Source organism: Panthera onca, chromosome A2 (genome assembly GCF_046562875.1).
Source record: "Panthera onca isolate mPanOnc1 chromosome A2, mPanOnc1 haplotype 2, whole genome shotgun sequence".
NCBI lineage: Eukaryota > Metazoa > Chordata > Mammalia > Carnivora > Felidae > Panthera > Panthera onca.
The window spans coordinates 57177029-57315093 of NC_138340.1; the positions used below are offsets into that span (position 1 = coordinate 57177029).

Sequence of the window (138065 nt, forward strand, 5' to 3'; positions counted from 1 at the left end):
GAGAGAGAGGATCTCAAGCAGGCTCTATCTGCACTGTCAGCACAGAGCCCAGTGCGGGGCTCAAACTCACGACCTGTGAGATCATGACCTGAGCCAAAACCAAGAGCCAGATGCTTAACTGACTGAGCCACCCAGGTGTTCCTATAGTCTTAATTTAAATATCAGTGAACGAGTCCAATTTTTAGTCCTTGACCAAACTCAATCAAGTCCTTGAATCACTGCTAATTCTCTCAGCAGAAAATGCCAGGTACATGCCTATTTTTTGAACAGAAGTATGATTTGTTTTCTAGTTTTGGTAAGGGATCAGAATGAGTCACTCCTTCCCTAAATGTTAGTTCTTCCTTAAATCTTTTGTGACCACAGAAGACCATCACAGGAACAGATTTGACATGCGGCAGAAGACGAACATAATCTAATAGCACAGACTCAAAATATCAAACTAGTGGCTCCTGGGTTTAAGTACTGTTCAAAATATTAGAAGTGAAATGTCGTATTAAGAGGTAGTTGACTGGGAACATGGCACAGAATTCCCTTCAGGAGTCATTATTTGGGAATGCAAGCTGGTGCAGCCACTCTGGAAAACAGTATGGAGGTTCCTCAAAAAACTAAAAATAGGAACTACCCTACGACCCAGCAATTGCACGACTAGGCATTTATCCACGGGATACAGGTGTGCTGTTTCGAAGGAACACATGCACCCCCATGTTTATAGCAGCACTATCAACAATAGCCAAAGTATGGAAGGAGCCCAAATGTCCATCAACAGATGAATGGATAAAGAAGATGTGGTGTATATACATACAATGGAGTATCACTCGGCAATCAAAAAGAATGAAATCTTGTCATTTACTACTACGTGGATGGAACTGAAGGGTATTATGCTAAGTGAAATTAGTCAGAGAAAGACAAAAAACATACGACTTCACTCATATGAGGACTTTAACAGGTAAAACAGATGAACATAAGGGAAGGGAAACAAAAATAATATAAAAACAGGGAGGGGAAAAAAACAGAAGAGACTCTTAAATATGGAGAACAAACAGAGGGTTACTGGGGGGGGAGGTTATGGGAGGGTAGAGGGGCTAAATGGGTAAGGGGCACTAAGGAATCTACTCCTGAAATCATTGTTGCACTATATGCTAACTAATTTGGATGTAAATATTAAAAAATAAAAAACAAACTGTTGAGTGTGGGGGCACCTGGCTGCCACAGTTGGTAGAGCATCCAGCTCTTGATTTCAGGGTTGTGAGTGCAAGCCCCACACTGGGTGTAGAGATACTTAAAAATAAAATCGTAAAAAAATTAACAACAACAACAAAAAAAGAGTCATTATTCAACCGTCCAGTGCTCTGAAGAAGAGTTAACACTTCTCTGTGCTCAGCACACATTAGGAACTTGAATATTCCTTTGCCTTAATAGAAGCATCTTTCTGGATGCATACATAAGAAAGGATACAAAGAATGCTCCATACAGGTAAAGTACTTAGCTCTCACTCCAAAAACCTTCTCTCTTTAAAACATGCCTTTTTTTGGGGCGCCTGGGTGGCTCAGCTGGTTAAGTGGCCGACTTCGGCTCAGGTCATGATCTCGCGGTCCGTGAGTTCAAGCCCCGCGTTGACAGCCCAGAGCCTGGAGCCTGTTTCAGATTCTGTGTCTCCCTCTCTCTGACCCTCCCCCATTCATGCTCTGTCTCTCTGTCTCAAAAATAAAAAATAAATGCTAAAAAAAAAAAAATTAAAAAAAAAAAACATGCCTTTTTTGAAGTAAGAAATTTCTATCAGTAGGATAAGCTGAGAGTTACAATGGTTGGAAAATTAATGTCCTAACAGTCAGCAATTCCCATCAAACAAATTCTTCCTCCAAAAACAGCCAAACTACATCAACAGTTAACCAGTTAGAGGCTGTAACTATAAATGAGTTCCCCATGAATAGGACATAATCACTGGTTAGGAGCAAAAGGGGAAGTTGAGAACTTCCTTTCAGTATCACCAGAAATGGATACAAGTCAGGGCACCATACCATACCAGCACTGCCTAGGCATCTTTGGTTAATCCTGTCTTTTCAGGAGCAGTTAGCTCTGTTTCCTCTTTCACCAACTCGGCTATGCTTGCCCAAGCCGACCCCTATCTGCGTAAAGCCTGTCAAATAGGCATTCTTGCTTTTAGAGCCACAGTCACCATCTTCGACCAGGCTTATACACATCATACCCATTCTATACAACTTGTAAATCCTTTCAACCAGAGTAATGTCCCTCATATTTTCTTATCTTTTCCTTTCAAATACGTAAATATGGATAGATTATCATGACGAGATGTGGTTAATGTGAAAAAGAGAGGTACCAAAAATCTGTTGCCTTTACAGAACATCATAGAGCTTCCTGCCTACGCTCTTGAATGGTAACATACCTGAAAAACACAAAGCCTGCCGCACCTGGAACTACCTGAGCAGCAGTGCATACCACCTGGATTTCTTACTGTATTGCCCCAGTCTTTCCTCATTTTTAAGGCCTACCGTCCTCTCAAATCTATCACCTCAAATCAATCACTGCCAAAAATCTAGACACCTACTTCCAGGTTTGGCCACATGAACATATTTGGAAGGTCATAAGTCCACTTCTCCCCTTTCCTTGATGCATCTCTCTCAGCCAAGAAAATACAAGCGGGGGAAAGAAATCTGCCCCTGCTTCAAAATGCATATTCAAAACACATAAATACACAGGGACAGACTTACATGTATTATGAGTGAACATTCTAAAATGTAGTTAGATTTTTTCTGTGAGAGAGAGCACAAGCAAGCACATGTGCCCAAGCAGGGGAGCAGCAGAGGGAGAGAATCTTAAGCAGGCTCCATGCTGAGCGTGGAGCCTGACGTGGGGCTCAATCCCACAACCATGAGATCACGACCCCGGCCTAAATCAAGAGTTGGACACTTAACCAACTGAGCCACCCAGGTGCCCCAGGTTTTCTTTAAGTATGGTACAGAACAAGATAATGTTTCCATTTGTGTTTATTAGGCTGAATCCTATGAAAGTGTCATGTTTGGTCAAAACCAATCAACTTTATAGGGTTCACTATTGTCTCTAAGGTAGGAGGGATTGAGGTATGAAAATATTTGTTTTCAAGGTTTCCTTCTGTACAATTAGATTTATGAAGTGTATCATTACCTCCTCCTCACATCCAAAAACTCAACACCTGTCCAAAAGCCTCCTATCAAATCTTGTTCATACTACATCACCCCCTTCTGTGGGTGGCTCCTCATGTGTCATGCAGTCAAAAAGAAAAATTCCTCCAGGACAGGAACTATCTTACTCCTTTGGCATTTCCCTAGCGTAGCACTCGGCACGAAGCACCATTTGGATACTTGCATGCCTGAATAACTACACGTCCACTTCCCCTGTATCACCAGGGGTAGAACTTGTTCCCTACCAGAGCAGTAAGAAGGAGAAAAACCAACTCCCTTCTCAGATTCTGACATGCACTGTTTGATTTTGGCCTGTGAACAACCACAGGTGAAGTTATTCGTTAAATGTGTGTGTATACCACGTGTCTAGGGAGGGGGTACATTCCAAGGCTGGCCAACATGAGCTCCTTCCTCCTCACTCCCCTCTAACCTCCCACCCCCTTCTCAAACTCACAAGTGGAATCTTGCTACTGCCTCATGGCTCCAGTGGGCTAACAGAAATCTGGCCACAAGGTTCCAACCTTCACAGAGACAGCACTCCTTTCTCTCCCCCAAGTAGATCGTGGGTGCTCTATAACTCCAGACGACTTTATGGGCTCAGAGAACCGCAAGCCATAGAAGGCTGCCATTTGCCAGAGTGGTGGCCAGTCATATGTACACAGAATTTCATGTTGACGGCATGCAAAATGATTAGCTATAACTTTAGAAGATAATAAGCAAAGGGAAAAAAGGAAGAACTGGCAGACCCAGTGTACTTTTTTCCTGTAGAAAGGCAATCATTTTTTACCAATTCAGACTAACATTCCTTTAACAACCCTGAAAATAAAGACTGGCCCAATGGTGTGATCTTCATCTGTGAAAATTAATTAACTCCCTCCTTATATATTAGAATTAATTAATAAAAGGAAAAAAACATTTTTAACTCTTGTCAAGTTTGGGACATTCCTATGGAATCTGCTATTACAACCCTCTACCAGGAGTGACAAACAAATCTATTTTGTCCAAGTTAGACAAGAAAAGTTAGTAAAAAATCCATCTAGAACACAGATTATAAGTAACTGTGTATGTTCGAATACTGCAAGAAATGACCACAGAAGACAAAACATGAGGGGGCTTGGTCAGTTAAGCTTCTGACTTGGGCTCAGGTCGTGATCTCAGTTTTTGAGTTCGAGCCCAGCCCTGTGCTGACGGCTCAAGAGCCTGGTGTCTGCTTCGAATTCTGTCTCCCTCTCTCTCCCCCACCTCCCCCTACTAGCACTCTCAGTCTCTCAAAAATAAATAAACCTTAAAAAAAAAATGAAATACATAAAAGCTTTATGAACATAACTTAAAACCTAATACTTGCTTTCCAGTGTCCTTTTTCAATCCTTTACATTCGGCATCTGGATACTAAGATTAAAAGATGTGGGGCACCTGGGTGGCTCAGTTGGTTGAGCGACCGACTTTGGCTCAGGTCATGATCTCACAGTCCGTGAGTTCGAGCCCCGCGTCGGGCTCTGTGCTGACAGCTCAGAGCCTGGAGCCTGCTTCAGATTCTGTGTCTCCCTCTCTCTCTGACCCTCCCCCGTTCATGCTCTGTCTCTCTCTCTCTGTCAAAAATAAACACGCTAAAAAAAAAAATTAAAAAAAAAAAAAAAAAGACTAAAAGATGTGTACCACTGCCCCACCAAATCCAAGGCTCACTGGGGGTCAGAAACCAGCAGGTTTTCTACTATTCGTACAGCTATTGCCTTGCACAAGGGTTTGGACGTGGTGGCTGCTCAATGAAACCTACTGGCTACATGAGCCATTATACAGTATTTGTCCCAGATACATAGGGGAGAGAATTTCACTGCTTCCCTCTGTCAGGGCACCTTAGTAAAAGCTTCTTCTAAACTTGATGGATGAAACTGTCCTACAAATTGACTAAGGGACCAAGGGTAGAAAGAGTACCAATTTAATCAGAAGCAAACGTGTTTTGAGCCTAACTTCAACAGAGTTCTATGCAAGATGGAAAACTGCAAACTTATCAAAATGTATTATGAAGCAGAAGCAAATAAGACAGCAGTACTGTCCCAGAGACAAAGAATGGAAAAGTTAAAAAAAGACACATGTAGGTGGGTAATTAGTATGTGATAAAAAGATTTCTAGTCAGTGAGAAAAGGATGACAATATAATGAAATACTGAGACAACGATACATTTAGGAAGATTCTGACATCATATTGCATCATATATAAGAATTCCGGGGGCGCCTGGGTGGCTCAGTTGGTTAAGCGTCCGACTTTGGCTCAGGTCATGATCTCGCGGTTTGTGAGTTCGAGCCCGCCGTCGGGCTCTGTGCTGACAGCTCAGAGCCTGAAGCCTGCTTGGGTTCTGTGTCTCCCTCTCTCTCTGCCCCTCCCCTGCTCATGCTCTGTCTCTCTGTCTCAGAAATAAATAAAACCTTAAAAAAAAAAAAAAGAATTCCAATGCGCTAAATACTAGGGGAAAACATTGTTTTACTGCCCTCAGGATAGGTTGGGCCAACATATAATAATGTAAACTCCCCCGCCCCCCACACACAAATCAACAGTTGACTACAGGAAAGTTTCTTTACTACAAAAACACACCATCAACCAAACCAAGCCATGAGAAACAAGGCTGGAATGTTTGCAACATGAAAAAGTGTCAATATTCTTGCTATAGATAAAAAGTTTAGGTTAAAACAAAAACCTGTCTCACTTGGGCTTTATACAAAACAGTCAAATCACAGAAGAAAAATAAATGGTTACTATTTTTTAAAAGTTTAATCTATCATCAATGAAATGGAAATGAGGTATCATTTAAATTTTTCCCACTAAACTGGCAACCATTAAGAAAACTGATGACTGACATAGGCAACTATATAAATAGAATTCTCAAGCTACAAATGTTAAGTACGCAAACTTCTTGGAGGCTGTATGGTAATATATACCAAATTTTAAGTATGAATAACAATTATAAGGAAATGATCAAATAAGTGGACAAAGATAAATATAGTCACCAAGTTATCCAGGAGGGTGACAGAAACCTATTCACTTGCTTCTGTAATTTAGAAACAAGTTCACTTCAGGAAAATTCTAACCACCTCTATACAGTGAGGTTATTCTTGCTCCTCATAAAGAAGTGAATGAGCAGGGCTCCATGTAGGTGACAGCTTTGAAATTGCTGAAAGGGTACTCAAAGTCATCTTGCCAGTTGGGATATTGCAAAAGCCACTGCAGTATGACCAAGAGCCAAAGAAAGCCAAAATATGAAAGGATCTTGAGGACAGCCAATCCGCTACTCTCATTTTTCAAAAATGGAAACAGAAGCTTAGGAACTCACTTGAGAGTCATCCTGTGGCCCTGCTTAAGGAAGTCTCTGCACCCTACAGCCTCTGGCCTACTGATTTCAAACATGAATTTCTTTTTTTTTTTTTTTTTCAGCCAGAGAACACAATAGAGAGAGAGAGTGTGTGTGTGTGTGTGTGTGTGTGTGTGTGTGTGTGTGTATAAAAAGCCACTTGGAGAATATATTTTTAGTTCTTTCTTTCAAATGCTTAGCTCTGGGGGGGGGGGGGGGACGGACATAAATTAGTCTAGGATCTACCCTGAAGCCCCTCTCCTAGAGTAGGTAAGATGCATATATGTGTGTGTCAGACACACACATGAAATACAAGTCACAGGGATTCAAGGAAAGCTAAGAATAGTACAGGCTAAAAATGAAGCTGGTGGTACCTGAGCCAGGCAGGATCCCAACAGATGTAACAGAAATGAAGGGACCTGGCAGGAACCAAGCTGAAAGCAGCAGGGAACAAAGTGTCCTAAGGAAAAGTAAGTAAAACAACTCTCAATAAAGGGTCTGTATCAGAGAAAGCACAAAACCAGGAAGACCAGCTGCAGGCAGTTTGTGGAGGGAAATAACCAAGGGCACTGAAAAAACAAAGGGTTCTGCGGGCAGGGAAAGAATAGGACTTAGGAGTACTTTTAAGACTATGACTATCTGGTAGCACTTTAGGAGAAGGACTGGAGGAGAAGGGGAGTGAGAAATCAGTAAAAAGACATTTAGGGTATCTATAGGATTCCAACACTGAAAATATGGCAGGCAAGGGAATGCTCACACTTGGCTGTTTCTTTCACACCTACTTCATGCAAAGGGCATTTCAAGACACTTGAGTTGAGATGATCACATTGTTTATTTTTTTAATAAATTTTTTAAAAAATTAATTTTTTAGAGAGAAAGAAAGAGAGAACACGTGCGCAGGGGAGGGGCAGAGAGAATCCCAAGCAGGCTCCCCGCTGTGACCTGAGCAGAAGTCCGATGCTTAACTGACTGAGCCACCCAGGCGCCCCTATTATACACCATTTAAAAGAAGTAGATTTCTTAGGATAGAAAGGTGATTTGTGAGTGAGGCAATTTGTTATCCTTTTGGCATTTAAATTACCAGTTGACTGGGGCAAGAATCTATGAGGCAGTCTTTCCCCAACACCTATTACCTGTTACAGCAAGCCATGATACAACTAGTACTGTTTCCTAAATATTTCCAACTCTGTGCTTTCCAAGCCCACGGCAGAATCCCACTTCTTGGTCTCTGGTGTGGTGTGACTCATTCTGGCCAGTGAGTTGTAAGCAGAAGTGACGTGTCCCTCTGGGCTGGAACATTTAACTTCAGGAGCAAGACCTTCCAATAGTCCTTTTTCACTTTGCCAAGATGCCCAGCAATATTCCATATTGTCGCTGCTCCTTCAGGTGGAGTAGGAATTAGGCAGAGCCCCTGGAAAACTCATGATGCACATGCTGCACAAGCAGAAAATAAACCTGTGTTGCTTTCGACCATTTTGAGGTTATTTACTGCTGCAGAATAACCTAGCCTATTCAGTCTCATTCCGCTGGAAAATTCACTACCTGGAAATTTACATATCAAAAGAGAACAAAGCATCCTTCTTTTTACAAACCCTTAAACAAAACTAAATAAAATTTACATAAGCTCTTCTTCTATATGTTATTTTTCTCACAACTATTAGGGTTAAAGAAACATTTGGCTACTTGGAATATGAAGTGCCAGTTCTAATCCCACTACCTGGGGACTCCATGGTACTGAGCGCATCCTTTCAGGCCATTTCCGTGTCTGCAAAGAGATGGTAATAACTCACATGCTGCTTAGATTGAACTTTGAAGTGAAGCTTAAACAAGGTAACAGTTGAGCTCTGTAAGAGAATAATTATATATACACACTTTGTTCCATGTATCACTCATGAAAAGGGGGAAAAACTAAGGCAAGTTTTACAAAGAAGCAAGTTTCTTGAACAGTATGGTACTGGCACAAGAACAGACACTCAGATCAATGGAACAGAATAGAGAACCCAGAAATGGACCCAGAAATGGACCCAGAAATGTATGGCCAACTAATCTTTGACAAAGCAGGAAAGACTATCCACTGGAAGCAAGGCAGTCTCTTCAGCAAGTGGTGCTGGGAAAACTGCACAGCAACATGCGGAAAAATGAATTTGGACCACTTTCTTACATAATACACAAAAATAAACTCAAAATGGATGAAAGACTTCAATATAAGACAGGAAGCCATCAAAATCCTCAAGGAGAAAGCAGGCAAAAACCTCTTTGATCTTGGCCTCAGCAACTTCTTACTCAACTGGTCCTCAGAGGCAAGGGAAACAAAAGCAAACATGAACTACTGGGACCTCATCAAAATAAAAAGCTTTTGCACAGCGAAGGAAACAATCAGCAAAACTAAAAGGCAACCTACAGAATGGGGGAAGATATTTGCAAACGACATATCAGATAAAGGGTCAGTATCCAAAATCTAAAAGAACTTATCCAACTCAACACTCCAAAAACAAATAATCCAGTGAAGAAATGGGTAAAAGACAGGAATAGACACTTCCCAAAGAAGACATCCAGATGGCCAACCGACACATGAAAAAATGCTCAACATCACTCATCATCAGGGAAGTACAAATCAAAACCACAATGAGAGGGGCGCCTGGGTGGCTCAGTCGGTTGGGCGGTCGACTTCGGCTCAGGTCATGATCTCGCTGTCTGTGAGTTTGAGCCACGCGTCGGGCTCTGTGCTGACCGCGCAGAGCCTGGAGCCTGTTTCGGATTCTGTGTTTCCCTCTCTCTCTGACCCTCCCCCGTTCATGCTCTGTCTCTCTCTGTCTCAAAAATAAATAAACGTTAAAAACAAAACAAAACAAAAAAACCCACAATGAGAGACCACCTCACCCCTGTCAGAATGGCTAACATTAACAACTCAGGCAACAACAATGTTGGCAAGGATGCGGAGAAAGAGGATCCCTTTTGCACTGCTGGTGGGAATGCAAACTGGTGCAGCCATTCCAGGAAACAGTATAGAGGTTCCTCAAAAAATTAAAAATAGAACTACCCTACAACCCAGCAATTGCACTATTAGGTATTTATCTAAGGGATACAGGTGTGCTCTTCCAAAGGGGCACATGCACCCCAATGTTTATAGCAGCACTATCAACAATAGCCAAAGTATGGAAAGAGCCCAAATGTCCATCCACGGATGAATGGATAAAGAAAATGAGTATTACTTGGCAATGAAAAAGAATGAAATCTTACCATTTGCAACTACATGGATGGAACTAGAGAATATTATGCTAAGCAAAATTAGAGAAAGACAAATATATGACTTCACTCATATGAGGACTTTAAGAGACAAAACAGATGAACATAAGGGAAAGAAAGAAAAAATAATATAAAAAAGGGAGGGGGACAAAACACAAGAGACTCTTAAATATGGAGAACGAACAGAGGGTTACTGGAGGGGTTGTGGGAAGGGGCATGGGCTAAACGGGTAAGGGCCATTAAGGAATCTACTCCCGAAATAATTGTGGCACTATATGCTAACTAACTTGGATGTAAATTAAAAAAATAAATTGGGGAGCCTAGGTGGCTCAGTAGGTTGAGCGTCTGACTTCAGCTCAGGTCATGATCTCATGGCTCACGTCAGGCTCTGTGCTGACAGCTCAGAGTCTGGAGCCTGCTTCAGATTCTGTGTCTCCCTTTCTCTCAAAAATGAATAAACATTAAAAATTGTTTTAATAAATAAAATTAAAATTAAAATTAAAAAAGCAAGTTTCTTGAAAAGCAATTCTTGTTAAGAGGACTTGGCAACCCAGCCCAATAGATTCTCCACTATGTTGCGCTCACTGCTCTCGAGCTTTCTAAAGGCAGGTACCAAACCAAGAGCAGAGGCTTTAGTCAGAGACCCGGATGGTAGTGCCTTTTTTTTTTTTTTTTTTCTTTTTTGGTAAAACAGACTGGAAAGCAGCTAGCTAGTAAAATAGACAGTTACACAGAACCATTTCAATAACTCAAAGCTTTTATAGCAACCCTTGCTTATCTCAGACATTTACCAGTAAAATAGATTGCTCATAAATTGCTAAAAGGAGCCCATAGTGGGCTGGCTGGCTAAAGAGGAAAACCAAACTAACTGCTCCTTCTCCATTCCATCCCTCCAAACCAACTCCTTTTAATCTGTGTTAAATGCACTTCTAAGGAAGCACCTCTTTGAAGGTTTAAACACATTTGTATTTGACTCCTAGCCCCACTAATCTCTCAATGTGTGTTTCTTTAGGTAAATTATAATATCAAAGTCATTCCTTACCCATACCTGGGGTACCACCTGCCTTACTCAATAGGGTTGTGACGTTCAAGTGAGAGGATTATGCCCTATCCTAGCATTATCTATTCAAATATCACTTTGTTAAACATAAATCCTTCAAGAAGGCACTAGAGTGCCTCCCCTCCCCCACTCCATCTGGCCCCCGTACATATACTCATTCCCAAATTGGAGATAATGCAGTCATTCCATCTGCCTTAGCATTTCCTTACCTCCATTCATTTGCTTATGCCAGTCTCTCCAATTACAATGGGTTTCCCAAGTCTCCCTTCCATACCACAACTCTACCCAGCACCCACCTAACCCAGCCATTTGAACACCTCTAGCATTTTCTTTAAGCTATTTTTATGACTCTCATTTGCCTTGTTTTACAATTATTCCTAAACCTCCAGTGATCTTCATTTTATACTCCCCACAGCTGTCAGCAGTGTTTTCTTACAGCAGACAATAAAAATCTGTCAAATGAACACAAAACACAGTTCAGCATTCAGGAAAGCTCTACATATTAATCACTGGCCCAGAAGCATAACTTACATGCTACAAATAGTAATTTACTGTGCAAAGTTAGAACTGGAAAAAATTTTTTAAGTTTACTGAATATTTCAAGATCCATCCTAGAATAATTTATCTCTGCCCTCAAGGAGTTTAGAGTAGGGGTGGGGGGAAGCAAAGTCATGTAATATCATTCCAACCAAACTAAGGTCTACAGTGGATGTACAAAGCTCAAGATCACTTAGCCAGAAAGCTGTTGGTCAAACACCAATATGTAAATGGTCAGTCAGAACATGTAAACAGACCTATTTCTAGCATGTGTATGATGGAATCCAGTATTTTAAGGACTCAAGTGTCAAAGCAAAGAATTTGAATGAAAGCACAGATGATCCTTTGGGGCCCATTCCACCAGCAGGAATGGATCCAGATCATAAATGCAAAACACTGCTGGTGGGAGTGTAAGCTGGTACAACAATTGGATAATTGACAGTATCTATACCAAAGTGTAACATACTGTTATGGGCTGAACTGTATCCACCCCAAATTCGTATGTGGAAGTCCTAACCCCCAATACCTCAAAATATGACTATCTTCAGAGACAGGAACTTTAAAGATGTGATTAAGATTAAATGAGGTCATGAGAGTGAGCTCTAATCAATATGACTGATGTCCTTATGAGAAGAGACTAGGACACAGGCACGTGAGGACACAGGACAGCCATCTACAAGCTAAGAGAAGTCTCCAAACAAACAAATCAACCCCGCCAACACAACACAGCATCTTGAGCTTCTAGCTTCGAGAATTATGGCGAAAATTTTTTCTTTTTGTTAAGCCACTCAGTCTGTGGTATTTATTACAGCAGCCTTAGCAAAAGAATACATATACATTTTAAGCCTAAAATTAAGCCTTTCCACTCCTCGGTATTAACCTAATAGAAATACGAACACATATTAGTCAGAAAAACATTCTGACCACACAAGAACATTCATACAACATTATTTGTAACAGCCAAAAGTTATAAGCTACCCAAATGCACGTCAATAAATTAATAAATACATCTGGTATACCACACAATGGAACACTTCTGAGCAATAAAAATGGAGTTGAGAACTGCACTCAATACAAAATCTCACAAACAATAATGGATCAAAGAAACCAGACACAGAAGAGTACATAGCGTATAACTCCATTTATATAAAGTCCAATTCGGGCAAAAATCACACCACAGTGCTAAAAATCAGCAGACTCATTACCCAGGGACGAGGGGATGATAATGACTTGAAGGAGGCACAAGGGGGCTTCTAAGTTTACAAAAATCCTCCAAGTTGGGGCACCTGAGTCTCTCAGTCGGTTAAGCATCCAACTTCAGCTAAAGTCATGATTTTGTGGTTCGTGAGTTTGATCCCCACATCGGGCTCTTTGCTAAGCGCTCAGAGCCTGGAGCCTGCTTCAGATTCTGTGTCTCCCTCTCTCTCTCTCTCTGTCCCTCCCCCGCTTGTGTTCTCTCTCAAAAATAAACATTAAAAAAAAGCCCAAAAAGTAAATTATTTATATAAATGTCTCCAAGTTCACTTACTTGTGTACTTTTCTATAAGTATGTTCTGCTTCAACTTCAAAGTTTAGCAGCATATAAAAATGACAAATTACTTAAAAATCAGGGCAACATTTTACTTATCCAGCGTCACCATGCCAAATAACTTTATTCTGGAACTGAATCCATCAGGTTCTTCACCTGTTGCCATTAAACATCTGAAAACCACAGCTAGCCTCATGGTCCCCAGCTTCCCATCACAGTGTTTATTAGAAGTCCCATAGGTCAAAGGATTCAAGTGTCCAGTCCCAGTCATAGTTAAATTCTCACACCATATTTTAGTCTATTTCATAAAAGAAAGGTATTAAAGGATGCATTCATAGGAAGAAAACAACCAGTTAACTCTGCGGTCTTCCTCTGGATAGTGAATGGTGGTTTTTTCCTTTTTACTTCTGTATTTCCCTAGTGTGTGTGTGTGTGTGTGTGTGTGTGTGTTTCCTTTAAAAGAACGGATTCATTTAATAACCAGCAAAAGAGAAACACCATTTTATTAAATTTTTTAAATGCTTTATTTGTTTGTTCTTGAGAGAGAGCGTGTGCGCAAATGAGGGAGAGAGGCAGAAGGACAGAGAGAGGCAGATAATCCAAAGCAGGCTCCAGGCTCCAAGCTATCAGTACAGAGCTTGACGCAAGGCTCGAACTCAGCAACTGTGAGATCATGACCTGAGCTGAAGTCACTTAACTGACTGAGCCACCCAGGTGTCCCGAGTAACGTCATTTTAAACAAAAGGTTGTTGGGGGGGTGTCTGGCTGGCTCAGTTGGAAGATCATACAACTCTTGAGATTGGAGTTGTGAGTTTGAGCCCCATGTTGGGTGTAGAGATTACTTAAAAAAAAAAAAAAAAACAAAAAAACAAAAAAAAAAAAACAAAAACCACGTTAAAATAAACAGTAGTGGAAGAAAAACCTTTTTTTTAATGTTTAGTATTATTTATTTATTTTGAGACAGAGCACATGCAGGAGCAGGCAAGGGAGGGGCAGAGAGAGAGAGAGAGAGAGAGGGAGAGAGAAACAAAGAGAATCACAAGCAGGCTCTGCGCTATCAGCACAAAACCTGATGCAGGGCTTGATCTTGACCTGAGAGGAAGTCCAGAGTTGGACTGCCCCACACAAGAGCTCCAGACAAATACATTTTTAAAAGGAGTCAAATGCTGGGGCGCCTGGGTGGCTCAGTCGGTTAAGCGACCGACTTCGGCTCAGGTCATGATCTCGCGGTCCGTGAGTTCAAGCCCCGCGTCAGGCTCTGTACTGACAGCTCGGAGCCTGGAGCCTGTTTCAGATTCTGTGTCTCCCTCTCTCTGACCCTCCCCTGTTCATGCTCTGTCTCTCCCTGTCTCAAAAATAAATAAAACGTTAAAAAAAAAAAAAAAAAGGAGTCAAATGCTGAGGGCTTTAAGGCAATCATGTGTAATCAAAAAGGGAGGGTGCTGTATCAGAAAGAGCACTGAGCTATGTGTTTCAGCAGACCTAGATTAGCATTGTCTAGGAGCTGGGCCACCTGAGCACCAGCAGTAGCTCTCTCAGACACAAAAACAGAAAAGGCTATCCTCTCAGCGTACAGAGATGTTCTAAGCACCAAATGAAACCTTATGTAAAAGGTAGGCAACACACAAACACTAAAAAGCATCTATTTAAAGACAAGTATCACGTAGTAACGTTTCTACAAAACGTTAGTACTCTTTAACAACCATCAGCTGGCACAGGTCACAGGATTTCAGAGGGGCTCTTACCCTGTGGGCTGCCCAGATGACCCAGAGTTATCTCTGGGGGTCCCCAGATCTCTAAGTGCACAGTGCACAGAGCACTGTTGGTAGACTGACTACCATATGTAAGAGGCACTACTTTTCATAAAGTCTGTGCTGTTACGACTGGGTTTTTTCGGCTCTGTCACGTATTCTCAAATTAACTCGAACTAAGAGTTTAGCCATCTGAAATAGACTTTTAATTAAAATTGCATACAAACATTGGAAACCAACGATGTTAACTATTTACCTCCCAACGCAATTTTTAAAGGATTCCGGAACTGGGCTGGGTGACTCCAGGAAAGCCAGTAGCAAGCATAAGCTGTCGTTACTTGAAGAGTCAGGGAGAACAGAGACGCTCCTTCACTGGGTCTGGCAGCAGTCACACAAGCAAGCTCATTTGAGAGCCAAGTGAGGTTACAGGATTCCTAAACTGCCCAGGTCCCCAGACCTCCCTAAACATGCTTCAGATTTACTCTGCCCCTAAAGCAAACAGTCGGAGGCAACCAGGAAATGGACAACAAAATCAGTCAGACTGATCTCCACGGCAGCGATGACATCACCAGACAGCCCGGGAGAGGCTAGAGGTCCCCCGCATTAAGTACTGCATCTTCAGGCAAATGAACGAGGCCAACACTGTATGTCACCACTGGAACCAACTCCCAAGCTTTCTTCCTCCCCCACAGAGATATTCTGCAAGTAGCTATTCTTAAATTTGTTTTTGAAATCACAGCCTGAGTACTAAAATTGAAACTAGTCAGAGGCACTGCTACAAGGCCTGTTCTGATTTCACCCACGACACATCACTTTTACCTTTGATTCACAAATCACACTGACCACAATTACCATGAAAAAGTTTTAAAACATAAATACAAGCTATTTTTCTGTGTTTATGAAAAGTCAGAAAATAGAGGGAAGATGTGAAAGCAAATACTGAAGAGATCAACACATTGAAAATGTTTCTGCAGCAAACTGCAGAGGCACAACCTACAGAGCTATTAGATAGCATTAACAGATAAATGTTTGATAACACATAGGAATGGATGACTGAGAATACAATGGCAACCTTACATGGGAGATAAGAGTCAGCAGAAAGCCAGTAGCCGCAAGGGGTGGGGGTGGGGGGGGAGTGCTAATTTCTAGAGCTTCAGTCTCCTTCAGAGGATGACATCAGTGCCAAGGGAACCACTGTTTAAGCCTTACTCAAGAGGATTCCACCTCCTTACTTCCCTGGAAAACCTTGCTTATAACTCCTAGTCCAATATCTTGTCAAATCCTCAGCCATATTTGTTGAATTATATAGATACAGAATTAGGACACTTTATCACAGGCATAATAATGAGAACTATTTATGTCAAATCTCAGAAAGGAACAGTGTATAAGACTATCACATGTGTGTGGTCTGAATTTGCTACACCTTTGCACAGAAAGGCTAATACCAAATATAAGGGCAGAGATGTTATTTGTGTAATTCTCTTTGGAGGTTTATTAAAAGCTAATCAAATAACCAAAACCATTTTTGCTTCACTCGGTGGTGGGGTCAGGAATCGGATGCAAAGCCATACTGTACTATAAAGCAGTGCTTTTTGATGATGGGGTTGGGGGCTTAGGCCTGGTTGGCCCCCCAAAACATAACAAAACAAGCAAATGCCCCAAGTGATTGCTGAGAATCACCTGGAGAGATATACTAACAAAACTATTTTTAGAATGCCTTCTCCTACATTCCACCCTTCTGTTTGTTTACTCATGCAGTTCTACCACAAAGGCAAAACTCACATCTCCTTTGAAAGGGAAGACAGAACAGTTGCAAAAGAAGGGACAGCACAGGGTTTTGTTTAGTATAATACGGACACTGTAACTGGTAAGCACTATATTAAACTTTCTTCATCAGCTAAAGAAAAAAAATCCAGCATGCCAAATGTGCCTTTGCTCAAAGAGCACTGCAACAGCTAACGTTTGCAGTGTCAAATGGCAGTGACATGAACTCCCTCCAGTGAACAACAACAACAAAATGCCACTAGAGCAAAAGGAGAAACAAGCTTAGTGTTGAAGGTTACTCTTCAAAAAGCATGATCAATTTGAAACTGTAATATTATCTTCTGTACTTTCAAGAGCAAACCATACAAATGCCACTGCAATTAACAAAGCCTTCGAGTTGGCGGGAACACCAGACTGCCTACTATGAACTCACTTGGGAAAAGGTGAGAAACCACTCTTTCCAAAAGCCTCAGGTTCTACCACCAAGCCATTCCACAACAGAACGCCTGACCACAATCACACACCATTTTTAAATTCCTTTAGGACAGGAACCACACCTACCTCTCTGAGTCAATAACCAGTAATGCCTCATACATGCTAGATACTCAAAACATCCGAATGAATGAAAAAGTGCTCATCACTACTCCCTTCCAAACACAGACATTATTTAAGACTTACCACTTAAGTACTACGCACTTACCACTCGCTTAAATACATCAGTTCAGGTATAAAAGTTAAAAAAAAAAAAAAAAAAAGAAATTAGAATACAACAGGGTGGTGAGGACTAAGCTTCAGCTTGGACAGTATCTTCAGAAGCACTCACAACTCACCTTCCAGTTCTTAGACTCAAATCTGAGCAAACTCTCCCAAGTCTGAAGACAAACACACTAATAGGAGACTCTATTAATCCGTGGATGAGAAGTCATGCGGCTAATCAGCTGCTTAAGTCACAAGGAAGAGACAAGAGCCTGTTCTTTTGGAATCCAAAGAGAAGATACAGTATTTTCAACAGGAAAGAACCAATTGGCTAGATACCCACACACTAAGGTTTTAAGAAAGGCTGTCCACACGGCAGGATTGCCAGACTTAACTTGTTTGACCAAAGATTTAAGTAACAAAATTCTTCAGACCTCAATCAAGCACTCTGCTGGAACCGTAGAGCTTCTCCTTTACAAGCACTACAAACAAGCTGTGTTAAAAGTCACAACCGCATAGAGAACAGCTAACGGTTTATGAGGTAGCACTAAGGCAGCTACCAGAATAGGCTTTCAAACGCATCACTAAAAACAAAAGAGGCAGAGAGAGGCAAACACACCAGACAGCGAAAGATGGATCACAAACTTCAGCAGCATGGGAAGGCAGTACAACCCAGGGACTGATCAGAGTGCTCCGGAGTCTGACCGCCCGGGGTCGAATCTCCCTCCAGAAGTTATTTACGGTGACCTTGGACAAACAAGTTAACCTCTCCGTTCTTTGACAATAATGGTTACTTCAGAGGGCCGTTCCGAGGATTAAACATAATGATCTGTGCAAAGTTCTTGCCCACCTGCCCAAAATACGACACACGCTCAAATGCTTGCTATTATTCTTCTCGATTTTCCACTTTTAAGAACCACTATGCACCAAGGTTCGATTTAATGCGGTAGAAGATCCCCCGACGCGGTGGAATCCCAACACAGCCCGACAGCCAAACACCATCTTTCCCCCCCCAGTAAGTTTGAAAACTTCTCTCAGGATTTACAACATACTTAGGACAAAAAGCTCCCTGTCTCCCAGAGCCAGAGGCGTCTCACATGTATACAAGTGCTTGGGGAGAGCCCAGTGCACGTGATCTGACTCACTGCCTTGACTCAGTTGCTGTCAGGGAACCTCTCTCATTAGCAGGGTCGGGCTGTTCAACTGAACAGACAGATAGGAACGTGGCTCAGCCTTGGGCGCCTGTTAACAAGGCCCGCGCGGTCGGCGGGTCCCGGGCCAGCGTCCCCCGGACAAGTCAGCGGGCGGGGTCGGCTCCGACACACTCCGGCTAGCTACTCCAAGAGCCCCAGCCCAACAGCGCGTCCCGCCGCGGCGCAGGGCCCCCAGTGTCCAGAGGCCCCCCCCCCCCCCCCGAATCAGGAGACCCTCCCGGGTCTCGGGTCTTGACGCCACCAATAAACAAGGCGTCCGGGACAGCCGGCCCGGGGTCCGCAACCCGGCCAGAGGTCACACCCGGCGACCTCTGACCTCCCCCCGGCCGGGCGCGGTCCGGGCCTGCGCTTGGGCCCTGGGCGACGCGGAGTTTCCCCGCGAGGCCTGCGCTGGGTCCAGAGCCTACCCAAGACACGGACGACGCGAGGCCCAGGCGACCGAGGAGCTGAGGAGGGGGATGGGACCAGGCCACCGGCCGGGCTGGGCCCGCTGCTTACCGCGGCCGCTCCGCTGGGGGCTCCGGGCCGGGCGCGTAGCTAGGGCTCCCACCGAGGAGGAGATGCAAGGGAGGACAGAGGCAGAGAAGTCCAAGTTCCGGTTCCAGAGGACTCCTCGGCACTCCCCAAGCTTTCAACGCCGCCGCTGCCGCCGCCTCAGGCTTTATGGCCAAGACTCCGGCTCCGCTCCCACTTCCGCCACCGCCGCCGCCCCGAGCGGAAGTACCTGTCACGAGACGCCCGACGCCAGGAGTGCGGGGGAGGAGCCCCGCCTCAATCTTCCGTCTCGTTCCGGCCGCCTCTGGGCTGAACCTTGATCATGTGGCACAAACATGTCTGCCCCTTAGTGGTTGTCGCCATCTTTGAGGCTCGTACAATGAGCAGGACGGCGCCATGTTGAACCCGCAAACGGATGTCTCAGCCATTCCGTTACCCTGGAATAATGAATGCCAGGGAAGAGAGGACGTGAATAAACTGGCTCTTCCATTAGTGTCCTTCTGCAGAAGGCCCTGATCACAACTAAAGAGTCCTACTGTGTGCCCTGAGTTCTTCAGGATTCACAAAGCATGCTGTAGGAACAGGCTTTCTTAGGGAGAAATCTGAGTGTTAAGACGCAAGAGTGTGGTTATTTGACAAACTTACAATGGGTTGAGGAAGGGCACCCGTATATATTGAGTATCTCCCGTGACCCTGTACTATAAACCTTTGGATCATCTCCATTTTAACCACTTTAGGGAAAGATTATGTTCACCATTTTGCAAATAGGCAACAGAGACCCACTACAGGTCACTCGGCATCGCTCCACGCAGTAATTGGTAGAGTGGGATGTGAATCAAGGGATGTCTGATGTCAATGTGCATAATCGAGTAGACGGCAAACGACTACACCATTGTGTTACAGAGTGATAAAGACATGGAGGTAAATTAGACACTACCAGAACATTTTTTTTCTGGCAGAAGAAAGGGTCCAAGAAAACGGAAAAACAGTGTTATCCAACTAACATGAAGTCGCTTCTTAGTGAGTCACAGCCATGCCAGGTGGAGCTGTCACACGAAGTAAACTTTATTTGCAGCAAATAAGGAGATTGCTGAGGAATAACTTCCGAAGCCATGACTTCCTGAGCGAGGGTGAATAGGTTCCTTTCACTTAGGGTTAGGATGAATATTTAGATAGGGAAGCCTTGTCATCCTATGTAGAGGGGGGCAAAAGGAGGCGCAGGCACCTTAAGGAAACATGCCTATACATACATCGTATGTTATGTATATGAGGTGTATGCTCCTCCTTGGGCAGAGATTTTACTATTATAATGAGGTAATTGTAACTGTCAGTCACTCCACGGATCTCTCCATGGTCCATCTGCACAGACAAGAGTGGGTCTGGGTGGTCTAGGCAGTTGTTATTGCTTGAGAGGTATTTGTGTTTCCATCTGGGATGTTATGTCCCTCAGGTCTTTTGCCTGAGTTAAGAGATAAGCTGGAAAGAAGAGCTTAAGGAAAAAGGTGAGAGAAAGGTCAGTGAGTACAATAGACAGGTAGGCAGTAAAGGTCAGGCTTTGGGGCCCAGCTGGTGACAACAGCTCAAGACTCTCTGAGCTTAGGAGGGTGGGACACCCTACCAAGCACCTGCCCCATCTGGGCACATTAAGATCAACTCAGAACTCAGATCAACATCTTCGACAACATGCTCTCCTCATAGTCCTTTCCTGTCTTGGTTCATGAAAGCTTCATTCTTTCAGTTGCTCGGTCCAAAAAATATTGGAATCATTCTTGTCTCCTGTAGCGGACTGAATAGTCACCGGCCAAAAGGTAAGCCTATACCGTGGAACCTGTGGATGTGACCTGATTTGGAAAAAGGGTATTTGCAGATGTAATTAAAGATCTTGAGATGAAAGCATCCTGGATTATCCAGGTGGGTCCTACATCCAATGACAAGTGTCCTTAGAAGATACACACGGAGTACAAACACACAGAGAAAAGAAGTCCATATGAAGATGGGGTCAGAGATTGGAGTGAGTAGCCACAAGCCAACGAATGCTGACAGCCACCAGAAGCTGAAAGAGACAAAAAAGGTGGAGGGTAAGGTGGGGGGTGGAGGCTTTGATTTTGAATTTTCTGTTTGAGATGTATTTGAGAGAATATATTTCTGTTGTTTTAAGCCACCAAGCTGGTGGTGATTTGTTTACAGCAGTCCTGGAAAATGAATTAAACTCCCCTCTCTCTTGTACCCCTCGTTCACAGCCTTCAAAAGATATTCAGAGCATGACCACTTACTATCTCTGCCATTACCACCTGTTCTGAACCTCCATCACTTCTCCCCTGGATTGCAGTAAAAAATCGTGGTTTCCTGCTCCCACCTCATTCCTTGTCAATTCTTAACACAGCAGCCAGAGTAATTCTATAAAAATGTCAAACCATGTCATTCTCCTGGTCAAACTCTTCCCATAAATCAGACTAAAACTAAAAGCTTCACAAGCAAAAGGTCCTACCCCATCTGATCCCCAAATACCTCTCTGACCTCAGATAGGTCTGCTCAAACTACATTAGTTTAAGAAAAGAGAAGGCACACATCTAACTCAGGTCTTTGCAGTTGTATTTCGTTCTGTCTGAAAGACTCTTCCCTCAGATACCTGTACGGCCACTCTCACTTTTCTCAGGTCTTGACTTCAATGTCATCTCCTCAGTGAGAATGGCCTTTCCTATTTAAAATGGAAGTTCTCCTTCCTACCGACACAAAATACCACTTGCTATTTCCCTGCTCGCTTTGTTTGTTTGTTTGTTTATATTGCTTACTTGCTTATTGCCCATCTCTCCACTAGAATGGCATCTCCATAAGAGCAGGCATTTTTGTCTGTTTCATTCATAGCTATGTCCCTGATCCCTAAAATAGTGCTAGGGCACAGTCGGTGCTCAAGGAGTACCTTTCGCAGAGTATTCACGGGAATAGAAGTTGGAAATAGTCTCAAAGGCCAAGAATTATGGAAACTGCGCCCCATCCTGCAGCCTTACAAAATGCTAGGATTGAAGATAAGCAATTACAGAACACAGGGAAAGGCAGAGCACAAAAGGAGAAACCTGTGAGCCCCTGCCTTCTAAGAAGCTGACTGAGGAGGCTATTCAGGTGTAAACATGGGCTATTTCTTATGGAATAGAAGGGATGACTCAGAAGAAACTCACCAGAGGGTAGAGTCAAGAGCTGCAGAGAATCGGTCCCAGGAAGCAGTATTGGACCAGAATCTAAGAGCTGGCAACGCATACCTAACTGGATTTCAGAATTGCTATGACCCAGGGTAGCCACGTCACTCCCGTTTTCCCCCTTTGTTGGAACAGAAGTGTCTGCTTGAGATCTGGTGAGCTCAAGCCTGGTCAACTCTACTTGCTGGGTATCTGGAAAGCAGAAAACCCGTCTGTAGCTTGCATGTCTTCAGATCAAGAGGAATAGTACTCAAGAAGCTGTTCTTGGGGAATCATCTGTACCTGATCTGTACCTGGACCTGATTTATATGATAAGATGCATTATGAGCCAATGATATTTTGGGATGAGACTTCAAGGGTCCTTGGGAGGAAGTAAATATCTTTTGCACATGGAAGTAAGTAATAGAAATAATTTGTGTCTAGAAGGGGGTCTGTTGTAGATTAAAGGCAGTAGTAAATTCTTTGCTCCTACTTCGAGATGTGGAGTCTACTTCCCTTCCTTTTGAATTTGGGTGGGGAGGGGGGCACCTGGGTGTCTCAGTCAGTTAAGGATCCAACTCCTTTTTTTTTTTTTACATTTATTTATTTTGAGACAGAGAGAGACAGAGCGTGAGCAGGGGAGGGGCAGAGAGAGAGGGAGACACAGAATCAGAAGCAGGCTCCAGGCTCCCAGCTGTCAGCACAGAGCCCGATGCGGAGCTCGAACTCACAGACTGAGAGATCATGACCTGAGCCGAAGTCGGATGCTCAACTGACTGACCCACCCAGGCACCCCATGGGGTTTGCTATTTATTTATTTATTTATTTATTTATTTATTTATTTATTTATAATTTTTTTTAAACATTTATTTATTTTTGAGACAGGGAGAGACGGCATGAATGGGGGAGGGTCAGAGAGAGAGGGAGACACAGAATCTGAAACAGGCTCCAGGCTCTGAGCTGTCAGCACAGAGCCTGACGCGGGGCTCGAACTCACGGACCGCGAGATCATGACCTGAGCTGAAGTCGGATGCTTAACCGACTGAGCCACTCAGGCGCCCCTCCATGGGGTTTGCTATTTTAACGTGGCAAGTTTCAGGGGTGCCTGGGTGGCTCAGCCGGTTGAGCATCTGACTCTCAATTTCAGCTCAGGTCATGATCCCAAGGTTGTGGGATTGAGCCCCATGACGGGCTCTGCTCTGAGCCTGCTTGAGATTCCCTCTCTCTCTCTCTTTCTCTCGCTCGCTCTCTCTCTCCCTCTGCCCCTTTCCCCTGCTTGCGTGCTCTCTCTCTATATATAAAATAAATAGAAATGAAACAAATTAAAAAAAAAAAAGAAACATAGCCAAGTTTTGCTCAAGGGTTCCTTCCTTGGCAGTTCCTACTAACCCAGGAGTCACTTGCTGGCTGTCCCTTCATGCCTGCTCTAATCTTCCCTTTTTGGTACTTCCCCAGTCTAAGCCCCTGTGCCTTTGAGAAACTCACTTGAGCAATGTGGGCCTCAATTTCCTCATCCAAAAATGGTAGTGGGGCGCCTGAGTGGGTCAGTTGGCTAAGTGCTAACTTCGGCTCAGGTCATGATCTCACGGTCCACGAGTTTGAGCTCCGCGTTGGGCTCTGTGCTGACAGCTCAGAGCCTGGAGCCTGCTTCGGATTCTGTGTCTCCCTCTCTCTCTGCCCCTCCTCCACTCAATATCTCTCTCTCTCTCTCTCTCTCTCTCAAAAATAAAATAAACATTAAAAAAAGATAAATACATGGAATTGATAACACCAACTCTGAGTTATTGTGGGAATCAGATGTGAAAGTGATTTATCAAGTACTCTATCACATGTAGGAGAATGAATGAAGTTATATATCAGTTGCTGGGTGAGATAAATCTGGGGTGGTGGCTTCAGGCATCTTCCTGCTAAATGTAGTGAAGGAAAGAAAGATCCATTCATTTGTTCATCCAAAACAAATCAGTTCTCAGCTTGCAGGACAACCCTAGGAACAGAGAGATGTACCAGCCACGGTCCCTGTGCTCCAAGAGGTCCCAGTGTTGTGTGTGTGTATGTGGTCAGGGGTATACCTACAAAAAGACAACCTCACATTACACAAGGTCTTCTTCCTCTTCCCATAACACTAGCCACAGACTGCTTTCCAGAGCTTTCCTGCTCACAAGGCTGCACTGTAGCCCTCTGCCCACAGTAACCCTGTTAGGAATGGGCACTCGATCAGCTCCAGGGAAATCAAGGCTAATAACTCTCAAGTCCAGGGGTTCCTGGGTGTTGCAGTTGGTTAAGTGGCTGACTTCGGCTCAGGTCACGATCTCACAGTTTGTGAGTTCGAGCCCCACGTAGGGCTCTGTGTTGAGAGCCTGGAACCTGCTTCAGGTTCTGTGTCTCCCTGTCTCTCTGGTCCTCCCCTGCTTTCTCTCTGTCTCTCTCTCTCAAAAAGGAATGAACGTTAAAAATTTTTTTTAAAAACTGCTCAAGTCCAGTTCTTTTTTGGGGTGGAGGAAGGCAGATTTTTGGAAGAGAGAAGACGTTTTCCCTGTGGATAAAGAGTAAGACATGTCTAGAATTGCTGGGGGATTTCTTGTCACCTTGAGGCAGACCGCCTGGGAGTCTTTACTTACTAAATAACAGAAGAAAACAGTGGTGCCTGACTGGCTCAGGTGGTAGAGCATGCAACTCTCAATCTCAGGGTCATGTGTTCAAGCCCCATGCTGGGTTTTACGTAAAAAATAAAAACAGAGGAAAACAAAGAGATGGTGAGGGACATGTCTGAGGGTTAAAATCTGGGCACTTGTATCCAGTGATGCCTGAATCCACCTGCCTCCTCCCTCCCCCATTTCCCCAACCCCATCTCCACTCCACCCTCCAGCCTTCACCACTTGTTTAAGGGAAAGTCACAGCCATTCTCAGGGGCCAGCCTCAAGCAGGAGCTACAGCGGCTTCAGGTCCCAAGTCCCGCCCAAGTGGACTTACACAGGCTTTGGTGACTCTTCTACGGACTGCTCAGAAGAGGCAGGAAATACAGCCCAGAAATGAAGGGGGGTGAACATCCCCCTGGATAAACTCTGATCAACGGGACTCAGGATTTGGGAACTGAGAGGTAAAGTCTTGCTTTTATCTTTCCGCAGTGGATGGTTCCAAATGCCTGTCTAGAGATATCTCATGGGACTAAAGTTGTCAGAATTAGCAAATAAAAAGGCTTGGCTTAGGGCCGCCTGGGTGGCTCAGTCAGTTAAGCGTCCAAGTTCAGCTCAGGTCAGGATCTCATGGTTCATGGGTTCAAGCCCCATGTCGGGCTCTGTGCTGACAGCTCCGAGTCTGGAGCCTGCTTCGGATTCTGGGTCTCCCTCTTTCTCTCTACCCCTCCCCCGCTCATGCTCTGTCTCTCTCTCTCTCTCTCTCTCTCTCTCTGTCTCTCAAAAGTAAATAAATGTTAAAAATTTTTTTTTAATTTGGCCTAAAACATTATTCATATTCATCTGCAATTCAAATTTACCTGGGCGTCCTATATTGATCTGGCAGCCTGTATGAGACCCAGCAACCAGCTGTGCCTGCCGAGGCTGTGACCAGTATGATAACACATTACCTTCTGTTTGTTTTCCCTTCTCCCCTGTCCTTTCCTCACTTTGCTTTTTCTTTCACTCTTGCTGCCCAGGTATTGAACTTAACAATAAAGCAGCAGCATGTCAGGCTTGCTCTCAGGTGCTATGTGCTAGGAGCCAAGCCTTGCACATAAGGCAGTTCAAGTTAGATTTCTGTCACTTACATCCAAGAGTCCTGATGAAAACTTGGCCTGTTTCCTCTTCTGTGGAATGAGGATAGGAGTTTCCACCCCACTGATAGCCTAGGATGGATGAGAAGGTCCAAAGACCTTATGAAGGGCAAAGTGGCAACCCCACAGCAGTAGTAGGTCACTGCAGTCACCCCAGAAGACAGGAGGTTGAGTGAGTCCCAGAGCTGGCCCCTGCCACACTGAGTTAATGAGGCTAGGAGAAAGGGCTGCTAACCATTCAGTGGCCGTGGGATCCTTCTGTGTTCTCTCATATGGGTGATGTCTGCCCTGGGGACCACTGCCAAGGTGGACCACTGTATTTGTTTCAGACTTTGCACTTCAGGTTAATAAGCACCACACGGACCAGGGAGTCCTGCTGCCACCCAGGCATTCTTTCTACAGTGTGGATCGAAGCCCCCTCTAGCCTCTGAAGCCATCATCCCGACAATGCTATGGGTGCTTTGTCCTGCCTTTAGCAACACATGCCCATTATTCCTGTGTGTGCCTCTGGTCCCCTTTGCCAGGGATGCCCCTATACCATGGTCTTCAAGGCCCTACATCATTTGGCCTTTGTCTATCTTTCATGCGTTTATTCATGCAACAAACCTAGTTTGAGCACTTACTGTGTGGCAGGCATTATTCTAAGCCCCGGAGAGAGAGCAGTGAACAAATCAGACAAAACCCTTGCCCTCGTGGAACTTACACGAGGCAGACACAGAAAATAAACCATATAAATAAGTGAAATATGTAGCATACTAGATAGCGATGTGTGATGGAGAAAAATACAGTGGGGAAGTGGGGTTGGCGCAGGACCCCGCCCCCAGCTAGTCTCCCTTTCTCCCTTGATCAGTCCACTCCTGCCACACTGGTCTTCTTCCTGTTCTCAAATACATCAGAGTTGTTACCACCATTGCCTTCTTAGGTCCTCTGTCTCAACTATTTCCCCTCTCCTCCACTCTGAAGATCTTTACACAGCTGGATCCTTCCTACCATTTGAGTCTTAACTCAAATGACACTATAGGTGACCCCCCTGGATCACCCTGCCTAATGCATTTCTCAGTAGTTCTTTATCCTATGGCCTTGTTGCATGGTATCATTTTCTCCATATCATCTCTAGTTGCAAGAGGAGGTGGGAAATGAAGGACAGGGTTAGGCAGCTGCCTTCTGGCAACAGCTGTTTGCCATGGAAGTTGGAAAAGAAACTTTGGTGGACAGCTTTCTGCCTCTGACACAAATACAGCATGATACATGCTACATACAGGAAACAAAGGGGTGAGGGTGGCCCAGGAGAAGCACCTGATGTAGCCTGAGAGACAGAGGAGTCATGGGCGGGCTTCCCAGAGAAGGTAGTGATGAGGTGACTCATGAAGGGTAAGAAAGAATCTGCTGGGCAAAGGAAGAAGGAGGTTACTGCCAACAGAGGAATGACTATGTGCAAAGGTTTGGAGAAAAGAGAGAGCATGTCATAACTTATTTTGTTTAACTTTTTAAATGTTTGTTTATTTTTGAGAGAGAGAGTTGAGCAGGGGAGGGGCAGAGAGAGAGGGAGACACAGAATCCAAAGCAAGTTCTGGGCTCCGAGCTGTCAGCACAAAGCTCAACGCAGGGCTCAAACTCATGAGCCGTGAGATCATGACCTGAGCCGAACTCAGACGCTTAACTGACTGAGCCACCCAGGTGCCCCTTGTCATAACTTATTCCAGAAATTGATGATGGTTCAGTGTTCCTAGGAAACAGCGTTAGAGGAAAGAAAGCAAGAGCTGCAAGGAAACCTAAGAAGAAAGAGTAGGTCATAATAGGATGTGAACACCTTTGACCTAGATGTTGCCAGGGGCCTTTTCCTGTTTTCCTGGTATTGACAATTGAAGTAGATGCAAGGTTGAGGACAGTGTTGAGGACCTCGCATTTAAGGATGATTAAGGATGTCTACTAAGACCGGGGCAAGAACAGACACTGCCCTGGGAGTATACAGAGAAGTGGCAGGACTGGCCCTACCACAGTCACCCTCCTCCTCCGCCCCTCCATGAGCAAAAGTATGGGAAGAGGTGAGACAGGGAATCCATGTAGGCTCAGGGTCCACTGGGGACTCCTGGTTTTTTTTTCCCTTCCCCACCATCGCCAAGGTGAGGGGATTCTATGAGACTTACTCTTAAAGCTGGGGTGGGGGGCTACGAGCAAGATTGATGTGCATCTGGTTTCCCAGTGGAACCTCCACTTAGGCAGCAGGTGTGTTGATCCTGCCCTCTGCCTCCCTGGACAGAGAAAGGACAGGGACATGAGGACAAGAGGAGGCTGCAGGGGAGCTGCCAACAAACCCTCAGGGGTGAGGCTAATGGGCAGGAGTTTCCCAACATCAAGGGTTTGGGCCAGAAGGGCATCGGGCTTGAGCCACTGTATCAGCTACCTATTGCTGCAAAACAAAATACCCTAAAACTTAGAGCCATGAACCAATAGTCATTTATCATGTCATGATTTCCATGGACCAGGAGTTCAGATGGAGCACAGTACACATGACCTATCTCTATTCCATGATGTCTGGGACCTCAGCTAGAAGCTACCATCATCTGAAGGACTTACCTGGGGCTGGAGAATCTACTTCCAAGGTGGCTCACGCACATGGCCGGCAAACTGGTGCTGACAAATTGGTTTCTTTCCATATGGGCCACTCCAAGGGACTGTTTGTCCTTATGACACGGAAGCTGACTCCCCCCTGAGAAAACAACCCAAAGGACCAAGATAGAAGCTGTAATGTCTGATACTACCAAGCCTCAGAAGTCATACACTGTCACCTGTACAGAATTCTACTCACCATACAGTTCAGCTCTGATTCTGTGTAAGAGGAAACTATAGCAGGAAATGAACACCAGGAGGTAAAGATCATTGGGCCCAAAGTGGAGGCTGGAGACCACATCCCTGTTTTGCCTTCTCACCCAGAAGGGCTGGTGAGGGAAGGGGGGATCCTTAAGCGGATTGGGGGTTTATCCTCAACAGAGCTGAGTCAGCTCTCCCTCATTATGATTTTGATCTATGGGAAGACCCCACAGGGTTCTGTGCATAACTCACACATGCCCTGTTAGAAATGCAGGCCCCACGGAAGAGGTCAAGGATCAGTGAGCATAGTCAGAGAAGCAGCCACGGCCCTGTATCATCTCCTAAAAAGACCATCTTCTCCCCACTGCTCTGGAGTATCACCTTTCTCATAAATCAGATGACTGCATATTTATGGGTCTATGTCTAGACTCTGTCCCGTTCCACTGAGCTGTTTGCCTATCTTCATGCCAATACTACATTGTATTAATTATTATACTTACGTGAGTAAGTATCTGGTATCTGGTAGCGTAAGTCCACCACCCTTATTCTTCCTCTTATGAATTGTCTTGGCTCTTGCTGGCCCCTTGGATCTCCATATACATTTTAGAATCAACTTGTCAATTTCCACAAAAAAAATTCTGCCATAAATGTTGACTAGAATTGCATGGCATTCGTAGATCCATTTGAGGAGAATTTTGCCGAGTTACAAAGTTATGACTCAAATACTTGCTTCTGTACATGTTACACTTCAAAAAATATTTCATGTCAGGGGCACCTGGGTGGCTTAGTCGGTTAAGTGTCCGACTCTTGGTCTTGGCTCAGGTCATGATCTCGCGGTTCATGAGCTGGAGCCCCAACCGGGGCTCTGTACTGATGGCACGGAGCCTGCTTGGGATTCTCTCCCTCCCTCTCTCTCTCTCTCTGCCCCTCCCCATATTGTTCTGTCTCCGTCTCTCTCAAAATAAATAAACTTAAAAAAAAAAGAGTCGGATGCTTAACTGACTTAGCCACGCAGGCACCCCAATACTGCTTTTTACAGAAAGGGAGTTGATTTAAATTGTCTTTTAATTTATTTTTTTAAAGGAAAATTTTGTATCACCATTATAAGGGGATAATGAGTCTTTCTTAACATATAAAGATAACTGCCAAAATAAGCATGCTTAAGCATTATTGAATTATAGATAGATATTGTCTGGTGAAGATTTTAAGAATGAATCTTGCTCTTTCTTTGTTCAAAAGGGGAATTTGCAAGTGTCAGAGAAGTGTACAAGGTACATGGCTGTCATATTTATAATTTCTACTTTGGGTAATCAGAAAGATCAGAAAATACTGAAAAAGGAATAATTTTATCATCTGTTGCCAACTGTAGATTCACACGCAGTTGTGAGAAATAATACGGGGATGGTTCGTATACTTTTCTGTTTCCCCCAGTGGTGACATTTTGCAGAGTTATATAGTGCCTCACTGTGAGAATACTGACATCAATCTTTCTTTTTTTTAACACTTATTATGAGAGACAGAGAGACACAGAGCATGAGCAGGGGACGGGCAGAGAGAGAGGGAGACACAGAATCCGAAGCAGGCTCCAGGCTCTGAGCTGTCAGCACAGAGCCTGACGCGGGGCTCAAATTCACAAACCACGAGATAATGACTTGAGCTGAGGTCGGATGCTTAACCGACTGAGCCACCCAGGCGCCCCTACTGACATCAATCTTACTCAACATTCCTCACTTTTACTTGTACTCATTTTTGTGTATGTGTGTGTGTGTGTGTGTGTACTAAATTCTATGTAATGTGATCTCCTGTCTAGATTTGTGTATCCACCACCGTAGATTCTGTGTGTTTTTTAATGGTATGTCTTGCCCCAACTTGTCCTCATTTAGGAACCTGGGCTGATGGAGCAGGCCTCCCCTTACTGGCATAGCACGTGCTGTGTCATGGGGGTGTGGCTATGGAAATTATGCCCTGGCCCCCACTCACGTGTGAAACCTGTTGCCTCCATTTCTGTTTTCTGAGACAAAGCCTGTCATGCCCTAACTAGCTTCAATTAGGCAGGGAAGCAAGATCTTACTAAGTTCCTGAAAGGAGGAGAATTTGAATACTAACGACCACTATCACACTGTTTACCCATTGTGTGCATTGGTGAACACCCTGAAAGGGCCAGGTCTCTAATCCATTCTTGGGGGAAAGCAAGGCGAATAGAACACAAAGAATTATGTACAGCTTTCAAATAACCTCTTAGTAACATTGACACTGTGAGTGAGTAGATCAATTTCCCTTCTCGGGGGTCTTTAGAGACTATGTCAAGTGTGGGATACTTATTCTGGTCATCTCTCTCTGCCTCCTTATTAACCAGGCACCAGGGTCTACCCATATGGCCTCCTAATCCTCTCTTGGGTTCATCCTTCTTTCTACTCCAACCTCTGAGCTCTACACCCCATACAGACCTACCATTCCACTCTCCTCCCAGGGCCTAGCCTCTACTCTGCCTTTCTCCAAGGTCTGCCAAGGTGATCTTTCTTCATTCTCAACGTTCTAGCCAAGTGGAACTCAATAATTAAACACCATGATAACAATGAATTTGAAATTCAAAGGGAGATTCTGAAGAATTAACTGTTGTTGGTGGTGGTTTTTTGTTTGTTTGTTTGTTTGTTTGTTTGTTTGTTTTAGTAAGCTCCAACCCCAGCATGGGGCTGGAACTCACAACTCCTGAGATCAAGAGTTGCATGATCTCCTGACTGAGCCAGCAGAATTAACTGTTTTGAGCTTTCCTTTACAGACTTTATCCAAATACAGAAGGAATTTTTATGTAATAATAGTGATATATTACACATACGATTTTTATATTGCTTATTTTACCTAATATTGTATCAAATCCATTTTATATGTTACCAAATAGTCCCTAAGCATACTAAAAGTAGCTGTCACTGGGGCTCCTGGGTGGCTCAGTCGGTTAAGTGTCTGACTTTGGCTCAGGTCATGATCTCATGGTTCATGAGTTTCAGCCCTGCATCGGGCTTTGGACTGACAGTGCGGAGTCTGCTTCAGATTCTGTCTCCCTCTTTCTGCCTTTCCCCCTATTCTCTCAAAAATAAATAAATGATAAAAAATAAATAAAAGTAGCTATCACTTTCCTATTCTCCCTCATTATGTAAACAATATATTCATTATTGAACAGTTTAGAAAGATCAGGAATCTGTGAATAGGAAAATAGGGCATCAACAATCACACTACCTAGAGATAACCAGCAAAATAATATGTGGTATACATCATTACTGGTTTTTTGTGCATGTTTGACGTAACAACATAACATACCGTATTCGTTAACTTTAGAAAATATCAAAACTACCCCAAAACTCAGCAGCTAAAAATCAACACTTTATTATCTCACAGTCTCTGTGGGTCAAGAATTCAGGAGCAACTTAGTTGGGTGCATCTGGCTCAGATTCTCTCGAAAGGCTACAATCAAGGGGGTGGTTGAAACTATCCTCATCTCAAGACTCGACTGGGGCTGGGAGGATCCACTTTGTTAATTTTTTTTTAATGTTCATTTTTACTTTTGACAGAGAGAGAGAGAGACAGAGCACGAGCAGGGGAGGGGCAGAGAGAGAGACACACACAGAATCAGAAGCAGGCTCCAGGCTCTGAGCTGTCAGCACAGAGCCCGACGCAGGGCTCGAACTCATGGACTGAGAGATCAGGACCTGAGCCGAAGTCAGATGCTCAACTGACTGAGCCACCCAGGCGCCCCTTAGAAGGATCCACTTTGAAGCTGACTTGCTGGCTGTTGGCAGGCCTTCGGTCTGCCCTGTGGTCTGCGGACATTAGTTCCTCACCACACGGGATCTCCATAGAGCTGCTCATGATATGGCAGCTGGCTTCTCCGGAACGAGGAGAGAAGGGAGAAGCAGAGAGATGGAGAGTCTCCAGTATGGAAGGCACAATCTTTTTACAAAGCAGTATCAAAAGCAACGTTCTACCACTTCAGCTGTGTTGTTACGAGCCAGTCCCTAAATCTGGCCTATACCAAAAGGCCAGATGAGAATCCCTGGGGGCCATGTAAGGGGCTGCCTACTGACTGCTTATACAAAAGCTTATACAAAACATTATTCTGTAACCTACTGGTGTTTTGTTTACTTGAGATATAATTCATATACCACAAAATTGACCTCTCACCAATTTTAGAGGGTACAATTCAGTGATTTCTGACGTAGTCACAAGGTTGTGGAAACACTACCACTTATTCCAGAACATTTTCTTTTAAACAATTAAAAAATTTTTTTAAATGTTTATTGATGAGAGAAAGAGAGAGAGAGAGAGAGAGAGAGAGAGAGAGAGAGAGAGAGCATGAATGGGAGAAGGGCAGAGAAAAAGGGAGACACAGAATCCAAAACAGGCTCCAGGCTCTGAGCTGTCAGCACAGAGCCCAAAGTGGGGCTTGAACTCAACAAGCCGCGAGATCATGACCTGAGACAAAGTTGGACGCTCAACCGACTGAGCCACCCAGGCACCCCTCAGGAATGCATCTTTAAAGAGTTCTAGCTCCATTCTTCTTCCTCTGGTAGCTGCCACACCAGACCAGGCCTGCAGGTTGTTATTTTTGAAGGTTACTGTGGACCTGGACAACAAGGGATGGGTCTAGGGCAAGTGAAGATGTCATAAAACACTGTTTGTACTGACACTCATATTTACTCTTAAGTGTTCTTCAGGTTGTTTCAAGCCTTTGGCTAATTTCCACAGGCCTCAAAAAGTTGATTTTGATCATTTTTCAGTTTTCTGGTTGATTTTAGGGAGGAAACATTTTTTTGAGTCCTTACATTGCCATTTTCACTGATCTCACTCACACCTACTTTTTTTTTTAAACTTGAAAATGAACTCTGAACTTTTTCAAATGACTAATTATTCTGAAGTATGATGTTCTCATGACTGAATTGCATTCCACTCTATGAATAAATTATTGTTGCTTGAAGAACCGCCTCCCAACTGTTCGACATTAGATGGTGGAAATCTCCAGGGATATGCTGGAGCCAGGGGGCACTGACTCGCAAGACCCACTTGTATACCTCTCTTCCCAAATCTCTGGTCAATGAAAGTCCATTGGTAGCTTGAAATGGGCCATGGCAGAAATGCTTACATCACAGAAACTGGCAAAAGTACAAAATGTTTCTCTCTACCCCCAACTGGTAGCTGGCTGCTAAATATTTAACTGCACATCAGTGGGTGCAGGTACATAGCAGAAAGCCGTATTAGGACCACATTTCATTCGTTTGTGTATCCTCAAGACTCAGCAGAAGGCCTATCACACTGTAAGTGTTCATGGCTTTTGGTTCTTTTTGTGTACATGCTTTTTCAACATAGATTCCCAATTTGAGGACTATTTTATCATCTTTCTTGATTCAGCGTAACTTCAAAGCTCATTATATGTTGACACGTAATTGTCATTATTTTAATGGCTGCAATTTTCCTTTGAATGAATGAATCATTGTTTCTTTAATCCCTTCCATGTCGATTTATTATTAGGTTATTTCCAATGTTTTGCAGTGATGGACATCTCTATGTAATGACCATTTTGTATCCTGTTAGAACTCCTTTAAATCTGGAACATGTTATCTTGTTAAGAAAAACCACCCGAGATAGAGTAAAAATCACATAGGACTTCCTAGATCATGAATTCTTTTATACAGCGAGTGTCTCTTCTAGTCTAAACTTAAAACCTTTATGCTGTACAGAAATTTTGCTACCTTGCTTCAGTCTTTTTCTTTTTTATATGGCAGGAGCTAAAAGGAATTGGCCCTGACCTTGCTTAGCTGTGTAAACAAAGGCAGGTGAGACCTGGCCGTGACTCAGGCCACTTGAGTCTCTGCAAGGACATACTGAATGTGTTAAAATACCTACCATTACAGAAATTTGGAGCCTCTTTCATTTCCGTACAAACAAAGCCATGGATGTTAAATCAGAGCCTGCGGAGGCAGGGGTGGGGAGAGGTGGTGGTGCATAAGCAAAGAGGAAGGAGTGATCTCTCTGCATCTGTCACCCCACCATTCATGTGGTACACACATGAACATTTTTTTTTATTATTATTTGTTTGTTTCAAGTTTTTATTTAAATTCTCACATGAACACTTTAATTTTTTAAAGTTTATTTATTTATTTTGAGGGAGAGAGAGAGAGAGAGAGAGAGAGAGAACATGAGTGGAGTAAGGGCAGAGAGAGAGGGAGAGATAGGATCCCAAGCAGCTTGGAGTCTGACACGGGGCTCGAACCCACGAACAATGAGATCATGACCTGAGCCAAAATTAAAAGTCGGATGCTTAACTGACTAAGCCACCTAGGCGCCCCTCTTCGGGACATATTTAAATGGCAAACCAAGTAGGGGGAATTATTAGGTAAGTAATAATAGAGCACGGCAAACCACGCAGGTGGCATAGCAATTCCTAGGATTTGGAAAACCCACTGCAGGATCGTAGTTAGTCCTCCTGACAACTGTAACAGTTGCTTATTTTTTTCCCCCACTTGAGAATGGACACTGAGGGTCAGAAAATAGAAATGACCTGTCAGGGTGACGTGGTGGCAGTGGTCAGTGACAAAGTTGAGATTCGCTCCTGGCCACCCCACTCCCACCCCCACTTCGTCACGTACAGACTGTGAGAGCCACCAGCAGGGCTAACTTTGGAGAAGTGAAAACTCTTCCAGGCCACTTCCTCCTGGTGGCTGTGGTCATCCATCAGCTCCCAGTTCCCCTCTGATGGGGCTGATCTGTTGCAGAGAATGCACTGCGCTGGTGGTGCAGAGCCTGCTTGGAATTCTCTCTCTCTCCATCCCTTCCCCACTTGCGTGCTCCCTCTCTCTCTCTCTCTCTCTCCCTCCCTCCCTCCCTCCAGGAGATCTGCTGCACCCTCCAGTGTGCAGACTGGAAGGCTCAAGACCAGAGAGGAGGGAGGGGCCTGTCTGGGTCTCTGTTCCTTCTCCTTGCCCTCGTCTGTGGGCTACGGTCTATATTCCAGGAAAATAAAAGAGAAAGTGCAGTGGAGATGGCATAAGGGGTTGGGATGCTGCTTGAGCACAGGCTGAGAGCTCCTTGTCCAAAGCCAATGACTCATGTGGCCCCAGGACTCGCTCAGGGCAGCGTATGGACGAGGGAGTGAGACCCAAGCCAGCCTTTCCAGGGATCCATTGGCCATCGGAGTGCTTCTTGGGCTAGAGGTTTCAACGCTGTCGTATGCTACAGACCAGGGCCAACCAGCAGGGAAGGAGAAGGTCTTTTCAGGCATCCCTGCAGCCCACTGCTCTTGCTACAATACAAACAACTTCTGTTTTATGTCCTAGATTGAGAACCATTGCCCTAACATCTTCTAGGCCTCAGCTTTGGGCATGTATGTACGTATGTATGTATTTGTTTAGAGGGAGAAAGAGAGAGACAGAGAGAGAGAGAGAGAGAGAGAGAGAGAGAGAGAGAGAACCCACGCAAGTGGGGAAGGGGTGGGGAGAGAGAGAATTCCAAGCAGGTTCTGCGCTACCAGCGCAGAGTCTGATGAGGAGCTCGAACCCACAAACCGTGAGAGCGTTTAGTTCTATGAACCATAGACTTGGAATCTAAGTTCCAAGTCTGTCAGATACGGCTATTCTGCCATCTACCCTTCCCTCTGCCTCTTTCTCCCACCTGCCTACTCCTGTGATCTCTGATTTTAATTTTACACTATCAAACCAGAGAGTGCTTATGTTTTGTTCTGTAACCAAAATTCTCTTCCTTGCTGTGTCTATAGGTTGACTTTTAAAGTTGAAAAGTCAATATTGCTCACAGGGTTAGAACTATATAAACATTATTACCAGGCAGTACACTATGGTTATATTTCCTTTCTTGGACAGCCTTTGATTTTTCTTGTACTGAACTTATCGAAATACTTTTAAGGGCGCCTGGCTGGCTCAGTCAGTTAAGCGTCTGACTTTGGCTCCAGCCATGATCTCACAGGTTTGGAGTTCAAGCCCCACATCAGGCTCTCTGCTGTCAACACACAGAGCTCGCTTCGGATCCTCTGTCCCTTTCTCTCTCTGCCCCCCCGCCCCGTGCTCTCTTTCTCTCTGAAAAATAAATGAGACATTAAATAAAAATTAAAAACTAAAGTTGAAAAGTCAATATTGTTCATAGGATTAAAACTATATAAATAAGCACTATTACCTCCACAACCAAGCAGCATACTATGGTTACATTTCCTTTCTTGGGCAACCTTTGATTTTTCTTGTCTTCAACCATTTTTAGGGGTGCCTGGCTGGCGGAGTCCAGGGAGCAGGCCACTCTTGATCTCGGGGTCATGAGTTCAAGCCCCAGTTTGGGCATAGGGCGTACTTACAAAATAAAGTAAAATAAAATAAAATCTTTAAAAAAAGGAAACAAAAGTCAACTACTTCTACTTAACGGCCTCTTAAAGGTCTTCCGTTTTTTTCCAATGACCATATAGTAATTCAAGTCTGTAGATTTAAATTTTTTAATTAAAACTTCTATCGTAGTGGGGTACATGCAACATGAAGTTGGCCATCTTGACCTTTTCTGAGTGTTTAACTCAGTGGCATTAAGTACATTCGCACTGTTTGGCAACTATCACCATCCACGGAGCTTTTTCACCATTCCATATTAAAACTCCGTAGCCATTAAAAAATAACTCCCCATTTTCCCCTCCCCAGCCCTTGGTAACTACCATTCTACTCTGACTCTATGAATTTGACTATTCCAGGAACCTCATACGAATGGAATCGTATGAGAGGGAGCAAAATACCTGACCCCAAAATATGTCAGTCACTTTGGCACAAGGATTATTTTGAGCTGAAGGCAATCAAGACCAGCAGATTCAAGAAAAACTTTTTTTTTTTACTTCTTCCTTAACTACCTAAAGGAATTTAGAATTGGGTCCCGGCCCAGAAAGAGAGCTGTTACCAAAAGTGGCTGTTTATCTGAAAGATCTATCTGTACAGCAGGGCAAACACCTAATTACCAAACATCCACTCTTCCTGCTGTCCTGTGAACGACCCTCTGTCCCTTTGAAGCACCAGGCCCCCATCCCATTCCCTAGCTTCGGAGGGCATATAAGCCTCAACTGACTGTCTCATCTTTGGAATCTCATTGTCTTTGTGGGGTCCCCACATGTATGCAATTAAATTTGTCTTTCTTTTTTTTTTTTAATATTTATTTTATTTTTGAGAGAGAGTGCGCACACACAAGTGGGGCAGGGGCAGAGAGAGACACACACACAGAATCGGAAGCAGGCTCCAGGCTCTGAGCTGTCAGCACAGAGCCTGACGCAGGGCTTGAACTCATGGACTGGGAGATCATGACCTGAGCCAAAGTCCGACACTTAAGTGACTGAACCACCCAGGCGCTCTTAAATTTGTTTTTCTCCTGTTAATCTGTCTTATATCAATTTACCAAGAAAGATTTTTCCTCCCCAGCAGTCAGCACCTCCCCAGCAGGATGCACCACCGGCTGGAAACTGCTTGCTTTGAGGCTGCTGCAACATAGAGGGCCTGGGACCTCTGACAAGCACTAGCAGGCAGTAAGAATTCTTACCACTTCAGTCTCCCAGATCTCTGCCTACAGAGACTTGTGGAAGAGACAGTGGTGACTCTTTTCTTTCCCCCTTTTCTCTTTTTCTAAATTTATTTTTTAAAAAAATTTTTTTTAATGTTTATTTATTTTTGAGACAGAGAGAGACAGAGCATGAATGGGAGAGGGTCAGAGAGAGGGGGAGACACAGAATCCGAAGCAGGCTCCAGGCTCCGAGCTGTCAGCACAGAGCCCGACGCGGGGCTCGAACTCACGGACTATGAGATCATGACCTGAGCTGAAGTCGGACACTTAACCGACTGAGCCACCCAGGCGTCCCTCTCCTTTTCTAAATTTAGATAAGCAGGAGAAAATCTGTGTGCAGCTAGGTCCTTCGATTTAGGGACTCCGGTGAAGATTTGATAGGCATACTCTTGATTTTTTTGTTAATCCTTTTCCTCCCAGAGATGGTCACTGTTTTCCTTTGTCTCTGTTGTGTCATTTGTCGGGAGGAAGAAAGCCACAGGGAAGAATGCAGGCGTGGGCCTGTAAGCCTGCTGTCTGACCTGGCCTCCCAGAATGGTGAGCCCATGGCTCTCAACAGACCCGTGTTCACTTAGACAAACGTTGCTGTGGGTAATTGTTCACATGAGATAAAGACTGTTGCTAAGGGACATCTTGGAAGCCAAAGCCACAAAACTGGTGGGCACGGGTCTAGCACTTAAACGCTGTTAGAATGATCGTCACGTAACTCAAAGACTCATGTGTTACGATACACTGGTTACAGAACAGGTTTGGCTGACCGTAGGTCACCTGCCAGCCTTAAGAAAATTTCTGTGTAATGAGGCACACTGTAAACCACCACGCAATCCCCAACCCTGAGGCACATCCGTCTTACATATTAATTTGGGTCTGAGAGACCCAAGGCTTAGCTAAAGCTGTTAACGTGCATATAAGAAAAACTGGATGAGGTTTCCCTTTTCTCCTGTTCTATGTCGTGAGAACTTGGCTTTATCAACAGCGAGAATACTCTGGAGGATGCATGTACTGGTTTGCATCGGGTGGATAGCCATAGCCTGTGGATCTCGTAAGCAGAATTCTCTTTGTCCAACTGTGCCAGTTTTCAGGGGAATTTGACATAAGGGGTCCTGGTCCATAAGGAGCCTTTGTTTTCTCAATCTCTGTTGTCACTAGTTTTGCAGGATAGAATTGTGAGCGTACCCCCATCTGCGGCTGGATCATTTTCAGGCTAACTTTGGGAGTGAATATTTTTGGACCTTGTTAGGGCTGCAGTTTTTATACTCTCCTTTGGAAATACCTCTTGAGTTCATGGTTAAGTCATAAAAAGACTTATTGGGGGGCACTTGGGTGGCTCAGTCGGTTAAGCGTCTGCTCAGGTCATGATCTCATGGCTTGTGAGTTTGAGCCCCGTGTCAGGCTCTGTGCTGACAGCTCAGAGCCTGGAGAGTGCTTCAGATTCTGTTTCTCTCTCTCTCTCTCTCTCTCTCTCTCTGCCCCTCCCCCGCTCACGCTCTGTCTCTCAAAAATAAATAAACATTAAAAAAATTAAAAAGAAAAAGACTTATTGGTTGGAGTTATTCGTCGATGGAGCCTTTGAACTGGCTATATTTAAAAGAAAAAAAAAGTGTTTTAGAGAGCTGTTATCCTAAACAAGTATCTTATTGGTACCCATACAAAGACCAAATTAAAAAGAGGACACAACAAGTTATAATGGCTAGCCTTAGGGACTCCCTTAACAAGATGAAGGAACACGAATTAGACTTAAAACAAAAATTAAATCCAATGTGAATTCCTTTCATTTTTTAAAATGTTTCTTTAGTTTTGAGAGACAGAGCATGAACACAGAGAGGTGGAAATACAGAATCCAAAAGCAGGTTCCAGTCTCTGAGCTGTCAGCACAGAGCCTTGTGTGGGTCTTGAACCCCCAAACTGTAAGATCATGACCTGAGCCAAGGTCAGATACTTAACTGACTGAGCCACCCAGGTGCCCCGAATTCTCCTTCTTAAAATCTAGCCGTGTCTGTGTATTTCGACTTCCTTTTCCCTACAAGATTTACAGAGAGCTCTCTGGCCTGATCTTCAGGCCCGTGGTATATAGGTTGCTCATTTAAGTGCTAAAAGTCAGGAAATAAAGTTAGTAGAAGCCCCTTGGACAGGGAATAGGGCTTGGTTTGCTGAGCTCTACAATCAGGCTCTGCCAGCATCAGGCTTTCCTATCAATGTCCTTTGCAGATAAATTCTAGATCCCCATCCAAAGAAATCACATCCCCTACATGCCGGGAAATAAAATTTCGCCTTGTCCCTTCCTTTGCAAACCCGGACCTGTTGGTTTTCAACCCTTTCACTCCCAGAAATAGCTATTGCCTTCTTTCTTGCCTAGTTTTGTATGCTAAGAACTTGGCTTGGCTTTCTGCCTGCCTGGAGCATACAGGTTGTCAGTCCTTTCTTTTGGCTACCTTTGGGAGTGATTCCGGATCTTGGGAAGGTAATATCCTTTGCACCCTCTTGGGGACCCCTCTCACATCCAAGGAAGGAATTTGTTTAATACTGCCAGAAATATTACTGTTTGTCCTGGCTGAATACTGACAAGACACAGGCGTTCCTTGGAGCTATTGCAGGGTTGGTTCCAGACCACCACAATAAAGCAAATAGCATAATCCAGTCAGTCAAATGAATTTTTTGCTTCCCAACGTATGTAAAAGTTATGTTTACACTACACTTCAGTCTATTAAATGTGCATTATGTCTAAAAAAACCAATGTGTGGGGGGTGCCTGGCTCGGCTGGTAGAGCATGTAACTCTTGATCTCAGGGTCGTGAGCTCAAAACCTGTGTTGGGCATGAAGCCTACTTAAAATAAATAAAAATTAAGAAAAAAAAACAATGTACATACCTAATGTAAAAAATACTTTACTGGTAAAAGTGTTAACCATCACCTAAGCTTTCAGGGAGCCATCACCTTATTGTTGGTGTAGAATCTTGACTCGATGTGGATGGCTGCTGTCTGACCAGGGTAGCTAGGTTGCCCAGGGCTGGGTGGCTGTGGCAAATTCTTTTTTTTTTAATTTTTTCGTTTATTTTTTTTTGAGACAGAGAGAGACAGAGCATGAACGGGGGAGGGTCACAGAGAGAGGGAGACACAGAATCTGAAACAGGCTCCAGGCTCTGAGCATTCAGCACAGAGCCCGACGCGGGGCTCGAAGCCACGGACCGCGAGATCATGACCTGAGCCGAAGTCGGATGCTTAACCGACCGAGCCACCCAGGCGCCCCTGTGGCAAATTCTTAAAATAAGACAACAATGGAGTCTGCTGCGTTGATTGACTCTCCTTTCATGAACCATTTCTCTCTAGCATGTGATGCTGTTTGATAGCATTTTACCCACAGCAGAACTTCTTTCAAAATTGGAGTCCAAACTCTCAAACCCTGCTGCTGCTTTATCAATTAAGTCATTGTCATATTCTGAATCCTTTGTTGTCATTTCAAGAGTTGTCACAGCATCTCCACTAGGAATAGATTCATTTCAAGCAACCACTTTCTTTGTCATCTATAAGAAGCAACTCCTCATCTGTTAAAGTTTGATCATGAGATGGCAGTCATTCAGTCATATCTTCAGGCTCCACTTCTAATTCTGGTTCTCTTACTGTTTGTACCACATCTGTGGTGACTTCCTCCATTAAAGCCTTGAACCCCCTCAAAGCCCTCCATGAGGGTTGGACTCAACTTCTTCCAAACTTCTGTTCATATTGATATTTTGACCGCTTCCCATGAATCACGAATACTCTTAATGGCATCTAGAATGGTGAATCCTTTCCAGAAAGTTTTCAATGGAATTTGCCCAGATCCATCAGAGGAATCAGTATCTATGGCAACTATAGCTCTACACAATGTATTTCTTAAATAATAAGACTTAAAAGTTGAAATCACTCCTTGATCCCCATGCTGCAGAATGGATGTTGTGTTAGCAGACATGAAAACATGAATCTTGAACATCTCCTTCATAGCTCTGGGGTGACCAGATACATCATTAATGAACAGTAATATTTAGAAAGTAATCTTTTTTTCTGAGCAGTAGGTCTCAACAGTGGGCTTAAAATATTCAGCAATCCACGTTGTACACGGATGTGCTGTCATTCAGGCCTTGTTGTTGCACGTAGAGAGCATTGGCAGGGTAGATAAAGCGTAATTGTCAAGGGCCCCGGGATTTTCTGCATGGTAAGTGAGCACTGGCTTCCACTTAAAGTCACCAGCTGCATTAGCCCCTAACAAGAGAGGCAAGCCTGTCCTTTGAAGCTTTGAAGCCAGGCATTGACTTTGCTTCTCTCGTTATGAAAATCCTAGACGGCATCTTCTCCCAACAGAAGGCTGTTTCATCTACACTGGAAATCTGGTTAGTGAACCCACCTTCATTCGTATCTCAGCCTGACCTTCTGGAAAACTCGCTGGGGGTTCTACATCAGCACTTGCTGCTTCACCTTGTCCTCGTATGTTGGGGAGACAGCTTCTTTCCTTAAACCTCACGAACCAATCTCCGCTAGCTTCAGACGTTTCTTCTGCGGCTTCCTCACCTCTCTCAGCCTTCACAGAATTGAAGAGAGTCAGGGCCTTGCTCTGGATTAGGCTTTGGCTTAAGAGAATGTTGCGGCTGGTTTGATCTCTTATCCAGACCACGAAAACCTTCTCCATATCTGTGTTCAGGCTGCGTGACTTTCTTACCGTTTTTGTGTTCACTGGCGGAGCACTTTGAATTTCCTTCCAGAACTTTTCCTTCGCATTCGCATCACAGCCATGTTCCTTGGCTATTTGTTGCACAAGGCCTGGCTTGGGGCCTTTCTCGGTTTTTGACACGCTTGCCTCACTAAGCGGAATCACTTCTACCTTTTCACGTGAAGTGAGAGACGTGGGAGTCCTCATTTCACTCGAACGCGTAGAGGCCACTGTAAGCCTCTTCACTGGCCTGATTTCAATATTATCGTGTCTCGGGGAACAGGGAGGCCCGAGGAGAGGAAGGGGGGAAGGGGAGGGGCTAGTCGCTGGAGCCGTCAGAACACGCACATCTTTCGATTAAATTCCCCATCTTTTATGGACGCGGTTCACGGCACCTCAAATCAGTTACAGCAGCAACATTCAACAATCTCTGATCACGGATCGCCAGAACAAATAGATTAACAACAAAAAAATTTGAAATACTGCGAGAATTACCGAGATGTGACACAGGGACGTGAAGCGAGCAAATGCTGCAGAAGAAAGGGCGCCGAGCGACTTGCTTAAAGCAGGGTCACCACGAACCTTCGATTGGTAAAAAAAAAAAAAAAAAAAAAAAAAAAAAATGCAGTATCTGCAAAGCGCAATAAGGTAAGGTGTGCTTGTACTCAAAACATATTTGAGGAACAAGCAAATGAACGAGTCTGCTTACATGATGACGGATAAAGTCGCTGGGCTTTTTACTCAAGTGATCGGTCCTCTTCCTTCACCACCAAGCCTGCCAACTTCCCCCTCCCCTCTCCTTTCTCCTTGGCTTCCCTGAGAATACCCTCCTTTGTGGCTCCTGCAGGAGCAGGAACTTGGGCGTGGAAGGTCCTGAGAGCCCCCTGTGGGACCTGCCCATGATGCTCCAGAGAAGTCCCAGCTCCCGGCTGTGCTGCGGCCTCACCCTGGCTGGCCTCTCTGAGCCGGCCACTCACCCCTTTGTCCATATCCAGCCATTCCTCAACTCCTGGCCCATTGTCAGCCTCCCTTTGGATCCAGGGACACTGAGTGTCTCTGGCATAGAAACAAAGACACAGGCACGTCTGAGAGATCTGCAGGGATTTTCCTGAGAAAGCCTTACCCTCCAGGGGAGGGGGTTGCTGCTCAGCTGTTAGGAGCTCCTGCCAGGTCTCTTTGGTCTGGAGCTCCCCCATGGAAGATGAACAGGCATAAGGCAGCTTGTGTAGGGCTAGGGTGGGCAGGGCCTGGAGGAACCGGACAGCCCGGTCTGGAGCAGGGCAGCTTGGTGGAGGGCAGCCTAGCACCCCCAGGCTCTACAGGCAGTCCTGAAACCCAGAGAGCAGAGATGACACCAGGAGGGAGCCAACTGCAACGCCTTCTGGGGCCAAGCTGATCCGCGCTGTGCAGGGTTGAAGCTGACTGCAAAAAGGAGTGAGCTCCCCGTCTCCGTGACTAAGAAATCAAGGGTCTGTCAGGGGCAGAAGAAGGCCTTGGGAGCCTCTGCCAGCCCTGAGGACTCTGGATCCCAGGGATGTCCCCATGAAGTTCTCAGGGAAGCCCTGGTGTTGCCCCAAGCCCAATGTCATGGGGTGTAATACTACGATGTCCCAGCAGAGGGCAGCATGTGGCTGCCACACAGTCCTGGAAAGAGTTGCTGGCAAAACCCCAAACCTCTGGGACTCAAGGAGGTCCAGAGAGGCCCAACAAACCTGGCTCCCTCCCAGGCCTGCCCATGAGACCACTCGCCACCTCCACACCCATGCCAGTCCCTACATCTTGTTTCTAGATTGGATCCTTTTGGCAACATCTCCGTGCGTGGAATTGTTTTAGCCCCACCCAGGTCCAAAGTCACCCCTCAGTGGCCTCACCCATGCACTAAGTCAGACTTGAAGGTCCCACTCAGATACTGTCACTTCTCAGTGACCCACCCAGGTCCTAAGTCACAAGGTGTCCCTCGGCAGTCTGCTCTGAGAGCCCGGGGAGGTGGGCCGGGCTGTGCCTGGTCAGCTGCCATATCCTACCTTGAGGACACTAATTTCGCATTTATCAATTTCCACTGTCCGTTTTTCTTATGTATTTTAATCCAAGGCATTTTGAGTCCTGCCTCCCACAGCCCTGTGAGGAGCTTATAGGCCTGGCCCTGCCCTGCCTGTGCTCAGGAAGATCCTCACCCCGGCTCTGACACCAGGTTCAGGGTGAGCACAGCCCGCACACGGTCTCCCAGGAGGCCACGAGCCTCTAAAAGCAGCTTCCAGAGGAGGAGCGATGTCTTAGGGAGGGGACTGCACTGTGTGACCCTGGGGACTGCCTCACCCTGACCCTCAGGCTCCTCGTCTCTCAGGTTTGCCATAAGGAGGTGGTGGCAGAGAAGCAGCCATGCCCACTGATGGGGGGGTTGAGCGTGAGTGGTCACAGCAGCCTCTTTCTTCTCCTCAGGCCCATAGAACAGAAGTAGAAACTGAGGACAGTGAAGCTCGGGGTCTGTCTCTCGCCACACGGCTGAGCAGAGGGGCCCAGGAGCCAAACCCAGGCCAACTGATTCCAGCAACCACATGTTCGCGAGGGCCTTCTCTCAGTCAGTCCTACACCTGCTAAGCTGTGTGACCTGGGGTAGAGTGCATGCCCTCTCTGGGCTTCTACTGGAAATTCAGGGAGGGTGGGAGTTCAGTTCAATCATTACCTCCCCGGAAAGCAGAGGGGCACATTCAGATTATTCACGAACAAAGACTTCACTGATGTCAAATCAGACCCTAAGCGAGGTAGGTGTTCTGTACTTGGCGCACGGTAGGGGTTCAGAGGGGCCACTGCTGCTGTTTCACCATGGTAGTGACCATGGTCATCAGTGAGCTGGCACCAGTCAGATCTTGCTCTCTGAGCACCCTCCCTCTTCCTCACCTTGCTCTAGGCTTACTGCACAGGCGAATGAGCCAGAGACTGCCACCATCCCTGTCCCTGGGGTCCCCTGGGCTGCGTGTGACCCGGTCCAGATGGTCACTGCCTTCCCCAGAGGCGAGCCCAGCTGGGCAGGGTCTCGCCCTTCCTGAAGCCTCCTCATGGTTCCCCTAACCAAAGCATCAAATGTCCACCCCAGGCTTCTTGAACCAGAACCCCGGGGCAGGTCCAGCCCTCGGGGTGTTAACAGCCTTCCCACCGACATCCTTGCAGCCCCATTAGGGAGACACTACCTCTTGAGAGGCAGGAACACAGGCTTTGGCGCCCATGGAGCAAAGGATATTGTAATGCATGCCCTGCACTTCCCAGAGGCCAAGCTCCCTTCCTGCTCCATCACCCCTCCCTCCCCAGCCATCTGGGGCTTTTTCTGCCACTCCAAGTCTCCAGGTAGGCCCCAATGGGGATGCTGAGGACACAATCACCAGTCTTTTAGGAACGCGTGTTTGTGAATGAAGCCTGGACGTCTTCTTGCAGAGAATGCTGAGTGAGCCTTTTGGGGCTGGCAATTTGCAGAGCAGTCCAGATGTGGCAGGACAATGGGGGTCTGATTGGCAGGGGAGCGGGAAGGGCCAGCAGCTGCAGAGCAAGGAAAGGTAGGGTGTAGGAGGGGGGCGGTGCACAGGAAAATCTGCAGGGAGGTAGGAGTCCTGCAAAGGCATGGGACGGGCCAGGTCTCATTCTACAGCCCCAAATAAAAGCGCTGACCCAGCTGTACCGGAGAAAGGCCTGGGCAGGAGGCAGAGGGACTGGCGTGAGAGAGGAAGGAGGCAGCAGGCTTCTCCTGAGAACTCTGTAATTCATTCATTTATCTGTGTACTCATTAAGTCACTCATGCATGCATGAACGCCTTTGGAAGGCATCATCATGAAATGGCAACAGCTCTCAAGGGCCATTCAGACTCTGTGGTTTAAAAATTCTGGCTCCTGCACATATCTGGGTCCTTCTGCCCCAGTACCCACATCTGCGCCATGAGCTTGGTATGACGCTAAAAAAAGGATCATACAGGTAAAAATGCTCAGCATCACCCTTGACTCTTAGTAGGTGCTTACTAAGCATGGGCTCAGCTTTCCCGTCTCCTCTTTTCCCTCTCGGTCATTCTGACATCTTTTGAGTAGCTAGTATGTATCAAGAACGGACCTGGCCAGTGGGAGACAGACAAAGGCAAGACCCCTAGACCAGGCTCTGGCTTTTGAAAAGTTCACAGTCATGGAGGCAAAGGATGGCGAGGGACAGGCCTCTAAGTGACATCAGGGAAGGGGTAAACGGCCATTCATTTATTTGCTCATCCCTTTAGTTATTCATCAAATTAAAGGTATTATGCCACCGCCTGAGGCGGCACAAAGCAAGGCCCTTCCCACAAGGGATTCACAATCTAGCAAGAATCCAGTATGTTTGGAACACAGAAGTCAAGCAACTGACAGTACTGGGAAGGCAGCACAGAGGAGGTGCCGTATGAGCTAGGTTTTGAAGGATGCGTAAGAGTTCCCTAGGGGAAGGAGACAAGAAAGCACACTCCCAGACAAGAAACAGGACAAGCAAAAGCATAGCAGGCTTCTGGTACTTGGAAAGACTGTCCTAGCAGAGGGCAAACCTGCTTGGCTCTAGACTCAAAATACATCCTCATGCCCTCCGGAGACACGGAAGAAACACCAGCTGTGGTCTGTGACCGGTTCTGGGCCTTCAGAGATAGTTCTCATTTACTGAGCATCTATTCTCTGCCTAAAGTCTCCCAGGCCTTCGTATACGTGGCCTCCTTCCATGCTTGCAAACCTTTGAGAGTGGTCTGGTTTTCTCCTGGCTCAGGAGGAAGTTGAGGCTCCAAGACAGAAAGCGACTTACCCGCTAATACCACTGGTTGGGAGAAGAGCTGGGATTTGAATCCAGATCTGCCTAGCTCCAAAGCAATGGTCTTCCCCTGCCCTGCATTTGGACCTAGATCCGCTGTCCTCGGTCACTAAGTCCTCCACATGGGATCTTCGTTCGGTCTGCTGGCATGTTATGCAAGCTCCGCCCCCCCTCCCCCCCTTCCACCCCCCTCCTGGGCTGGGGGCTCGAGCCTCTGGCCATGCTCCTGGGCTGGCATGAACCCTTCTGGATTTCACACCATCGCCCTTCACCTTTGAGGATCTGGCCTCAGCCCCTCCCTCTGTGAAATGGGGCCTGGCCCCTCAGCTCTGCCATTCCTGACACCCCTCTCTCCACCCTTTGCCTCCGCATCTGCAAAACCCTGATAAACCATCTCTGGGCCTTTAAGGGCTTTTTATTTCTCCAGCCATGCTTTTCTCTACATTTTAATAAGCTGCCTGCAAAATTGGTGATTGATGAGTAAGAATGAGAGGATGTGGGGCTGAACATTTTTTTCCTCGGAATCGCTTCTGGCTGCGCACTCGACTTTAAATTGATTAATAACGTGCGGGTCCAACATTAATTATCAGCCATTTGTCACCGGGGAAGGCTGAGGCCTGAGCCCTGCTTGCAGACCTTGTCCTCATGGCCAGCTCCATGGCACTGTGGGAGATGCCCAGCTGCCCTTCGTGGGCACCGAAGGCCCCGGACCCTTAAGGCCCTTGCTGAGCTCGGCCCCTGGAACCCTGAGCACTGTGGCGGCATCTAGAGGCCGAAACTGAGCATCCCAGGGTGATAGCGCTCCTGATGCGTGCCTGCCCCCAGGTGGCTCATGGCCTCACCAGACCCTAGGCTGGCTCTGAATAAGGTTAAAAGGATCCCAGAAGACCCTGGAATTTCTTCATTCAACCAACACAGAGCAGCTATTACATGCAGCCATTTTTGGGGGCACTGAGCAGTGAGCGAGACAAGGTCCCTGACTTTTGGGGAGGCTGATAACAGAATCATAGGGAAGTGCAGCAATGTCAGGGAGTGGGGGGAAGCTAAGATCTCTGAAGGAAAGCAAAGCTGGTAAGGTTGGAAGGGCCAGGAAGAGGGCGACAATTACCCATTTAAATAGGGGTTGGGGAAGCCCTTGCTGAGGAGGGGAGTGAAGGAAGGAGCCGCAGAGGTATCTGAGGAAGAACATTCACGGCAAAGGGAGCAGCAGTGCAAAGGCCCTGAGGTAGGGGGAAATGGATGATTAGAAATAACACTTTGCTCCATGAACGAAGTCGGTCACAAAAGACCACAGAGCGCATGGTCCCGTTTATAGGAATATTCAGGACAGGCGAGTCCACAGAGACAGGAAATGGGTAAGTGGTTGCCAGGGGCTTGGAAGACGGGGGTAATAACGGGGAATGACTATTAATGGGTATAGGTTTATGGGTGATGCAAACATCACAAAATTAGACAGTGGTGATGGTTGCACAACTCTGAATATACTAAAACCGTTGCCTTGCATGCTTTAAGCGGGTGGGCTTTCTATATGTAAATTACCTACCTACGAAGCTGTTGCACAATGACTATGTCACATGTCAGGTAGCCAACAGTGCCCTGAAGGAGAAGGAACTGGGGTAAGATGGGGAGGGGGGTTAGGAGGCAACACTTGAGCAGAGACCTGAGTGGAGTTTCAGGTCCAGGAATGGGTGCAGCTGGACTAGGCTGCCTGTGTCTGCCACCTGGGGAAGTTGATGCCAGAGGTGGGCACGTGGGCGTGTCAGACTCCGGCCTGGGGGTGCTGACAAGTACTCGGTGGGGTGGGAGGGGATGCCGCTTCAGGTGTGCTGGATGGCATTTCATGAGAATCTGACGTTTTAAAACCACTAAGACTTGCATCCTCTCAGAGCCAGTGGGACAAATGCTTTTCAGGCTCAGGTCCCTCGGGTGGTCACGGAGGTCACTACCGTCCTCTGTTCAGAAAGAGCGGAGGCGGCACCAGGCAGGGCTTACAGGTAGTGGCCATTCTGTGCCTGAGTGCTGGCCCAGGCATCCGTAGCCCTTAGAGGCCCCACTTAAGTCACATCACTGGCAGAGCTCGATCTTTTGGGAAGCCACAGTCAGTATTTACAGGAATGAAGCAGGCCAAGGTAAATGGGACTTCTCCCAGATCACCCTGGGGCTCCAACTCTGGGAGGGCTTCTTGGCCCTAAGTTTTAGGAAAATAGCCATCAGTGTTCCCCAAAAGGTCTCCCTTGGGGCAGCTTTAGATACCAGGAAAGCCCCCTCAACCTCAAAGTGCTCCCTGTTCGTGCCCAATTCACCTTGTCTCCCTATAAAAGCAGAACCAGCAATGAAGGAGGTGGTTCTGGGCAGAGGGCTCAGCACGTGCAAAGGCCCTGAGTGAGGTAGGAGTGTGCCTGGTGTGTTCCAGGATCAGTGAGGAGGCCGCTGTGCTGGTGCAGAGGGAGTGATGGGGACAGTTGAGGAGGGGTGGTCAGAGGACTGGCTGGTGCAGGCTTTGGATGGCCTTGGCCTTTACTCTAAGGTGGGAGCCTTGGGAGGGCCCCTCTGGCTTTGTGCTGAGAACAGATAGCAGGGTGGCAAGGGCAGGAACAGGGAGGGCAGGGAGGAGGCTGGTACAAGGAGCCATGGGAGAAGACTTCCCCATGACCTTGAGTGAAGCTCCACCGACTCCTCCTTAGCATAGAGTGGTGGGGGAGATCCAATGAGGCAGATGAAGACCATAGTCCTCCTTCCAAAATGAGGTTTGGCTGGCTCTTTCCTCTTCTGTCTTTATACCAGGCTTTTCCTACATCTAGGCCTTTGCACACAGTTCCCTCTGCCCAGGACACTCTTCCCTCTCTCCTCATCTGCCTGGTGAAACTTCATCCTCAAGTCCTAACCCCTTGGGTGTTGGGGTGGTTTCCTCTGCTGGGGTTGGCAGCCCAGGGTGAGGCATTTCCCCTCAACACACACAGAGGGCTTGGACTTTCAGTGCAGACCAGCCTCCAGGACATCCCCTTGAGGCCCGCCCTCCGAGCTGGGACAGAGCCAGGGGCTGAGGACACCACAGGGTTACCTATCCTCAGGTCAGTGGTTTGGGACTGGTGGAGGGGGTGGCGGGCAGACCCAGCACAATGCCACCAAGTGAGGGTAAATCCAGCAAAGCCCCAGGATTCCGGGCCAAGTCAGGTTGTGTCTCTGGCTGAATTTTTGCAAAGCCTCACACTCTGTTCATTGATTAATTGTACAAATGTTTACCGAACCCTGGCCTAGGCCCTGGGGATTGGGCGGTAAGTAGGAAAGACAGTTCCTGCTACCATGGGGGTAGGGATAGATGGGAAGCTTGTGCACAGGTGCACACTCAATACTTGGAGAGGGCACTACGCGCCGTGAAGGTGTCTGGGGATGGTCCGGGAGTGTTTCCCAAGGAGGTGACCTGTGAGCTGAGACCTGGATAGTGACAAGGCACCAGTCATGCAAAGACCTGGGATGCTAGTGGTTCAGACAGGGAGTGGCCAGTGCAAAGTCCCTGAGGCCAGAGAACACCCTGTGTACTTGAAGAGCTGCAAGGGGAACGGAGTGTCTGAAGGGGAGTGCCCCTTCAGGGGAGGTAGAGGGGGAGGCGGGGCAGGTGTGATGGGGAATCTAGATTTTGGGCAAAGTGCAAAGCATCGGGTGTTCCAAACCAGCAACATGATGTGGTTTGTGCTTATAAAAGCTCCCCCTGCTGAGACAGTAGAAAGGAAACGGAGACCCAGGAGGTCCTTGGGTGGATGGGCAGTGTGATGCCTGAAGGGCCACTGGTGCTAAAAAGCCTGGAATTGGGGGGGAGGCGGTGGAGATATAGGCTGGAGATATAAATTTAGAGGCCATCTTTCAGTTTTACTGTTTCAGAGATAAACCCTTATAAAGTCCAGCGGTCAATAAGCAGACTAACAATGGCCATCTTCCCCACCCAAATCCTGAGAGAGCATTTCACGAGTAAGTGCTTTCAAATTGACTCTGGTCTAGGGAGGGAAGGAGGGGCTGCGGTGAGACAGGAGCCCAGGCACCAGCCGGCGCTTGATAAAGTCTGCCCACGCCTCAATGGCATCCACTCACCAGGGGCAGTGTGAACAGTCACCTGCCTACATTCTACAGCAGCGCAGCCCAAGATGGGCCGGGGCTGGTGAGCCAGGCCCTGGGCCCAGCCCTGCTGTGATAGTGCGGGGACACCAAAGGAATACAGCCACGCCCGCTCCATGAGCTGTGGCAAAGCACTGCACTGGAGGCTCGGTTTCCTAGCTGTGTGGCCTTCAGCCCTGGCCAAGCGTCTCTGAGCTTTACTTTGTTTATCTGTGTAACGGGCATAAAATTACGTGTATGCCGCAGGGACTCCGTGAAAAGGAAACGAGCAGATCCACATCACCGGTTCTCCGCAATGGTGCCGCAGTCCCCTGGGGGTGTGGGGATCTGAAATTTGGGGGGTATTTGTGGATTGCCACGGTGATGTCTATTCACATCCCAGGCTACTGTTGCCAACTGCAGGCTACCGGGTCCTCCCCCCTCAAGGCCTTTGCACAGGCAGTTCTCCCTGAAACTGTATCTGCTCATTGTGTGTCGCACCCACTAGAGTGTGAGCTCCAGGAGGGCTGAGACGTGGGCCAGGGTGTTTACTCCTGTGTACCCAGCACTGAGGACGGTATTTGTCACAACCCACTTAACCTGACAATAATACCAGGGGTCAGGAGTTTCCAGATGAGGAAACTGAGGCAGGATAGGAGCTCCTCTGATGAGGACCCCAAGCAGAAACGCAGCGGGCTCCCCAGCTCTGAGCCAGAATCAGTACCCCAGGGCCCCACCGGGAGGCTGTGGGCACCTCCTTGGCCCTTCCCCGACCCATGTTCCCAGTGCACCTGGGGCCGATCAGCTCGGGGAAGGGGCCACATCATTCCTGCCACCTGCCTGTGCCGGAGCTGTCTGCACGCTCAGAAACCATCGGCTTCCCATTAGGCAGATCAATAGCTTCCACTGGTTTCCAATTTGTGTTTCCAGAAATTCATCTCCCAGCCACCTTTTTAATTAACCCCCCTCCACCACACCTGGGGCACAGATACATCACCCGCCCTGGGCCGCCTCTGCAGACCACAGATCACGAGGCTCCGCGAGCCACAGGGGAGCTGCAGGTGTGTTTAAAGCTGCTTCCCTGTCACCGCAGGAGCTGACCCTGCTGGCTGGATGCCATCCACTCTGTCCCCTGCTCCTCACTGAACCCCCGTGGAAGGGCTGGGTCCTCCCTCACAGAAAGAAAGCAGGTGATGAGAGGCCAAGGCAGTGTCCTGAGGTCCCCCAGCTGGCAAGAGCTAGGGGGTGGGTCACAATGGGGTGTGGGCAGCGGGGGCGCCGGGGGTGGGTCACAATGGCGTGTGGGCAATGGGAGCCCCGGGTCCCCTTCCAGGGACTGCCCACCTGGTGGGGAAGGGATGAGCTGGGTGCAAACACTCTGGATATCACCCTCTCTTTCCTGTGCACCCACTGGGGACCAGACCTCAGCCGGTGGATGTCCCAGCTCTCCCTACCCCACCCTCCCCCCTGCTGTCCCCCTCCTCCCTTCTGCCCTGGCTCCAGACTCACCTGCTCTCACTGGCCACAGGTGCAGGGTCCATCATGGCCCCCTTCCTTTCATGTCTCACTTTGGCCACCTCCGGAAGCTGACTTGGATGACCACGCATAGCAGACTCTTTTTGCCCAGATGTTGGGTCAACAGTAATCCACTTATCTCACTGGAAAGTCTTAAGACACCACATGAAACCAAATCGTGGCTCTGTGCCCTCTGTATACATGACAGAGAACCCCAATATAACAGACTGGTGAGGAAGGAGGTGGGGTGAGATCAGAGGGTCCCTAGTAATGGCCCCCGAGTTGTAACTACTGAGAGGCTTGTCACCTCTGGGTGCCCCAGGAGATTCACTCCTCTCTCCCCTTCATCCCCGACCAGAAACACTCCAGATTTGTGCCAGCAGACTGGTTGACTGTACTGTGTTTTAAAGGACAAGGAGTGCGTAATTCACTCATTTATTCACTCAACAAACACGTTTACATGATGGTATATATGGTGGAGGTTCCATGGGGCACAGGACCCAGTTCCTGCCCTTCAGAGCTGAGGCCACCGGGAATAGGTAAGGGAGCGTGGAGTGCAGTTCCAGAGTCAGGTTCAGATCGCAGCTCTACCACTGACTCGCCATGTGACCTTGGGGAAGTCACTTAACCTCTCGGGGCCTCAGTCTTCCCACCTATAAAATGCATACACTAGTGATGCCCGCCTCGAGGACAGCTGTGAAATTGAAATAAGGTCATTTAGAGAAGCTCTGGGAACACTGCCCAGGGCAAAGTGCGGCAAGTATTTACTGCTCATTTAGCGGCCATTACTGAGCACCTACTATGTGCCAGGCACCAGGGATGCAGCAGTAGGCCCCGGAGGGGTAGACAGGTGAGCAGTGCAGAATACCCAGGAGACCCCAGGTGTGGGAAAGCAGAGGCTCCTGGGGATCACACTCCCTCCACCTTTCCCTGCCCTGAACCTACAGCTGCTGGCCCCTCCTGCTCACCTGCCAGCCAGACCCCATTGTCCTGCGGCATCTGGGGAGCGCTTTGCCAATTGCCTGCCTCAAAGGTGCACTTGTCCGGGGCTCCCGCTGTCCACACCCCATTGTGACCCACCCGCTGGGGCCCCCTGCCCACACCCCATTGTGACCCACCCCCCGGGCTCCCTGTGCCCACACGCCATTGTGACCCACCCCCGGGGCCTCCGCTGACCACACCCCATTGTGACTCACCTCCCCGGCTCCCACTGCCCACACCCCATTGTGACCCACCCCTGGGGCTCCCGCTGCCCACACCCCATTGTGACCCACCCCCCGGACTCCCACTGCCCATACCCCATTGTGACCCACCCCCGGGGCCCCCGCTGCCCACACGCCATTATGACAAATAATGACAAATCTACTTCATCTCAACCCCCGCAACATATATGCTGGCAATCATCCTCCACGCTTATGGCCTGCCCAGATCCATCTAAAGAGTCTCATGGCTGAGGTTTCATTAAACGGCAAGAAATGGCGTTTTCCTGGCAACAGCTAGCCCCTCAAGGTCCTGGAACCTTGAGTCCTAGAGTAAGTCTCCAAGGAATTCTGGCTCTCTCCCTAACCCCCTCCCAACCTGAGGGTATATAATGAGCTACCCATCACGACACCAGTGCAGCTCTCCCTGCCCATGGACCTGTCCCCGTGCTTTAATAAAATCACCTTTTTTGCACCTTTTGTGCACCTTTGGTGCAAAAAGGTGAAAGACTTCTTCACAAATTCTTCCTTGGCCATCGGCTCCAGACCCCCCATCACTCCAAAACTTCACCACCTCCACCTTGTGCTTCCTACAACTCCACATCCAGCAGGTCACTATCCCACCGACACTCCTCCAGCCTGTGAAGCTGTTCTGAAGCTTCATCTCCTCCAGCCTGTGAAGCTCCTCCAGCCTGTGAAGCTGTTCTGAAGCACAATCTCCTGTGCCATGTCCCCGGGCTTCCTGGAGCTCAGCATCGTTCCCTGCACTTAAAAAGCAGGGATGGGGCTCCTGGGTGGGCCTCAGTGGCTCAAGCGTCCCACTCTTGGTCTTGCTCAGGTCGCCATCTCACAGTTTTGTGAGCTGGAGCCCCGCGTCGGGCTCCGAGTGGATAGCACAGAGTAGACTTGGGGTTCTCTCTCTGTCCCTCCCCCACTCGCACTGTCCCTTCTCTTTCAAAACAAACATTTAAGTTCCTTTAAAGTTAAAAAACAAAATAAAATAAAGGCACGGACACGTGGCTTTCATGGCTCTCATTTATTTGTTTTTCTGGGGTTGTATTTTATTATTTTTTTAAATACATTTTTTAATTTATTGAGATGTTTGAGAACCTGATTTTTTGGCTCTAGGGACATCCTCCCTGGCTGCCTGTATTCACTGCTGGTGTCGGAGTTTGTGGCTGGCGAGTTGCATCTGGGCCCGCTAATCGTGGTCCCTATGCTGGTCCCTTCGGAGGTCAGACTACTCTGCTCTGAGGACAGGCCTGTGCTGGAACAGGTTGCGATGGAGCTCCAGGAGCGGACTGTGGTTGGTGTCCTGATCGTGGGCTGGATAGTTGTCAACGTGTACCACATGTTTTCACTCTCCAGGGACATGAAAACCAGAGCATTGTGTTCCCTGTTTTCGATATTTCGTTCCGCGTCCCAGAAGACTTCCCCCTCAAACGGCTCCAACCCGGTGGCCAAGCAGTACCAAACCACCCCCAGGCTCCAAGCGTTTGTGGAAGGGGTGTCCTCCCTTTGCTGCAGGAAGAGTCGCGGGGCAGAATAAGGGGGGCTGTCCCAGAAAGTGTGGAGTTTGTAGCCAGCAAACTGGATGCTCAGTCCAACCCCCGTGAGTTTTACCTTCAGCTTCTTTTGAAAAAGCAGTGTCTCTAGCTTTAGATACCCGCCTATCATACCTTGTTGGTGGCAGTACTCCACCACCGATAACAGCTGGCAGAATTTGTCTGGAACCTCCTCCGTCACTTGGCCACGGTGCGTAAAATCGTCACGCAGGTTGTCTCTGCTTACGTATTCTGAAAGGAGAACCAATGTTTCCTTGGTGTTGATCACCTCAAGTGACTTGACAACACTTGGGTGACTTGAGGTCTTCATATTCTGGGCTTCACGACAGGGTCCCTGGAGGCCAGCGGGGTCCTTCTGGGTTTTCTTGATGAACGTCACATCAGACTGCTTCCTGGGGGGGACGCTGCCCTCACTGGTGATCTCGGAGATCTCGTAAATACAGAAGTCCTCCTCACCAGCGGTAATGGCCTTACGCCCCTGAAGCATGGTGACCTACTAACTATACTAACGCTAAATAATGCTAATTACACGGACTATGCTAACCAACAATACCAACCTACAAAATTTGCCAATACTAACAATACTATGCTTATGAACTATACTAACAATATGAACTATACTAACAATATGAACTATACTAACTGTACTAAAACGCTAACACAAAAAAAACAAATGAAAAACACACACACGCGCACACACACACTCACACACACACACACACACACACACACAAAGAAAATGAAGGGAGGAAACGAAAAAATATTGAGAAAAAGAAAAACTAAAAAAGGAGAAAAAAAGAAAAAAGTAAAAACAGAAAAAGGCAAAAAAAATTGGGAGAGAAAAGGAGTAGAGAAGAAAGAAAAATGAAAATAAAAAAATAAATAAACAAAATGAAAAAAAGAGAAGTCGAAATCAAACTAGCTAGGGTCAAAGGCCGACAGGTCACCAAAGCTTCCTGGACTGTAAAGACCAAACACCCAGCCGAGCCAGGGTCTTATATAGACAGGTCTTGCCATGACTTCACCATGGGGCTTTGTGAGGGCACAGCAAGAAATGGGCCAATTATGCAATCATGGCTGGGGATGTCTGAGACCACAGTGGTTTCCTCACTTTTTATTCCCAAAACCCCTTTACTCAATAAAAAAAAAAGACCCCCCAATGGGCTTTTTGTTTGTTTGTGTGGGCTTTTCAAGATTGATATTTACTTTGTTAGAAATCAAAATCTGTAAGATGGTTCAGTGGCCTTTTCACTTCAAGTTTAGAAAACTGTAATTTTGGCTTGTATAGACCTTGTAATGTCTACACTTAAAATACTCAGTTCCTGGTCTCAAAATGGTGCTACAACGTATAAGGAAATGTTGTGTTGTGTAAAACACGATAAGGCTCATTATTAACATCTATAAAGCTCAGAGGAAGATTGCTTTTCATCATATTTTCACTGATAAGGTTGTGAGGAGATTTCTCATCAGAAACCTTGGAGGCTAGAAGGCATGGGTTGATGTGTTGAAAGCATTGAAGGAAAAAAGCTGTCAACCAAGAATCCTACATTTGGGAAAACTGTCCTTCAAAAATGAGGAAGAAATGAAGACATTCCCAGATCGACCAAAGCTGAAAGCCTTGCCCTGATGACTAGACAGGCCCTGCAGTGAAGGGGGTCCTTCAGGTTGAAATGAAAGGGCACTGAACAAGTAACTCGAAGCCTTCTGAAGAAATAATCTCTGGTAAAAGTAAGCAGACAGACAATTATGAACGCTAGTACTGTTATGACTTTGGTCTGTAGCTCTACTTTTTGTTCTCTATGTTAAGAGACTGATATACTTAAAAACCTAATTATTCATCTGTGCTTTTGGACACAAGATGCATAAAGATGTAATTTTGTGACATTAACAACTGAAAGAAGGTGGGGTCAGGGCTGTAAAGTAGCTGAGTTTTCATGTGTTATTGAGGTTAAGCTGGTATAAATTGACATTACAATGTTGTAACTTTAGGATGTTAAAAGCAATCCCATGGTAACCACACACAACCACACACACACACACACACACACACATGCCACAGAACATACACAAAAGGAAATGAGAAGGGAATTAAAATGTTTCACTACAAAAAAAATCAACTAAATGCAAAAGAAGATAGTCATGCAGAAAATTTGAGACAGAAAGCAATTAAGGCATATAGAAAACAGAGAGCAAACCACAGAAGGAATTCCTTCCTTATCAGTAATGACTTTAAATGTAAGCAGATTAAACAGATTAGTGAAATGGATAAAAACATAGGATCCAACTATCTGTTACCTACAAGGGACTCAGATCCAAAGACACAAAAAAGTTGAACATGAAAGGAAGGAAAAAGATAATCCATGCAAATAGTAACCAAAAGAAAGGGTGGAGTGGCTGTAATAATACCAGACAAAACAGACGTTCAATCAGAAAATGTTACAAGAGACAAAGAAGGACATTTTATATGAATTAAGAGGTTCAGTACAGCAAGAAGAAAAAATGATAAACATTTACACACATAATGAGAGGCCATTATCGACAGAACTGAAGGGAAAAATAGTTCTATAATAATCATTGGAGCCTTCAATATCCCACTGTCAATAATGGACAGAACAACCAGACAGAAGGTAAGTAAGGACACAGAGGATTTGAAGAACACGATAGCCCAGCCAGATCTAACAGACGGGCACGGGACCCCACCCAACAATAACGGCACGAGGGCCCTTCTCTGAGACAGACTTTGCATTAGGTCACGAGTTAAGTCTCAGTAGATTTTACAAGATAGATATCATACAAAGTATCTTTTCCAACCACAAGAAGATGAAGTCAGAAATCGGTAACAGAAGGAAGAGTGGAAAATTTAAAAAGCTGTGAAAACTGAAAACACACTCTCAAAGAACCAATGTGTCGAAGAAGAAATCACAGTGGAATGCGAAAATACGTAGAGGTGAAGGGAAATGAAACACGACGCGTCAAAACTCCTGGAAAACAACAAAGCAGTGGTGAGGGGGAAATTTATAGCTGTAAACGCTCACAGTAAACATCAAGACAGATCTTAAATCAACACCATAGACGTGCAACTTAAGAAACTAGAAAAAGCCAAAGGTAGCAAAGGGAAGGAAATAATAAAGATTAGAGCAGAGATAAATGAAACAGAGGGTCTTTCTACTCCTTACAGACGTAGAAAGGGTTAGAGTGCTATCAACAAGTGTATTCCAGCTCATTGGAGAATCCAGATACAATGGACAAATCTCTAGACCTAGAAAACCTACCAAGACTAAATCACAAAGAAAGAGAAAATCGGAAGAGATTCGTACATAACTAGGGAGGAGATTGAGGCTGCAATCGAAGACCACTTGACAAAAAAAAGCCCCGGATCTGACAGCCTCACTGGTGAATTCTACCAAACATTGGAAGAATTGACACCAATCTTCTCAAACTCTTCCAAAAAATTCAGGAGAAAGAACACTTCCTAACTAATTCTATCAGGCCGGCATTGCTTTGATGCACCCTATATATCTCTGGGCCACCTTCCAGACAGTCACCAGAGGAGTTTTCGAAAATATCCAGCCAGATGAGTTATTTTCTCAGCGACAAAAGAGACCTTTCTCTTGTCTGTGGAAAGAGAGGACCAGTAGTGTCTCCAGAATCAGGCTGAACATCTATGGACCTCTTCTGAGAGCCTCCGTCCACAACGGATGGGCCACACCGCAGACTGGACACAGCTGAAGCGGGGCAGGGGGTGGGGTGGGGAGGGAAAAATTCATGGAGGTAACCTGGGCTTCAACTGGTCTGTCAGCTGCTTTGACCGCTTTGGGCATCTTTGAATACAACAAGCCATGTCCTCGTTGGACGCTGGGAAAGGACAATCTATCTGCACATCCAGCCCTATGGGCTGGAGTCTCCCAAACGAGGCCATCGTTTGTTTTTGGCAACTCTGCTCCACCACAATATTCATCAGACTCCTGAGAAAGACGACCGATGAAGGGATCCATAAATGGTAAGACCATCTTGTACTTAGCTGTGTTTTGTAAAAGGAAGATATTAGGAAACTGGGCCTTTAAGGTTTTGCTTGCACCCTGTTTGTGGAATGGTACGTGTGTCTATGTATGTTGTAAATGTGAGATAGTTTCTCTACCTCCGGGTGGTGGTTGTGAAAATTAATTTGTAAAAGTGTTCTACTTAGCTGGTTTGAAGGCAAGTGCTTGTAAGAACTGGGTGTTCTAGGGGCGCCTGGGTGGCTCGGTCGGTTAAGCGTCTGACTTCAGCCCAGGTCATGATCTTGTGGTCTGTGGGTTCGAGCCCCACATAGGGCTCTGTGCTGAGGGCTCAGAGCCTGGAGCCTGCTTGAGATTCTGTGTCCCCCTCTCTCTCTAATCCTCTTCCATTCACGCTCTGTCTCTCTCTGTCTCTCTCTCTCTCAAAAGTAAATAAACATTAAAACAATTAAAAGAAAAAAAAGAACTGGGCGTTCTAAAACTCAGAAAGATAGAAACTAACCCCAGGTGTCATTCAAGTTCAAGTGATCTTGGATAATATTTGGTATGAAAGCTAATGTAACGTTGTTCGTTTAGTTAAAATGGACATAAGTCTTTAGAATTGCCAACATTAAATATGATAGTTTCACTCTGCTTGTGTTTACTGTAAGTCAAACCAGCTGTTGGCGTTGTGACTGTCACAAAATGTGATGGAAAAGAAAAACACGTTAGAGCCCTGTCCAATGGCTTCTGAAGCTTTATGGGCAAGTGAAGGACAGACAGATGTAAATAATTTTAATAAATGTAATTAAGGCTACTTGAAAAAATAAGGGAAAAAATTCTGTATTTAATGAAAGTGAGACTGGTTATTCAAAGAGGGAAAACTTGGGGTACCTGGGTGGCTCAGTCTGTTGAGCATCCCACTCCTGACCTCTGCGCAAGTCATAATCCCAGAGTTGTGGGATTGAGCCCCGTGTCAGGCTCCAAGTGGAGCCTGCTTGAGATTCTCTCTCTCTGTGTCTCTCTGTGTCTCTCTCTCCCCCCCTCCCCCGCTTGTGCTCTCTCTCTCTCTCTCAAACATAATTTAAAAAAAAATAAAGAGGGGAAAACGTAGGACAAAATCTGAAGGAATGAGAAAGGGAAAATTGCAGAAGGTTTGCGAGAAGGGAATCTTTCGAAAGAAATGCTATGCATGGTCGGGACCGAGATTCTGGAGTTTCGCATGTAAGAAACAAGTTTATGAGGGCAGCGATCCACCCCCGGCGAAGAGAAGGGGGAGGCAGAGAACGATGTCAGGCAGAAGTTGAGCAGTGACACTTCAACGGAAGCCTTAGCCGACTCTCTGAGCAGTCCCGAAAGTTGGACTGCCCTTCGGAAGCATCCAAACTTAGGTGAAAGGGGCTGGCTCTTCGTAAGCGTCTTTGGATGTGACCACCTGGGCAGTGGGCAATGCCCTTGGCAAGGCCGCTGTCTACAGTCACGGCGATCCCTGATGATGTCTGAGCGTCGAAGGCTGTAGGCAGCATTGCTATGGCTGGGAGACCTTGGTTCCTGCCGGAGATTCTGGTCAGCACATCCCAACACCCGTCACAAGAACTCAGACCCATGCAGTGCCCTGGATGTCCTTGTCCAAATAAGTATGTATCAATGTGGGAAGTGACACGGAGGAAGAAAGAAGGGACTGCATATCTTTTTAAAAATTCATCTCGTTGCACCAAATGAGTTTTAATATCCAAAGTACAGCGGTATAAGACTGGAATTTGGGTTTTCTCGCTGTTAATGTGACAGAGGCTTCTTAGATGATGGGTCTAAATTATCAACAGAGGTTTTTCTTTACCTTTAATCTGCCTAGAAAAACAAAGTTTCTATGTCTTGTCTTTGTTAGGTCTTTGCTTACTTAAGAAAGTTGAATCTGCTCAGTGTTAAGAGAGCTAAGGTTTGCTCACAGCTCCATTTGCCTTGCTGTCTGCATTTACCTTGAGAATCTCTTCTTGCCATCCTGGCTAAATAAGTATCCCGTTTTCTAACGATCTGTAATCCTATTTAGGCACGTGTTTTGAAACCTTCTGGTATTTCACCAACTTCCAAAAACCCAGCTTGTGAATGGAAGTCTTTTTGACGAATTAGGCTTATTCCCTGGTGTGTCAAATGACATGGGAGGCATCATCAAATAAGCGATGAGGAACCTTCTTAGGCTTTGTTGTATGGGTGATTGCTCTAAGTGTCCTAGAATTTTATAAGATTCCTAAGGTTTTGATATGTCCTGGTATAGCGTCATCGCTTGTAATACTAACTACTGAAGTATCGTGTGTCACAGAATCTCCTTGCCAGCTGCACTGCATTGACAAATACAGCTCTCTGATCCCTTCAGGATCATAAAGCTAAGCTTAGTAAGAATTCCCAGAACTAATGGGGAAACTGCTTTCAAACAGACACTTGTGTAAACATTGCTGGTCCTCTAATGTTTGCTCTTCTAAATTTAAGTCTGTCTATGACATTTGGTAGACGTTTGGTAAATAAGTTCTTCATAAACAGATAGGAAACATTTATCCCTTTCTCCCTACCTGGTACCACCAGAATTCAAAACTCTCAGGGAGTATTCTCGTATTTTCACGGCAGTGTATTTATTTGCAGAAGTTCGATACGAATCCGTCCTCCTTGCGACAGGACACCACTGGAAACATTGGTCATGTTGCCAAGGCTTTGACTGGAATGTCACAGTTGAGGGAGATATGCCTAGACTCAGCTACAATCAGAGAGCTTTAAGGAACTAATTAAGGTTGACTTTCCTAGCCAATGAAGCCCCTTGGAAAACTTGCCTCGTACCTTGCTTACAAAGTTTCCAGCAGCCCTACCAGGTGAATAAGGAAGGTTGTCACTTCCTGGCAGGTGCAGGAACCTCAGGGTATTTGGGGGATCTCGAGAAGAGAGGGAGCCACCCACATCTATAGTTATGGCAGGCAAAGGCTGGTGGCCAGTATTTGGCTTGGCTTCTTGAGCCTGACAAGGCTGTTAAAAGTTCAATCTGACATTCCTTACGAAAAGTTCCAGCGAAGCAGATTGAAAAAACCAAACACCTATATGACCAATCACCGTTGTGATGGCGCTTGTGTAAACAGGCCCAGCTTCAACTGGACAATTTTACAAACAAATGTGTCCTAATTTGGCGATCTTTGGTGGAGATGAGGGTGGTTTCAGAGAGAGAGATTGTTCCAGTAACACACCTGTGAAAATGTAAGATCATAGTTCCGATGAACCGTCTTTGAGGGTTCGTTGGTTGTCTATACACCTGGGCTGGGTCCTGAATTCTTCTGGTTTCCTTGAATGTCTGACCCTGACTCTCCAAACTAAGGTTTCCAGTTTTCTCCCACTCTGTTGACTGGAAGCACTGAGAACGAAAACTGCTTTTCCCTGAAGCCCCGCAAACCAAAGCCAGACCACCCGAGGTACACGTGACAGAAAAGCGGCCCGGTGATCTAAGGGCCACTCAGAAAGATCACCAGAGACACACGGATAGCTGAACAAGCTGATCACAGCCTTCCCGACTGGACAAGCTGCCATCGGAGCATCCAGACGGGGACGTGTTCACGGATGGGGACAGTTTCACGGGTCAAAGACAAGGAAGAGCTGGGTGCAGTGGTGACCCATCAGCTATCGTCTGCTGCGGAAGATGCCACAAAGTGGACCGACTGCCCAAGGGAACCATGCTGGCAGCCCGTCGAAGACTCCAAGACCCTCTGGAAGAGCTTTAGTGCCAAAGATAGACTTAACTACATACCAACCCCAACGTCCCTTGGAGGACCAAAGAGGAGTTAAGTAAGGAGTGGGGGTTTGGACACCGTGCTGGCATTGACACCGGCTGGAAATAGAATGAATCCTTACCCTAGAGCATCTGATGAAAGAAATAATTAGCCACATTCCTCGAAGCACCCGTTATGGGAAAGATGCCACTCTCCAGTGGATCCAGAAGTATACTGCGGGCTCCGATTTCAGCGAAATGCTACAAAAGGCAACGCTTGTGCTAAAAACAATCCTAAGACTGGGTGCCCACAAGTCCTCAAGGGTATACAACTGAGAGGCCCCAAACCTGGGGAAGACCGGCAGGCAGCCTTTCCCGGAATGCAAAGAACAATGGGAAATTCTCGGGGTTTGCTTGCATCTGCAGACACCTTTATCAACGGGGTTGAGGTTCCTCCCTGCTGTTCAGAGAAGGCCTCGGGAGTTGTCAAAATGCTTTTAAGCGAGATCATTTATAGGTTTGGACTGCCGCTAATAATTCAGAGTGACAATGGAGTGACAACCACAGCGTCCAAGGCCTTGGGCATTCAGTGGAAATCACATGCTTCCTGGAAACACCGAGACAGTGGAAAAAGGGAAAAAAATGAACTTTGGCAAAGCTCTGCCAAGAAACCCACTTCACTTGGGAACAACCCGTGTCATCTGCCCTGCTTTGGGAAAGAGTGGTCCCTAGAAGAGGGCTTGGTTTAAGCCCCTGTGGAATGTTATATGGAAGACTTTCTATGTCCTTTTCGTGACCTAGGAGTTGCTGGCGGGGCTCCCACCAGCGATTTGGATACTATCAGGTACATCCAGGGCCTGAGTTTGCTTCCGGCAGGCTGATGTACCTCACAGATGTGTCTTCACGCTGCCTGAATCCCTTAGTGACATCCAAAGGTGTCACTAAAGATGTCAGTAAAGACCTGAAGAGCGGGAGCCCAGAGGACCAGCTCCGGCCTCACTGGACATGTCAGACCCTGCGAGGTGCTGTTGACCCCCCACTCCTCCGAAACTACAGGGAATTGAGCCGTGGATTCACACTTGAATGACAAGAATCCACAGGTTCCCTACACCCTGTCAGCAGGGAGGAGGTCCAAAGGGACCCGGCTCAGACCAGTGAGCCTCTGCCGGACCTGAACCTCCGACTCGGGGTAACTGGTCCAAGGGAATCAAGCCATGAGTACAACATGCTACCTGTTGTTCTCTAGTACCCCTAAAACCCTAGACACAACATGGTCCAGGAACTATTGACCAAAGGACAAAAATCCCGGTAATGCAGAACATTCCTTTCCACCCCAAAGTTTCCACTTATTTAACCCCAGTCTTCACCCCACCTCAGCAGGAAGTAACGGCCGCGGCCGGGTCGTGGTCCCAATACCCACAAGAATGAGGACGGATCAAAAGACCCTGGGGACTGAAAAGGGTAACCAAAGGGTTAGCGGCCGCAACTTTGTACCCTGACCTTTTTCCTTTGCCACTAAGTACCCCTGACTCTCCTCCTCTAGGGAGGTGGATGTGAGGCTCGCCCTCCTGCCTCTGGAATAAACTCTTGCTTTGCTTTATACTCCATGTCTCAGTGATGGTCTTGATGCGCATCAGGCAGATGAACTTGGGTTCACTACACACGGCAGGCACTCAGTAAAGACCGCTGAACCCACGTGGACTCTGACGCTTGGAGAGTTAAGTGTCTGGTCCGTGGTGACACAGGGTAGGACGAGGAGAAGGCTTTGATTTCTGAACTGTAGTGCCTCTACTCCCATCCACAGTGCTAAGAAGTTTCTGCTCTCCTCCCAAGGCCACCTGCTCAGCCCTCGGCACAGCACCTCCGTGGCCCCAGCCCCTGTCCCTGCTTTGGAGCCAGCTCCCCATTCCGACCTGGAGGTGACAGACAGCTCAGCCCTGCTTACCCAGCTCCACCAACATCCCAGCCTCATCTGCCAACTTTGGCAATTTTCATACCACCTCGCACACAAAATAAATTGCACGCTCCCATTTTGGGTTTGGGGGGAGAAAAGGCCCAGTCAGTTCATTACAAAGGCTGCCTCGCCTTGGCACGGAGTGGTGGGAGATGTTCACAGGAAAACGGATTAATTTGGACTCATTGCTTTCCCTTCCACGTCCTCGTGCCAATTAAGACAACGCTTGTAACCAAGCCCACCTTCTCCAGAAGCAGCCCCCACACTCCCCAAACAAGCAGTCCTCAGGTTTCACTGGCTGGCTGCTCAGGGTCCCGAGAAGCTTGCTGGGACCTTTGGAAAATGCCAGTCAGGGTTTTAGGATTCTTCTGCCAGGGGTGGGGGGTGGGGGGATCTACGGGAACTGCTTGGTTCGGTGTTTCTGAGCTCACACTGGTGAGCTGGGCACAGCCGAATACTGGACGCGGCCTGCTTGGACAAAGTCTGGGTGTCCAGGTTGCCTGCTGGAATCACGCAGGAAGGGGGCAAAATTCAGAGTCTCGGGCCCCGCCCCCTGACCCTACCGAGTCAGACACGTCAAGGACAGGGCCTGGAAATCTGTACCTTCCACAGGCACCAAGGACAGGACCTGGAAAGGCTTTGGGTGGGAAGTCTCAGATCTGCATTTGAAAGCCGTGTTATCTAGGGAAGCTGTTCAGCATTTCTCTACCCCAGTCTCCCAGAGCTCAAACACTGGGGCGCACCATAACCCTCTTGAACAGGTGGGGTTGGTTGTACAGGTGCGGTGAGGCCCCGACCCATGGCAAACACTCATTATGTGGCACTGATTGCTATCAGTGAACATGACTGAGTTCGTTTCAAGGGGTTGATGAGAAGCAAAAGGTGATGCTTTGGTGCTGCGGAAAGTCCTTGTGCCTTAACTACAGAATCAGCACTGGCCCCGGGCCCTCCACCCAGCTAATCATTCCTTCAGACTCCAAACTCTGCATCACTCTTCTTGTCCCACCTCCCCCCGCCACGCCCACCCCGAACCCCCTGAAACCAGTAAATCATTATCATTAGAAGGTTCAAAGTTGGGAGCCTCCACAGGCTCCTTCGGAATGGAGTGAAAACCAGACACACACCCCCCAGGAACAAGGGAGCCAAGTCCTAGGTCTGCAACATGGTCAAAACCGAGTCGTTTCGTTGGTGGAAAATGAATACATCTGACTTTGCACCTGTCTCGCCCGGGGGAAAAGTAGCGCGTGCGCCATCGCAAACGGGCGTCTCCCGGCAAAACCCGTTCCCTGCTGCTCGGGGAGGCTCAGACTGCCAGAAAGGCTGCGGCCTTCAAAACCTGTTTCATGTGGTTTGTCCATTTTTGGGGTGTTTCAGCTGTCCCATTCTTTTGGAAGCCTGGGTTTGAACATCAAATGGGTTTTGTTTCTCCAGCAAATTTCAAGGAACGCCAGGGGATCCTGGAACTGGATCCCACATTACAAGCAGATGCTCCCTTCACACCTGAATCTCCTCCCCATGACCCCAGAAAGTGTGGGTCACCCCTCTGCTCTCTGAATACAAAAACGGGGAGGGGGTTGGAGCTCTTTTTAGAGATAAGAAGATGACACGTGTTTCTCTCGATGTCAACATTGCCGCGGCCAATGAACTTGCAGTGCGGGGATAACACTCGGAATGTCTAACCAGATGGGCCCTTTAGCACCTGTTGTGACCAGAGGGCTGTGGCAATGGAGGAAAGGCTGGGAGAGCCGTCCTAGCTGGCCAGCAGCCTTGCAACGGCCTCCCACTCTGTCCAGGCTGTTGCAAGCATGGATTCAGAACATGTACCCAGATGATGGAGCTGGAATTTGCGGGAAGCTAACTTCCTGTCAGTGTGAAATGTCTCAGGCAGTGATGAGCCCCCATCCCCGGAAAGGTGCAAGCAGGAGCTGATCCTCTAGCAGGGATGTAACAGGAGATGCTCAACTACACGGTGCGCTCTGCCTCTTCCATGTGGTACAGATCTCACGACCACGTGCTGGGAGTGAGAATCCCACTTCGTGGACTCGCAGACCCTTCTCCCTTCCGGGAGTGCATTTCTACAGAAATGCCGTGCACAGACCTGCGGCACCTCCCTGCATTGTCCCCATGGTCCTGGGTGCCTACCACCCACGCCAGGCCTGGCACACACTGCCTCACTGAGGGGACCGGGCCATGCCTCACTCAGTCCGTTACATAACTGGCCGCTTCTGAAAAGGCGCTGTACCGAGTCACAAGGGTTAGCAAACTAGTTCAAGGTAATTTATGACTCTGGGATGCTCGGGTTTCTAAATACAACAGACCACTACAAACTGCAAAAGCTTCGAGCTCTCTCCCCAAGGGAGACTGCCCGGCCCAGCCCGGGGCAATGGTGCTGACGCCAGGTGGGCAGGACGAGCTGGCACACTAGCAGGCCTGGCTGGCTTAACTCACCATGAGCCCCAGGGAGGCACTCCTGGAGGACTCGTGAAGACGGCTCCCCCCCCCCCCCCCCCCCGCCCCCTACCGCCTCCATTCTTCCCTCCCTTGTCTCTGGTATGCATGAGAAGGTGATGAAGATTTTTCTCGTGCGCTGTGATGGCACCGAAACCACAGTGCATTCGGGATTGCTACATCTTATTTGGCTTGTTTCTCTTTTTTAATGCTAATAATATTGATTTTGGGTACAGTGGATCTCAGGCAAGGGAAACTCCAGTAAACGAAAGCTGACTCTAGTCAAACGTGGCTGATGTTTCTTTTTTCCTCGGCGGTGGCAGGCCCTGCCTGCCTTTCCATCTGCCCAGTGCTGGCCTTGAACACCTGGAGTGGCTTCTCTGCATGCTCTCCTGTGGGCTGCCTTCCTGCCTTGGTGCTGGCGCCCAGAGCTCGAGACCCATTTGTGTCTGCAAGAGGACTGTGGTCTCTGCCCTTGCTCCGCTGAGCTCTGGCTGCCACCTGCATCCAGCATCTGTTCCCAGCACCCCCGTCCCTGCTCCCGGCCGAGCTCATCTGGGGCCTGCTACCAGGTACAGTGACCCTTCCCTTCCCTTGCAGACATCAACTGTGAGCCAGCACTGAATGCAGGTCCCCAGTATACCCATACCTTGCCAGCCTCATCCTCAGTGCACACTCCCAGCTAGGAGTAGGGATTCGGGGTGAGTGAGACACAGCCCCGTCCTCAGGCCTTGGCCTTTCTGACTCAGGAGGCTGACACACACATGCACCAATGAGGGACACAAATACACTGTCTTCTGTGACAGGGGGTGGGGGGTGAGCCTGGGAGAGCCCAGAAGAAGCCTGGAGGGCTTCCTGGAAGAGGTGGTGCCAAAGGTGTGCGATGTTCCATATGATCTCTGCAGTCCTTGGGTGTAAGCATCCCAGAGAAAGACACCTCCATGGGGACTGTTGAGTCTATCGCTACTGGCTAGGTGGCATTTGGTGACAAAGTAACAAATGGTCCGAGCATCCTCTGCCTAGTCCTGGATTGTTGGGGGTCTGGTTTCTTCAGGGCGACAGAGACACAGCCATGGCTGACTGTTCTGGGGCCCTGGCTCCTGCCTTGCTCCTCTCTCCAGAACACGGGACACTGTGGTTGACCCCTAAACAGCTCTGTTCCTCCACCCCCCTGTCTCCCTACCCTTTGCACTATGATGGGGCAGCTCTTCCCATCAGGGGTGGGGTCTAGATCCCCCTGCTTTGAATCTGCGCTGGCTCCGTGACTTGCTCTGGCCTAAAGAATGTGGTGGAAATGATGCCGTGCCAATTTCAGGTGTAGGCCTCAAAGAGCCTCGTGGCCTTGCGTGCCCACCCTCTCGGGACCCTGGCACCACCATGTGCAGAAGCCCAGACGGCCTCCTGGAAGAATGGGACACATGTAGCCTACTCACCACCACCCCTAGTCGCCCCGGCCAACAGCCAGGCAGAAATCAGCCGACCCCTGCCATCGACCACACATGCTTGAGGGAGCCCGGAAGACCTGCCCGACCAGCTAGCTGCTCAGCTAAGTCAACAGTTGGTGCAAGCTGCTACATTTCGGGGTGGTTATTCCGCAGCAGAAACTAACTGATCCAGGCATCCCAGCATTCTGGGCAGGATGCACAGGCTGCAGGATTTATAGGCAGAGGCCTGGCTGCAGGCAGATGGACTGGCTGGCCTCGGGACCGTCACCTGGCCCTCAGGTTTGCTGTTACCTGGGTTCCGCTCTACAGCTGGATCTACAGTCAGCACAGTTACGACCAAGGTATAGTTGGCCTGGGAGTGGCTGCGCCTAAGCCATCTGGCCTCCTCTACGGTTTCCTGGACCTACCCAGGGCCTTCCAGCCGCTTTCCATGACACTCCAGGTAAAACCCAAATGCCTCACCATCCCACACCATGCTCCCTATTCCCACCCTGCTCCCAGCTTTGCGCCTCTCACTGCACTCCAGACACACCTGCCTCTAACCCATAAGACCCAACCTGACCTCCGGGCCTTTGCATGTGCAGCTCTCCTGACTAGCATGCTCTTCCCGGATACCCGCACGGCTCCCCCCCCCCCCCCATTTCCTTCAGGCTCTGACCCAGTAGGCTTTGTTAAACAAACCGGAGATCACAGATCATTCTTACCAAATGGCCTGCGTCACTCCCTGCACACTCCTCCCGCTTTATTTCTTTTCAGAGCAATTAGCATGACTGGGTGCAAAAGTGTCCACATTGTGAGACATCCAGAGGGAGCCAGCAAAGGTTAGGAAGGGAGGGTGGGATGCTGAGAAAGACGTCGGCGTTGGGACCTTCATAGCACACAGCCACTGACTGGGAGCCGATGTGTCCTGAAGCAGCCTGGCACCCCCGACTGCCAGGCAAACCAGCAGAGACACTATTGGCAGTGCTTCAGCCACATGTAGGAGCCGGTATCGCACTCGGCAGCACAAGCCCAGATTTATGGCCATGGCATAACTGCTTACAAGTGTCATGAAGGTGACACATGTTTGTCAAAAACACCTTGTCTTGAGGTGGCCACAGAGAGCAGTTCCCTGGAACACAAGAGGCTTCACAAAGCAAGGTGTCCCTGGGGCTCCTGCCTTCTGAAACCCCTTAATCGAGGGCCCACCATTTAGGTCCCTTCTCAGAGTTTCTAGAGCCTACAAAAGAGAGAAGTCTCTCACTGGAGCTGGGACTCCCCGGCCGCAAACAGGAGCAACACCGGCTGGCCTGGCTCAGCCTCGGAAGCTGGGGAGGGCACCCTCCAGGGCCAAGGAGGCCCAGGGCAGGCCCAGACCCACCATGGATCCAGGGTTCAGGGACAAAGCTCTTCTGTACTCCATGAGGGGCCCTACGGCAGACCCATCCCAGAGTCCTGGACCAGTCACCAGGAGGGAGAGCTAGGGCCTGGTCGGGGTCCAAAGGGACCATGCAGTCTCGTGGTAAAGAGCGTGGAGTCTGGAGCCAGACCGCCTGGGATCAAATCGCAGCTCGCTCCATCACTGACCTGCTGAGTGACCCCAGGCAAGCCTCATAACGGCTCTGAGCCTCAACTTCCGCATCTATAAGATGCGTGTAAAAACAGTGTCTCCTCACAGGGTGGCGAGGACCCCATGGAATGCTCAGACCAGGCCCCGGCACAGAAGTGAGTTGTCATCCACATCATCACAGGCCATGACTCTGCATCACTCAGAGCAAGGGTGGAGCCTTCCCGGCAAGGATTCGACTCTGTTCCAGGTTTGAGGATACTGGGGTACTGCTCCCAGGCCTCTCCCTCCCCTTACCGGGCAAGGAGCCGGTGGGGAGTGAGAGACAGGAGTTAAAGCTCAGCTGCTTCATCATCAAAAGGACAGCAGGAGGGATGAGGCAGGGGTGAGAAGCAGAGGTGGCAGGAGGTTTTCAGGCCCCCAGGAACAATGTGCCCAAATGGCTTTCACACCAGCTCAGGGGAGCCCATGGGACGGAAACGGAAAGGCAGGCTGTCATGTCTGATCCCTCCACCGACAGCCCCAGGGTCCTGGGTCCCAACCCACCAGCCCTACTGTGCACAGCCAGACACCAAGAGGAAGGAACACAGAACCCGCCTTCAGAGAATCGGAGACAGACTCCATGTTGGGGTCATCCAACACGGTCGTTGTGTGGCCATTACAAACTCAACCCTCCTCTGTGCTCCTGTTTCCTCGTCCTCACAAAAACATCCATGGATGGGGCGCCTGGGTCCATCGGTTAAGCGTCTGACTCTTGCTGTCAGCCCAGGTCACGATCTCACAGTCAGGGGACCGAGCCCCACATCGGGCTCTGCGCCGACAGCATGGAGCCTGCTTAGGATTTTCTCTGTCCTTGCCCCTTCCCCACTCTCTCTCTCCTTCTCAAAAAACGATAAAGAAAGAAACATAGAAAAAAAATCCATAGATGGCTACACAGGGCCTCCTGGGGCACCTGCACGTACCAGGGATCGCAATGGTAAAAAGAGGGAGAGGGGAGAACACGCGGACAGCAGGCATGAATGACTGCAGGTGTGCTACAAATGATCAGAGATCTGAAGAGCTCAATACTTAGGAGTTTTTAAAAGGCTTCTTGACATGTGACTGGAGAAAGGCGGCCCAGTTAGTAAACGGTGCTGGGACATCGGAACCAATTCCAGACACATTAAAAATCTATATTTGAAAGAGAGAAGTTGAAGAGGGGGATATTTTGGGGGAATATCTTTCCAAACTTGGGGTTGGGAAGAATTTCTTTAACAAGGTGTTAAAAGCTCAGTAAGCATAAAAAAAAATCGATAGGTTTGACTGCAGTAAAATGTAAATTTCCCTTCACCAAATGACGGGTGAAAAGACAAATCACTAAAAGCAGAAGACCTCTGGCATATGTACAACTAGCAAAGGATCAGTATCCAGAATACATAAAGAAGTCCTACAAATCCACAAGAAGAAGAGAGGCAATGAGCAAAAAGACCACAGCAGGCATGTTGTAGAGGAGGAAACGGAGTGCACAGATGAACACGGGAAAAGCTGCCCGATGTCACGAGGATGCAGGGAAGTGAAAGGTAAGGTCCCCGTGAGAGATTTCACGTCCATCAGGCTCACAGTGAGGAAGACACGTGACATCTGACAGCACCGAGGGTCTGAGAGGATGTAGATCAGCTGGCACCCACGGTTGATGAGCGTGAAACCTGGTCTGGCCACACTGAAAACCACTTTGGCCTTTTCTTGTTAGGTTGACCAGTCCCATAGCTTAGAACCCTGCAAATCCACTCCCAGGAGTCACACAAGGCACACCCGAGAAGAGTTCGTCGCAGCACTGTTAGCAAGAGGAGGGGGAGAAAGGAAATTACCCAAATTGCAGAGGGGGGTGACCTCCAGGCAAGGAGAAGATGGAAGTGACTGGGAATGTTCTAGTTCTGGAGTTGAGCTGCGGGCCCACGGATGTTCATTGTCCCACCATCCTTCATAATGCACGAAACACACCAAGTATTAAAACAGAACAGAGGCAAAGGAGAAAAGCAAGAAGAGAAACATGGTGTGGGTCCAGACACATCCAGTATGATTTCCTTGTCACACACATAGTTGACTGTTTTCATGTGGTGTCACGGGGGGTACCAAGAGTTCCGTCGAGAGCCCAGAGCGGGAAGTGAAAGGACAGGCAATTGGACGAGGGCATTCTTCCCTCTGGGCCTCAGTTTCTCCATATGCAAAATAAGGGGGTGTGCCAGGAGTGGCAAATGGCTGGCGTGCATAACCCAGGTCTCCCCTTCCTCACCCGCTGCGGACACTACTCATGGATTGCAGCACTGTTTCACATGGAGCACAGACACGCAGCGTTGGGCTCCGCAGCTGGGCCCTGCAGGCTGCCAGGGATGCCAGTCTGAGAGGGCACACTAAGTGATACCTACGTGCTGATCTCGAGAGGGTCCCTCCAGCTGTGGCCTGGAAGGTTCTGAAGCCTCACACCAGCAGGCACTAGCTAGTCTGAGAGGCAGGGGCCCTAGGGAGGAGCCGACTGGCTTTGGAACTGACTCTAGCCGGACCCTGGCAGCGTGCAGCCTCAGCTTCTACACTGCCCACGCCTGTGGCCTCCGGTCCGCCGCGGGGGGGGGGCCCTGCCCCCCCCCCCCCATTATCTGACCAGAGCCCGTGCTCCCATCCATCGGGTGGGCAGGCTCATGTCTACGCTCTGCGGGTGAGCTCTGCTGGACCTGAAAACGGCAAGACGGGCAGAGGGCCGGGCAGGCGCTCAGCATCACCCTCTAGCCCAGAGAGCCGTGGAAGCGGCCCCGTTGTGCCAGATTCAACCAGCTCTCTGAGGCAGGAGGATGGCATTCCTTTCACCACTGCCTAGGCCTGCCTGGGCCTGCAGGCCTTTGCTCCTGTGCTCCCCTCCATACCTGCCCCCCCCGCCCCCGCCTGTCCCCTCTTCCTCCCCTTATGGTCCCAGCTCACAAGACTCCTCCTTGGTTGTGCTATTCCATCTACCTCCCACCCCCACCCCCCAGGGAGCGCTGACATCCCTCCTCTAGACAACCAGCACACAGAGGTCAGCTTTTCTGAGGAGAGCTTGTGTGCTGGGTCTGGTCCAGTTCTGTGGGTGTCTGTCCCCTCCAGTATGGGGAGCCCAGCAGGGTCCACCTCACAACCCGCGTGAAAATAATACCATCAAACAGCCACAATTCCTTGGAATCAATGGGCTTCCCCGAGAACTGTCCACCTACTGCCTAAGCCGCACAGCCAGTGAGGTTGGCAGTCGGGGAATGGTACCTCCCTCCCTATTCCAACAGCGAGAAACTCAAGGGCCACAGAGGGGGGTGACTTCTCCAGCATCACTGCCCACCCTCCAACCTTCTGGGAGGCTGAGAAGCTTTTCTGTCATGTCCCATCAGGGCCCTCAAACCCCAGGAAACACCTCATTTCCCCAGAGCAGGGGCCTGCTGAGTGACCACAGCCCCTAATCATGGAGCATCTGGTTTCATCCGTGTCCCTGCGGATTCTTGTAATAACAAGATCATGTGGAGAGACATCATACCCAGGGACGTGATGCTTCGGCGATTCGTCTCTCTTTCATTTTGTTCACCTGATACACGTTTTAAATGACTACTGGGCTCTGTACACGGGAAGCCTTGATTCACTAGAAAGAACCGTGGTGGGTTTTCTTAGAAGACAAAGTCAGGTATTTAAGGCATCCAGACGTGTCCAATGAGCAGAGTGGAGACAAAGACGTCTCTCCCGCTGCTGTGTCCGGGAACACAGCTGCCCACACATGCCCACCACACCCTCGGATCAGAGCCTGCCACTGATATCCACGGTGTGAAAGGGCTTGGAACCCACTGTCATCTTTGTCGCCATCCCTCGACCCCAGGAAGCAAACACCATGAGCTTGCAAAGGCACTCCAACAGGAACGCTCACTTGTGTTCCCAGGAATACACACAGACGCCAGATATTTACTTCTGGTTCCAACTTCTCCTGGGTTCATCCTCTTTCAAGTCCTGGAAACTCTGGACACCACTTCTTGCCCTACAATCCCTCCATCAGATCCCCCCATCGCCCACTCTCCCAGGAGGCTCCCCCCACCTGGACACCTCCAAATCCTCCTCAAAGCCATCTCTGACTCCCCCTCTTCCTTGCCTTCTCGCTGGCCTCTTTACACTAATTTCCTGCTAGAAAGATCATAATGGGTTCAAATGCTGCTGCTTGCACACCTATCTCCTCCGTCACGGGGCAGGTTGTGGGAGCAGGGCCCAGGGCCGATGTACCCCTGTTACCTCCAGCCCCTCAGCATGGGCCCGGGCACATTGGTTGGGGGTGGAGTAGGGCCTCAAAGAAGCATGATCTAAATCCCTGGGCTGTTTTCCTCAAACTTAGAGTGTAGTGAAAGAGCTCTAATGACAAAGAAGGTAAATTCTAGGTATTCTGAACAGGGACCAGGCAATCCTTTCCTGAGTATTTCACAGTGAAGCCAAGACCTCATTGGTGAGTAACTGTCAACTGCCCAACAGTGGGAGTGAAGAACTTTCCCAGGAGAGACAGAGTCACAGACAAATGTTGTAAGGAGGGAGGGAGCAACTTGAGTAAGGACCGAAAGGCCAGTGGTGCCTCAGCAAAGCAATGGGGCGATGGGCAAGAGTTCATGGATTATGCGTATTGGTTAGGTTAGGATGGGTTACGCTGCATAACACACAATTCTCTAAATCTCAGTGGCCTACAATAAAGTTTCTTTATGTCTCAGACTATATGCACATGTGGCTCTCCTTCGTCTCCTCTCCCCTCTGGACTCAGGTTGACAGAGCAGTCTGTCTCTATGTGGAATATTGCCATTGTCGTGGAAAAAGGAAAAGAAAAGTGGTAAATTACTCACTGGTTCTTAACGCGTGTGCTCACATCTGTTTTCACTGTTCAGCAGCCCCTCTGCCATGCCCGAGGACAACATGGGCCGTGCTGTATAATCCTCCAACCGAGCAGTGCACTTCGATACAGGGCACCGAATGTGGGGGAGTGGTAATCCAGTTCCACACCGTGCTTATGATTTTGACGTCTTTCCTAGGATCAGTGAAATCTGTTGAATAAACTGTTCATTTCTAAAAATCCCTCTGGCTGTGGTGAGAGACACAGATTGGAAATGGGCAAGGGTGGGATTCGGGAGAAAATTCAGGAGGCTGCCTCAGTTTCCCAGGCAAAAAAAAAAGAAAAGTACTTTACACTAGGGTCATGGCAGTGGAAATGGAGAGAAGCCAAGAGATTTAAAAGATGGAAGGGTCTAGTGATGTACAAAGAGGAGCAGAGGTGAGTGAATGTGTGACCCCAGAATGGCGAAAAGATACAGTAGGCTTGGCTTCTCATGTCTTAAACAGTTGCTGGCTCCCATCTTTGGGGAGGACCAGCTACTCTATTCTCTACTTGTCCTTGGGCTCTCTATGTTCTCCTAAGAAATCTCCCTTCTTGCTTGAAAAAAAAAAAAAGGCTGAGCTAAATAAAGATGGGAACACATGGATGTGGTGAGCAGCCGAGTGAGCTGACAAATGAGTGACACAGTGACCAGGGGAATTAATTCATGTCTCCAAGTGTCCAAAGAGTGAAGAGAAACTAGACCCAAGCGGAAGAAAAAGAAAGTCCTCCCACTGGGCATGCCTCAAAAGGATCCCTCGCCTCCCTACTGACACATCCGGCATCTTTCTTCTTCCACGGGGCTATGACCAATTTCGGCTATAACAGAGAAAGGGGAGTGGGTGAGAGAAGAAGAAGGGAGGGACAGGGAGGCAGAGGAAGGATGGGCTCCATGGACATATAGCAACCTCTATAGAATCCTCTCCTCTCCTCCATGTGGCCTCCCTCCCTATGCTTTCTTTTCAGAGTTCCAGACTTGACTTTCAGTGGTGGGAGGGCTTGGGATTCACAAACACCTCAAAAGAGAATTTCTGTAGCAGCAGCATTAGGCCACCTTACAGGAACTTAGAGCCTTGGGGTCCACACAGGCACAGAAAGCCGCGGGGTCTCCTCTGCCCTGGGTGTTCTCAATAGCCAAGAAGAGGAAGGTTCAGACACAGAACTGTATGGTTGTGGAGTCAGTTCAGCGCACCCACGGGGACAGCAAACAAGATGCTCCCTGTGGCAGCAGAGGGAGTGTTGTGGTCACTGTTCATGGTGTTTACAGGCTGACTCAGCTGGAGAGGCTTGTTCTAAGACCCAGCCACACAGGATGTCAGAGCTGAGAGGGCTCCAGGATTTCAACTTTCCCAGTGCCTCATTTTGCAGATAAGAAAGCACAAGCCCAGAGAGGGGAAAGACTTCCCTCGGGGCCACACAGTGGGTGGCACCGAGGGACTGGAAGCTAGCCTCTAGATGCTTGCTCAGACAAATCTCATTTCCTTGGAAGGCTCCTGGGATTTGCCCCCAGAAACCCAGAATAATTAGACTCTGAAAACTCATGGGAGCACATAGTAGGTACTCAGTGGACACTGGTTGACTGAATAAAGGATTATACCGGGACGCAAAAAAACAAATCTTGAAGCTGGGCATGGGCCCCGGATCCTGAATTCAAACAGGAAGTCGTGTTCCTTTTTGGTGTGGGTGAAATGGTCCGGAAGAAAGCAGTGGGGGAAGGGAAGAAGTGCTGCCACGAAGACAGTGGTGTGGCGGGAAGAGGATAAGAGCAGGTGCAACCCAGGATATTAAGCGCAGAGGAGGGCAGCAACTGGACACTAACCTCTGTTCTCTCAGGTTCACTTCCACCCTGGAAATCAGGTTGAACAGCTCAGGAGTTTCCTTAGGGAGGGTGGTCACATGACCTCAATCTGGCCATCCTCCCTGGCCACAGTGATTGGCTCAGCACTGGGTATGTGCCAGTCAGGTCCCAGTGGGTCCAGACCTTAGGGCTGGAATCATAGGGAATGAGGGGTTCTTTTCCTGTTGGGAGGCTGAAGGTGACTGTTGGGGGCCATCTTGCTTTCCTAACGGAAAAGCCCAGCTGAGAATGACACCAGCACAGAGGAAAGTAAGCAAGGCCAAGAGGTCGGGAAAGATGATTGCTACTGATGTCATCAAGCACCCAGGTACGGCCTTGCCTAAAACTGTCTGCCCTTAGCCTTCTTAGGTACGTAAATCATTCTCTCCTGCCTCGTTTGATTGCTTGTTTAGGCCTCTTTGGTTTTTCTGTCACTCAGTGTCTATCAAAAAACAACAACAACAACAACAACAACAACAACAACTCCAATTGCTCCTTGAAGTTGTCTAAATGGAGCATCCTGGAATTGTGACAGTATGGATTTAGGCTAGGTTCAAGGGGGACTTTGAGATAACAGTGCAAAACTCCACAGTCTAACCTGGAGAGCCAAATGGATTCAAACCGTATCTGTTGGCGGCCTGCTATAGGCTGGGCCAGTCACATTACCCAAATTAATCCTCATAGGACCGACCCTGTTAAGGTAGCAACTGATGACCCCATTTTAGAGGACGTGGCGGAGGCTCAGAGAAAGGAGGTGACAGGGCTATAGCTTGGAAGTGTGGAGCCCAGACTGCACACCCGGATTCTGCTGTGTGCAGCCTGAGAAGCCTCATGGTACGGCCTGTCCGTGTGTCAGGGCACCCGGCCCCACGCCTGGCATTCTGTGGGTGCCTGAGACTTGGTAACGGTCATGTGCCTGTTACAAGACTCAAAAGAGCAATGTGCACTGAAGGCAGGCAGGAACCTTCTTTCCCCAGCACTAACACAACTTCCCAGTTCCCCGAGGACTAGAATCCCTCTCTTTCCCTTGCTTTCCTTGGCAGAGTCCTGCTCATGTGACCACAGGGCAGTCCCCCATTCACAGCCGGCATTGGGAGCTGCTACAAGGGAGGCCAAGAGCCTTCACCCCTCCACCATGCCTGGGGACATCTCTTTCCTTGGAGCCTTGGGGAACCTGACACCCGACCTGCACACCCGAGGTCTTTTCCAGAACATGCCAAGAGTCTCACTCGGTTTGGAATGGGATGTATCCATCACTGCACTTTCCATGTCTCACTCGTGCACTCCTTTCTGTGCACGGTGGCCTCCCGTGCCTGCCACAGGAGAGGCCAAGCTGACAAGAAATCAACAGCTTAGCACTTGAAGGGACACACTAGGCAAGAGCTGACAGCTGGAAAGCTCTATTTAGAAAAGACCTCACGCGGGGCGCCTGGGTGGCTCAGTCGGTTAAGCGTCCGACTTTGGCTCAGGTCATGATCTCACGGTCCGCGGGTTCGAGCCCCGCGTCGGGCTCTGGGCTGATGGCTCAGAGCCTGGAGCCTGCTTCCTATTCTGTGTTTCCCTCTCTCTCTGCCCCTCCCCTGTTCATGCTGTGTCTCTCTCTGTCTGAAAAATAAATAAACGTTAAAAAAAAAATAAAAAAAAAAATAAAAAGAAAAGACCTCACGCTTTACACTGAAGAGGCTGTCGAAGCCCTCGGGGTCCGGAAGCAGTGCTTGGGCCAAAGTGAACTGGAAGGCTTCATGATGGCTGGAGGCTCTGGCCATGATGGGGGAGGAGAGGGTGTGGTGAGGTCCTTGGGGTGACCCGAAGGCCCACTGCGTGCAGGCTCAGGTTGGCCAGAGAGGAAAAGGCAGAGGCTTGTCCCAGAGGTGTTCACAGACCAAACATGAATGGGCCAACCAGACAGACAGAGCACTGTAGCTCATGGGTGTAGAGTACAGGGACAGGGGCAGAGATCCAAGTCTGCTGGGGAACTAGTTAAGAACAGAGAAATTTTAACCGACACTAGAAGGCTGTATCAGTTGGATGTGTTTGGCTGAAGTGACAGAAAACCCTACCAAGAGTGGCTTAAACTCTGAAGGCATCTAACATTGAATGTTTAATGACGATGTGAGAGATGGGAGGTCCAGAGGTGGTCTGGTGGCTCACAATGTCATCAGTGACCCAGGTGCCGCCTGCCTCTCCGTTCTACCGTTAACAGAATATTGGTGTCACTGGTTCACGGTTGCCGTGTGGCTGCCTCCACTCCGGCCGTCACATCTGCACAGTTAGCACTCAAGTCGGAAGCAAGGGGGCACCTTCTTGAACCCTGCCCACCTCTACTCAGGAAGGAGAATCTCTCACAGAAGCCCCCAAAGACTTCCTCTAATACCTCATTGGCCAGAACTGGGTCCCGAGCCCCTTCCCCAGCCAGTCACCAGCTGCAGGAAAAGTGGTTGCCGTGACTGGCTTGGACCAACCCTGATTCCTCCAAGTGGAGCATCCACAGGAAGAAGGCAGGGCGGGCTGGACAAAGGCTACTATGTGAGCATCTGACACCATCCAGCTCTAAGGGACAAGTGGATAAGGGAGCCGAGGGCTCAAAGCACAGGGAATGGAGAGCCGAAGGAATGGCACAGAGGTGCAGAGGTGTGGGGACAGTTTGGGTGCTCGGGATTACTGCTGGTTCCTTACCGTGGGAACACAGCACAGGTGGGAAAGGTGGGCAGGCCCTCATTTTCCAGTTTAGGCCTGGAGTGGGGCAGGCCTTAGGCTGTGGGGAGCTCCTAGGAGACGCTGAGCATGAGAGTGAGTGCGGGAGCAGAGGGGAAATCGCAGTTTTGTACGGGCACTTTAGGAACGGAGTAGAGCCATTCTGCGACAGCCAATAATGTCGCTAATAAAACTCTGGTGGCCTCTATTCAAACGGATGATTATAATTGACAAGAGAGAGCAAACATGACCTTAACTCGTACATTTGGTAGTGGCAGCTACCTGTTTCTGGATATTAGAACGCACACCCTCAGCCTGGTCCTTTAGACAGCTACTGTGTCACATCCGCGACCCTGTGGCCCCCACCGGTCCCACCTGCCCTCAGCCTGGCTTCCAGCCAGAGGCCCCAGGGGGCCTGAAATGACTCGGTGCCTGGTGTTGTCATGTACACGGGATGCCCCCAGCTCGAGGGTGGGGCTGACTGTGTCCCACTCTCCAGAAAAGACAGCAGAGGCTGGAAGTGAGTGGGGGCTTGCTGTGAGGTGTGGGGTAGGGTGTGACCCCAGAGCCTCTGCCTTTCCCCATCCACCGTGCTATGTATGACTTCAGGACTTCAGGAAGTTTGCTTATTGGCTAAACAAACCGAAGGGGGGCTCAGAACTCCTGCTCACTCTAGCGCTCCACCAGGGGGGTGCAGAGGATGGGAAGGGAGAGGACATGGGGAGGGGAGGGAGGAGGGCTCTGCTCTGTGCCATGCTCACCCATGCAGAGGGGCACACATGTGACCCCATAAACGTGTCATCCATCCGTTATGCCCTGGGGCCCTCTGAGCCGAGTGTGAAGAATGCCCTGCTCTTGCAGGGACCACACGGTCTGGGGGTGCCCAGGTGGGCAGGTGCACCGCAGGGGAGGCCCTCACGGTCCAGCCCGTGTCTGAGAGGGCAGCAGCCCTAATGAAGGCCCTCTGTTCCAGGAAATCACATCCTGGGATGGACAGGTGCCTGGGTTGCCAGGTCAGCCAATTCTGGCCTTAAAGGGCAAGCTGGTATCATCCAGGGGGCTGATTTTTTTTTTAATTAAATGGCACATTGAGAACCCACTAGTTAAGCACCAATCCTGCTCTCTTGTAGCCCTCAGCCTCAGCTTTGATTTCTTCTGGGGCCACAGCTTCTGAGCTTCAAGTTGAGTCCCATTATGCACATCAATTCTGTTCCCTTCCTGCGTTGACTTTAGTGTTAAGAGGCCACCCCAATAAACTCCCCCTCGCACACAGGCCAGCAGGCCTCTTTTCATGCAGTTCTGTAAAACGTTGAGCTGAGGGTTTAGAATCACAAGGCTGGGAGGGGCCTGTCTGACCAAGCAGGGCGGGTGGGCGGGCACCAAGGATTCACCCAGAAAACCTCAGCCAGCAAAGTGTCAGGCCGCCAGGAGAGCTGCCGCCAGGGATTGAGTGGGTTTAGAGGAAATCGATTAAGTGGATTCATCCAGCTGCCTCCGGGACGGCAGGCCCCGGAGGGGGGCTGTATGTGTGAAAGATGGAGTGTCCCAGCCGCCTGGACCCGCCCCTTCTCCAAACCAGGTGGCGAGACATGGCTTTGAAATAGGAACACTGGCATTCAAAGCTGGCTCCATCTCTTAGTCATCAAAAGGAAAATGAGCCTCAGTTTTCTTATCTGTAAACTGGGACTCTTGAAAGCCCTCCCTCTTAGGGTGGGGTGGGGGGGGGGGATTAAGCGAGGTAACACCGGGTTAGCTCGGAAGCTGGTTGGGGCTGAGTGTGCTCCCAGACACGCTATCATTGCTGTCGTGATCCCTGTCTTCCAGGGCAGGGTCGGAATGCTTTCTCCATAAAGCATTTTGCTCCGCCTTTGTGTCTGCCACAACTCCTCGGCTCTGCTGTTCTGGTGCAAAACAAACCTTAGCCATAGAGTCCGCACTCTCCAGCTCTGCTTTCTGGGTGACGGGGGTTCAGGCACCTGGGACCTGCCATGTGACACAGTCACATTTTCAGCAGTGGGCAGGGCTGTTTTCCCAACAAGTTGCACTTGGCCTTGGATCGCTAACCCTGTTCTAGGAGGCTGGCTGGGCATGAGTCCCCTGGAGTCCCCTAAAGTCCCCGGGCATAGGCTCATGTGCCCTGGAATCCATACCTCCCGGCCCCCAAGCAGTGGGGCAATTAGTAAATCGTGCCCCTGGGGGCCTTGCAGCTAAGACCTGAGTGAGTGGCGCTCTGTCCCTTATTCAAACTACCAGGAAACCCAGTCGTGGGAGATGAGGGATTCGCCCAGGTCACACAAACTCAGTTCAGACTTCCTGGGGCACTGTGACCTGCTCTTCATCACTGTCAGTGACAAGGGAAAGGCCTCAGGTGGGAGGGGTGTGTGGGCAGGAGGACCTGTTGGGTCACGCTAGCCTCGCCTGTCAAGGAGCAGCTCTGGGTGACACATGGCCCACGTGTGTCACCTTTCAGCTCGTAAGAGAAGGTCCCTTTGGAAGCACTGGCTTCTGTCCTTCGATGGAGAGCCGACTGCGTGCCAAACACAGCAACCCTACGAGTCAGGTTGGGAAAGCCGGGCACAGAGAGGTCAGGGCAGTTTCCAGGTCACACAGCAGGTAGGGGCAGAGCTGGGGTCTGATGCAGACCTGATGCCCAGGCCCACACTCTCTACTTCCCCAGGAGCCATCATGACACATGCCAGTGTCCCTCGGAGAGGTACCAGCTATCAGCCCCGGGAGCCATCCCTGCCCAACAACCAGGCAGTCATAAAAGGGAGGAAGGACAGGGACGTCTCCTGGGTGCCAGGCTGGGTTTGAATCCTGGCTCTGTCTCCGGGTGAGTCGCCAAGTCCTCCTGTCCCCATGGTGCTGAAATCAACAACTACTTTTTAAAAAAGTTTTTCTAATTATCGTTTTTTATTTAGTTTTGAGAGAGAGAGAGAGACACAGAGCGTGAGCGAGGGAAGGGCCAGAGAGAGAGGGAGACACGGAATCCAAAGCCAGCTCCAGGCAGTGAGGCGGCTCTGCCAGTGAGGCAGAGACCTAGTGGCCTGCAAGCCACCGCACCCTGCCCAGGAGGCTGATTTTGGGGTGGTGGTGGTGGTGAAGGGGTGCCCCTGCATGTCCACAAGGAGGCCACCAGGTGGGGGCACAGGGGCTGCGCATATCCTGAATCTGGACCCTGTCTCGGGGCTCCTGGCCCTCAGCCCATCTCTAGTCAAGCGACTTTAACCAAGGGCCAGGAACTAGGCCGCAGGGGCCAAATCCAGACTTTGAAAGAATTAATTTTCACATTCAACATTGGGAGAGTTCAGATGGAAACCCAGGTGTGGCGATTTTAGTGGTGGCTGTGTGATCTGACATGAGAAGATCTAGCTGGGGAGGAGCCAACATGGAGGGAGAGCGTGCAAGTTGTTTTTGCATCTTGCATCCATGAAATACAGCCAGATCAACTCCAACCCATCCTGCACACCTAGAAAACTGATTTGAGTATTAACACAACAACATGCACAACCTGAACCACAGAACTCAGCAGGTACACGACACGGAGAGGCGAACTGGGGGGAGAGAGAAGCCGCGGAGGGCAGGGAGCTGTTTTTGCATGTAGAGAGAGGATGGAGACGCGGGCGGGGGGGTGAGGTACGGGAAAAGCACTCCCCCACCAAAAGCATTTGGAGAGAAAGTGAAAAAGTGGAAACAGCCACAGTGACTGAACTAAAAAGGGAGAAAGGAGAAAGGAGAGGGCTTAAATTCCATTAAGATGCTATAAACAGGTGGAACGCAGAGCCTGAAGTCTGCAGCTCAATACCTGGCAGTGCTCTGGTGGGAAGGGCAAATCCCCAGGAGGAGAGTGAAGTCCAGAGGGTCTTCGAGCCACAGGGGAGAGGCGGTTCCCCTGCTGGGAGGACATCTGGTAGAGGCGATGCGGCCCCCACAGAGGCAAAGGTACCAGCAGTCCCTGGAGAACAACCGTATTCGCCGGTGCTGGAACAAGGTTGTCAAGGGTGAAGCCTGGCGCCAGAATTGTGTCGTGATTTTGCATAATCCCTGAAATGCTGCAGCTATATGATTGCGTGAACTTTCTCTGGGGCGGGCTGGCACCCGGTCGCAGTCTCTGCGCATCAGCAGCAGCACGGTCCTGTGAACGTTCCTGGGTGCGGTTGGCACCTGGCCATTGCTCAGTGAGACTCTCCCGCGGAAAGTGTCAGCGGGTCAAAGCCACATACCCTCAGAAGTGAAGGGTCAGGAAACACCGCTGCATCTGAGATAAAACTCAGGAGGGAGGTGCCGCCTGGCAACCTGACGGCTTGGTCACGGACAGTGTAAAAGCAGGCAGTGAATGGAAGCCGGAGACAAAGGACAGGTGTGCGACTGCTGGTTGGGGAGAGCAGAGCTCCCATACTAGAGACTGGGTAGCCGGGAGTCGCCATTTTCACCCCTCCCGCGCATGAGCATACATACCTACAAGCGCCACAACAATCCACCCCAGTAAGCTAAGCAGCGTCATCTAGTGGAGAATGGAGCCGTTACACTAAGCCCCGCCCAACTGGGCCAACCTCGCTCTTCAGGAACAACACAAGTCTCTCTGCTTGCTTAGTTTATGGACTATAAAGTGCTTCATAGTTTGACTTCTAGGGAAAAAGGATGTAATTTCAACCATATTTCAGGCTGTTTGCTGGTCCATCTATTCCATTTTCTTTTTCTTTTTTTTTGTTTCTTTTCTTTTTCTTCACTACAGGAAGAGAAAAATTTATTTTTCAATTTTTATTAAAAATATTTTTCTTTAATTTTTCTTTCTACTATACTTTTTACTTTTTTGTAAGTTTTCAAATTCTATTTTACTTCCATCATTTCATTTTATTCTATATTCATTTTTTTCAAATTTTCAAATGTTTTCCTTCCCCCCCCCTTTTTTTTCCCTCCAATCTATCAATCTCATTTCAAGAACCAGAACAAAACACACCTAGGATCTAGCATCATTTATTTGATTTTTGTGTGTGTGTGTTTAATTTTTAATTTTATATTTTTTATATGATTAATTCCTCTTCTTCCTTGAAAATGACAAGATGAAGTTATTCACCCCAAAAGAAAGAGCAGGAAGAAACGACAGCCAGGGACTTTAACCGACATAGACCCAATCAAGATGTCTGAATCAGAATTTAGAATCACGATAATAAGAATACTACCTGGAGTCGAAAAGAGATTAGAACCCCTTTCTGCACAGATAACAGAAGTTAAATCTAGTCAGGATGAAATAAAAAATGCTATACTGAGCTGCAATCTTGAAAGGATGCCATGGTGGCAAGGATGGATGAGGCAGAGAAGTGATTCAGGGATACAGAGGACAAACTTATGGAGAATAATGAAGCAGAAAAATAGAGGGAGACCAAGGCAAAAGAGCACGATTTAAGAATTAGAGAAATCAGTGACTCATTAAAAAGGAACAACATCAGAATCATAGGGGTCTCAGGAGATGAAGAGAGAGAGAAAGGGGTAGAAGGTTTAAGTGAGCAAATCACAGAAGAAAAGTGTCCTAATCTGGAGAAAGACACGGACATCAAAATCCAGGAGGTACAGAGGACTCCCATTAGATTCAACAAAAACTGACCATCAACAAGGCATCTCATAGTCAAATTCACAAAATACTCAGGCGAGGAAAGAATCATGAAAGCAGCAAGGGAAACAAGTCCTTAACCTACAAGGGAAGACAGGTCAGGTTTTCAGCAGACCTATCACCAGAAACTTGGCAGGTCAGAAAGGAGTGGCAGAATATATTCAATGTGCTGAATTGGAAAAATATGCAGCCAAAAATTCTTTATCCAGCAAGGCTGTCATTCAAAATAGAAGGAGAGATTAAAAGTTTCTTAGACAAACAAAAATTAAAGGAGTTTGTGACCACTAAACCAGTCCTGCAAGGAAGTTTAAGGGGGACTCTCTGAGGGGGGAAAGGATGAAAAAAAAAAAAAAAAAGAGAGAGAGAGAGACCAAAAGCAACAAAGACTAGAAAGGACAAGAGAACACCACCAGAAACTCCAACTCCACAAGAAACATAATGGCAATAAATTTATATCTTTCAGTACTCACTCTAAATGTCAATGGACTAAATGCTCCAACCAAAAGACATAGGGTAACAGAATGGATAAGAAGACAAGATCCATGTATATGCTGTTTACAAGAGATCCACTTTAGAACTAAAGATATCTTCAGATTCACAGTAAGGGGATGGAGTACCATCTATCATGCTAATGGCTGACAAAAGAAAGCCAGAGTAGCCATACTTATATCAGACCATCTAGACTTTAAAATAAAGACTGTAACAAGAGATGAAGAAGAGCATTATATCATAATGAAGGGTCTATCCACCAAGAAGACCTAACAATTGTAAAGATTTATGCTCCAAATGTAGGAGGACCCAAATATATAAGTCAATTAATCACAAACAGAAAGAAACTCATTGATAATAATACCATCATAGTAGGGGACTTCAACACCCCACTTACAACAATGGACAGATCATCTAAACAGAAAACCAAGAAGTAAACAATGGCTTTGAATGACACACTGGACCAGATGGACTTAACAGATATATTCAGAAAATTAAATCCTAAAGCAACACGGGGTGCCTGGGTGGCTCAGTCAGTTATGCGTCCGACTTCGGCTCAGGTCATGATCTCGTGGTCCGTGAGTTCGAGCCCCACGTCGGGCTCTGTGCTGACAGCTCAGAGCCTGGAGCCTGCTTCAGATTCTGTGTCTCCCTCTCTCTCTAATCCTCCCCCATTCATGCTCTGTCTCTCTCTGTCTCAAAAATAAAGAAACGTTAAAAAAAATTTAAATCCTAAAGCAACGGAATATACATTCTTCTCCAGTGCGCTCAGAATTTGCTCCAGAATAGATCATGTACTGGGACACAAATAAATCCTCAACAAACACAAAAAGATCGAGATCATAACATGGATAGTTTCAGACCACAATGCTGGGAAACTCAAAATCAACCACAAGAAAAAAATGTGGAAAGATAACAAATACTTGGAGACTAAAGAACATCCTACTAAAGAATGATTGGGCCAACCAAGAAGTTGAAGAGGAAATTTATTTTATTTTATTTTTTTTTCTTTAAAAATATCCTTTATTTAACTGTGCCTAATGCTTTGGGGTATTCCAGTGAACTTTGCTTTTATTTTTTATTTTATTTTTTTATTTTTTTTTTTTTATTTTTTAATATATGAAATTTACTGTCAAATTGGTTTCCATACAACACCCAGTGCTCATCCCAAAAAGTGCCCTCCTCAATACCCATCACCCACCCTGCCCTCCCTCCCACCCTGCCCTCCCTCCCACCCCCCATCAACCCTCAGTTTGTTCTCAGTTTTTAACAGTCTCTAATGTTTTGGCTCTCTCCCACTCTAACCTCTTTTTTTTTTTTTTTTTTTCCTTCCCCTCCCCCATGGGTTTCTGTTATGTTTCTCAGGATCCACATAAGAGTGAAACCATATGGTATCTGTCTTTCTCTGTATGGCTTATTTCACTTAGCATCACACTCTCCAGTTCCATCCATGTTGCTACAAAAGGCCATATTTCATTTTTTCTCATTGCCACGTAGTATTCCATTGTGTATATAAACCACAATTTCTTTATCCATTCATCAGTTGATGGACATTTAGGCTCTTTCCATAATTTGGCTATTGTTGAGAGTGCCGCTATAAACATTGGGGTACAGGTGCCCCTATGCATCAGTACTCCTGTATCCCTTGGATAAATTCCTAGCAGTGCTATTGCTGGGTCATAGGGTAGGTCTATTTTTAATTTTCTGGGGAACCTCCACACTGCTTTCCAGAGCGGCTGCACCAATTTGCATTCCCACCAACAGTGCAAGAGGGTTCCTGTTTCTCCACATCCTCTCCAGCATCTATAGTCTCCTGATTTCTTCATTTTGGCCACTCTGACTGGCGTGAGGTGGTATCTGAGTGTGGTTTTGATTTGTATTTCCCTGATAAGGAGCGACGTTGAACATCTTTTCATGTGCCTGTTGGCCATCCGGATGTCTTCTTTAGAGAAGTGTCTATTCATGTTTTCTGCCCATTTCTTCACTGGGTTATTTGTTTTTCGGGTGTGGAGTTTGATGAGCTCTTTATAGATTTTGGATACTAGCCCTTTGTCCTATATGTCATTTGCAAATATCTTTTCCCATTCCGTTGGTTGCCTTTTAGTTTTGTTGGTTGTTTCCTTTGCTGTGCAGAAGCTTTTTATCTTCATGAGGTCCCAGTAATTCACTTTTGCTTTTAATTCCCTTGCCTTTGGGGATGTGCCGAGTAAGAGATTGCTACGGCTGAGGTCAGAGAGGTCTTTTCCTGCTTTCTCCTCTAAGGTTTTGATGGTTTCCTGTCTCACATTCAGGTCCTTTATCCATTTTGAGTTTATTTTTGTGAATGGTGTGAGAAAGTGGTCTAGTTTCAACCTTCTGCATGTTGCTGTCCAGTTCTCCCAGCACCATTTGTTAAAGAGACTGTCTTTTTTCCATTGGATGTTCTTTCCTGCTTTGTCAAAGATGAGTTGGCCATACGTTTGTGGGTCTAGTTCTGGGGTTTCTATTCTATTCCATTGGTCTATGTGTCTGTTTTTATGCCAATACCATGCTGTCTTGATGATGACAGCTTTGTAGTAGAGGCTAAAGTCTGGGATTGTGATGCCTCCTGCTTTGGTCTTCTTCTTCAAAATTACTTTGGCTATTCGGGGCCTTTTGTGGTTCCATATGAATTTTAGGATTGCTTGTTGAAGAGGAAATTTAAAAGTACATGGAAGCCAATGAAAATAACACCACAGCCCAAAACCTCTGGGACACTGCAAAGGCGGTCATAAGAGGGAAGGATATAGCAATCCAGGCCTTCTGACAGAAGGAGGAAAGGTCTCAGATACACAACCTAACCTTACACCTTGAATAGCTGGAAAAAGGACAGCAAGGAAAACCCAACACCAGAAGACAGGAAATAATAAAGATTAGAGCAGAAATCAATGCTATTGAAACCAAAAAACAAAACAAAACAAAACAAAAACCCAGTAGAACAGATCAATGAAACCAGAAGCTGGTTCTTTGAAAGCATTAACACAATTGATAAACCACTAGCCAGTTTGACCAAAAAGAAAAAGGAAAGGACCCAAATAAATAAAATCAGGAATGAAACAGGAGAGATCACAACCAACACAGCAGAAATAAAAACAATTAAGAGATTATTATGAACAATTATACGCCAATAAAATGGGCACTCTTGAAGAAACGGACAAATTCCCAGAAACATATAAATACCAAATCTGAAACAGGAAGAAATGGAAAATTTGAACAGACCCATAACCAGTAAAGAAATCTAAATAGTAATCAAAAATCTTCCCCAAAACAAGAGTCCAGGGCCAGATGGCTTTCCAGAGGAATTCTACCAAACATTTAAGGAAGAGTTAACACTTATTCTCTTGAAGCTGTTCCAAAAAAATAGAGGAGTGGAAGGAAAACTTCCTTTCTATGAGGCCAGCATTACCTGGATCCAAAACCAGATAGAGACCCCACTAAAAAGGAGAACTATAGACCAATTTCCCTGCTGAACATGGATGCAAAAGTCCTCAACAAGGTATTAGCCAACAGGACCCAACAATACATTAAAAAAATTATTCGCCACGACCACGTGGGATTTATACCTGGGATGCAGGGCTGGTTCAATATCTGCAAACAATAGATAGGATTCATCACCTCAATAAAAGAAAGGACAAGAATCACATGATCCTCTCAATAGATGCAGAGAAAGCATTTGACAGCATCCTTTCTTGATAAAAACCATCAAGAGAGTAGGGATAGAAGGATCACACCTTGAGATGATAAAAGCCATATATGAAAGACCCAATGCTAATATCATCCTCAATGGGGAAAAACTGAGAGCTTTCCCCCTAAGGTCAGGAACAGGGCAGGGATGTCCACTCTCACCATTTTTATTCAACATAGTATTGAGAGTCTTAGTCTCAGCAATCAGACCACACAAAGAAATAAAATGTATCCAAATCAGCCAGGAGGAGGTCAAACTTTCACTCTTTGCAGATGACATGATACTCTATATGGAAAACCCAAAAGATTCCATCAAAAAACTGCTAGAACTGACACATGAGTTCAGCAAAGTCACAGGATATAAAATGAATGCACAGAAATCAGTTGCATTCCTATACACCAACAATGAAGCAACAGAAAGAGAAATCAAGGAATCGATCCCATTTACAACTGCACCAAAAACCATGAAACACCTAGGGATAAATCTAACCAAAGAGGTGAAAAATATATACACTGAAAACTATAGAAAGCTTATGAAAGAATTTGAAGAAGACACAAAGAAATGGAAAAATATTCCATGGTCCTGGATAGGAAGAACAAATATTGCTAAAATGTCAATGCTATCCAAAGCAACCTACATAGTCAATGCAATCCCTATCAAAATAACACCAGCATTCTTCCTAGAGCTAGAACAAAGAATCTTAAAATTTGTATGGAACCACAAAAGACCCCGAAGAGCCAAAGCAATCTTGAAAAAGAAAACCAAAGCGGGAGGCATCACAATCCCGGACTTCAAACTTTATTACAAAGCTGTAATCATCAAGACAGTGTGGTACTGGCACAAAAACAGACCCTCAGATCAATGGAACACAATAGAGAACCCAGAAATGGAGCCACAAATGTATGGCCAACTAATCTTTGACAAAGCAGGAAAGAATACCCAATGGAATAAAGACGGTCCCTTCAGCAATTGGTGCTGGGAAAACTGGACAGCGACATGCAGAAAAATGAACCTGGACCACTTTCTTACACCATACACAAAACTAAACTCAAAATGGATGAAAGACCTAAACATAAGACAGGAAGCCATCAAAATCCTCCAGGAGCAAGCAGGCAAAAATCTCTTTGATCTTGGCCACAGCAACTTCGTACTCAGCACGTCTCCGGAGGCAAGGAAACAAAACGCAAAAATGAACTACTGGGGCCTCATCAAAAGGAAAATTCTGCACAACGAAGGAAACAATCGGCAAGACTTAAAGGTAACCAACAGAATGGGAGAAGATATTTTCAAATGACGTATCAGATAAAGGGTTAGTATCCAAAACCTATAAAGAACTTATCCAACTCAACACCCAAAAACCAAACAATCCAGTGAAGAAATGGGCAAAAGACATGAATAGACGCTTCTCCAAAGAAGACATCCAGATGGCCAACCGAAACATGATAAAATGCTCAACATCACTCATCATCAGGGGAATACAAATCAAAACCACAATGAGAGAACACCTTATACCTGTCAGAATGGCTAACCTTAACAACTCAGGCAACAACAGATGTTGGCGAGGATGCGGAGAAAGAGGATCTCTTTTGCATTGTTGGTGGCAATGCAAGTTGCTGCAGCCACTCTGGAAAACAGTATGGAGTTTCCTCAAAAAATTAAAAATAGAACTACCCTACGACCCAGCCATTGCACTACTAGATATTTATCCAAGGGATACAGGTATGCTGTTCTGAAGGGACACATGCACGCCAATGTTTACAGCAGCACTGCCGACAATAGCCAAAGTATGGAAAGAGCCCAAATGTCCATCTCTGGATGAATGGATAAAGATGTGGTATATACATACAATGGAGTATTACTCGGCAATCAAAAAGAATGAAATCTTGCCATTTGCAACTACGTGGATGGAACTAGAGGGTATTATGCTAAGTGAAGTTAGTCAGTCAGAGAAAGACAAATTCCTATAACTTCACTCCTATGAGGACTTTCAGATACAAAACAGAGGGAAGGGAAGCAAAAATAACATAAATACAGGGAGAGAGACAAAACATAAGAGACTCTTATACCTGGAGAACAAACAGAGGGTTACTGGAGGGGTTGTGGGAGGGGGGATGGGCTAAATGTGTAAGGGGCATTAAGGAATCTATATTGTTGCACTATATGCTAACTAACTTGCATATAAAGTCAAAAAAATAAATATAAACAGAAAAAGAAGATCCAGATGCTTGGGGGACATTCCCTCCGGACCGCTCTCTTCTGGGGCTGAGCTGGAGCCATCCTGTGGACAGAGCTTGTCCCCCTCCACAGTCCCCACTGCTCCCTAAGCTCCCCCTGCCTCTCCAGACTCGGCCCCTGGAGTCATCTGAGTCTGCTGTCCTCCCTGCTGCCTCATGGAGCTTCACTTCCTCATCTGGGCATGAACCACAGCCATGTCAGCCTGCCCCAGTCCCTGGCCAGGGGTCTCAATGGGCTGAGAAGGTAGCCCTCAAGGCCGGCCCTGCAGAAGCAGCTGAGAAGGGGAGGAGGTGGGCCAGGAGTTGAGAACAAGGGCTCTGGGAAGTGTCCCCAAGGTATGCCACGGCTTCTGACTTCCCAAGATCCACCCTAACAGTCCCTCATACGGCCCTCCATCAGGCATTTGCAGACCCCAGCCAGCGGGTGTCTGTGGTCCCAAGGTCAACACTGAGGGCACACAGCAGCAGACGTCCGGCCCAGCGCTCCAGTTCTGGCATGTATAGCTCATGTATGGCACATGTGCTCATGTATAGCACAGCATCCTGTGAGGTGGCTGTGGCCAGGCCCACTTGCAGGGAGACAAGGGGCTTGCCCGAGGTCATGCACACTAATAGGGGTTAGAACCTCAGTCTGCCAGTCTATAAAGCTGCCCCTCAAAAAGCAGACCATGTCCTCAGGAGACTGGTCATCAGGCAGTTACAATCAGGTGATTTGAGTATAGATGGGGTGAGTGTGTCAGGGTGGGGGGTGGGCAGGCAGGGTCGGAAGAGCAGAGTCCTGAAGGGGGAGGGGCTTTGCTAGGTGCTGAGGACCCAGCTTGTGCAAAGGCCCAGGGGTGGGATGCAATGGGGGCGACAGGGCTCGCATGCTAAGGCAGGAGCAGCGGAGTGGGACAGAAGGTGACGCTGGGCGCACTCGCCCCCATGTGTGGAAGCCCCCAGATTCCCCCCTCCTCCCGGCTCCACCCACGTCCTGGCAGCCCTGTCTCCACGTCTCCATCTGTCTCCTGCCCTGAGGCCCGGCCCCCTAGCCGTCTCCTCAGCGTCCTGAGCTTCCACACATGGGGAAGCTGTCCTGTCTTGGCTCAGACACAACAGATGGATTCCCACCCTTGAAGTGATAATTAGTTTCTCATTACTGAGAGGTACCGTTCTGACATGTCCTCAAAGTTTAAAATAAATTAAAATTGGAAAAAAAAATCCAGACTCTTAATGGTGTAAATGAGCATGGGAGTAAGAGAAGGTCCCTCGGCTCCTATTAATGATGGAGCCCTTCTGGTCCTAGAGAGAGGGAGGAGGTGGGCTTGACCCACAGGTGGCCTGTGTCTATTCGGTATTCTATCTATCGTCACATTTTTCTCAGCCCGTTTTTGCATCTGGCCCAGAGCCCTTAGAGAGCTCACGGACTGGAGAGGAACCAGGGTGATCACAGCCCTGTGCCGGAGGGGTCTCGGTGAGGCCAGAGGGGGCTGTGGAAGGCGGTGGGAATCAAGAAGGGCTTCGAGGAGGAGGGCCTCCCAGGATGAGCCATCATCTGGCCACAGGGAAGCAATGGGAATACATGATGGAATGAGTAAGTGAATGAATGAATGAACGAATGAACAAATGGGTGCCCATCCAACAGAGAGCAAGAAGGAGCAGCCAGCCCAGGCCCGGGTGGAAACGCGAGGCATCCTGAGTGGGAGGGCTGTAGTGTGATAACTGCCACACACCTGTCCTTATGGCCCTCTCGCTGCCACACCTAGCCTGAGCCGGCTGCATGGGAGCCCTGCTCTGTCCTCTGCTCCGGGACACTGCTCATCATTCCTAGCAACATCCCCCAGGGTGGCCTCAGTATCCCCACGTGTACTTGTACCTGCCCCCTGGGGGTTGGCTGAGTTCAACAGATTGATAACGCAGACTCGCATTAATTAGCTAGAAAGGTGAAACCAAGGAGTACCGAATGCACAAAATACAGACTCGAGACAAAGCTAAGATTCCACACTAATAATTAAGACATGGGCATCCCGCTGCAGCCTCAGGGCCTTTGCACTTGCTCTTCTCGCAACCTGGAACTCTGCCCAGTGTATCACTTGCTCCCGAAACACCTTTAGGAACTGCGTCCAACATCCTTCCTGATTTTATTTTTCTCCACTCTATACGCCACCACCTGACTTCGCGTACACATCACTTCTTTTTTTTTCGTCTCTCCCACTAGACCGTTGGCTACATGAGAATGGAGACCCCTGCTGGCTTGAGCCACCGCTGTGCCCTGGTGTCTGGAACCAGCCCGGCATGCGAGGGCCTCAGTGAATGTGCCCCAGGTGAGTGAATGTTGTAGACCACAAACCAGAATGTCCTGGGTAGTGCTGAGGGCTGTTTATTCACCCTTTATTGACCCCCTACGTGTGCCTGGCACCGACCTAGGTGTAGACACAGCAATGAATGAGACAAAACAAGCAAACAAACAAACAAACAACAACCCCCAGATACCTCTGTGCCCTGCTCCTGAGGCAAAGACACCGTGGAGGGCAGACAGTGAGCACACTGTGTTAGAAGGGGCATGAGCGGCAGAGGAAAGGCAGGAGTCAGGAGGCTCAGAAGTGCCAGGGTGGGGCTGGAAGAGGCTGGGGGCCAGCCACGGCTGGGGCATGGGGGAACAATCATGGGAGAAGAGATTGCACAGGACCTGGTGCCCTTGTGCATGAGGACTCTTCCTCCGGATGGGGGAGCCGTGCCTGGGTGCTTGAGCAGGGGTGGAGCCCTGAATGCCCCGAAGGGATGAAGTTGGTACTGGCAAGGGAGACTAGGGGTGGGGGACGCTGTGACTGGGGGTTGGGTAGGCGGGGATGGTTCCTCCAAGAAGGTGACACGTAAGATGAGGCCAGTGTGCGTGCGTCTGTCTGCCTGACAGGTCGCGTGCTGAGTCACTTTGACTTGACCTCTCTGGCTTGTCACCACCCCCTCCCGCCCCCAGGAAGAATCCTCCTTCTAGGGGCCCACTCGCCAAATAGAAACGACCAACGCAGAGCCCACGCCCCCCCACCTCCTTTCAGGCTGTCAGACTCTCCGACTCCGGGCCACTGTCTACCTGGTGTAATCACCCCCGGGCCAGGTACCAGATCATTCGGGACAGCTCCCACCCAGGCCCCAGGGTCCTGAAATTATCCACACTAGCCAATCCTAAGCGTGTCACCTGCCTTGCTTGTTCCCTCCTGCAGAAACCACAAGTAAGGCGCCTGTCATAATTGTCCCTCCTCCTGGGGTTTCTTCACGTGGCCCTGCACAGTGTGGCGTGCCCCTTCCTCCTGGGAACCGTGAGTAACAAACTCTTCTCAAAGGCATCGTCTCCTGATCTGTAGGCCTTACTGAACCTCAGATTTTCTCTAGACACACTTTATTTTAAAGCGGCACTACCAGACCCTTTGCAGACAATTAAGAGTAACAAACAAATGGACTGTATACGTTGTCATGACATCTTCAGCAAAGTTAATGTTATTAGAAGTCCTTCCCCCCCATAAGATGCAGGTTCCGTAAGAGCGGAGGGCGTATAGGAAATGACCCTGAGCAGACCAGGCACCTGTGAAGTCCTTGGTATCTGTCTCCCCAGACTGAGAGCTCAGGCCCAGTCGTCCCCAAGTCCCGGGCTCCACCTTCCTACCGTGCTTGCTGTTTGGTCAGTTTGTCAAATTCAGCTTTTAAGCTTGTCAGCTTTGCAGGGAACTTGTCAGCTCCAAACTCATCTTTTGAGCAATAATCAAGTTACACCGTGCGCGAGACGGCCTGTTCCCAGAGTTATTTAATTAGAATTCGCAGCTATTAGCGGGGCGAGAGTCAGCACAGCCTATTTCAAAGCCAGCTACCTCTCTGGTGGAGGGTGGGAATGCACGGTGTGGGAGGGAAGAGGATGAAGTCCCTGAAGATACGAGGTGGACTCCTTACGTTGGGAGCGTGGAGCCTCTTGTATTTCCAGGGAAGCCCCTGAAGAGGGGAGGGCTAGAGCCGAGCTTGGCTGTTCACCCCACAGAAGGAAGGGCTGAGAATTTCGGAGGGCTGTGGTTCTGGGAGCAGCCTGGCCCAAAGGAAGCACACGGAAAAGTCTGCCCCAAGACTGCTGTCCTGGTTACGACAAGGTTCAGCTGCTGTCACGGAGGTGCCCCGCATGAGTTTGCATCTCTCTCCGGCTCGGTCTACAGGCAGACGGTCCAGGGCTGGCCTGGCAGGGCTGCCCCAGGAAGCTCCTCTCCCCAAAGCCCTGTCATCCCAGAGGAGCCGCCCTGGGGCCAGGGTGGGAGTTTGCGTTCCCAGCAGCAGGACAGGGAGAGAAGCAGAAAGGGCCTGGTTCTCTGCTAGGAGACACCCCAGAAGGACAAATCGCTTCCCGTCCCATCCAGCGGGGAGAGTCTGGTCACTCAACTGGCCCTGCCGCAGAGGATGCCGGGAACCCTAGGGTCTTGGGCGGCCACACGCGCAGTTCAAAGTCCGGTGTCTGGTTACTCCGAGTAGTGGATAATGCCACCGGGAGCCACATGGACACGTGTGCCACATCCCCTTTAATGTCCTCTCTCGGCACTGACCACTCTCTACCCTGAGTTCATGTTTTACGAGAGACTGTTCATCACACAAGCTGCATGAAGTAATTTCATAATTCAGGAAGCAGGTGAGAACCCACCAGGGGTGTCAAATCGCTGAGGGACGCGATGACTGTCTCTGAAGCTCCCCACCCAGAGCCCACTGTGCACCTGCAGCCAAAGGTGTCTTGAGTCGCGGAAGTCGTCACGTTGGTCCCCACTCTTTAGAACAAGAAGACTGTCCCCGAGAACCCGCTTGGACTAAGGAGACCAGAGGCAGCCAGGGGCCCTGAGCTCACAGGAGAAAGTCTCATTGGTGGAGCATCCCATGCTCCCAGCAGACTGCTTCCCAGGCCCTGAGCTAGGGGACATTCAAGTCTGGGGATGCAGAGCAAAATGCACTAGTGGGCGTGGTCCTGGAAATAAGGGGTGCTGCTCCAAACGCCCACCCCTGCCTGCCTCCCCCACCTCTGTCCTGTATGTGCACAGCTTCCTTTGGTGTGAAAACCCTCCAGGTTCCTGTGGTGGGGTGGGGGGGGGGATCCCTCCCCATGCGGGACATGGAAAAGCTAGACTCCTACATTACAGTGGAGACTCAGCTGCAACGTTTGGGACCCCTAAGCTACTTTGGGGGCCCACCCCCACGCCATTTCCACTCCCACACAGGCTGGTTCTCAGGACTTTGTTACCCTGTTGTGAACTCTTGGTCATAAGCAACACAGGCCACAGGACCTAAATGTTCCCCTTGGCCCTTCTGAAAATGTGGGGCAATGTTAGTGTAGGAAGGTAGGATACAATCTCTACATTGCTTTCTTTTTTTTTTTTTTTAATTTTTTTAATGTTTATTTATTTTTGAGAGACAGAGAGAGACAGAGCATGAGCATGGGAGGGACAGAGAGAGGGGGAGAGACAGAACCGAAGCAGGCTCCAGGGTCCGAGCTGTCAGCACAGAGCCCGACGTGGGGCTCGAACCCACAAACTGCAAGGTCACGACCTGAGCTAAATTGTGACACTTAAACAACTGAGCCACCCAGGCGCCCCACAATCTCTACATTTCTGTAAAAAAAAATTTGTTATAACATTTCTTTATTTTTGAGAGAGACAGAGACAGAGTGAGAGCTGGGGAGGGGCAGAGAGAGAGGGAGACACAGGATCTGGGCTCCAAGCCGTCAGCGCAGGGCCCGATGAGGAACTCGGACCCAGGAACTGCAAGATCGGGACCTGAGCCGAAGTCGGCCACTCACCGACTGAGCCACCCAGGCGCCTCCAAGGTCTGCATTTCTGCCCTGCAATACTCCCACGACAAGTCCCTTGGGTGATTTTTCCATTTAGTTGTTCTGGTGAATTCCCTAGGACTGCATCACTCCACACTCCTCCGACCGGGACATGCGTGGCCCCAATTCTGTGCGGCGAGAATGCAAACAGAGTATCTGTGATACACCTTTCTGCGGCATCAACTTCATTACGAGATTTGGAATAACGGCCTCCCTCCTCCCCACACAAAAAACACAAGAGCAGGGGAGGAGAGAGATGCCTCAGGAAAAGCAGCCCAGTCTCTAAAGCTTCACCCAGCTGGGGACAGAAGGACAGACCCGCAGCTAGGGTGGCCTCTCCTCTTGTAGGCCGCGGACACGAGATACCCTCTTGATGGGAATCCACTGCAGAGAACTCTGAGGGGTGTGCACATTCCCGTTGTCCACGGGACCGTATCTGCTTGCCCGGGCCACCGTGTCCACACGGTGCACCCACGTTGCATCACACACACCCGCGTGGGTTTGGGTCCGATTCCTGGCCAGTGTCCTCCACCTGTCCCGGGGCTTCCTGGAGCTCAGCATCTTTCGCTGCACTTAAAATGCAGGGACGGGGAACCTGGGTGGGCCTCAGTCCCTCGGCATCCCACACGTGGTTTTGCTCAGGTCGTGATCTCACAGTTTTGTGAGTTGGAGCCCCACATCGGGCTCTGAGCTGATAGCACAGAGGCTGCTTGGGTTCTCTCTCTGCCCCTCCAGCACTCGCACTGTCCCTCTCTTTCAAAACAAGTATTTATTGAAGTTGCTTTAAACTTCGAAAATGAAACAAAACAAAACAAAATAAAATGGAGGCATGGAGCCGTGGCTCTCTCATTTGGGTTTTATTTTATTGTTTTGAAAAATCTTTTTTTTCAATCTGTATGCAGTTTCTACACAGAGGTTTTCTGGCTCTAGGGACGTGCTCCCTGGCTCCCAGCATTTGCCGTGCGTGTCTGAGTCTGTGGTGAATGGGTCACACCTGGCCGGGCTAATGGTTCTCATGATGCTGGTTCCTACAGAAGTCAAAAGGCTCCGCTTTGAGAATATGCTGGAGCTGCAGAAGGCTGGAATGAGGCTCCAGGAGAGGGCTGGGCTCTAGGCTGGTGGGAGACTGCCTGGACATTTTGCCTTCTGCTCTGTCATTACCTGAGGCAGCCGGGGGGTCCTCGGTGTCATGGCCTGGCTCCACATAAGGACTGAGTCCTTCCTCCTGCCCTATATTTTCCCATCGGTCCTTCATAACGGCTTTGAACTCTGCTCTCTTGCTTGGGTGGACGCTCATCAATTTCCTCCAAAGGTTGTCTCATTTGAGGGTCGCAAATACTAGAACATAGTTGCATTCCCCGCTCGGTATTTGTCCTGGCGCCTCCCAGAAGACCCCCCCCCCCCCCCCCCGCCCTGTCCCAGATGGCTGGAACTTGGATCGGGGAAGGGCTGTGGCTCATGGAGTCAGCAAAAAGGAAGGGCCTCACCATGATGGTGTGGCCCTCCACCTTGTGCTTCCTACAACTCCACATCCAGCAGGTCACTCTCCCACCGACACTCCTCCAGCCTGTGAAGCTGTTCTGGATCTGGTCCCACCCGTCGCCCTGGCCAGTCTCCTGTGCCATGTCCCTGGGCTTCCTGGAGCTCAGCATCATTCCCTGCACTTAAAACGCAGGGATGGGGCTCCTGGGTGGGCCTCAGTGGCTCAAGCGTCCCACTCTTGGTCTTGCTCAGGTCGCCATCTCACAGTTTTGTGAGCTGGAGCCCCACGTCGGGCTCCGAGCTGATAGCACAGAGTAGACTTGGGGTTCTCTCTCTGTCCCTCCCCCACTCGCACTGTCCCTCTCTAAGTAAATATTCATTTAAGTTTTTTGAAACGGTATCCCTTCCCATGTGCTATGTGTTCAGGGGTGTATATTTCTTCTCTTGACGTGGGCACTCGCCCAATGGGACAGGATCCCGTCCTTGGTGTTATCTCTGGGGCTCTTTTTTAGGAATTGGGGGGAGAGGGGAGACCCAGGAAATGGGAATTGACCTAAGCAGGGGCTGGCATGGCTGGCTGCCCAGCCTTCTACCCAGATCCATTCCTGGCATTAGAACTTCTGTTCCCAGGGAAAGTGGTCTCCTCTGCCCGCCCCCCCCCCCCCCGGGCCCCACTGTGCGATGCTGTGTCTGTATATTGTATACAAAGCTATTTGTCTTTTCACTTTGTAAACTACAATGGGCATGGATTAAACCAATATAAACAGATAAAAAGAATAATCAAATACAATAAAACCCAGGTAAAGTGAAAGAACAAAATAAAGACATGGACTGTGGCTCAGCTGCTTCCTTCGGTGCAGCTTCCTGTCTTCCTTCAGTGTAGGTTTCAAATGGTGTTATTTGATGATATTTATTAAGGTCAAAGGGGTACGATTTTATTCCCTTTTTTAGGTGTCACATAGCAAAACGCTGTTACTAAGAATCTGAATAACCTTCATACCGGTCCCTTTTGGCTCGTGTTGCCAAATCGGGATGCTGGGGTCATTGTCCATGGGTCCCAGTATTCACTACTGGCGGTGGACCTTGTTCCCCATGACAGAGGCTGGGTCCTGTCGGTTCCCTCTGGGGCTCAGCTTAGTGCTGGGGGTGTTGCTGCCGGATGATGTGCCCGAGCTCCAGTGGCGGTGGGGGGGGGGGGGGGGAGGGCGGGGGCGGGGCGGGGCTGAACTGGAGCTGGAGGAGAAGGCTCCAGGGCTCCGCTAGGGGGCTGGGCTCCCTTTGGGGATCCTGGACTCTAGGCTGTCTGGGAGACTGGCATTTTTTCCTTGTGCTCTGTCTCCTGGTGCCCTTCAGGCCTCGGTTTCTCTTTGAAGAGTTCGGCAGGTATAGCGGGCTCGCCAGCAGTCTTTTGTCCTGCCACTGACCTGTTGTCCCTCCTGGTTTGGGGAAGAACTGTGGCTGTGGGAGTCGGCAAAACGGGAGGGCCTTACCATGATGGTGTGCCCTGTGATGAGGGAGCATAAGGTAGGCTGAGGGCAAAATACAGGCCGGTACTGCACCCCTCCCGCCCCCCTGGTTGGAATATGTTTGATAACCCCAGACAGTCCTGGCTACCCAAGAAGAAAGGAAAGGGGTTTAAGGGCTTGCCATGGTGATGTGTGGAAAGTAAGGCCAGTGGAAAACAAATCCCCCTACTGCCTACAGCCCATTGACAAGTCCTTGAAACAGGCAGAGTGGCCTCCCTGTGGGAGCTCAGCTGCCCTGAGGATGACATTTTGGTGGGGGACAAAAGAGAACCTTAGCTTCACATGATCCCAACCTCGAGGATCCTCGAGGATCCTTCCTTCGAGGAAGTCTGCTTCCTTTCTCTCAAGTCCCCCAAGATAGAAGCTGGCAATCATCCTGCAAGCTTCTACTTTTCTCTTTTCCTCCTTTACTCTCATTTCAGGGGCTTTTCGGGGAGTGTGGTCTTACTGGAACACTCTCCTGTCGATTGAGCAGGCTGCCACCCTCTAGCCCCGGCCACTCTGTGGGGAGGAGAGCGCCTGCCCTTTGGCTGCAAGTTGGTACCCTGGCCGGGATGGTAATGAGATCCAGAAACTTGATGTCCTGTCTTCACTCCTGTCCTTAGACAACGTTGTCTGCGTAGGGCACGGGACAGCCACCTAAGCCACGAAGCCTAAGACTCCCAAGTGAGGTTTCCTCGTCAGGGGTCTAATGCGATCCCCTCCACCACTCTGGACTAGCCACCTCTGGCCGCAACAGCTCCACTGGGAGACGGCAGGAACCAGTACCTGAGTGAATTAAAACCCAACTGGGGACCGTTCCCTAGGGGAGTTGCTTGTGAAGACTCTATGGGTGGGACTGTCACTCGGACCATGATGGATTTCCACCTGTGCTGCTTTCTGTCAATGGCCTCTACTAACTACTACTGAAATTACAAAACTGGGCAATTGATTCCCCCTTGTGAAACTTTTCTAGTGTTTTCCGTGGGTTACAAATGGCAGGTTCTTCAAGAACCTGGAGCCTGGCCTCTGTGGCATGCTCTTCAAAGACCAGGGAATCAGGACGTGACCATCAGGGCCCTTTTCAGGCACGGCCATCGGGGTAAGGTATTTCGGTCCATTCGCCAGGCACCCGTCTGCAGTCTAGAATGCAACGGGGAAGCGGGGGGACGCTAGCATCCCTCCTTCAGGAGCCCGTAGTCGGCCAGTTGGCGGTCATGGAGATTTTATTCGAGGGACGCCTGGGGCACGTTGACACCAGGAAGCTCTGACATACCGTGTGCATGCGGTGCCACCCAGGAGTCGGGGGCATGGTCAGCGGCAACGGAGCCTCTCTCTCTTTTCTTTCGACTTTTCTCTCTGGGAGGAGCATGGGGGCTTCTCCTCAGTCTCCAAAGATTCTCCCTTGGGATGACTTTGTAACCCACTGGCAACAACTGGGCTTGCAAAATGCAGAAAGGACTGATCCTGTAACACTGTGTGGCCTTAGTAAACAGACAGAGGTACCCACCTCCAGGCCTTCATGGCTACCCGGACCCTGGGGCCCCTTGGGGAACGTGCTCAGGAACCAGGTCAGGAAACTCCCTCCTGATATACCAGATGATAATTGTCTCAACAGGCCTCCTTCCTCCTAAGAGAACCCAGGTTAAGGGAGGAAACACAGGCCATCCCTGACAAAGGAGACGCGGACTCTTTCTCTCTGTTCCTCCTCCTACTAGATGTGAGGGCTTCTCCCTCATTTATTTCCCGGCTTCACAGCTATGATTAGAGCCACGTGTGCTTAGTCTTCCTTGGGACGGGGACTTGAAGGAATATTCCCGAGCAGCTGCTAAAACTCCATTTGTTTTCCCCTCTTCTCTGGCCTGACCCAGATCGCCCATTTCCACTTTGGGGGAACAGAAAACATGGCATCTGTGCCTCTGACAGAGCTGATGAGGTTGGAACCAGGAAATTGTCCTTGTCTGCCTTCTGCTGGCACCTCACCTCTTCTGCCTTCCCCTCCCCCTCCTCCTGTTTCTGCACCACCTTGGGTGTGGCCTGAGTACCTGGTTCCTATCCCATCCTCAGTGCCTCGGGCACCCCTCCGGCTCCTTCTCCTACCCTCCAGGTCAAGGAGCCCAGAGCACCCCTGGGACCACCCGCCCCAGATCCCTCCCCACTGGCATCCCGGGAGAACAAACGGATTTTCTTTTTTTAAGTGGACACAGGTGAAACAATTCAGTGTTGAAACTCACCTAAGTTTGGCAGACCTGTCTTTAGACTTATCAGCATTAAATAGAAAACGTTTTTTCTACCAAGGTTTTCTACCAAGGTCAGAGAAGCTCATTTTATCTCGGTTGCAATTTGTTAGCACAAAGATGACTTAAAATAATGGTTAGTTGTGCCTGGTTCAAAGTTGTCACAGGTTAAGATAGCTTTCAAAGTCTTTTGTAACATGAAACTTTAAGGTTTCGTTATTGCTGGTTTGTTTTTTTTTTTAACATTTATGCATTTTTGAAAGAGAGCAAACCGGGGAGGGCTAGAGAGAGAGGGAGACACAGAGTCCGAAGCAGGCTCCGGGCTCCGGGCTGTCAGCACAGAGCCTGACGTGAGGCTCGAACTCACGGACCGGGAGGTCATGCCCTGAGCCGAAGTCCGAAGTCCGACGCTCAACCCACTGAGCCACCCAGGCGCCTCAGTAACCTGAAACTTTAAAGTTTTCTTTCAAGTCTGCATGACAAAGGAGATGAAGTTCATTGGACATCTAGGTTTTTTTTTTTCCAAATAGGACCGAGTGCTCAAGCATTGATTCCTAAACATAAGGTTTGTCTGCTTTGGAAACAAGGTTCTTTTTCTCAGTTGTCTGACAGGAGAACCAAAGCTTTCTAAAGCTTTCTAACGATCAGGTCTTTGATGACCTCAAGTGAAAACGTGTCCTTGGTAAAGGAGCTAGGCTTTGCTAACAGCTCTATGATGCTACACGTTTGCCTGTAGGATCTCTCATTGCCACCTTCAACCTTGGTTGAATAAATAAAGTTGTAAGGTTTGTAATGACCTGCAATCCTATTTGGGACAGGTTTCATAACCTTCTAAGGTTTTAGCAGACTTTCCCAAGATTTCAATTGTAAATGAAGTCTTTCTGACCAGGTAGGCCTTTTCATTTGGTATGTTGAGTTACTCAGAAAAGCTCTATCAAATGATGGTAAACCTTGGGCTGTACTGCACGGGTAAATGTTGCAACTACCCCCACTCTACACGCAATTCCTAAAGTTTTCAGTGTTTTGGCATAAGGTCGTCACTTGATAGTCTGATTATTGAAGTGTTATGTGTCGCAGAAATAACTGAGTTTCCTCGTCAGCTGCATCCTTAAGGACCTCTCGATTCGGAAAAAGGGCTCTGTGGACAAACACGGGTATTTGATGTCTTTAAGATGAACATGAAAACGGGTAAGAATGTCCAGAATTCAGAATTAAAAAGCCACAATCAAACTGAACAAGAGTTGGGAACGTGGGACTGAATGAACTGAGGAAGATCAGAGTTTTGGGACTCTTGTCAGAGACACTGCTGGTTCTCCGATGTTTGCTCTTTCTGGTGAAGGAAACTTCCTCTTAAGATAGCTATGATCTACGGAAATGTCATCAAGCATTCCTTTGTGAGCGGAAGCGTTTATCTTTTCTCTCTAAACCCTCTGACATTCACACCCTCCCAGTGAGTATCCTTTCTCTCATGACAATCATACTCATTTGTGTAAGTCCTTGGAACGGGACACCATTGGAAATACTGGTTATTTTTACCAAGGCTTTGACTGGGACGTCCTGTGTGAGAGCCATGCACAGACTCAGAGGTGTGAGCGTGTAGCTCCAAGGGACCAAGGTTGACTTTGGGAAACATGGAGCCATACAGCCCCTTGGAAATGTTGACCCAATACCTTGCTTCTAGAGTTCCCAGTAGCCTCCCCAGGTGAGTCAAGAATGTCACTTCCTGGCAGGTGCAGGAACCTCAGGATATCTCGGGGACCTCGTGAAGAGGAATTCGCCCAATTCCACAGATATTGCAGGCCTGTCTGACAGAAGTAACTGGCTTGGCTTCTGGCCCGGAGAGGCTACAAAAAGTTCAGTCTGGAGATTCCTGATAAAAGGTTCCGGCAGAGCAGACTTGAAAAGATCCTTATGATCCATCGCTATTCTTGCTGAACTTATGGAAACAATTGGGCCAAGGTTGTTAAAGCTGGACTTGTCCTACGAGTGAATTAGTCTCGATTTGGCCATCTCTGGAAATGAGGGTTTTTACAGAGACAAACTATGTTTCAAGAACGCATCATTAGGGATGGTAAATCCTAGTTATGATTGTCTTTAAAAGTTTGTTGTTTGCCTAAGCTAGACAACTCGAGGTAAACTTTGTCACAGTAGCACAGGTATGGACAATCTTCTTGCTTGTTATTCTGCGGGAATAATAACCCCATGGGTATATGATTTAAACGACTGGAAGATGGGATGGATTCACCTATCAATAGACAAAGAGGCTAGTGGTTTATTCATCCTTCACTTGAGGCTGGGTTAATTCATAAATCTCTAAGCATGCAAACATGTCCCTCCTAAACCTGATCTGACAGTTACTAGAAACCTACCCCATAGAAACCCAAAAGACCTGGTTTATTCAAAGGATGGAAAGTCGAATACAACAGGGGATTTGACTCCAAAATAAAAGGGCTGCAGTCAAGTTACAGGGGCATTTTTCACGGGCTCCCGTATCTAAATGAAACCTGTACCCCCTTTCGCAGGAAATCCATGAGCACACGAATGTGCCTTCTTCTTCCTGTGAACCTGTGGAACACTTGTTCACACCTCTTATGATGATGGCAGCTTTCTTTTTCATTCTCTTTCCCCAAGTTCTACTAACAAGTCCTTCTTACAATGGGCCATTCAAAAGGACCACCACAGACATTTGAGGTACAAACCAGAAAGACCAACCTCATTCCTGCTGCCTCTTCCCACTCTCCTCTGAGGATGCTTCCCGCCCGACATCTAACATCTCACTGGCAGCACTGGGAAACACTAAGTTTATGATTTGCTCTAACCAGTCACCCACCCCTGTTTTTCTCGGTTCCAGAAGAGTACCTCTGATTAATTAGCTGATTGCTTACTGAACCAAACAGAGTCTACAGGATGGCTGTACATACATCACTTGTTACACAGTTAAGGACTTAAATGACTCTCAACATACCATTATAGTGTTAAATAAGAACATAACTCGAATGCAGAAAACAGTTCTACAAAATAGAATGGCATGTGTGCTAACTGCTGCACAAGGTGTAACTTATACTCTCATCAAAACAAAATGCTGTGTGTACATTCCAGATGACCACAGAAACACTTCTGGATTTCTCACTGACATGAGTACTCCAACTTGGCGCTTTAAACAATCCCTTTCCTGTAATGATTGGTTAAACTCCTGGACTGGAGGAGGTGCGTCAGCTACCAAAGGACTTCCACTTGGGCTGATCTTTCTAGTGGTTCTCATTCTGTTCTGCTTTTTCTCCCATGTCTCTCTGCCTGGTACCAAGACTCCATCACTGCAATCACTTCAAGCCAACACACGATCCTTTTTACTCAAGGAGGTTCATACACATTGCCCACGGTGGATTCAGCTGCCTCTGCCTTTTATAACTCCCCTCTATGTTCCCTGACTGACCCATATTGACCGAGATAGGTAGGGACAACTCTACGCCCTTGCTCAGCAGGAAGAAGCTACAGAAGATGAGACCTTCCGCCTGCAGCAACCCTAAAGATTCCAGGGTCAAAACTGCTCAGGGGGCAGGGGGATATGATAAGGGAGCATCAGGCAGGCTCAGGGCAAAATCCAGGCTGGCACCGTCCCTCCCAGGTGGAATGTGTGTGTTAGTCCTTGGACACTCCTGGCTCCCCAAGAACAAAGGAAAGGGGTTTAAATGCTTGCCGTGGTCATGTGGGAAACTAAGGCAAATGAAAACTTAAATTCCCTTACTGCCTGCAGCCCATTGACAAGTCCATGAAACAGGCAGAGTGACCTCCCTCTAGGAGCTCAGCTGCCTGACAGGATGACATTTTGGTGGGGGCAAAAGAGAACCTTAGCTTCACATGATCCCAACCTTGAGGACCCTGCAAATCTACTTCATCTCGACCCCCGCAACATATATGCTGGCAATCATCCTCCACGCTTATGGCCTGCCCAGATCCATCTAAAGGGTCTCATGGCTGAGGTTTCATTAAACGGCAAGAAACGGCGTTTTCCTGGCAACAGCTAGCCCTTCAAGGTCCTGGAACCTTGAGTCCTAGAGTAAATCTCCAAGGAATTCTGGCTCTCTCCCTAACCCCCTCCCAACCTGAGGGTATATAATGAGCTACCCGTCACGACGCCAGTGCAGCTCTCCCTGCCCATGGGACCTGTCCCCGTGCTTTAATAAAATCACCTTTTTGCACCAAAGACTTCTTCACGAATTCTTCCTTGGCCATCGGCTCCAGACCCACGAACCCCCCATCACTCCCAAAACTTCACCACCTCCACCTTGTGCTTCCTACAACTCCACATCCAGCAGGTCACTCTCCCACCGACACTCCTCCAGCCTGTGAAGCTGTTCTGGATCTGGTCCCACCCGTCGCCCTGGCCAATCTCCTGTGCCATGTCCCCGGGCTTCCTGGAGCTCAGCATCGTTCCCTGCACTTAAAAAGCAGGGACGGGGCTCCTGGGTGGGCCTCAGTGGCTCAAGCGTCCCACTCTTGGTCTTGCTCAGGTCGCCATCTCACAGTTTTGTGAGCTGGAGCCCCGCGTTGGGCTCCGAGCTGATAGCACAGAGTAGACTTGGGATTCTCCCTCTGTCCCTCCCCCACTTGCACTGTCCCTTCTCTTTCAAAACAAACATTTAAGTTCCTTTAAAGTTAAAAAACAAAATAAAATAAAGGCACGGACACGTGGCTCTCTTCTGGCTCTCATTTATTTGCATTTTTTTTGGGTTGTATTTTATTGTTCTTTTTGAATACATTTTTTAATTTATCAAGAGGTTTGAGAACCTGATTTTTTGGCTCTAGGGACATCCTCCCTGGCTGCCTGTATTCACTGCTGGTGTCGGAGTTTGTGGCTGGCGAGTTGCATCTGGGCCCGCTAATCATGGTCACTATGCTGGTCCCTTCAGAGGTCAGACTACTCTGCTCTGAGGACAGGCCTGTGCTGGAACAGGTTGGGATGGGGCCCCAGCAGCAGACTCTTCTTGGTGTCCTGATCGTGGGCTGGATAGTTATCAACGTGTACCACATGTTTTCACTCTCCAGGGACATGAAAATCAGAGCATTGTGTTCCCTGTTTTCAAAATTTCGTTCCGCGTCCCAGAAGACTTCCCCCTCAAACGGCTCCAACCCGGTGGCCAAGCAGTACCAAACCACCCCCAGGCTCCAAGCGTTTGCGGAAGGGGTGTCCTCCCTTTGCTGCAGGAAGAGTCGCGGGGCAGAATAAGGGGGGCTGTTCCAGAAAGTGTTGAGTTTGTAGCCAGCAAACTGGATGCTCAGTCCAACCCCCGTGAGTTTTACCTTAAGCTTCTTGTCAAAAAGCAGTGTCTCTAGCTTCTGATACCCGCCGATCATACCTTGTTGGTGGCAGTACTCCACCACCGATAACAGCCGGCAGAATGTGTCTGGAACCTCCTCCGTCACTTGGCCATGGTGCGTAAAATTGTCACACAGGCTGTCTCTGCTTACATATTCTGAAAGAACTAACGTTTCCTTGGTGTTGATCACCTCGAGTGACTTGACAATACTTGGGTGACTTGAGGTCTTCATATTCTGGGCTTCACGACAGGGTCCCTGGAGGCCAGCGGGGTCCTTCTGGGTTTTCTTGATGAACGTCACATCAGACTGCTTCCTGGGGGGGACGCTGCCCTCACTGGTGATCTCGGGGATCTCGTAAATACAGAAGTCCTCCTCACCAGCGGTAATGGCCTTACGCCCCTGAAGCATGGTGACCTACTAACTATACTAACGCTAAATAATGCTAATTACACGGACTATGCTAACCAACAATACCAACCTACAAAATTTGCCAATACTAACAATACTATGCTTATGAACTATACTAACAATATGAACTATACTAACAATATGAACTATACTAACTGTATTAAAACGCTAACACAAAAAAAACAAATGAAAAACACACACACGCGCACACACACACTCACTCACACACACACACACACACACACACACACAAAGAAAATGAAGGGAGGAAACGAAGAAAAATTGAGAAAAAGAAAAACTAAAAAAGGAGAAAAAAAAGAAAAAAGTAAAAACAGAAAAAGGCAAAAAAAATTGGGAGAGAAAAGGAGTAGAGAAGAAAGAAAAATGAAAATAAAAAAATAAATAAACAAAATGAAAAAAAGAGAAGTCGAAATCAAACTAGCTAGGGTCAAAGGCCGACAGGTCACCAAAGCTTCCTGGGCTGTAAAGACCAAACACCCAGCCGAGCCAGGGTCTTATATAGACAGGTCTTGCCATGACTTCACCATGGGGCTTTGTGAGGGCACAGCAAGAAATGGGCCAATTATGCAATCATGGCTGGGGATGTCTGAGACCCCAGTGGTTTCCTCACTTTTTATTCCCAAAACCCCTTTACTCAATAAAAAAAAAAGACCCCCCAATGGGCTTTTTGTTTGTTTGTGTGGGCTTTTCAAGATTGATATTTACTTTGTTAGAAATCAAAATCTGTAAGATGGTTCAGTGGCCTTTTCACTTCAAGTTTAGAAAACTGTAATTTTGGCTTGTATAGACCTTGTAATGTCTACACTTAAAATACTCAGTTCCTGGTCTCAAAATGGTGCTACAACGTATAAGGAAATGTTGTGTTGTGTAAAACACGATAAGGCTCATTATTAACATCTACAAAGCTCAGAGGAAGATTGCTTTTCATCATATTTTCACTGATAAGGTTGTGAGGAGATTTCTCATCAGAAACCTTGGAGGCTAGAAGGCATGGGTTGATGTGTTGAAAGCATTGAAGGAAAAAAGCTGTCAACCAAGAATCCTACATTTGGGAAAACTGTCCTTCAAAAATGAGGAAGAAATGAAGACATTCCCAGATCGACCAAAGCTGAAAGCCTTGCCCTGATGACTAGACCGGCCCTGCAGTGAAGGGGGTCCTTCAGGTTGAAATGAAAGGGCACTGAACAAGTAACTCGAAGCCTTCTGAAGAAATAATCTCTGGTAAAAGTAAGCAGACAGACAATTATGAACGCTAGTACTGTTATGACTTTGGTCTGTAGCTCTACTTTTTGTTCTCTATGTTAAGAGACTGATATATTTAAAAACCTAATTATTCATCTATGCTTTTGGACACAAGATGCATAAAGATGTAATTTTGTGACATTAACAACTGAAAGAAGGTGGGGTCAGGGCTGTAAAGTAGCTGAGTTTTCATGTGTTATTGAGGTTAAGCTGGTATAAATTGACATTACAATGTTGTAACTTTAGGATGTTAAAAGCAATCCCATGGTAACCACACACAGCTTCTCTCCTTAAACCTCATGAACCAATCTCCGCTAGCTTCAGACGTTTCTTCTGTGGCTTCCTCACCTCTCTCAGCCTTCACAGAATTGAAGAGAGTCAGGGCCTTGCTCTGGATTAGGCTTTGGCTTAAGAGAATGTTGTGGCTGATTTGATCTCTTATCCAGACCACTAAAACCTTCTCCATATCAAAATAAGGATGTTTTGCTTTCTTATCATTCACACATTTACTGGAGTAGCACTTTTAATTTCCTTCAAGAACCTGTCTTTTGCATTCACAACTTGGCTAACTTTAGCATAAGAAGCCTAGCTTCCAGCCTCTAGTGTGGCTTTCAACATGCCTTAATCATTAAGCTTAATCATTGCTGGCTTTTGATCGATTTAAAATGAGAGACATATGACTCTTTTTCACTTGAACACTTAGGGGCCAGTATAGGCTTATTAATTGACCTAATTTCAGTTTTGTTGTGCCTCAGGGAATGAGGAGATCAGAGGAGAAGACATGGGGGGGAATGGCTGGTTAGCGGGACAGTTAGAACACACATAACACTTTGTGGTGTCCCCAAACAATTACAACAGTAACATCATAGATTACTGATCACAGATCACCAAAACAAATATAATGAGACAGTTTGATGTATTTTAAGAATTACCAAAATGTAATACAGAGACGTGAAGTGGGCAAATGGAGCCGACAGACTTTCTCAATGCACAATTGCCATGAAACTTTAATTTGTAAAAACTGTGGTATCTGCAAAGCATAATAAAGTGAAGCACAATAAAACGAGGCATGCCTGTGTTTTAAAGGAGGAATTTTTTTTTTTAGGCCTTTCCTAAGCTAGAATAAAATTATGCACCCAGAGCGGGGAAAAAACATTCTAGGGGTGTCTGGGTGGCTCAGTTAGGCATCTGACTCTTGAATTAAAAAAAAAAAATTTAATGTTTACTTATTTTTGAGAGAGAGAGAACAAGGGGGAAGGGGAAGAGAGAGAGGGAGACATAGAATCTGAAGCAGGTTCCAGGCTCTGAGCTGTCAGCACAGAGCCAACACGGCTTGAACCCATGAACCAGAAGATCATGGCCTGAGCCGAAAACGGATGCTTAACCAATTGAATCACCCAGGTACCCCAGCATCTGATTCTTGATTTTGGCTCAGATCATGATCTCACGGTTTGTGAGATCAATCCCCACATCAGGCTCTGCACAGACAGTGCACAGCCTGCTTGGGGTTCTCTCTCTCTCTCTCTCTCTCTCTCTCTGCCCCTCCCTTGCTTGTGCATGTGCACTCTCTCTCTCTTTCTCAAAATAAATAAATAGGGGCGCCTGGGTGGCTCAGTTGGTTAAGCGGCCGACTTCGGCTCAGGTCATGATCTCACGGTCCGTGGGTTCGAGCCCCGCGTCGGGCTCTGTGCTGACAGCTCAGAGCCTGGAGTCTGTTTCGGATTCTGTGTCTCCCTCTCTCTGACCCTCCCCCGTTCATGCTCTCTCTCTGTCTCAAAAATAAATGTTAAAAAAATAAAAATAAAAAAAAAATAAACATTTAAAAAAAATAAAAACATTATAATATAGATGTATAGTCCTTCATTATCCAGGCTATAAACCAATTCTTTGAGGAATTGAGGATGACTGTCCTTATCTTACAAATCTTTGCAAAACGAGAAATATAGCTCTAAAAGCATTTCAAACTCCACCTATTCCTTTTTACCAATCCTGAAACCCAAGTACAGCAAAAATTCTGACCTTAGAAAGCCAAAGTTCTTGAAAGAACTTGCATTAAGATTACTTGTCAAGAACACGGGGCGCCTGGGTGGCTCAGTCGGCTGAGCGTCCAACTTCAGCTCAGGTCATAATCTCACAGTTTGTGAGTTCGAGTCCCACGTCGGGTTCTGTGTTGACAATTCAGAGCCTGGAGCCTGCTTCAGCTTCTTTGTCTCCCTCTCTCTCTGCTCCTTCCCCGCTCATGCTCTGTCTCAAAAATAAATAAACATTAAAAAAATTTAAAAGAAAAAAAGAAGATTACTTGTCAAGAACAAATACAAATCTTGGGGCACCTGGGTGGCCCAGTCTGTTAAGCATCCTACTTCAACTCAGGTCATGATCTCACAGTTTGTGGGTTTGAGCCCCACGTTGGGCCCTGTGCTGACAGCTCAGAGTCTGGAGCCTGCTTCAGATTCTGTGTCTTCCTCTCTCTCTCTGCTCCTCCCCTGCTCATGCTCTGTCTCTCTCTCTCAAATATAGACAAAAAAAAAAAAAAAAATTAAAAAAAAGAACAAATACAAATCTTAAGTGACCTCTAAAAGGTTTTAGCCATCTGCGCAAGACACACCTAAAACTTATTCCAATTATTATTTTATAACTAGTGAATTTTACATTATCATACCTATTTCATGGCTAAAGTTTTAAAGTGAAACTATAAGTTCTCTGTGTCTGTAATTTAATTTAATAGAGAGAGAGGGAGAGAGAGCATGAGCAAGGGAGAAGGGCAGAGGGAGAGAGAGAGAATCTAAGCAGGCTCTGTGCTGAGCAGAGGGGCTCTGTGCCTACATGGGGCTCAATCCCATGACCCTGGGATCATGACCTGAGCTGAAATGAAGAGTCTGTTACTCAACTTACTGAGCCACCCAGGCACCCCGGTCTGTATTTTTAGATGTGTCTATATATGTATATTGTAGATTTGTAGCATTTTATCCCTGTGAATGGTATTACCAAAATTAATTTGTAAAAGAACTTTATTTAGTCGGCTTACAGAAAACTAAATGCTTATAGTTCTCAGAAATATAACAGAGAGTAATCCAAATGCTTGCTTGCTTGCTTGATAAAGTTTATTTATTTTGAGAGAGAGAGCACATGTGCAAGCAGGGGAGAGGCAGGGAGAGAGGGAGAATTCCAAGCAGGCTCTGTACTGTCACTGTGGAGCCTGACACAGGGCTTGATCCCACAAACTGTGAGATCATGACCTTAGCCCAAATCCAGAGCTGGTCGCTTAAACAACTGAGCCACCCAGGCACCCCTGGAAAAATATTTGGTATTAAAGCTAGTTTAAGTTTGTTGGTTTAATCAAAATAGGCGTATCTTCATAGCTATCAGCATAAAATATAAGACTTTTATTCTACCTAGGTTTACCAAAAGTCAAATGAGCTCAAGTAACCTCTAGTACAGAATTTGTCAGCAAAAAAGATAACTTACGATGATGGCTAGCTGTTTAATGTCTCAGGAAATTTTCCCAAGTAGTCTAAACATAATTGTTAAGAACAAGTGAATTACATAGATATAAGATAAACATTTATAAATGAACTTTTCAACAATATTTATGTTTTATTGTTTGTCTATTTAAAGAGTTCCTCCAAATCTTGTTGGTAACTTAAAACTTTAGAGGTTTTGCTAAGTTCAATCAAATGATGTATAGTCATTAAATATCTAGGTCATTTCCAAATAAGACAAAATATCAAATATTAATTGTCTCTTCTGCCTACAAAAGCCTTCCATTTTATATACCTTGTTGGATGCTGCTCTACTCATGAATCTTGCCAATTAGATGTTCAAATCTTACTCAGCTGAGTTTTTAAAATAGTATTATGGAGGAACTAAAGATATTTGGGTCTTTTGGTAAACATGTGTTGTGTAATGTTGACATTATACTGTGAAGAAGCACATGTTTTTCTAGGGGCACGTGGGTGGCTCAGTTGGTTGAGCGTGCGACTTGGGTTTTTCAGGTCATGATCCTGCGGTTTATGGTTCCCAGCCCTGTGTTGGGCTCTGCGCTGACAGTACGGAGCCTGCTTGGGTTTCTCCGTCTCCCTCTCTCCCTGTCTCTCCCCTGCCCATTCTTTCTGTCTCCAAAATAAATAAATAAACATTAAAAGAAAAGAAGCATATGTTTCTATAGATTATGAAACATATTCATAAATTTGCCAATCTAAACAATGCTGGTCTAATACAATTCATTAGTGCTTACTCTTAGTTCTCACAAGAAATGAAGATTTCTAAGTGTTAAAAATTCTAAATTTCTTTTCTTTTAATGTGTATTTATTCTTGAGGGAGAGAGAGACAGAGTGTGAGTGGGGGAGGGGCTGAGACAGAGGGAGGCACAGAATCCGAAGCAGGCTCCAGGCTCTGAGCTGACAGCACAGAGCCTGACTCGGGGCTCGAACTCACTGACTGCGAGACCATGACCTGAGCCGAACTCAGATGCTTAACCGACTGAGCCACCCAGCTGCCCCAAGTTAAGTGAGTTTTAATATCAAAAGTAAGCTGGTGCAAAATTAGAATTGGGTTTCTCACTTTTAAAAGGGCAAAGTTTTCTTGGACTTTTTATTTGTTTTTGGTAACAGACTGCAAAAGAAGTTTCTTTACCTTTTATAATAATCTGCCTAGAAAGCAGAGATTCTGTGTTTTATCAAAATAATTTTCTGTGCTTTATCAGATCTTTCATTGGTTTTGCTCATAACTACATACCATTTTTGTATTTGTCCTTAAAATCTTTTGTCACTTCAGTTGAATAAATAATTAAGTATTGTTTCATAGTGATCTGTGATCCTATTTGGTCAAGTATTCAAACCATTCGATGTTTTTGACAAAGTTTCCAAAATAAAATCCTCAATAAAATCTTTTTTGACCTCAAACTAAGTTTTGAAAATTTCTAGAGGGTCCCTGGAATATCTCAAAAGATTCGTTCTCTCCTTATAAAAAGAGAGCTGGTACACTAATTGGGCTTATTTGATATGTTAACTTACAAGGGAAGGATTGTCAAATAAGTAATGATAAACGTTCCTAGATTATATTGTATGTTATTGATATTATTAACAAAGTATTCTAGAAATTGTATGAAATTAATAAAATTCTGATATGTACTGATATACCGTGTTGTTTTTTTTTAAACAGAGCCTGGCATGGGGCTCAAACCCACACACCGTGAGATCATGACCTGAGCTAAAACCAAGAGTCAGACACTTAACCATCTAAGCCACCCAGGTGCCCAACCTCAAGATTTGAAAAACTCAACATGAGATTCCTTTGTTTTTATTTTTATTTCTTTAAGTTTGTTTATTTATTTTGAGAGAGAGAGTGCACATATGAGCAGGGGAGGAGCAGAGAGACAGGGAGAGAGAGAATCCCAAGCAGGCTCCATGCCATCAGCATGGAGCCTGACATAGGGCTCAATACCATGGAGCTGTGATATCATGAGGTGAGCCAAAATCAAAAGTCAGATGCTTAACTGACTGAGCCACCCAGGTGACCCCAATCTGAGATTCCTTATGAAAAGTTCCAGCAAAGTAGATTTTAAAAAGCCTATATGATCAATCACTATTCTTGATGCACTTATGTAAATAATGAGGCCAAGTTGATTGAAACTAGACTTGATTTGCAGATGAATTAGCCTTGTTGTGATTGCCTTTGATAAAAATAGGGGTGATTGTACAGAGAAAAACTATGTTTCAGTAACACACGTTTGTGGATATCAAATTCTACTGCTGTTAATTCTCTTTGAGATTTTGTTTTCTATCTGTAAACTGGACTGGATCCTAATTTTTCTAGTTTCCTCCAATATTTGACTACAAATCTCCAGACTAATGTTTCCAGCTTTTCTCCCACCCTTTTGACATGGAATCCTTGAGAACTAAAACTGCCATTTTTCTAAAGCCATGCAAGCTAAAGTTGGACAACTTGATATAAATTTCAGAGAAGTCACCACAATTGCTCATGTATGGACAATCTTCATGCTTGTTGCAGTGTGGTCCCTCAGAAAGACCACCAGTGACAAACTACAAACCAGAAAAATCTATCAGAGTGCCTCTAACTGAAGATATTTTGAGCAAGGCATCTAGAAATCTTCCTGACTTACTGCCTTCAGAACTCAGAAACTGGGATAACAGTCTGCTCCAATCATTGGTCATTGTTTTTCTTTTGTTTCCATAGAAATGCCGCCTGTTAAATACCTGACTGCTTGCACCATAGCCCTAACTTTGGGATCCCACCTGAATCACCACCTCCTGAAATGAAGTACAACTGTTTAACTGAACAGACTTATTCTCAGGACTAAGAGACTGGTTCAGTGAGATGGAGCCATCTACCAACTCAACTTCAGGATTGTGAAACTTCTTGGAGAAGTTTCCAAGGTGGAACTGAGGGGAAGAGCAAATTACGTGACCCCCAAATATGTCATTTTGTCTTGTGGGTTATTTTGAGCTGAAGGCAGACTCAAGAAAAACTTTCAGTTCTCCCTAATCACCTAAAAGAATTTAGATAGGGGACCTGGCCCAGAAAGAGAGCTATTATTAGAGATAAATTTTTACTTGAAAGACCTATCTGGATGGCAGGGCAAACATTCATTCTTCTTATTGTCCTGTCACCCACTTTCCCTTTGAAGCCCCAGGTCCCTATCCCATTCCTTCATTCAGTATGGCATGTAAGCCTCATCTGATGGTCTTGTCTTTGGGTCTCATATTCTGATGGGACTTCTGTGTGTATGTCATTAAATGTTTTCCTCCTGTTAACCTGTTTTATATCAACTTACCAGCCAAAGAACCTAGAAGGGTAAAGGAGGAATTCTTCCTCCCAATGTAACAAATATTTGTTCTTTCATCTTTTTGGCTCATTTTGCTTTGTGTACTTTCCTCATGGTTCATTGGTGTTCTAGCATGTGTCAGAATTTCCTTCCTTTTTAAGGATGAGTAATATTCTATAATATTGTAGGCATATGCTAAATTTTGTTCATCCATTCATTCACTGATGGACAATTCAGTTATTTCCATCTTTTGGCTCTTGTGAATAATACTGTTATGAACAGTGGTGTACAAATATTTGTGTGAATACCTGCTTTCAGTTCTTTGGGTATATACCCATAAGTGGGATTGCTGAACCATATGGTAATTCTACGTTTAAATTTGGATGAAGTCTAATTTGTCTATTTTTTCTTTTGTTGCTTGTGCCTTTTGTTTCATATCCATAAAACCATCATCAAATCCACTGTCATGAAACTCTTGTCCTGTATTTTCTACTAAGAGTTTTATAGTTTTACTTCTTACATTTAAGTCTTTGATCCACAGTGTGTAGATTTTATTATGCACTAAATTAGTGATCTTTTAAAAAATATAAACCCGGAGTGCCTGGGTGGCTCAGTCGGTTGAGCATCGGACTCTTCATTTCGGCTCAGGTAGTGGTCTCATGGTTCGTGAGTTCAATCCCCGAGTCGGGCTCCGTGCTGACAGTACAGACCCTGCTTTGGATTCTCTCTCCTTCTTCCTCTCTCTCTTCTCCTCCCCTGCTCACGTGGGCTCTCTCTCAAAATAAATAAATAAACTTAAAAAAAATTATAATATATATAAAAGAACCCAATCACGTCACACAGAAATTTGCTGAGCTCTTTTATCTCATTCAAATTAAAAATCATTCTTACCCTAGTCTGCGGGGCTCTACCTGATCTGGTTTACACTTGCCTGACTTGAACAAATTCTAGGAACACTGCCCACACCATGCTATTCCTCAAACATGCCAAGCACATTCCCACTTCAAAGAATTTATACTAGCTATTCCTTTTTCCAGGAACACACTTCCCTTCAGATCTCTGATTATATGCCCCCCTCTCAATGAGGTCTTTCTGGAGAACTTGAAGAAGGATTACTCTGCTTTTGTTTTCTTATTAGCATTTGTCACTGCTTGACATCTTACTTATTTTTCCCTTGTGTCCCCCAAAGAGAATATAAACTTTAGGAAGGCAAATATCTTGGCGTCTCTTTTGTTGTAATGGGATTCCCAAATTTTTATCTGAATGCTCAGAATAAAGCCACTTAGGGGTGGCCAATGGGTGAAAAACTTCTAAGCCATATCTTAAAAATAAGGAGTGTACCTCCTTTTCTCTCTTTCTACTGGCTAGAATTGGATGTGTTGGCAATCAGTTTTAAACTATTTAGATGATGACAACTCCTTAAAGATGACAAAGCAACAAGACTGATGAAACCTGGGTAACTGTTGATTTCTTAAAATAAAACTGTTGAAAAGCCTTGGTCTTCTCTCCCTTAAATTTTTTTTTTTAAATATTCATTTTTGAGAGAGAGACAGAGCATGAGCAGGGGAGGGGCAGAGAGAGAGGGAGACACAGAATCCGAAGCGGGCTCCAGGCTCCCAGCCGTCAGCACGGAGCCCAATGTGGGGCTTGAACCCATGAGCCATGAGATTATGACCTGAGCTGAAGTTGGACGTTTGACCGGCTGAGCCATCCAGGTGCCCCAGGCTTCTCTTTTTTTGAGAAAGGGCACACTTTATTTGAAAGAGAACATTGCACACGACCAAAAGATGAAGGCAGCCCAAAGAGCATCCTATACATCATGCTCAAGTAGATACACAGGATGATAGGTGAAGAATACTAAGAGTACACTTGATGTGGTGAGCACTGAGAAATGTATAGAATTTTTTTAATGTTTACTTTTGAGAGAAAGAGTGAGTGGGGGAAGGGCAAAGAGAGAGGGGAACAGAGGATCCAAAGCAGGCTCTGCGCTGACAGCAGCAAGCCCGATGCAGGGCTCAAACTCACGAACCATGAGATCGTGACCTGAGCCAAAGTCAGACGTGCAACTGACTGAGCCACCCAGGCACCCTATAATGTACAGGAACTTTGACTCACTATATCATACTCCTGAAATTAATATAATACTGTCCATTAATTATACTTGAATAAAAAACATTTTTAAAGGTACACAGGATGTTCTGCTAATAAGAAAGATAAACTGGAATATGTATCCTTTGGGACACGTCCCTAGTCATATCTCTCTGAGGGGCTGGAAAACTCCTTTTTTTTTTTTTCCACAAGGTTTTTAATGTTTATTTATTTTTGAGAGACAGGAACAAAGCACGAGTCGGGGAGGGGCAGAGAGAGGAAACAGAATCCGAAGCAGGCTCCAGGCTCTGAGCTGTCAGCACTGAGCCCAACATGGGGCCCAAACCCAAGAGTCATGAGATCATGACCTGACCTGAAGTCAGATGCTTAACCGACTGAGCCACCCAGGTGCCCCTGGAATACTCTTAATCATTCATTTGTTTTTTTTTTTTTGTTTTTTTTTTTTTAAATTTTTTTTTTCAACGTTTTTTATTTATTTTTGGGACAGAGAGAGACAGAGCATGAACAGGGGAGGGGCAGAGAGAGAGGGAGACACAGAATTGGAAACAGGCTCCAGGCTCCGAGCCATCAGCCCAGAGCCTGACGCGGGGCTCGAACTCACAGACCGCGAGATCGTGACCTGGCTGAAGTCGGACGCTTAACCGACTGCGCCACCCAGGCGCCCCTCTTAATCATTCATTTGAAGGCAACTGTGGTTCATTAAACATAGAGCCATTCAAGGGTGCCTTCTTGTTTTTCATAAAAACATTCTTAGATTTTTTTTTTTTTAGTCTTCATTTGTTACTTTCATTCTATGTTCTCTCAAGGTCATCAGATTACTTCCTGTACTGATTGCCTTAATGTTAACACCAAGGAGGTCATTAGCTATGATCAAGTCATCTAGGGGTTATGGGAGCAGCAGTCAGCATCATTCTGCTTGTATGAATCGTACTTCTTGGTCCTTCCATTGGTCAGAGGGAATTGGCTCTCCCTGTCAATGTGGCCCTGTCTGATAACTGCTGGATCCAAATTTCCTACTAGGTTTGTGGCCATGGTAATTTGCATGTCTCCCCTTGAATCATATCCATCCAACTGGTTTCACAGTTCCAATAATGTTTCCTGAATTTCTCTCTCACCACCAGAATTTGAGTAATATTTTCTTTGTCCTAATGACATCAGTTTCATCAATAAGAATGATGGATGGTGCATGTTCCTCAGCAACTTGAAACAATTCTTGTATGAGTTTGGGCGCATCACCTAGGTACTTCTGAGTAATTCAGAGCCAGCTGCTCTCAAGAAAGTGGCTAAGGTTTGGTTTGCTACTGCTTTGGCTAGTAAGGTTTTACCTGTGCCAGGTGAAGCATAAAGAACAGGGGCACCTGGGTAGCTCAGTCGGTTAAGCATCCGACTTTGGGTCAGGTCATGATCTTGTGGTTAGTGACTTCGAGCCCTACATCAGGCTCTGTGCTGATAGCTCAGAACCTAGAGCCCGCTTCGGATTCTTTGTCACCCTCTCTCTCTGTTCCTCTCCCACTCGCACCCTGCATGTCTCTCTCTCTCAACCTTAAATACAGATAAAAAAAAAAAAAAAAGGATGACTCTCTCAGGGGCCTCATACCCATTTTTAAAAATAATATTCAGGATGAGCAAAAGTAAACTCACAGATTCCATAATTTTCTGGCTTTGGTTGTCCAACCCGCCAATAACAGCATAGGTCTCCTGGAGGAGCTTTTCTACCTTCATTGCGGTGACCAGGGGATCCATGTCATCCATGCATTTTATGGTTGAACAGGACCAAGCAGTTGGGTTCCAGCAGACTGTTGTCTACAAATGAAAGAATGCTGGTATAGTATTCTGAGTCCAGAGATGTAGACACAATGGCACATCTTTGATCATCAATGACCTCTTCCAAGGTTCCTACCAACATGGGGGTCACCCTCAGATCATCCACCATTGATCTTTCCTCCCCCTGCCTTTCTCCTAAAGCCTTCATTTATTCCTGATTCTGTCTTTTTTTTTTTTTTTTTTTAATTTATTTATTGGGGCACCTGGTGGCTCAGTCAGTTAAGCATCCAACTTTGGCTCAGATCATCATCTCAGAGTTTGTGAGTTTGAGCCCTGCATCGGACTCTCTGCTGTCAGCACAGAGCCTGCTTTGGATCCTCTGTCCCCCTCTCTCCCTGCCCCTCCCCTACTCTCTCTCTCTCTCTCTCTCTCTCTCTCTCTCTCTCTCTCAAAAATAAACAAACATTGAAAAAAAGAAAAAACTGTGGAATTTCTCATCTTATCTCATCACTGGAAGGAATGCAGCTAGATCAGCTCCAAACCATTTTGCACAACTAGGAAATTGATCTGAGGATTAACACAATAATCTGCATAACCTGAGCCACAGAACTTGGTAGGTATGCAGTGTGAAGAGATGAACTGAGGGAGAGAAAAGCTGTGGAGGGTAGGGAGATGTATTTTCAGAGAGGGTACAGAGAAGGGCAGGGGGGAGAGTGGGGTGCACCTGGAGAGTACAGGGAAAGCACTCCCCTGAAAATAGCTGGAGAGAAAGAGAAAGAGTGAAAACACTCACAAGAGACTGGACAAGAAATCTGTTCCCCAAAACCACTGATGGGGAGAAAGGAGAGGGTTTCAATACCATCAGGATTCTAAAAACAGAAGAGCACAGAGTCAGAAATTCCCGAGCTCAGAACCTGGTGGTGCTCTGGTGAGGAAGAAGGGTGAATCTCCAGGAGTGGCCTGCGAGGTCTGAGGGGCCCGTGTGCCACACGGGGAGAAATATTTCCCCTATTTGGAGAGCATTTGGTAGAGGCCATAGGGTCTACCCACAGGCAAAGGTCCCAACAGACCTCAGAGAGCAGTCATGTTTGCTGATATTGGAACAAAGACACCAGATTACAGTGAAATCTGGCACCGGCTGTATGTTGTATTTGCCATAATCTCCGAACCTCTGCTGCTGCGTGATTGCCCATAAGTTTTCTGGGGGCAAGAGGGAACTGGTTATTGCTCAGTGAGACCCTCCCCCACAGAATCAGCACGGGTACAAGCCGTGGAGGTCTCTGAACTGAGGGGTTTTGAAACAGAGCCCCGTCTGAGATAAAACGCTAGAGGGAGTGCCGCCTGGCAGGCTCATGGCTTGGACACAGACAGGGTAGAGGCGGGTAGTAGACGGAAACCTGAGACAAAGGAGGGGTGCTTGATTGCCGGTCAGTGAGAGCACAAGGTTTCTGGGCCAGAGACTAGGAAGCGGGGTGAAGCCATTTTCACTTCTCCCACACACGTGCCTACATGCGCAAGCACATGCGCACCATGCTGATCCACCCCAGGAAGTTGAGTAATGTCACCTAGTGAAAAATGGGAGCCACTATACCAAGCCTGGCCCAACTGCTCCCTCCAAGCATATCCCCTAGAGGACCAGCACAAGTCTCTCCACCTACTTAGTGTATGGGCTACAGAGTGCTTCATAGTTTGAGTTCTCTGGGAAACTGGATGTAACTTCATTCCTGTTTCACTCTGTTTGCTGGTTCATCTATTCGTTTTTGGTGGTTTTTTTGTTTTTGTTTTTGTTTTGCTTCTGTTTTTAAGTTTTCTCCCCTCTTTTTTAAAAAATATTTTTTAGTGTTTTTTTTTTTTTTTTTTGAGAGAGAGACAGACAGAGACAGGGCACGAATGGGGGAGGGGCAGAGAGAGAGAGGAAGACACACAGTTGTCAGCACAGAGCCCGATGTGGGGCTCAAACTCATGAACTGCAAGACCATGACGCAACCTGAAGTTGGACGCTTAACCTACTGAGCCACCCAGGTGCCCCGCCCCATTCTTTCTTTTCTTTTTCTTGGATACAGAAACAGAAAATTTTATTTCTCTGTCTCTTTTTTTAAATGCTTCTTTTTGAGAGAGAGACAGAGAGAGGGAGAGAGAGAAAGCGCAAGCAGAGGAGGGGGTTGGACACCCAACCGACTAAGCCAACCAGGCACCCAATCTTCTTCTTTTCTTTTTAATTAAAAAATGTTATTACTATATTTTTAATTTGTTTGTATTTTTAATTCTATTTCACTTTATTTCATTTTAATCTATTTTATTCTATACATTCTTTTAACTTCTAAAATTTTTAGTCCTTTTTTTCTTTGTTTTCTTTCCATTTTTCCTCTATTCTTTGTTTTTTTTCAATGTTTATTTTTGAGAAAGAGAGAACCAGAGTGCAAGCCGGGCAGGGGCAGAGAGAGAGGGAGACACAGAATCCAAAGCAGGCTCCAGGCTCTGAGCTGTCAGCACAGAGTCCAACGCAGGGCTGAAACTCACGAACTATGAAATCATGACCTGAGCCAAAGTCAGATGCTCAACTGAATGAGTCACCCAGGTGCCCTTCCCCCTTTTTTCTCTATTCTATCAAGCTTCTTTCAAGAAGGATACCAAAATAAACCTAGGATCTAGCTTCCTTTATTTGTTTTGTGTCGTTTTTAATTTTTTAATTTTAATTTTTAACTTTATCAATTTTTTTCTTCCTCCAAAAATGACAAAATGAAGGAATTCACCCCAAATGACAGAACAGGAAGAAATGACAGCCAGGGGCTTAACACAGATATAAGCAAGATGTCTGAACTACAATTTAGAATCATGATAATAAGAATACTAGCTGGGGTTGGAAAAAACGGAATCCCTTTCTGTGGAGATAAGAAGTAAAATCTAGTCAGGACAAAATTAAAATGCTATAACTGAGATGCAATCTCAAATGGATGCCAGGGCAGCAAGGATGGATGAAGCAGAACAGTAAATCCGTGATAGAAGACAAAATTATGGAGAATAATGAAGCAGAAAAACTGATGGGAACTAATGCAAAAGACCATGATACAAGATTTAGAGAACTCAGTGATTTATTAAAAAGGAATAATATCCAAATCATAGGAGCCCCAGAAGATGAAGAGAGAGAAAAAGGGACAGAAGGTTTATGTGAGCAAATTACAGTGGAAAACTTTCCTACTCTGGGGAAGGACACAGACATCAAAATCCAAGAAGCACAGAGAACTCCCAGTAGATTATTAAACAAAAACCAACCATCACCAAGGCATATCATAGTCAAATTCGCAAAATATACACACAAGGAAGGAACTATGGAAGCAGCAAGGGAAAAGAAGCCCTTAACCTATAAGGGAAGACAGATCAGGTTTGCAGCAGACCTATCTACAGAAACCTGGCAGGCCAGAAACGAGGGGCAGGATATATTCAATGTGCTGAATAAGAAAATTATGCAGCCAAAAATTCTTTATTCAGAATTCTTTATCCAAAGCTGTCATTCAAAATAGAAGGAGAGATAAAGAGTTTCTCAGACAAACAAAAACTAAAGGATTTTGTGATCACTAAACCAGCCCTGCAAGAAATTTTAAGAGGGACTCTTTGAGTGGAGAAAAGATGAAACAAAACGAAAAAGACCAAAAACAACAAAGATAGAAAGGACCAGAGAACATCACCAGAAACTCCAACTCTACAGGCAACACAATGGCACTAAATTCATACCTTTCAGTACTCACTCTAAATGTGAATTGGACTTGGGGCGTCTGGGTGGCTCAGTGGGTTAAGGATCTGACTTCTGCTCAGGTCATGACCTTGCAGTTCGTGGGTTAGAGCCCCATGTCAGGCTCTGTTCTGACAGCTTGGCGCCTGGAGGCTGCTTTAGATTCTGTGTCTCCCTCTCTCTGCCCCTCCCCCGCTCATGCTCTGTCTCTGTCTCTCTCTCTCTCTCAAATAATAAACTTTAAAAAAATGTCAATTGGACTAAACACTCCAATCAAAAGACACAGGGTATCGGAATGGATAAGAAAACAAGACCCATCTATATGCTGCTTACAAGAGAACCATTTTAGACCTAAAGACACCAATTGATTGAAAGTAAGGGGATGGAGAACCATCGTTCATGCTAATGGTCTCCAAAAGAAAGCTAGTGTAGCCATACTTATATCAGACAAACCAGATTAAAAAAATTTTTTTTTAATGTTTATTTTTGAGACAGAGACAGAGCATGAGTGAGGGAGGGGCAGAGAGAGAGGGAGACACAGAATCTGAAGCAGGCTCCAGGCTCTGAGCTGTCAGCACAGAGCCTGACGTGGGGCTCAAACTTGTCAACCGCGAGATCATGACCTGAGCCAAAGTCAGATGTTCAACTGACTGAGCCACCCAGGCACCTTATCACGCAAACTAGATTTTAAAATAAAGATTGTAACAAGAGTTAAAGAAGGGCATTATATCATAATTAAGGGGTCTACCCACCAAGATCTAACAATTGTAAATATTTATGCCCCCAGTGTGAAAGAACCCAAATATATAAGTCAATTAATCACAAACATAAAGAAACTCATTGACAATAATACCATATTAGTAGGCAACTTCAACACCCCACTTACAACAATCGACAGATCATCTAAGCACAAGGAAACAATGGTTTTGAATGACACACTGGACCAGATGGACTTAACACATACATTCAGAACATTTCATCCTAAAGCAGCAGAATAAACATTCTTCTTGAGTACATATGGAACATTCTCCAGAATAGATCACATACTGGGACACAAATCAGCCCTCAAGGAGTACAAAAAGATCAAGATCACACCTTGCATATTTTGAGACCACAATGCCATTAAACTTGAAATCAAACACAAGAAAAAATTTGTTAAGACCGTGAATATTTGGAGGTTAAAGAACATCCTATTAAAGAATGAATGGGTTAACCAAAAATTAAAGAGGAAATTAAAAAGTACATGGAAGCCAATGAAAATGAAAACACGACAACCCAAAACCTCTGGGATTCAGCAAAGGCAGTCATAAGAGAGGAGTATAGAGCAATCCAGGTGTTCCTAAAGAAGGAAGAAATGTCTCAGATGCACAACCTAACCTTACACTTTAAAGAGCTGGAAAAAGAACAGCAAAGGAAAGCCCCAGACCAGCAGAAGATGGGAAATAATAAAGATTAGAGCAGAAATCAATGATATCAAAAAAAAAAAAAAAAAAGTAGAATAGATCAATGAAACCAGGAGCTGGTTATTTGAAAGAATTAACAAAATTGATAAGCCCCCAGCCAGACTGATCAAAAAGTAAACTGAAAAGACCCAAATAAATAAAATCAGGAATGAGAGAGAGGAGAGATGACAACCAACACTGCAGAAACACAAACAATAATAAGAGAATATTATGACCAATGATAAGCCATTAAATTGGGCAATCTGGAAGAAATGGACAAATTCCTAGAAACATATAAACTACCAAAACTGAAACAGGAAGAAATAGAAAATTTGAACAGACCCACAACCAGTAAAGGAATTGATTTGGTAAGCAAAAATCTCCCAGGAAACAAGAGTCCAGGGCAGGATGGCTTTCGAGGAGAATTCTACCAAATATTAAAAAACATTAAAAAAAAAATTTTTTTTTAACGTTTATTTATTTTTGAGACAGAGAGAGACACAGCATGAACAGGGGAGGGGCAGAGAGAGAGGGAGACACAGAATCTGAAACAGGCTCCAGGCTCTGAGCTGTCAGCACAGAGACCGACGTGGGGCTTGAACTCACGGACTGTGAGATCATGACCTGAGCCAAAGTCGGATGCTTAACCGACCGAGACCCAGGCGCCCCTAAAAAACATTTTTTAATGTTTATTTATTTTTGAGGGAGAGAGACAGAGCACAAGTGGGGGAGGGCAGAGAGAGACGGATACACAAAATCTGAAACAGGCTCCAATCTCCAAGCCACCAGCACAGAGCCTGACGAAGGGCTCAAACCCACAAATCTTCAGATCATGACCTAAGTCAAAGTCAGATGCTGGGTGACTGAGCCACCCAGAAGTCCCTATTCTACTGAACATTTAGAGAAGAGTTAACACCTATTCTTCTGAAGTTGTTCCAAAAAAATAGAAATGGAAGGAAAACTTCTAAACTCATTTTACGAGGCCAGCATTACCTTGATTCCAAAACCAGACAAAGACCCCACGAAAATGGAGAATTACAGACCAATTTCCATGATGAACATAGATGCAAAATTCTCAAGAAGATACTATCCAACCAGATCCACCAATACAGTAAAAGAATTATTTACCACAATCAAGTGGAATTTATTCCTGGGATGCAGGGCTGGTTCAATATCCACGAATCAATCAATGTGATACATCACAGTAATAAAAGAAAGGATAAGAACCACATGATCCTCTCAGTAGATTCAGAGAAAGCATCTGACAAAATATAGCATACTTTCTTATTAAAACCCTCAAAAAAGCAGGGATAGAAAGACCATACCTCTAGATCATAAAAGTCATATACAAAAGACCCAATGCTAATATCATCCTCAATGGGGAAAAACTGAGAACTTTCCCTCCAAAGGTCAGGAACACAAAAAGATGTCCACTCTCACAACTGTTATTCAACATAGTGTCGGAAGTCTTAGCCTCAGCAATCAGACAACACAAAGAAATAAAAGTCATCCAAGTCGGCAAAGCAGAAGTCAAAGTTTCACTCTTCACACACGACATGATACTCTACATGGAAAACCCAAAAGACCCCACCAAAAAAAAAAAAACCCTGCTAGAACTGATCCATGAATTCAGCAAAGTCCCAGGATATATAAAATCAATATACAGAAATCAGTTGCATTTCTATACACCAATAATGAAGCAACAGAAAGAGAAATCAAGGAATCGATCCCATTTACACCAAAACCCATAAAATACCTAACAATAAACCTAACCCAAGAAGTGAAAAATCTATACACTAAAAACTATAGAAAGCTTAGGAAAGAAATTGAAGAAGACACAAGAAATGGAAAAGCATTCCATGCTCACGAATTGGAAGAACAAATATTATTAAAGTATCGATGGTACCCAAAGCAATCTACATATTCAATGCAATCCCTCTCAAAATAACACCAGCATTCACAGAGCTAGAACAAACAATCTTAAAATTTGTATTAGAACCATAAAAGACCCCGAATAGCCAAAGCAATCCTGAAAAAGAAAACCAAAGCTGGAGGCATCCCAATTCTGGAATTCAAGCTAGGTTACAGCTGTAATCATCAAGACAGTATGGTACTAGCATAAAAACAGACACACAGATCAATGTAACAGAATAGAGAACCCAGAAATGGACCCACAAATGCATGGCCAACTAATCTTTGACAAAGCAGAAAAGAATATCCAATGGAAAAAAGACAGTCTCTTCAGCAAATAGTGTTGGGAAAACTGGACAGCGACATGCAGAAGAATGAACCTGGACCACTTTCTTACACCATACACAAAAATAAACTCAAAATGGATGAAAGACCTAAATGTAAGACAGGAAGCCATCAAAATCCTTGAGGAGAAAGCAGGCAAACACCTCTTTGACCTTGGTCGCAGCAACTTCTTACTCAACATGTCTCTGGAGGCAAGGGAAACCAAAGCGAAAATGAACTATAGGGACCTCATCAAAATAAAAAGCTTCTGCACAGCGAAGGAAACAATCAGCAAAACTAAAAGGCAACCTACAGAATGGGGGAAGATATTTACAAACGACATATCAGATAAAGGGTTAGTATCCAAAATCTATAAAGAACTTATCAAACTCAACACCCAAAAAACAAACAATCCAATGAAGAAATGGGCAAAAGACAGGAATAGACACTTCTCCAAAGAAGACATCCAGATGGCCAACCAAAACATGAAAAAATGCTCAACATCACTCATCATCAGGGAAATACAAATCAAAACCACAATGAGAGACCATCTCACCCCTGTCAGAATGGCTAACATTAACAACTCAGGCAACAACAGATGTTGGTGAGGATGCGGAGAAAGAGGATCTCTCTTGCACTGCTGGTGGGAATGCAAACTGGTGCAGCCACTCTGGAAAACAGTATGGAGTTTCCTCAAAAAAGAAAAAACAGAGAAATCAAGGAATCGATCTGTATCACCCAGCAATTGCACTACTAGGTATTTACCCAAGAGATACAGGTATGCTGTTTTGAAGGGGCACATGGACCCCAATGTTTATAGCAGCACTATCAACAACAGCCAAAGTATGGAAAGAGCCCAAAAGTCCATCGACGGATGAATGGATAAAGAAGATGTGGTATATAAATAAAATGGAGTATTACTCGGCAACCAAAAAGAATGAAATCTTGCCCTTTGCAACTACGTGGATGGAACTAGAGGGTATTATGCTAAGTGAAATTAGTCAGAGAAAAGACAAATATATGACCTCATTCATACATGGAATTTAAGATACAAAACAGATGAACATAAAGGAAGGGAAGTGAAAGTAAAAAAAACAAAACAAAACAAAAAAAAAAACGGGAAGAGGGACAAACCATAAGAGACTTTTAAATACAGAGAACAAACTGAGGGGTTTGCGGTGGGGGGATGGGCAAAGGGCATTAAGGACACTTGTTGGGATGAGCACTGGGTGTTATACGTAAACAATGAATTGATAAATTCTATTCCTGAAATCATTATTAGACTATATGTTAATTAACTTGGATGTAAATTCAGAAAAAAAAAAGTACTGTGAGTATGCCCTCCTAGTATTTGTAATTATTTTTTTATTAAAAAATTTATTTAATGTTTATTTATTTTTTTTGGTTTTTAAATTTTTATTTATTTATTTTTTTAACATTTATTTATTTTTGAGACAGAGAGAGACACAGCATGAGCAGGGGGGGTCAGAGAGAGGGAAATACAGAATCTGAAACAGGCTCCAGGCTCTGAGCTGTCAGCCCAGAGCCCGATGCGGGGCTCAAACTCACGGACTGCGAGGTCATGACCTGAGCCAAAGTTGGACGCCCAACCGACTGAGCCACCCAGGCGCCCCAATGTTTATTTTTTTTTGAGAGACAGAGAGAAAGAAAGACAGAGCACAGCAAGAGGGGAAGAGGGGCAGAGAGAGAGGGAGACACAGAATCTAAAGCAGGCTCCAGGCTCTGAGCTGTCAGCACAGAGGCTGATGCGGGGCTCGAACTCATAAACCATGAGATTATGCCCTGAGCCCAAGTCAGATGCTTAATGGACTGAACCACCCAGGTGCCCTCAGGGTGGATACTTTAAAATCCCTCAGTGCTGGTTGTAAACTGGGCACAAACACATTGTGTGCATCTGAGGAATAGGGCAAGGGATCAGATTTGGCTCCAAATGAATGAATACCCTGCCATAGCCAGAGCTCTCTGAAAATGGAACAGGCCCTCTGAGTTAGAGACCATCCTGCTCCTTGAGCAATGCAGGCAAAAACGGGGTACTCATGTGGTGGCTAAGATGTCCAGAGCACTGGGAAGTTGGACTCAATGACTGATATCTTTCAAACCCTGAGTAGCTAGTACCCTAAGCATTAATAGGGTACTGGAGTGTGATGTTGTCAACCTTGTGAAAAGGATCCAGCCAACTGTGAGACCACCATCCTTCACTGCTGTTGTACTCATTCTTGCTCTGAACTGTACCCTTACAAAACAGTTAAGATGGTAAATTTTATGTATAGTTTTCCACAATTAAAAACTCAAAAAAAAAAAAATTAAAACATATGCAGTAGTCAGTTCATATGAAATACCAACGTATGAGGAATGAGCCTCAAAAACAGTGGCTAATGACTCTTAGAGGGCTTGTAAATGCTCCAAAGAGGTGACTGTGAGCTGGTATAGTGCAGCTGTCTGTTGGCAAGGAGGCATCTTTGCAAACGGCCTGGGGACCAGATCTGCCTGGTGTGGAGACCTTGCAATTTTCCCAATGGAGGCGGGAAGCTTATGGACAGTGGACCTGTCCTCCCTCTAACTGCGCCTTGTAGCTCCCTGTGGCACCTGCTCCTGTCCCTTGACCAGAGAAGTTCTCCTGCCTCTGAGTGCAATATTAGTTCTTTAACTGTGAGGTTGAAATATAGAATTACAGATCACTTACTGAGTGCTACTGTATGCCCTGCACAAAGTCCCTTACATGTTGTTCCTATTATTTTCACAGTGACTCTATGCAAGTGTTTTGTGATTCTTGTCTTATTTGTGAGGAGACCGAAGTCCCAGAGTTAAGTAACTTACTCAAGGATGCACAAAAAGGAGCTAAATTCTTTCCCTTCTACCATGTAGCCTCTAAAATAATAATAATAGTAATAATAATAATAATATCCCTAGAGCAACTAGGATATTTTTAAAGCCCATAAGGTCTCAGAGGGAAAAATGTACTGTAATCATCTCAGGGTTGCCACAAAATAGTAATTGCTAATATTTATTAAATATTTAGCAAAGGTTAGGAATTTGGTGAAACATTGCATTACCATATTTAATACATTCAGTAAAAGTATTATGTGTAGGAGTGCCCACTTGTCCAGTGCCTGGCACACTGCTCAGTAATGGTCAATTATCATCAGGACAGAGGATTGACACTTCTTTCACACTGAAATATGTGATGCCCAAGATCAATGCCAACTCTGAAACTGTTACTACTTTATTTTTTTGAGCACTGGAAACAAGTTATCAGATGATTTTAAGGCGGAACTCTTGGTTGTAGCTAGTTCAATGCTGCCAGTGTTTTCCATGATACTAACCCTAAAAACAGGAAGATACACCAGAAGATGCCATTGAGAATACGTGTGTTTATAGTAGAAAGGGATTCAATTCATTCATTCATTCAACAAATAGGTCTTCCATTTGCCAGACCGAACTTCCTGTTTCTCTTCCTCCCCTCAAAAATCAAACAGACAAGGGGCCCCTAGGTGGCTTAGCCGGTTAGGCATCTTACTTTGGCTCAGGTCCTGATCTCAAGGCTCGTGAGTTCGAGCCCTGCGTCAGGCTCTGTGCTGACAGCCCAGAGTCTGGAACCCGCTTTGGATTCTGTGTCTCCCTCTCTCTCTGCCCCTCCCCCACTCATGCTGTCTCCCTCTGTCTCTCAAAAATTAATAAACATTTAAAAAAAAAATCAAACAGACAATACGGAAAACCTCCAAACAACCCACCCCAAACAAAGCAACAAACACCACCCCCACAAATATATCTAGTTTTCAAAAGGGCTCAGGTTGTCACTTGCACATAGAATAGATCCTTCGCAGCAAGTACTGTAGTACTGACTTTGAAAATTTTATACTTACACATTGAATCTCATGGATCTTTATTAAATTCACGGTTAAAGGGGCGTCTGGGTGGCTCAGTCAGTTAAACCTCCCGACTCTTGATTTGGGCTCAGGTCATGATCTCACCATTAGTGAATTCAAGCCCCCCACCCCCAAGTCTGTCAGTGCAGAGCCTGAGTCTCTCCCCCTCCCCCGCTCACTCATGCTCCCGTGTGTGTGTGTGTGTGTGTGTGTGTGTGTGTGTGTGCGCGCGCGCGCGCACGTGCTCTCTCTCTCTCAAACTTAAAAAAAAAAATTCATGGTTAAAGCTGAAAAGTGGCGCTTTTGGTGTGTGGCTATTCTCCTTTAACGATATGATGACCTTAAAAGGATCTTTGTGTGATTAAAACATATATTTAAATACTTACAAAAGTTATTTTTCCTTCTACTCCTGATCCTCACCTTTTCATTTCTGCTCCTTTTGTTAGACCAGGCAATTATTGTTACCAGTTTCTCTGTGGAGATATTTTATGCCCATGCAAGTGTCAGAGCAGAAAATTTTTCCTTCTACGTTCTTTGTGTAATAATTTAATTGACGTAAAACACATCAACAGGGAAAAAAGTTAATTTTGTACACACAGAAACCCCATGAAAAGGTGCATCCCAAAGGTACTCAGGCAATTGAGGTTTATATGCCATTCTGAGCCAAAGAATGGGATAGGGGCTTGAAACTTCAAAGGGAAGGAGGGCTATTCAAAAGATGTTTGCCCTGCCATGCAGGAAAGTCCTTCAGATAAAAGCTAACCCTCGTAAAAGCTCCCTTTCTGGGCCAGGTCCCTCCATTTAAGTGCTTTCAGGCAGTTAAGTGAGAAATGTTTCTCTTGAATCGGCTGGGCCTGGATTGACTTCAGCCCAAACCAGTTCACATGCCAAAGAGGCAGACACATTTTGGGGTGGCATATTCTGCTCTCCCTCATAAACTCCTCTGTATCTTTATCCATGTGAGTCTTTTAATTTTTTATTTTAAATAATGTTTACACCCAACGTGGGACACCACCTCACAACCCAGAGATCAAGGTAGTCAGGCTCCGCTGTTGGAGCCTGCCAGGTGCCCCAGGACTATCCAAATGGGTCTTAAAAAAACAAGACGCCTTGGGGTCTGACCACATACATTTTTCTGTGCTTCGCTTTTTTTCACTTAATGATTCTTGGAGTTCCTTCCATGTTAGTATGTAAACTGCTCCTTTGCTCTTTTTAGCGATGGTAAGTTATTCCTCCGAGAAAATTTAATTTCACCTGGTTTTCTTGGCTCAAGAGAAGAAAAAGCAAGTCTCCTTGTCCACATGAGTCAGTTGCAGGTTATTAGGAATCCCCGTCCCGCCCACCTCCCTTAGTTGTGGGGAGGGAAAATACCTTGACGTGCTACAACAGGGTACCATTAAGGTGGAAATCAGTCCCTGGTGGAGCCTGGGCGCGGAAGCCCGGGAAGCGACGCCCACCCTCCCACCGCACACAAAGACAAGGCACACAAAGACTCCGCGTGCACGCCGGGCTCCACCTGCGGCGGGGGCGGAGCCGGCGCCCACCCCGCCCCACGCACGCACGCTCCCATTTTTCCGGCTGTCTCCGCGCCCGCAGTGGGAGCCGCCATCTTGGACTTTGGGCCACCTACCCGTCAAAACAGACTCCTTGAAAACTCCGCCGCAGCCATCTTTCACGAGAAGCCTGTGCCGCAATCACTGAGCTAAGATTACCGCGTTTCTCACAGACGGGTCATAACTCTCAGCGTTCCGTACAACCACAAAGGAAGCAGCCATCTTGTACGGCAACCCCCTCCATTTCCGGACCGGCCCTCCGACGTGACGAGGCCTACATTGTCGTGACGAGCCAACATTAGGCGACTTTCGCGCCCTCTAGCGCCGGTGCCCTAGCAGCGACTCCAGCTTTGACCTGTTAGGGATTCTGCTTCCGGGTTTGTCGGGCGGGGCCTTGACGTCACTAGGCCCCGCTGTAAACGCCGAGCAGGGGCGAGACTGGGCTGGAATCTGAGCTTGCGCGCTGAGCGATCGAGGCGTGACGTGATTGGCGTGACGTGACGTGGCGTGGCGTGGCGTAGCGTGGCGTAGCGTGGCGGGGGAAATCCGGGGAGGACATCCCTTGAGTTCTTGCGTGTTGTGTTAATCCACCACGACCCTGTGAGGCGCGTGTTGGTACCATTTCCAGAGGCGGAAACACGCGTCACCCTTGGCCACTCTGCCAAGCCCCGATAAAGACGGGATTAGGCATTTCCCTCACCCATTTCTTTAAATGGCATAAGTAGGGGCGCCTGGGTGGCGCAGTCGGTTAAGCGTCCGACTTCAGCCAGGTCACGATCTCGCGGTCCGTGAGTTCGAGCCCCGCGTCAGGCTCTGGACTGATGGCTCGGAGCCTGGAGCCTGTTTCTGATTCTGTGTCTCCCTCTCTCTCTGCCCCTCCCCCGTTCATGCTCTGTCTCTCTCTGTCCCAAAAACAAATAAAAAACGTTGAAAAAATAAATAAATAAATAAATAAATAAATGGCATAAGTAATCCGTGGGGTTGTTGCAAAGATTGAGTGTCCGGATTTAGTGCCTGGTTTCTAATTAATACTAGTTTCTTTCTCATTGACGGTAGTAATGACATAACATCAGCAACCCCGTTGCCAGGCACATTGGTATCTTAATTTACGCTACAACTCTATGAGGTAGGTATTTGTCAGCATTACCAAGTTCGCGAAATAGCTAGTAGCAATGGCCAGATTGTGGTGGGAGACTGATCTTAACTGTTACACCTACTCTTTGGCAGCAGGACCTTGTTGGAGTAATGTGCTAAAAAGGCAGTAAAGAAACGGGCTAATCACCATAGTTCTTGTAGCTTTGTTTTGACAGAGGATTCAAAGGACAGGCTTATGGAAGAGGGAAGAGAAGAGGGTGGGAGAACTGCACCAGAGGGAATGGATGAGAGAGAATAGAACATTTTTTGTCTTGTCTGCACCAGAGGTGAAGAAATGGCTTCGAGCTTGCAGAATGAGAAGTCACGATGGTAGTTGCTATGACACGTTTAGTAGTTACTCTTAGGTGTTAATCCAGCCCCAGAAATGGAGGTTGATGTTGGAAAAATAGGTCCTTTATTCTATTCTGGCAACGTTTACTTACCTATAAAACTGGGGTAATAGGAATCCCTGTCCTAGCCACCTAGCCAGATTGTTTTGAGAGAGAGTTTTGGTGTCCAACCCTACCATTTGATGTGATTTTCAAGGCGACCCCTGTGTTGGCAACGCTACCTACTGGTGGAGGGAATGTGCATCTTTACAGCCTCAATAGAATCCAAACTGGCAGTGTCTGTTAATACAGAAGTAATTCTTTCCACGAATCTTTTGATCAGCCACATAAAGGCCATAAAGGAAATTATTTTACAGGCGTATGCCCTATGTGCACAGACATGTGTACAAAGAGATAACAATCCAGCATTGTTTGAAGAGCAAAAGCTTGGAAACAACCTAATTGTTCATCACTAGGGGGTTGGTTAGATTTAAAACATATGACCTATCTATGTGACAATGTGACCTATCTATATGACCTATCTATGTGCAGCTCTTAAAAAGAACAAAGCGGTGCTGTTACGGAATGAGCTCCAAGATTATATTTATCACATATAATTATGATGGCATTTGGCTGCAAATAATAGAACATTCTTCTACTGCCGCTTAAACAGACAAGTGTCCATCTATTGCAAGTAGTAAATAATCCAAGCATAGTTAGAGCTGAGGCTTGTATGGGTATGGTGTGCCTTCAGGGATGTAGACCCTTTTTTTAATGCAAAAAAGTTTTCTGACTGCGAGCCACATATAAAAAAGTACATAAATCATTAACGTGCAATGTAGTAAATTATTGTAACGTGAACGCCTATGTAACCACTGCCTCGGCTGAGAAAGAGAATGCTGCCTGCATTCCCAGAAACTCCCCGTTTTGCTCCTTTACCCCCTGTGCTGGAATTTCCCCAGTAGGTGTGCTTCATTCTAATCACAGTGCACACAGCAAAATCCACGGCAGGAACACCATTCAGGCCAGCACTGAGCTCCAGCACGGCCATGGATTTGTGGCCCAACCAGTCAGAGACGTTGATGATAGTCAAGAAATGGGACACAGGAATAAAGTAATTTCCTCAAGTTCTGGTCCCCTCAACACTGGGCCTAACCGTGGTGGACCCAGTGGGGACACATCTTCTGTGCCAGGGGAGACAAAGCAGATGTATGGAGCCAGGCCTGTGATGTTTCTGAGAACCAGCTGAGGGTTGTTGGAGGAAGGCCGTGGGCTGAGGGCTGAGTATCTCATCCTGTGTGTGGTCCACCTTGCTGCATTGGTCCACATGCTTGTGGTCGTGGCAGAACTCTAGCCTGGGGCCAGAAAAACAGGGTGGGCAGCAGTATGACCAGGAAGATGTAGCCAAAGGCACTGTCTGATGCTGCCATGCCGTGGAGTTGGCACTGGTCATGGGCAGGGAGATGATCATCAGGCACTGGCGGCTTATGATAAGAAACATGTAGTTGCCAACCAAGGAGAATGGGCTGTCCTGCAAAGTGGCACTGAAAGAGTCCAAGTGCACGACCTTGATCATGGCGGTAGTGGAGAATGGCATGGTTTCCAGGTGCCCCTCCACCAGTATGGCAATGAGTATTTAAACAGCAGGATGGCTACTCGGCTGCCCGGGACTCACAGACTGAAAGATCTTCCTGAGCAGGGAGAAATTGAAGTAGTGAAGGACGGTAGGAGCATTGTGGCAAATAGGGTCAGGACATTGCTGATGAGAGTTGAGGAAGCTTCTGTCCAGAGGGGCCAACTGGGAACTAGATGACGAATGAACATACCTGCTAAGCTAAACGAGGCCAGCAACACGTTGAAGGTTATATGCCCAGATGGTTTATGAAACACCCAGAGGTGGTTATGGAGACATTCCGGGGAAGCATGGTCCCTAGGCCCCATGTGAAGAAGCCAACCCACATAGCCTTGTTCCTTGCCTGTGGCTGGTGATGGTTTGCCATGGTGAGGGTGTTCTTGTACCACCCGGCTATCAGATCTGTCATTCAGGAAGTTGACTGAGGTTGGGCAGGACCTGGGAGACAGTACTGGCTTTGTCTCAGGAGTCTGGCAGCCTGACTCTCTTGGAGGGTTCCTACTTGTCAGGCTCTTCATAAGAAGGAGGAGAGCTGGAACTCTTTGGTATTCACACTTCCAAGATCCACAGCACCTACTTCCCAAGTAAGATGTTACAAATAAACAGTGATTTTAGGGATTTTTAGATATCATTACCTGCTCTATCTGCCTCAAATCATCACTTAGACCACGTCCAATTCCAATAGGGTAGCTTTCTGTTTCTGGAAATTGGATACATTCCAGGTCTTCAGGACTCTGTGAAGTGCAAAAATAACTTCACATCTGTTACCAGCTCCTACATTGGTTTATTAGTTAGCGCCTCAACAGGGATGTATTTAATACTTAAGAGCAAGTATGAGTCACATTTTTCTTCCTTATCATCATATCATC

At 46.9% G+C, this 138065-nt stretch overlaps 1 protein-coding gene, 2 long non-coding RNA genes and 1 pseudogene across 8 annotated transcripts in view; 1 reads left to right on the forward strand and 3 right to left on the reverse strand.

The window, feature by feature from the left end:
* Nucleotides 1-19043, reverse strand: part of RAB7A (RAB7A, member RAS oncogene family) — a 71047-nt gene extending 52004 nt beyond the window's left edge. The window contains exon 1 of the mRNA XM_060631909.3: nucleotides 18817-19043. The gene's annotated coding sequence lies outside the window, so the exon portion shown is untranslated. The remainder of the gene's footprint in view (nucleotides 1-18816) is intronic.
* A 9291-nt stretch (nucleotides 19044-28334) lies between these two features.
* LOC132676997 (uncharacterized) lies at nucleotides 28335-77957 on the reverse strand. Its single transcript, XR_013554094.2, has 3 exons — nucleotides 77810-77957; nucleotides 75965-76146; nucleotides 28335-28465 (listed from the first exon to the last, which is right to left on the reverse strand). It is a non-coding gene; the product is annotated as an uncharacterized LOC132676997 (long non-coding RNA).
* Nucleotides 77958-78029: 72 nt separating this feature from the next.
* Nucleotides 78030-106067, forward strand: LOC132675991 (uncharacterized). 6 transcript variants are annotated; one of them, XR_013554088.1, is made up of 4 exons: nucleotides 78033-78155; nucleotides 94756-94861; nucleotides 95759-95854; nucleotides 101813-102330. It is a non-coding gene; the product is annotated as an uncharacterized LOC132675991 (long non-coding RNA). The 6 variants fall into 6 exon arrangements; XR_014137283.1 differs by lacking the exon at nucleotides 101813-102330 and adding an exon at nucleotides 104707-105327 and having other exon boundaries at nucleotides 78038-78196; XR_013554090.2 differs by lacking the exon at nucleotides 101813-102330 and adding an exon at nucleotides 104684-105327 and having other exon boundaries at nucleotides 78040-78196.
* Nucleotides 106068-120188: 14121 nt separating this feature from the next.
* On the reverse strand, nucleotides 120189-121447 carry LOC132678919 (26S proteasome regulatory subunit 4-like; annotated as a pseudogene).
* Nucleotides 121448-138065: the final 16618 nt, after the last annotated feature.